Below are 144,179 nucleotides of genomic sequence, written 5' to 3'. Positions count from 1 at the left end.
GGTGTGGGATGATGTCATAATGCTCATCTCATCCAATCAGAGAACAAATTGCATTCATTGAAAGAAATACAAGACATTCTCTGAACAGCGGAGGGGCTGAGCACCCCTCTGTGTTCAGTATGCATAAGGCAAGTCACTTGAGCACCACAGGGAAGAGACCAGCACTGACTTTATAAAGGACAGGCTACTTACAGTGCATTTTCTGGGTCCACTTTGATTTATGGCTGAAGTAGATTACAACAAACACATATGTAGCCTCCCTGTCATAAGCAGGGTTGCCTGCTAGGATATAGTCATTCAATGCTAACTTGTAGTCTGTCTTTGCTCAGCCTACCCCTAAGTTCAGCCTGGCTGTCAGTTCTCTCTACTTGTCAAGAGGTGGCACTGTCATCTCTGGTATTAGAGTGAGAATTCACAGTGAGCTTGAGTTGTGAATATTAAGATCATTTTCCAGTGGAGCAACATGGGAAAGGATTAAAATATTTGGGATGAGCTGAAGCAAGCTCCCTTTCCCCCGAGCTGTGGCCTGGGAAGGGTACATGTGATTTGTGTTGTCTCTTTAACCCTAACTGCCTGCCTGAATAAGCATGTATGTTATTGGGCCTGGAGCCTGGGCCTGCAGCTGTCCCTGTCTGAATATAGGACAGTCCTGGAGATTGGTTGGCACTGGTGAAGAAGAAAATTTTGTTTTCTGTCTGCTGGGCGATTCTAGAGACTGGAGTGTTGGTCCTAACTTAAAGACCCTTCCCTATGCAGCAGCATGTGGAGACCTAGGGTTCTGCTGAGGTTCTAAAGCATCTGAATCCATTTCCCACTCTCCTGAGATGCATGTGTAATAATAACCCTACTCTTTATTTCAAGAAAGTCACTGTGGCCCAAACAAATACTTGTAAAGGATCCAGGTGAAATGTCAACCCTTCCGGTCTCTGGGGGAAGTCCACCTGCCCCTGAAGGTCAGGGGGCACTACTTATAGTAAGGAGATTTGAGTGGACTTTCTAACCAAAGTCCAGCTACAGTGTTTTTTTTTTTTTTTTTTTAATACATTTGTTTCACTGGACTGGTTTTGTTTGTTGCCTGGAAATGCTCTTTAAGTGAAGTTTGGAAGGGATCTCAGAAGCAAAGCTTGACTACATTTTGAATTCCTTCTCTTTTATATCATACCACAGACAATGAGCAGGCAAGACAGACTTTGGCTTTGCACTTTATATATGAGACAAATGCCAACATATTAGGTATTAAAGAACATGATCTCCTGCATAATTAAACCTTTGGCTAGATTTAGAAAGAGTAGCACTTTATTGACTCTAGTGAGAGATATGTTTCATATATAATACTAGTTTTATAAAAAAAGAAGTTAAACAATTAGGTGGCTTAACCCACCTAACCAGAGTTATTAAAATACAAGATTTCTGGTGCGTTGTTAGGATTAGCTTGACATTTTTGCACTTCAGTAACATTTGTTTTTTTAAATTCACTCCAAAGAAATGGGCGATCATGATGAACTGTGAGCACCACTGTGAAATTCACTCATCAATAACTAAATTGCTTGGAGACATTTATATGCAAGCTAAGCAAACCACCAACCAGATGCATATAGTACAAAAATTGGAGTCTGGCCCTGGAATAACAATGCAAGGCTGGCAGTGATCACACGTTCCTTTTATTCTGCATAACGTTCAATATTCTTTGGAAAGTTTTTATACTCCAACAATCTGGATATAACCTTGGCTCGGAAAAGTACATTTTCTCAGCTCCCCATTGTCCCAATAAATGTGTGGAAGTGGTCTTGTGTCATGTTAAGGTGTTAATGCAACAAGACGTATGGTGTATAATAGGATAGATCGTTGTAGCTACAGTGCTATGGTAACAACATTGAAACCCATTTATAAGCCAAATATGTAGAATGAATTAAATCGCATTTTCAGTGAATTAATGCACCTTATCTTATACTGCATCTGGGGTGATTTAATAATACCTACTTTCTGGAATAATTGAGGTTTAGGGTAAACATGACTACATTGTTGGGTGCCTGTTTGCAGGGCTGCCCTTAGAAATGATGGGGCCCCATGCAGCCTACCTGACCACCAGTTACAAAAATTAAACATTTTTAAAATTATTTCTTTCCGATTTTTCAAAAAAAATACTTTACTTATTCTTAAATGATTTTGTACATTTTTTTTTACAACGCTGTGGGGGGGGGGGGGGGTTGGATGAAATAGGGGTCTGTTTAGACCCCTGCTAACATCTCACCTTTGAGGCAGAGAAAGGAATTGAGTCTATTGAGGATTGATTCTATTCCTTTCTCTATGGCCTCGGTTGCACTGAAGATGAATGAACAAGAGGCAAACGCTCCTGTTCATTCATAAACTGAAGCATAGTAAATCCAGTTTACTATGTTCAGTTATCAATGGATACAGGAGCGATCCTTACCGATTGGGTCCAATGCAGAAAGAGAAGGGGCTGGTAAATTGCATGTTTACCAGCCTCTTTCTCCACTCTCCATCCACCTGTGTGCCTGCAGCAGCTGGCAGGAGAGGGATGCTGGGGGAGCTGCATGGGGAAAAAAGGGGGTCTGGGCACACAGGGGCGATTCAGATGTGGGCAGTACGTGGATGAGGATTGGTACAGTAAAAAAAACAATAATACAGTGCAGTTAAACTGTGGGTCATCATTTCACACCAGCAGACCGCTGTATGAAGACATGAATGTTATAGTTCTGAATGGGAACTTTAAAAATAAACATGATAGGAAAGCTTTTTTTTTATTGGGTTTCAAGTTGACATACAAAACAGAGCCTATTGGGCATACCCAGGCTCGATCCACATACACCACAGTTAAAAAACGGACATATATATAAAACAAGGAATAAAACCAACCAAAAAAAAAGGGCGGCCTTCCTAACAGTAGTGCCGTTATTGGCACTAGAGGAAACCCCCCCAACATATCTGCTCCAGTAACTACTGATATTGTTAAAATATTGTAGTTATCAGCTGCTCAGGTGTAGTTAAAAAGCCACATGCAATAGGATGGAATTATTAGATGTTCGGGTTCAAATACATACAGTATACATGCCCACCTGATCCTTTATAATGTAAGCCACTAATTAGGAGAGACAGGGTCAGTGTTGGTAGACAGGTCCTCAAACCAAATGTCCCAGACCTTGTGGAATTTTTTAGGGCATCCTCTCGCTAAATGGGTGGTTTGTACAGTGGTAAATTGAGATTATTTTTTTCCACAAGGTCAAGGTTGGAGCTGATGGGGATTTCCATTGGAGAAGAATAACTTTTCTTGCATAGAACAATAATAATCCTATCAGCGTCCTACAAGCCCGCAGATGAGCCAGGGCATCCAACAAACCCAGCAAACAAACCTCCACTGTCCAGGGCACATGAATAGTGGTCACAGAATGTATGACTGAGACTACCGATTTTCCAGAAAGTCTGAATATTAGGGCATTACCAGAATACGTGGATAAAATCTGCTGAGTCCGCCGCACACTGCCAACACTCGGCAGGAATGGAGAGATATATTCTGTGTAAATGCGCAGGTGTGAGGTAGATCCTATGTAAGAGTTTGTATGATAGGAAAGCTTTTAAACAAAGAATGATAATTCTATTTGGCACAAAAGAAAATGGAACTAAGTGTGAACCTCAGTTTTCTAAATCACTATGCGACTTTTGCTTTGACCACGCTCATCTCCCCCCATTTTATAACCTATTCCTTTCCTTATTTCAGCAAACTATCCCACTTTAATTGTCATTGCATGTGTGTGTTATTTTTCTTCCCCCCAAAGATTGCACTAAATATTTTGCTTTAACTTTGTGTATCGGTACTATTTGGACCTTCGAATAAGGGAGTACACCTTTAAAGCACGACATTACCTGCCTGGAGTTTACATGTTCTCCCTGTGACTGTGTGGGTTTCCTCCAGGTACTCTTATTTCCCCCCACACTCCAAAGACATGCTAAATTGGCCCTAGTATGTGTATGTATGAATGTGAGTTAGGCACCTTAGATTCTTGGCTTCTTGAGGGCAGTGGTGTCACTACAGTTAGTGTCACCTGGTGCCGGGTCTTAGGGAGATGATATGTTTTACCGCACCGCCACATCGACATGGCTCTCCCTCTCTAGCCTGCCATAGTGCTTTGTCCTGTCGCTGTGGAGTGACGGCAGGACAGAGCAGTGGGTGGTGTCATCCCTCGGGTTTGTGTTATTCAGGTGCGGTCCACACCCCCATATAGATGCCACTGCCCTCAGACTGATAATAACATGTTAAAGGTAAGATAATTACATAACAAAGCAGTATTTTTCAAAACTACATATGATAGAGCAAACAGATTAGGACTTCAATGGGTAGACCATAATCATGTGGCTGTAGTTTCGGAGCAGTGATTGATCCCTGTGCCATGTACCCAGGCTGGGACTTGTAATCCTCCATCCACCTTCCACCGAAGTTCCCAGTTGAGAAAAGTGACACTAGCCTAAGTGTGCAGCTCTGACCTTGCCCCTCATTTGCATACCTGGGATTCCCCCTGCGCTCTGGCTAGTGTCATGGGGGTTATTTGCATAGTAGCAGTGTGAGTATAGGGGGAAGTATGCTGGCTGTATAATATAGTTATGTAATCACCAGTCCAGTATGGGGGTGCTGCACCCCTCTGCTGAGCTATGATTGGCCTGTCTGTGTTGGTGCCTGGGTGCTGCTGCTGATCACTCAGGGGGAAGACTGCTCCCAGCTGGTGAGTACACGAGGTATGCAGCATATGATGTCACGGATGGGATAGTGTCACCCTTCTTGCAGGTGTCACCCGGGTGTGGTCCACACCCCCATTGCAGCACCACTACTTGAGGACAGGGACTGATGTGAATGTACAATATATATGTAAAGCGCTGTGTACATTGACTATGCTAATTAAATACCTGTAATAAATAAAACTTGTCGTGCAAATAAAAAAATATCATGCACAGAACTCAAAAGTTTTTTGTTGAGAACTGACAGAAGTACACTGGCAGCTGTGGCAGTTATCACCAGAGGCATTTTTTGAATGTCAAATTCTCTGCCCATGCACTAGTAGGCAGAATGTAAATAACATTGCAGAAAAACACTTTTATATGTATAGTTAAGGATTTAATAACATTTAATAAATGTTTCTAACATGATGAGTTGAGTTCTGGTGTTGAGACGGTGTTTACTAATTCTTTCAGACAAAGCTAAACAAAAGTAAAAAAAAAATGGTAAAGTTGATAATAATTAGGATAGTTTTTCTAGAGCATTAATTGGTTGTACTCGGAAGTGATACTTTGAGGATCCTACTGTGCAAATTAATAAAGCCAATGTGCCAGGATACACTTTTGAAGGATACTCATTGCAAGCCTTTAAGCTGTGATTAAAGTTGGCTTTACCTGGGTAAACATCTGTTCAAATGAAAAGTAAGATATCTACAGAATAATATTCTGTAGATGTCTTACCAGATTTCAAACTAAATATTTTGATCTCCTTATTTTAGTATTGTTAGTGCTATCCCCAACTAAATTTCTTATTTTTAGTGGAGTGTATTACTACCTATTCATTTTCTGATTGTAAAACCAAAATATTAAAAGAAAAACTTCAGATTGAGCCAGAAGGGTAATATATATTTGCATGATTATACTTTAAAGTAGAAACAAACATTTATTTTTTTGATAGCATAAAGGAGGCAAATAAACCCTGTAAGTTTTTTTTTTTTTTTTGCCATCTGGGAGAGATGGCAAATTAGGGAGATTTCCCTTCCCTTCTTGTCCCTTAGTTAAAACACGAAGTGAGAGGAATTCTCTTCAAAATTAGGTAATCCCTTGTTGCCACCATTACTTGTGTCCCCGTTGGAACATTTCCCCTCTACAGTATTGCCATTCTGGGGATTACCTAAATTTTGGGAATTTCTTTTACTTTAACTTTCAATGATTAGCGTAAACAAGACATATAATATGTGCAAAAATGATGTGCTTTTTTTGTACCACATGAAAACTAAAAACTACAATTTTCTAACAGATAGGATGAAATCTATTAAATATGTGAATCTGGTATTGTCAGCATCCTGCTTACTATACTTGCAATATCTACATTGCTATCTAGTAGCTGAAAAGGAAAAGCACATTGTTACCGCTCGCCATGCTTCAAGTATTTAGGGTTAATGGTGCGTGTAGTATCCTATGTGTATTAGGGGTATAGTCTGCTAAGTGTTTCAGCATATGGTATGGTATACTGAGGTAATGGGCGATAGAAAATGTTGGATGTATTGTCTTCAGTGGTAACAGTTGCTAAATACAGAGGGCGTGGCTTGATGGCAGAGCGAGTGGCTGCTTAAATCCACGTTGAGCGGCTGCTTAAATCCACGTTGAGCGGCTGCTTAAATCCAGGCCGAGCGGCTGCTTAAATCCAGACGAGGTCGCTAAATTACTTGCTAACGTCCATCTTACCACCTGTGCTCTGGATCCTGTTCCCTCGCAAATGCTACGTTCGCCCTCTGGCTCGATTCTACACTCTCTGACCCACATCTTCAATCTCTCCCTCTCGTCTGGCATCTTCCCTAACTCTTTGAAACATGCACTAGTCAGCCCCATACTTAAAAAGCCCTCACTGGACCCGTCCAATCTTGACAACCTACGCCCCATCTCCTTGCTCCCCTTTTTATCCAAACTCCTTGAACGTCTAGTCTACAACCAACTGAGCGTCCACCTTGCTAAAAATAACCTCCATGATCCCCTTCAGTCTGGATTTCGTCCTCAACATTCCACAGAAACTGCTCTCCTAAAACTAACAAACGATATACTAACAGCCAAAACTAAGGGACACTATTCTGTGCTCCTACTCCTGGACCTCTCTGCCGCCTTCGATACGGTTGACCACCCACTCCTCCTCAAAAAACTCCACAATTTTGGTCTCCGTGACTGTACTCTTCGCTGGTTCTCCACCTACTTATCCAACCGTACCTTCAGCGTTGCTTACAACTCTACTTCCTCCTCTCCTCTTCCATTCTCTGTTGGGGTCCCCCAAGGTTCTGTTCTTGGACCTCTCCTATTTTCTATCTACACCTCCTCCCTGGGTCAGCTGATAGCCTCCCACGGCTTCCAATACCATCTTTACGCTGATGACACTCAAATCTATTTCTCTACCCCTCAACTCACTTCTTCATTCTCCTCACGTATCACTAATTTACTATCGGATATATCTGTTTGGATGTCACACCACTTCCTCAAACTCAACCTATCCAAAACGGAACTTATAATTTTTCCTCCCCCACGTGCCTCTTCCCCTGATCTCTCTGTCAAAATTAACGGTACAACTATCTGCCCATCCCCACATGTCAAGGTCCTAGGAGTAGTCCTGGACTCTGAACTCTCCTTTAAGCCTCACGTTCAATCACTGTCCAAATCTTGCCGCCTCAACCTTCGCAACATCTCCAAAATACGCCCATTTTTAACCAATGACACCACAAAACTCTTAATTCACTCCCTGGTCATCTCTCGCCTCGATTACTGCAACTCCCTCCTCATTGGCTTACCGCTGCATACTCTATCCCCCCTTCAGTCTATCATGAATGCTGCTGCCAGACTAATCCACCTTACCAACCGCTCTGTCTCTGCTACTCCTCTCTGTCAATCCCTCCACTGGCTTCCGCTCATCCAACGAATTAAATTCAAAATACTAACAATTACCTACAAAGCCATCCACAACTCTGCCCCCAGCTACATCACTGACCTAGTTTCTAAATACCAACCTGTACGTTCTCTTCGTTCTTCTCAAGACCTCCTACTCTCTAGCTCTCTCATCACCTGCTCCCATGCTCGTCTCCAGGACTTTTCTAGAGCCTCTCCATGCCTATGGAACTCCTTACCCCAATCTATCCATCTATCTCCTTATCTATCAGCTTTTAGAGGATCCCTGAAAACCCTTCTCTTCAGAGAAGCCTACCCTTCCCACACATAACTGTTTTTTCATTTGAGTCCATTCGATCATCCCCCACAGCTAACTACCCTTTGTTCCACTTGACCCTCCCTTCTAGATTGTAAGCTCTAACGAGCAGGGCCCTCTGATCCCTCCTGTATTGATTGTATTGTGACTGTACTGTCTTCCCTGATGTAAAGCGCTGCGCAAACTGTTGGCGCTATATAAATCCTGTATAATAATAATAATAATAATAATAATCCACGCCTCCTGCTTTATCCACTGATCCTGCAGACATCTTGTATCCTAGCTCCTGCCCAAATATACTTTGTCTTCCATTAAGCCGTGGGCAACTTCCAGCAGTAGAATGATGGTAAATCTATTCCACTGTCTTCTCCAGTCAAATGGATCCTCCTTTATCCCTGGACTCGCTTTTATGTATGAAGGATAGGCATGTTTCCATCTCCTCTAATGCATAACCCACTATGTCACAAATTATGCTGGCTATACAGGATTGTAAAATATCTCTTACCACTCAAATGGAAGCTATTCATTTTGATTTTTCTTTATTAAAAAAAAGATGTGCAAAACCTGCGTGACGTGACAGGAGCTGCTGAGGAACATATTAGTTCTATGTAGGACCATGTGCACCCATTATCTGTCACATTGCGCGCAGCCAAGGATGAGCTGGTGACCCACAGAGAACCGTTCCCACAGGAACAATCTCTGCTTTGTGGGGGTTCCCTTAACATTCTGAGGGTTCCCACCCTGAGTGTTATTTTTATGCCTGGCTGCGGGATGTCTTTGGAGCTGATGCACTGTCAAATGCACTGTTGCATCTTTTTGTTCCTATACAGGTGCTCCTATCTTTCCTATATCTATATTAGGAAGCAGGCACCGCTGCGGACATTACATATGTTCTGGCTACCTTATACCCCTTGGAAGATATGCTTTATCTCCCCCCATGCATGCGTTTGTGGGCTATGACTCTGCTGAGTCTAGACACAAGCTATGGCCTGTTCTATCTTCTACTTCTCCTGTATTCTCCCCTGCTGTAAATTATGGAACTGTTGCTTTTATGTGCCTTATACTAAAGTTGAACTTATTTCTTTGAACAGGCACTAATATGCATTACCATGATCCTCTCTGGATTCAACACCTCCCCCATACAAGTTTGTGGCAAGGCCACAGGTCATTTATAACAGTTGAGTGTTGTTCTATGTTACAGGATCCAAGGCTCACTGTGTTTGGCATGGCTGAGCAGGGTGGGGTGGGTAAGGTTTTCTCTGGCCCTTCTTCCATTTTCGTTGATGAGTATGGCTGGATATTTGGGGATTTTTATGTTATTTTTCTTGTTGACTTGCTGGTACTCTTACTTTTAATTTCACACGCTCTCACCTGTGTGCGTTATGAGTGGCATGGCTTACACTGTACTAATAATGTTTGAAATCCTTATTATGCCTATTTTGTGCTGACTGGATTAATATGTATACGTCGCTGAAAATAATCTCTTGGAATGTTAGAGGTTTAGGCTCACCCCAGAAGTGGTCCTTGGTCTTTTCCTTCTTAAAGAAATATAGGCCCCATTCAATCTGTCTTAAAGAAACGCATCTCACTGATACAAAATGTTTGCCCCTTAAACGTCCCTGGCTGGCTAAATTGTTCCATTACCTACTCCCGGGGGTCTCTATTTTATTGGCAAAGTCCCTCCCAGCAGAGGTTCTGCAAGTTAAGACTGACCCAGAAGGGTAATTTGTTGTACTCACATTACGGATCATCTCTGTGACAGATCGCTGGTAAATGTTTATGTCCCCCCTCTATTCTCCCCAGATTTACTCTCTAAATTGTTCCTTTAGTTAGCGTTTAAACTCTCAGTGGTTAGAGGATGAGAGGGAGAGTGCAAGAAGGGTATTGTGAACTATTGGGATACAAAATTAGGTATTGCTGACCCCTCTACAGAACGGGAGGCTTTTAAGACTATGCTGCGGGGCACTTTTATGTCCATTACAGGTGCACTGCGTAAAAATACCCAACAGCGTACTGAAGAATTGGAGGGCACTATATTGTCGATGGAGTCTGACTATGCCAATAACCCTGACCGCACTACACAAGACTCCTGGCTACTGAAGCGTACAGTATACGAACTTCCCTTTTTAGACCTCGTCAAAGAACACATGCTTTTTATCACCCCTCAGTCCATCACCTTTACGAGTAAGAGCAATAACACTAAATTTAACACACCTGCTCCCCATTCACACCTGAAACGTTATAACACTAATGAGTCACATGATACCGGGGAGGGAAAATGGCTAATTGACTCTATTTGGATATTTTTACTTAGGTGTGTACTCACTTTTGTTACCAGCGATTTAGACATTAATGGTTGTGTGTAAAGTTATTTTCAGGGGACAGAAAACTGATACTGTTATATAAGCTGTACACTCATTACTTTACAGTGTAGCAAAGTGTAATTTCTTCAGTGTTGTCACATGAAAAGATATAAAAAAATGTTTACAAAAATTTGAGGGGTGTACTCACTTTTGTGAGATACTATAAATGTGCACCAAGGGCCTGTGGTAACATTGCAATGCAGCGCTATTCATCTTGAACGGCACCCCAACAAACTTTCACAATGCAATAATGTGCTTTGAGTTTGAGGTATGCTGCATGATTGTATGATTTGGTGCATTAGGTAGCTCATTCATATGAATAGGTTGCCTTAACAGGAAGCATGTGCTCTAACGCAGCACAATAGTGTGAGAGGTTAAATGTTTCATTTTGCTCTTTCACAAATGGTGGTACAACTGTATTCAGACTGCCATGTCAGAATTTTAGCTTGTCAAATATTTTAAACCAATTGGGGAATTAATGTTAAAATAAGTATTTTGTTTGCCCAGGACTATAAATTCTTTAAAACATCATGCTTAACTCTAAATGTAGAAGAATATAAACTATATTAGTACAAAATGTAGGGCCAGATTCTCAAAGGCGTTACGACGGCGCAACACCATTAGCGCCGTCGTAACACCTCATCTGGCCCCGGGTATCTATGCGACTGATTCTCAGAATCAGTTGCGCATAGGTACCCATTAGATCTGACATGCGTAAGGCTGTTACGCTGTCAGATCTTAAATGTATTTTTTTTTCCCGCCGCTAGGTGTCGCATCGTCGCTTTTCCCCGTCGTCTATGCAAATGAGGTAAGTACGGCGATTCCCGAACATACGCGAGGTCGACGCAGCGAATTAACGTCGTTTGCGTAGCGTACCCGACGCGTAAGGTTGCCCCTGCTAATTAGCAGGCGCAACCAATGTTAACGATGGCCGTCGTTCCCGCGTCGAATTCAATAAAAATTACGTCGTTTGCGTAAGATGTCCGTGAATGGCGCTGGACGCCATTTACGTATACATCTAGGCAAATGACGTCGGGGCGACGTCATTTAGCGCAATGCACGTCGGGTAATTTACCCGACGGAGCATGCGCAGTACGCTCGGCGCGGGAGCGCGCCTAATTTAAATGGTGCCCGCCCCATTTGAATTGGGCGGGCTTGCGACGAGCAATCTAACGCTACACCGCCGCAAGTTTACAGGTAAGTGTTCTGAGAATCAGGATGTAAACCTGTAGACCTGCGGCGGTGTAACGTAGATCTCATATATTCCGCTGCCCAGGAGCAGCGCGAATGTATGAGAATCTGGCCCGTAGTGTGTTAAATTAAGCTGCAATTCTGTATGGTTCTGCATTATAAAGATATTATGGTGCTTCTTGGCAGGTGGCTCTGGGTCTAAGCGACAGTTGGTTTTAACCAGAGCTGCTGAAGGAAGAGATGGACAAGAGACCCCAGTAGTCCCAGTTTACTTCTTTGCAAACTGTCAGCAGGTGGCAGTCCTCAGGATCACCCCATTAAGTGGGTGGCTGAAACAGAGAGACTTCTGTATGGAGACCATTCACAGGGCTGCAGACAAGGGAAAGCCAGGTACAAGCAGGGGTTGTGGCAGGCAGCAGCAGGAGAGCAGTCAGGTCTATTCGGGTCGGCAACAGCCAGGCAAGCACAGGCAAGGTTTGTAGCTTTTTACAAAAGGGTTTCTGACAATGAGTCAACAGCCACTGCAAGCCTGCTGCTTAAATGCCCTTCCTAGTTTGGGAATATGCCTAGAGTTACAGGTAACTCTGGGAATCTATGCAGGGATTCTAAAGGTGGCCATACACGGCTGTTTTTTTTCATTCACTCAGCCAGCTAAATGAAAAAACTGAGTCAAATTCCACATCTGCACATTCAAGGTGGATGTGGAAATCCTCCCCGCTGTGTCATTGTATTCTGCCAGCAGGACTCCTCCGGCCGCCATCAGAATACACTGATCGGTGCTACAGCCGATTAGCTGCAAGTGCTCAAAGCAATATTTTGTCAGCAGGATCCTTCATGAAAAGTGGATTGATGACTTCTCATGAACAGAAACAGCCATACATGGATTGAAATTTCAATTCATATATGGCCAGCTTAAGGGTAGCAGTTCTGGAAGCCCTGGCAGGGATTCTGTGACTACCGTTGGAATTCCTAAAAGGGGTTGTGTGACTACCATTAGAAGTGATGGCAGGAACACTGAGGGTGTTGTAACAAATAGATCCTGACCCTACCTACATTTAGTTTGCTAAAATACTGTGTATATTAAACAATTGTCCATAAGACACTTTTTTCTATTATATCGTTTTCTCACATATCAGTGCTGTGGATCTCCTCTAGCCTTTTTCAGGGACTTCCTCTCTACACACAAATGACCCAGTGTCAGCTACAAATCATTGCTCAGGACCAGCTTTCTGATTGACAAGAGCAGACCGATGCCATAGGGTGGCAATGCAGAAGCACAGCTGGGAGGCAGTTGTCATCTAACAACTGGGAGTCCCTAAACAAGGACCTTCATGGCAAGATCACAAGGTATTCCTTTAATGAAAACTGCAATATTAAAGTTTTTAAAAACAACTTTTGAAATTACATTAATAGACCAAACCTTGAATGGGATTTTTGTGGTTAAATATAGAAGTATGGGCTATATAACTGTAGACTTTGAGGATGAGGGGAAAAATTGATTACTCTGAATAAAAAGGCTACCAATCACAGTAATTCAGAAGATCACTAGCGATCATATTTTTTAATTCTCTAAGAACAGCATCTACTCTTAATCAACCACCTGTAGATTGCACTGTAAGGAAACAGAGAAGCAAATTATTTTTATCCTGAGTCTATTGTGTGGAGCAATACAGAACACTTATCTATAAATTAGGATTCAGAAGCACATGTCACTGCCTGCATCATCTGCAGGATGAGCCTAACATCTAATCTGCCAACTTGTTTGTTGAGAAGTAAGGGAACAAAAAGAAACTCGATAAAAAGTAACAATTAAAATCACTCATCCCTGGATAACCATGATGTTCTTAGATATCCTAAAATTGTGTTAATCATGTGTCTGCACGTTTGTCTTGGAAAATATCCCTTACTTAATAGCAAGGTTTGAATATGTTGGTTCTCATTTATAGCCAAAGAACACTGTAATGTCTTGATATGTACTTCTCCTTCAACTTCTCCTGAAGATTAAACTGCCAAAGTCAAGGTTAGAGACTGAGAGACTTGGAAAGTTGTTTTAGTAATTAAGCTGTTTCCACTGACATCTGGTGTAGAGAGTACAAGAGTTTATGTTTTCAAGCAGTCTGTAATGTACTTAGTAAAATTGGGAAATATTTTTTAAATCTGTAGGAAAGAAAGGTGTCTGCATTGCTAATGGATGCTGCCAGTTGATTATTTAACCCTAACACAAACTGGATGGTTTTGGCAACAAAGAACGCTTTGCTTCTTGTAGAAAATACAAATGAGCCCCATTAAATATGTATATACTAATAAGAGAAAACATATTTTCAAAATTTAACATGCTGTCAGGGGTGTTTCAACAGAATGTGAGTTGTGGAATCTTTAACTGTAAAGTACCAGCTTCTGATACAAAAGAAAATGAAAGCCTATTAATTGTTGGTAATCGTTTAGAAACCATAGAAGGAATAGTGCTCCATCTTGGGTGTCAGTAGGAGGAATGGTGTCCCATCATTGATGTCAGCGGAAAGAATAGTGCTCCATCTTGGGTGTCAGTAGGAGGAATGGTGTCCCATCATTGATGTCAGCGGAAAGAATAGTGCTCCATCTTGGGTGTCAGTAGGAGGAATGGTGTCCCATCATTGATGTCAGCGGAAAGAATAGTGCTCCATCTTGGGTGTCAGTAGGAGGAATGGTGTCCCATCATTGATGTCAGCGGAAAGAATAGTGCTCCATCTTTGGTGTCAGTAGGAGGAATGGTGTCCCATCATTGATGTCAGCGGAAAGAATAGTGCTACATCTTTGGTGTCAGCAGGAACAATATGCCCCAAGGGCCAGTAAAAAGAAATTAAAGGTCCTCCGTTTGCATACCACTGATTTAAATCACGGTAAAAACATTTGATACAAATTATTTGATATATCTGTAAAACCGGACTTTGCTTTAAAGAATGTTCCTTCACATGCCAATTCATTGATTTCTCTATGCCAACTACTCTTCCGGTCCCTGTAACTATTATAGTCCTTGATTACGGTTTACATTGATAACTCTATGGTTAAAGACCTCATTGTTATGGCTGAGACAGGTGGGTGGAGATGAATAACTCAGAGAAAGTGGTCTTGTTCTGCTAATCCCAAAAACATCTACTCATAATCAAAAAATCTGGCTGCCCCATATGTCACAGCCTTATGTTTGGAATTCTCTGGGCCATAACTATATTGTATGCAATTCTGTCTAGAGTAATTAAATGTACTTAAATGCACAGATATTTATATGCAAACTCGCCCTATCCAATGAAAACTGCCTATAAGCCAGCGAGGCTGACAATCACATTAAATGCTCAGGGAGCAAAACAGGGATGGCTAAACTAAACTTTGACAAGAAAAGTGGAAATTTGCATATCAAATCTGCTGTGTTTATTTCATAATCTGTTCATTATGCTGGCTTACATTTTCACTAAAAGTGACCTCTTTTAACTTATTATTTCACCATATAGCCAGTTTAACTACTTGCCCTGTGGAAGATATACCCCCTTTATGACCAGGTCAAGCTGTATCCAAATAAAATTGATATCCTTTTTTTTCCAAAAATATAGCTTTCATTTGGTATTTGATCACTGCTGCAGTTTTTATTTTTTGTGCTATAAGGAAAAAAAGAAAATTTTGAAAAAAATATATATCTTTTACTTTCTGCTATAAAAAAACGTCCAGTAAAAGAATCGAATCTCTTTATCAGTTTAGGCCAATATGTGTTCTGCTACATATTTTTGGTAAAAAAAAAAAAAAAATCCAATAAGTGTATATTGATTGGTTTGTGGAAAAGTTATAGCACTTGCAAACTAAACCAAAACTTTTTTATTTATGTATCTGTACTGTACATTGAGGTGAAAACCACACTCTGCAATGCACAGGTACCCATGCATTAAAATTTGTTAATCCAGCTTACTTGTGCTTTAGGTCAAAATGTGATTTTTTTTTGGGGAAGTAGGTTGTACTTTGTTCTTCATTCAAAGCAGTTAAGCATAAAATAGTGGCATCAGCTTAAAATACATTCTGTGAATACTCAAATTACTAGCTCTCTACGTTCCATTATAAATGTTTCATTTATTTAACCTTCTGTACGCTATCCATCAACACATTTCCTTCCCATTACATTTGTTTCCTTTAATTTCTAGAGTGTGTTGGCACTATATCAAATGTTCTGCTAAATGTATGCACAGCATATGTTCTACATTTCTTTATTTTGTGAGCCTGTTTTTTCTTATAGCTTAATTATTTACTTGTCATAAAACATGGAAGCCCTGCAGCAGATTCTCCAGCTGTTAAGGGACTACAAGTATCAGCAGGTGCTGTCAAATCTGTGGTGAACTACAATTCTGCATCAATGGGCACAATTTTATATCACAGTATGTTTTTTCTTACTGATAATTTCAGGAGAAAAATGATAATCAGCAGTTTCAAGTAAGCACAAAAACACTTTGAAATAGTATTAGGGATATACTAGACAGTGAAAAAATCTCATGTGATATCTCCATACTCGACAGGAGTAGTAGAATGTGTTTTGAGACATCATTTTACGTATGTCCATGGTGTGTATGAGAAATATCTTATTAAATATTAGTAGTAAAAAAATATACAATTTTAATTTTCTTTCCACATTTTCCAAAAACGTGTAAAAAAATGAAATCTTTAACCACTTAAGCCCCGGACCATATTGCTGCCTAAAGACCCAAGGGGTTTTTACAGTTTGGGACTGCGTCGCTTTAACAGACAATAGCGCAGTCGTGCGATGTGGCTCCCAAACAAAATTTGCGTCCTTTTTTCCCCACAAATAGAGCTTTCTTTTGGTGGTATTTGATCACCTCTGCGGTTTTAATTGTTTGCGCTATAAACAAAAATAGAGCGACAATTTTGAAAAAAATTCAATATTTTTTACTTTTTGCTGTAATAAATATCCCCCAAAAACATATATAAATTTTTTTTCCTCAGTTTAGGCCGATACGTATTCTTCTACCTATTTTTGGTAAAAAAAAAAACGCAATAATCGTTTATCGGTTGGTTTGCGCAAAATTTATAGTGTTTACAAAATAGGGGATAGTTGTTTTGCATTTTTATTTTTTTTATTTTTTTTTACTACTAATGGCGGCGATCAGCGATTTTTTTCATGACTGCGACATTATGGCGGACACTTCGGACAATTTTGACACATTTTTGGGACCATTGTCATTTTCACAGCAAAAAATGCATATAAATTGCATTCTTTATTGTGAAAATGACAGTTGCAGTTTGGGAGTTAAACACAGGGGGTGCTGTAACATTTAGGGATCACTGTGTGTGTGTTTACTAGTGTAGGGGGGTGTGGCTGTAGGAATGACATCGATCGGATCTCCCCTATAAAGGGGATCACCCGATCGATGCGCCGCCACAGTGAAGCACGGGGAAGCCGTGTTTACACACGGCTCTCCCCGTTCTTCAGCTCCGGGGAGCGATCGCGATGGAGCGGCCGTCGTCCCGGATCGCTCCCCGAGCGGACCCGACCTCCGCATGTACCGGGGGGGTCCCGATCGGACCCCCCACCCACGTCTAGCAGAGGACGTACAGGTACGTACATGTGCCTGTCCGTGCCATTCTGCTGACGTATATGTACATGAGGAGGTCGGGAAGTGGTTAAAAAACTCACAATGCCTCTTAGAAAATACTTTGGGGTGTTTGTTTTCCAAAATCTGGAAATTTTGTGGGTGTTTGTCTTGGTGCTTCAGGGCCTCCAAAAATGTGATCAATAGTCAAGAAATTAGATGTATAAATTTATGCCACTGTAACCCCTGAAGGTGCTTCTTGGATTTTGGGCCTCTCTTTGTGGCTAGACTGTGAAATATTTCCACGTGCCTATGTGGAATCGCCTTATGTGGGAGGAGTAGCAAAATGTGTAATTCTAAGTATGCCTATAAGTAATGCCTATGGCCCATATTCTCTCTAAAAATCCGCGGGCTGCGCTTAAGGCACTTACACTCCGCTGTCCCAACTTACAGGAGCAAGTGTTGTATTCCCCAAACACTTGCTCCGTAAGTTGGGACGGCGGAGTGTAAATGCCCCGGCGTAGCCTGGCGGATCTCCAAGGGGGCGGCTTGTATTCAAATTAAGCGCGCCCCCGATTCTAATGAACTGCGCATGCGCCGGGCTTCAAAAAGCCCAGTGCGCATGCTCCAGTTCTCGGCGGAAAACGTCAATGACGCCGACGTGTGCGTCATTGAGTCCTTCACGTAAATGCCATCTAGCGGCGGCCGGCGTCATTACATTTAAGATCCGCCAGTGTAAGTGACTTACAGATGGCGGATCTTAAGTGTATCTATGCGAAAATGATTCTAAGAATCAGTCGCATAGATACACGGGCCAAAAAAGGGAGATACGATGGAGTATCCTGAGATACTCCATTGTAACTTCTATGAGAATATGGCCCTATAAGTGTGTTAAAAATACCTATTTAATTGACAATTTTGTATAGCAGTAGCAAAATGTGTTTTGGGGTGTAATTATAAATACGTCTATGCTTTGTGTGAGAAATAACTTGTTAAAGGATAACTTTGTGAATTTTTTTTTTTATTAAATTACTGTATTTATCGGCGTATACCGCGCACTTTTTTGCCCTGAAAATCAGGGCAAAATCGTGAGTGCGCAATATACGCCGATACCCGCGCCGAGTTTGAATACTGTGCCGACATATACCGAGCGCAGTACACTCGGGTATAGTCGGGCAGTCTCGGCTCCTCTCGCGCTGACGTCCTGGACAAACAGGACGTCAGCGTGAGAGTAGCCGAGCCTGCCCGATAAATACCCTACCCAATAAATACGGTAATTTTCCAAAAATACAATGTAAAAAAAAACTCACCATGCCTCTTACTAAATACCTTTATCCGTCTAATTTTTAGGGGGTATTTTTACTGTTTGGGCATTTTAGGGCCTCAAGATTAGAGAGTCGGTACATCAGGATTGATCAGTTGTTAAATATACTGTACATACTGTGTTTGTAGACTCTATAACATTCACACAGCCTAAATAATATACTCTGGTTTGGGTTATTTTTTACCAAGGAAATGTAGTATAACACATTTTGGTCGGAATTCATTAAGAAAGATTATTTATTTGCAACATTTTATAACAGAAATTAAGAAAAGTGTTTTTTTTAAAATGATCAAAACTGCATTTCACACATTTTGATAGATGCCAAATTTTATATGATTTTAGCAAAAAAATTCTCAACGTACATACTTTTACTATTCTCAAAACAACCTTTTTATTGGAAAAGATTTTGAGCAAAAACCTTGGTGGGAAGTGTGGCTTAGAACATATTGATGTATGAGGTGAGAGGAATCATTTGACTTGTTTTCCTGGTTAAAGATATCCAAGATTTTGTGGCCATGGTACCTTTTTTCATGGGAATTTGAGTTTTATTATAACAAAATTAGATTTTAATGATGGTCTCCAAAAAGAATGATGGTACATTTGCAGTAAATGTTTTTCTGCTGAAGCGTGATATTATTCCATTATGGTTAAAAAACCAAGAACTTCCAAATTGTTGCTGACTTGAACTTGTACTTGACATGTTTACATTTCTTTAATCATTTTTTGACTTTGTGCTATAAAATGCATTTTCCTGACATATAATCCTTGAACTTTGAACACCAGGGAAGAAATACTGAAGAACAGTTTTATTTTGTTTGCATCAATCAACATCTTCTTTCCTATAATGGAGTCTCCCAGCAAACTTACCTGTGGAATGTATATAGAAAATGATTTGTGGTCAAATTTAAAAGGTTAAAGTTATTAAATAGCACATATACCAGGGTAAGACTGGCAATTTAGCATTTGCAGTGGTCATGCAGGCCTATTTTACTTGTTCTTACTTTCTCAGTCATCTTTTTGATGACATTATGTACTGTAGATGATGTTATATTTAAAGTCTTTTCAATTCTATATTGGGGAACATTATTCTGAAATCAAATGGTCAACAATATTTAGACACAGGTTTTCACAGATTGGTGAACCTCTGCCATCTTTAATTTTTTTTTTTATTTAAACTTTATTCGTTTTTTCGTATAACAAACCAACATATATCAAATGTTTAAAAAAAGGAAAACAAAAAAATGTCTATGGTTATATGTACGGCATTGTTTACCTCTCCCCTTTCCCCACTCCCCCTAACCTCCCCACCTAGTGTCTGTCTTCTCTTCCCCTTCGCTCCTATTCTTAATCTCCATTTCTAATCTTTCCTTCCAATTCCTATTCAAATAATTTCTCTGTATATTTCCTAGTTTTCTTGAAACCTATCCATTTTTCCCATGTGCTATTGAACCTTTCTATCTGACCCTCCTCCCTGCTCCTCAAGTATTCCATTTTAAATATATATTATATTCTTTCAAACCATTCTTTTATGGTGGGTTTTCCAAGATCTAGACATTTTTTAGGGATTATCCCTTTTGCTGTGTTCAATAGGTATGGTATCAAGGTTCTCCTATATTGTTTTTTGTACTGTTTGTGTTATGAAATACGCATACCCATGGTTCATTTGGGGTTTCCTGTCCTGTAATTTTCTTTATATAACATTGTATTTCCTGCCAATACTCCTTTTATTTTTGTACATTCCCATCAAATGTGGGTCATAGTACCTTTCTGATTGCAACCTCTCTAGCATAGGATTTTACTTTGCTGGTATTTTTGGGCTTTCACAGGGGTTATATACCATCTCGCTAAGCATGTATAATACTTTATTTTGTGTTTATATCAGACACAAAATGATGTACCACTCCCAACACTTTGATCACCTGTTATTTTTCCAGTCCTATACCCAATTCCTCTTCCCATTTTCCTATGAATAGAGGTGCTCCCAGCCCCACCATCTCTGTGAGTATTCTATAGATCCATGATATTCCGTGCTTGAGCATTGACTGTAAATTAAATAATATTTCGATTGGGCTCAAATTCCCCTTTGGGTCTAAATGGTTGTCGTAATGAAGTCACAAAATGCTTTACCTGAAAGTACCTCCATTCATTAATCTTTATTTGTTCACTTGTGTCCATTATTTCCAGCATAGATCATATTTGCCCTTTATTCACAATGTCTTTTAATTGTGAATTTCCTATCCAATTTCCATAAAGTGAAATATATGAGTTGGAACAGAAACTTAAAAGGAAAGTAGAAACTGAAGTCCAACAGACATTAATAATAAAAAGAGACCAACTAAAAGATTTAATGGAGCAAGAAGTAAGAAAGGTCTTCAATAAGGCGGCGAATGATAGCTATAAAAAGGGGAAAAAAAACAGGAAAATATCTTGCAAAAACTTAAAAAATCAAAATGGATTTGATGGATTCACAATTAGATACTACAAAATATTTAAAGAACAGCTGATCCCAAAAATCTGTGCATACCTGAATAATCTGGCAGAGGGGGGGAGGAGATGAGGAGAGAATTATTACTGGTGTAGGTAATGGTCATACCTAAGGAGGGAAAAGATATAACATTAAGCTCTAATTATAGACCAATAGCATTGCTTAATGCAGAAAAAAATTGTATGCAAAGATTTTAGCGTCAAGATTAAAAAAGCTGATGCCGAAATGGATCCATGTAGATCGGAAAGGTTCATACCAGGAAGAGAAGGTAAAGATAATTGTATAAGAACATTACTATTGTTACAGAAAGGGAGAGGAGGAAGACTCCGACTCTACTTCTGTCAATAGACACCGAAAATACATTTGACAGGGTAGACTGGGGATTTATAATGGATACAATACAACACCTGGGAATAGAACCAAAATAGTAAAATGGATAAAAAAAAGGAAATAATCACCCCACCGCATCAGTAAAGGTCAATGTAATTATGTCATTATCCTTTGAAATGTTCAATGGAACAAGACAAAGATGCCCACTGCCGCCTCTACTATATGTCCTGTTACTGGAACCCTTACTGGCAACCATACGAAATAGCACAGATGTGGTGGGGGTGAAGATGGTGGAAAATGAACATAAGGTCGTGGCATACGCAGATGATATCTTGTTCTACATTTTCAACCCTAGATTAACACTTCCAAACCTAATAAAAGAACTGAAACTTTCAAATTTAAAAATCAATCCAATAAAATCAGAAATCTTAAATATAAGCTTAAAGGGTCACTAAAGGAAATTATTTTTTTGCCTAAAATTAATGTCTGCAAGGTAGACAGACAGAATAGTGTAATGATTCTGTTAAAAAACTTGTAAATATCTATTAAATTCCTTCATCTATATCACCTCCGGCATTCTAGTTTCTGTTCTTTCATTCACTTCCTGGTTTGCATCGTTTGTTCATGTAAGAACTACATTTCCCAGTATGAATTGCGGCACGCCCAGGATTCACACCTCCTTGAAGTCTCTAACACGTAGAGAGCGTCCTGCCGCACAGATGTAGTTCCCAGGAGGGGGTGAGCACGTTACTGACCACCGCAGTTAAGCCTCCCATCACGGTGGTCAGTAAAATCAGACAAGCAGGAAGTGAACAGAACAGAGAAGAAATAGAGCCACTTCTGTGCAAAAACGAACAATGAGGAAGTGAAGAGAGGAATGTCTGCAGGTAAAGGATGCTTATTATGAAAAAAAAAAATCCTTTACAACCCCTTTAAGTAAATAAGAGGAATTGGCACTACAGAGGGAATTTACATTTACCTGGGGGAGAAAATAATTAAAATATCTCAGAATAAAACTAACCACTTCCTTGTGGAAAATGTATCAAGCCAATTATATTCTATTACTTAATGAGATCAAAACAGAGATCAGGAAAATTGCAATACGTCCACTGTCATGGATGGGAAGAATAAACATGGTAAAAATGGTAATACTCCTGAAAATATTGTATATATTCCAGATGATACCAATAACACTCCCTCGGACATACTTTAAGACATTAAGGACAATGGGCCAGATTCACAGTACCCGCGGCGCAGTGTAACGTAACCCGTTTACATTACACCGCCGCAAGTTTTCCGATTTAGTGCCCGATCCACAAAGCACTTACCTGGAAATTTGCGGCGGTGTATCGTAAACATGTCCGGCGCAAGGCGGCCCAATTCAAATGGGGCGGGTACCATTTAAATTAGGCACGCTCCCGCGCCAGACGTACTGCGCATGCTCCCGTCGCAAATTTGCAAAAAAAATGCTTTGCGCGAAATTCCGACGCGCCGACGTTTTGTGACGTTTTGATCAAATGACTTACGCCGGAAAAAAAAAAAAAAAAAATCAAAAGCGACGCGGGAAAGACGGGCATACTTTAACATGGTGGAGTACTTTTCCACCATATTAAAGGTGCCCTATCTTTGCGACGGAAATCTAACACTTGTGACGACGTAACGACGGGAAAAATCTTCGTGGATCGCCGTAACTCCTAATTTGCATACCCGACGCTGGTTTACGACGCAAACTCCCCCCAGCGGCGGCCGCGGTATTGCATCCTAAGATCCGACAGTGTAAGTCCATTACACCTGTCGGATCTTCTGGCTATCTATGCGTAACTGATTCTATGAATCAGTCGCATAGATACTCTGAGAGATACGACGGAGTATCTGAGATACTCCGTCGTATCTCTTTTGTGAATCTGGCCCAATGATATTAAGATACATATGGCAAGACTAAAAGCCAAGAGTGCAGTTCACAATATTAAGTAGAGATAAAACACACAGAGGAGTTAGCAGCACCTGATATAAAAAGATATTATAATGCAGTAATATTAGCAGGGATGATAGAATGGACTAACACAAAAAGTGAAAAAAGATGGGTTAAGATGGAGAACACAATAAGTAAAACACATTTAAGTAAGAACATTTGGATTCCACCAAAATACAGAACACTAGATAGACACACACGACCTGATCAGAAATGTTTTTAAAGTGTAGGATTTAATTTATAGGCAAGACAAATGTGAATATAACTCGCCATTAATTGAACTTCCAGAGAGAATTTTTTATGGTATATGCCATCTTTACTTCTGAGACACTTTGACTCTCTAAGACAGTGGTCTCCAAACTGCGGCCCGAGGGCCAAATGTGGCCCTTTGCTTGCCTTTACCCGGCCCTTGGGGCACTATTCCTCCCACTGATACAAGACACTATTCTGCCATCTGACACCAAAAATGGAGCACCTTTTCTCCCACCAACACAAATAATGAGGGCTCTATTCTTCCTTGTGTAGCGCCTGTGTACTTCCAAGTACCGGTGCTATTAAAAGTTAAGGGATAATCAGAGTGTAGTTGACTCTGATTCTGATTGCAATTTTAAAAAGGGTCTCTGTTTCAGCTGGGCTGTGCTGCGGGTCCATTCTGTGGTTGCTGGGATGTCATACCACCCCGGGGGGACAGGTGGCGCCAGTGGAGTCCAGGCTGGAGTGCCTCTTGCCAGCAGCCAATTAGGAGGGAGCTTCTCTCGTGGGGCATGCTGGGGGAGGGTACTTCTGGAGCAGACGCCATTGAGGCGGGGTACTTTTCCTGAGGTGGCACCCACCTTTAGGGTGACCACACATCAGGGCCCCCTGGCGAGATGGCCTACCATGCTGGGGTGCGCGTGCCACGTGGTGTTCCTGGTTCCGGGACCATGTTGGCCCGGAGCATTTGAAGCTGTGGTGGGGCCTCAGTATTCGACTGGGTCCCCAATTCTGAGAAGATCCCAAGCGAGATAGCTGTTCGGTGGGGAGTCCGCCTGAGGAGAGCCAAGAGAGGCTGGCGATCCAATAGGGCCTAGACAATCCATCGGGGATCAAGGTAACCGGACACTGAGAGGTTGGATGTCAGTAACCTGTCAGTCGGTAACCTGATTGAAAATACTACCTGAAAGCGATTCGAACACAGATTCTACCAAGGAGGATTGTCTCCATCATCTAAGTTCTAGGGAGGGTCTGTGGCAGAGATCTTTTCCCTCAAAGTTCCGAGTGATACTCTGGCTGCCAGGTCGGTGTGAGAGGCTTGTCCAGGTACACTATACCCACTTCGCCTGGCGTGGCGACGAATAAAGTATCGTTGGAAGCAGGACTGTTTCCAAATCGTTAAGCCAGAATCTGCTATTTCTTCTCTTCATCCTTCTTTGCTATCTATCTCAAGTTTTACTGTTTACCGTGTTGGGTAAAATAAAAGCACAAGAAAAGACATCTGTGTGGGCATTCCATTTGCTAAGGCTCTCATCGTCTACCCTAGACAATCACAGAGGTAACACGCCATCCCAATCTATAACCAGCGGCTCCTTCGGGGGTGAGCGCTACACTTAGGATACCAACAATGGGGCACTATTCCTTCTCCCCCAATTCTAGATGCAGTGATGTTTACTCCCACTGATGCTAGGACAATTTATACTCCTGCTGGCCACAATCAGGCCCTCCTTAAGTCTGAAGGACAATAAACCGGCCCTTTGTTTAAAATGTTTGGAGACCCCTGCTCTAAGATGTCCTGATTATACCCAGTCATGTTACTGATCTGTTGCCTATTAGCCTAATTAGTTGCAAAATCTTCTTACAGCTGTTCTTGTTTGTACAACTTACTTTGCCAGCTTTATGTTGTCGTATCCCAACTTTATTGAGACGTGTTGCCGCCATCAATTTTGAATTTACCTTATTTTTTTTTTATCTTAAAATGGTACATTTTCTCAGTGTAAACATTTGATATGTTTGCTGTGTGCTATTGTGAATAAAATACTGTATGTGTTTATGAGATTTGCAAATAATTGCATTTTGTTTTTATGTAGATTTTACACAGCAGCCCAACTTTTTTGGACTTAATTCCTTCTCCTATTTTTGCTCCTGTGCTAGGTGAAAATTAATTGTTGAAAAACATAGCATTGAATGATACATTGTGGTGGCACCCGGTAGCAAGAACCAAAGGTATAGGGGTTAAGAGGGTAATTGTGTGCCAGTTCCATTAGACCTAGGCTGCTGGACTCCTGGAAGAACTGGTTGGTGTACAGCTTCATCAGCAAATAGATTTGGTGTGCAATTGGTGAGAAGGGCTTCATACAGAGAGTCATGAGACTTTATATTATAGATTAATTTTACAAATTTTTTTCACAAAAAAAAAAAAAAAAAAAAATCCCAAGAGTTATTTGCACAGCCTACATGATTTTTCTACTTAAACCATTCTTGGAAGCCCTAGAAAAGGAGATGCACTGATCAATCCCCTGAAACAAGTTAGCTGTACTTTATCTGATTGATCATATTAATTAAAGCATTTTGGATCTTGTATGAGATTCACTCCATTCCAAAAACAGCAGCAAATTACTAGATGATAGACACATCCAATCAGCATTGTATCATTAAAATACTGTTCTCTGTAGTTTTTTCTTAGTCCACACACCAGTGCTTATATCAGTAATAGTAGACTGAATAATCTCTACCACAAACCAGAAAGCGATTCACCAGAATCGCAAACCTCACAGTGTGTAAGAGTTAAATTTTCACTTCTGGTCTATCATGTCTTCAGGTCAGGGAGTCCTCAGTATTTCGCTTCTCTGGCCAGTCCAGCAACACCTATCTCCTCTTTTGGGAGTTCAATAATCCCACATTTCATAAATGGTGATAGACCACAGATGTGAGAAAACTTACGGTAAAAACATGCAAACGTCATTGGTGAATGGTGCCACAGCTACACTCTACTTGTTTCACCCCAACAGACTTTGTCAGCAGGTGCTTACAAAATAGAACATTCAGAATATAACATTTTTGACCCTTAAAAAAAGGCAGTTTGTCTGCTGAAGGCAGATGAAAAGTACACAGATGAATGCCTGCAGGCCATGGTGAAGCATGGCAAAGAATTGTACAATAGATGGTATGGCCGCTAGAAACCAAGTTCCAATATGGGAAGACTTGTACAGACAGAAGGACAGCTAAAGCGAGCAAATTCTCCAGGAAAAGTTGGGGCACACTTACCATGAACCTAGCATCAGGCAGTGCTCTGTCAGTGCACTGAACGTTTTACTGAACCACATGGAGACTATCATCATACCTATACTACATGCAGGTAAACTGGGAATGTTGTTAAGTGCAAAGACACTCTTAAAGGGCCCCAATGGTAGCTGGCCTCCAGTAATAATTATTCTGCAAGCCCCATTTGTTCCCATGTCCCTTCTGCTACCATCCTCATTTTCTTTTGGACAGTGCATACCTATTCAGTCTAGGACAAGCATCTGCACCATAAATGCACTCTGGCAGTGTGTTTCCAGAACTTGGTTGCTTAAACTTTACTACTGCTCACTGCTGCACTTGATATAGCCTTGCTACTGGTTATGTTGATCTGGACACCAAATGTCATCTTATGCCTAGTCCTTACCGTTAATCATTTTGTATGTTAAATCGTCTCATTACCATTGTTAATCCATTTTATGCTTGCCTAGTTACCAACCATATTGGGTGACATTATATTAAGTTTACCTTTACTACCTGGTTTGGTGCCTGTTTTCTTTGTTATAGCACTACTGTTGGATACTAAATATTACTTTCAGTTATTTCCTGTGGTATTGTATGTTTGTACACTCAATCTGGTGTATCAGAAGTGCTGAGGTTTTTCAAAGCGGAGTTCCACCCAAAAATGGAACTTGGGCATAGACTCCCGTGGGAGTCACACCATTTCCTGCCCCCCCCTCCCAGTGTCTCCTGGAAAACACACTATTCCCAGGAGAGAGCAGGGACCAGTGAGGACGGGCCACGCCGCTCGCGTATGCGCAGTAGGGAACCGGGCAGTAAAGCTGCAGCGCTTCACTTCCTGATTTCCTCACCGAGGATGGCGACCGGGGCAGCCAAGAGACAGGCGCACTGGACAGGTAAGGGTCCATTTTTTAAAAGTCAGCAGCTGCAGTATTTGTAGCTGCTGGCTTTAAAAAAAAAAAATCGAGTGGACCTCCGCGTTAAGAAGGTTGAGGCAAAGAACATAAGGCCCACCCTATCCAGTGGCTCCTATGGAGGTGGCGCTACAGTTACATAGGGCAGCAGAAGTGCTAAGTTCACCCCTGGAAACAACCTACCCTGTGAATACCTTCAGAAACTGCAAATGTATAATACACAAAGAAAAAAGTGTTTACTGCAGTAAAGTCTGTTTTAGCTTTTCTATTCTGGTATAGCAGGCTGCAATACTTGGGGGGGCATTAAAGTTGGGTTCACACCGCTGCCGGATGCGTCTCACAGCAGGGTCCAGTTCATCCCTGTTCTCCGTTTCAGGGACACATTTTTGCCTGAATTGGACCCTGAAATTGAGCCCATGGACTCCCGTGCAAGCCACTCCACAGCCACCCCAGAGATATGTGATAGAGAGCTGGTCACAATCTCCTGTCATGCGAATTGGATGCAGAGAAAAATTCTGCATCCAATTCGCACTATTGTGAACCCAGCCTAAAGGTGAACAAAGAAGCAGAGTCTTTCCTACTACATGGAGGGGTCTTTAATAGGGAGCCATGGCAAAAATTAGGAGAAAAATCTTTTAAATTTGTTTCTATTTGTTTTTAGATACATCATTATAGGCTGGTAATATCTAACAACTCCCTGTTATCTCTTTTAAATGACTTCCTGCAGATGTATTTAACTTTCCAAATCCCACATGAATTTTACATCTTTCTTTTTTTTATATATTAATATATATTTTTTATCTTTTTCCTTGTGCCTACCATGTGTTTTATCTGCAGAGTGACTGGCACTTATAGTAGAAGTGCTTTATCTACTAGTAACCAGTATCTAATCCCTCACCAGACTGTACAAAGCCTTTTATCTGAGACCAACAAAGGAATTGCTATATCCATAATTGTTGAACTTCCCACTACTCCTGCTCAGCATGAAATCTCAGCCCTATGATTTTATATTCTTCTACTGCAACCTTAAACAGCAAGTCAGCTTTAACAAAAAAAAAAGTGTGTGTGTGTATATATATATTTATATATTAGAAGGCCAGTTTGGTGGCCTGAATTTATGGGAGGAGCCCGGAGGGTATTTAAGCTGACCACATCCCCCTTCCTCTTTGTCAGTTCCAATGCACGATAATACACGTCACTGGGCTCTGACTCTTCCCAGCTCACCTTGTGTTCGTGAGTCTGTTCATTCGATTACACATGTCTTGCAACTTCTCCGTTCGTGGTCTTCGTCTGTGGTTCTCGTTTGCTGTTGCAGGTAGGGTTTGAACCTTTTTGTTCATACGCGATGTTGCAATTTGTTCTGTTTCCTATCCTGCATCCCTTTCGTTCTTTGCTGCCTGTGTTGTTGTCGGTTGTGTCCCGACATCATTCGGCACAGGTGTAGTAGATTTGCATGTTCCCTCAGCCTTGCTTGTCATCCCACCCGCAAACATACGTTTCATTTGTAGATCCAAGCCTCCGAGCCACTGTCAGTCGTTGTCCGATTTTACTCATTACAGGCTTCGTTGTTCATAGGATTCAGTGTCTATGGGGTTGCCGTCTCATCCATTTGGAGATGAGCATGTATTGTTTGCATGGGTTCTGTGGCTAATTGAGGTGATAATTAGACCCACCTGGTGCCTTCTCTGCACTTGATTAGTATTGGTATGGGTTCGGTTTTAGAGTAAGGGGTGGCATACACTCTGCAACCGATTCATATCGGATTCAATTCATACTTTCCAACCAATTTCTTTTACCCTACTACCGATTCGTATCAAATACGTTGCATACCTACCACAGTCTGATTCAAACCTAGTTGCGTCAGCGGCACAACGGTTCACATCGGATACATCCCACACCAATTCATACTGCTCACGCATGTACTTTACAAATGATTTGTTGTTATGTCATGTTACTCACTGATTCATATCACTTTCATGCTATACGCATCACTCCGATTCGAGCCTAGTTGTCTCTGCGGTACAACAGTTCAAAACGGTCGTATCCCAAACATCGATTCGTATCGGTTCTTACAATAGCCTACAATTCGTTATTCATATCATTTCTACTGACCGATTCGGATCACAGCGGCAGCTACAGTGGGGATCGAAAGTTTGGGCACCCCAGATAAAAATTTGTATTAATGTGCATAACGAAGCCATGGAAAGATGGAAAAATCTCCAAAAGGCATCATTACAGATTAGACATTCTTATAATATGTCAAAAAAAGTTAGATTTTATTTCAATCATTTACACTTTTAAAATTACAGAAATCAAAAAAATGGCGTCTGCAAAAGTTTGGGCACCCTGCAGAATTTATAGCATGCACTGCCCCCTTTGCAAAGCTGAGGCCTGCCAGTGTCATGGATTGTTCTCAATCATCGTCTGGGAAGACCAGGTGATGTCAATCTCAAAGGTTTTAAATGCTCAGACTCATCTGACCTTGCCCCAACAATCCGCACCATGGGTTCTTCTAAGCAGTTGTCTAGAAAACTGAAACGGAAAATAGTTGATGCTCAAAAAGCTGGAAAAGGCTATAAGAAGATAGCAAAGCGTTTTGAGATGTCAATATCCTCTGTTCGGAATGTAATTAAGAAATGGCAGTCATCAGGAACAGTGGAAGTTAAAGAAAGATCTGGAAGACCAAGAAAAATATCAGACAGAACAGCTCGCAGGATTGTGAGAAAAGCAATTCAAAACCCATGTTTGACTGCACGATCCCTCCAGAAAGATCTGGCAGACACTGGAGTTGTGGTACACTATTCTACTATAAAGAGATACTTGTAGAAATATGGTCTTCACGGAAGAGTCATCAGAAGAAAACCTCTTCTATGTCCTCACCACAAAAATCAGCATTTGAACTTTGCAAATGAACATATAGACAAGCCTGATGCATACTGGAAACAAGTTCTGTGGACCGATGAGGTTAAAATATAACTTTTTGTCCGGAAAGCAAAGGTACGTTTGGAGAAGAAAGGGCACAGCATTTAATGAAAAGAACCTCTGTCCAACTGTTAAGCATGGGGGTGGATCAATCATGCTTTGGGGTTGTATTGCAGCCAGTGGCACAGGGAACATTTCACGAGTAGAAGGAAAAATGGATTCAATAAAATTTCAGCAAATTTTGGATGGTAACTTGATGCCATCTGTGAAAAAGCTGAAGTTAAAGAGAGGACGGCTTCTACAAATGGATAATGATCCTAAAACACACCTCAAAATCCATGAGGGGTTACATCAAGAGGCGTAAACTGAAGGTTTTGCCATGGCCTTCACAATCTCCTGACCTCGACATAATTGAAAATCTATGGATAGACCTTAAAAGAGCAGCGCGTGACAGACAGCCCAGAAATCTCAAAGAACTTGAAGACTTTTGTAAGGAAGAATGGGCAAAGATACCTCAAACAAGAATTGAAAGACTCTTGGCTGGCTACAAAAAGCGTTTACAAGCTGTGATACTTGCCAAAGGGGGCAGTACAAGATATTAACTCTGCAGGGTGCTCAAACTTTTGCAGACGCTATTTTTTTTTGTTTTCTGTAATTTTTAAAGTGTAAATGATGGAAATAAAATCTAACTTTTTTTGACATATTATAAGAATGTCTAATCTGTAATGTGATGCCTTTTGGAGATTTTTCCATCTTTCATTGGCTTCGTTATGCACATTAATACAAATTTTTACCTGGGGTGCCCAAACTTTCAATCCCTACTGTACATGCATTACAGTCCATTCCAAACCTAGTTGCATCGGCGGCACAACGGTTCGCATCACGGGTATCCCGCACACTAATTCGTAGCGGTTCCTATCATAAGCCTACAATTCGTTACTTATGTACTTTCTATTAACCAATTCATGTCACATTTACATTTGTACACATCACAATCCGATTTGAACCGGCGGCACAGTGGTTCGCATCACAAGTATCCCACACACCAATTCGTAACTGTCCCTATCACAAATCTACGATTAGTTTCGTATGCTACTTCGCAGGGGCAGCACAGTGGTGTAGTGGATAGCACTTTCACCTAGCAGCAAAAGGGTCGCTGGTTTGAATCCCGACCATGACACCATCTGCCTGGAGTTTGCATGTTTTCCCTGTGTCTGTGTGGGTTTCCTTCGGGTACTCCGGTTTCCTCCCACACTCCAAAGACATGCTGGTAGGTAAATTGGATCTTGTCCAAATTGGCCCAGTATATATATGTATACGACTGTGTGTCCCTAGCGTGTCGAGATCCTACGGGGTAAAATGACCGCACCAGCCAAGCAGACACTGGCTGGAAAAAGCGCCTAGAGGCGATTCAGTTTGCATGTGTAGCGCTATACAAGCCACTCATTCATTCATTTATTTGCAGGTCATTCCTACATATACAATTTCTACTATGCTTTTTCTTTTCACCGGTAGGTGTGGAGTAGTTTTCAGTAGGTGTCCTTTTTTTACAATCGCTGCAAAATACGCATCTCATCATAACTCCTTGCAATTGCTGCAAGATATACATCTCATCAGAACTCCTTGCAATTGCTGCAAGATATACATCTCATCATAACTCCTTGCAATCGCTACAAGATACGCATTTCACCACAACTCCTTGCAATCACTGCAAGATACGCATCTCACCACAACTCCTTGCAATTGCTGCAAGATATATAACTCATCATAACTCCTTGAAATTGCTACAAGATATGAAACTTACCACAACTCCTTGCAATCGCTGAAAGACACGCATCTCATAATAACACCTTGCATTCGCTGCAAAAAACGTGCATCTCAGCATATACTGTACCCATTTTGCAATCTCTGCAAAACATGCATCTCAGTACAAACTCCTTGCAATTGCTACAAATAAACGTATCTTACCATTTACCCATTTACAATCGCTGCAAAACATACATCTCAGTATAAACTACATGTAATTGCTGCAAATACACCCATCTTAGTGTTCATCCACTTGCAATCGCTACAAAACATGCATCTTCGTATTAATTCCTTGCAATCTCTGCAAAACACGCATCTCAGCATATACCCATTTTTGCAATCGCTGCAAAATATGCATTTCAGTATATACTCCTTGCAGTCGCTACAAAAACATGCATATACCCATTTGCAATCACTGCAATCATGCACCTCAACTAGGGATGAGCCGAACACCCCCCCCCCCCCCCCCATTTGGTTTGCAACAGAACATGCAAACAGGCAAAAAATTTGCTCGAACATGCGAACACCATTAAAGTCTATGGGACACGAACATAAAAAATCAAAAGTGTTAATTTTAAAGGTTAATATGCAAGTTATTGTCATAAAAAGTGTTTGAGGGTCTGGGTCCTGCCCCAGGGGACATGTATCAATGCAAAAAAAGTTTTAAAAACGACAGTTTTTTCGGGAGCAGTGATTTTAATAATTCTTAAAGTGAAACAAAAAATGTTTGCACCTGGGGGGCCTGTAAAGTAATGCATGTTTCCAGTGCTTAGAACTGTCCCTGCACAAACATTTCTAAAGGGAAAAAAGTTGTTTAACCACTTAAGGACCGCCTCCTGCACATTTACGTCAGCAGAATGGCATGGCTGGGCACATGCACGTACAGGTACGTCCTGTGCTAGTGCCCAGCCGTGGGTTGCGGGCACGCGCCTGTGGCACGGTCCGGAGCTCCGTGACCGGGACCCGTGGACCCGATCGCCGCTGGAGTCCTGCGATCGGTCCCCGGAGCTGAAGAACAGGGAGAGCTGTGTGTAAACACAGCTTCCCCGTTCTTCACTGTGGTGGCGTCATCGATCGTGTGATCCCTTTTATAGGGGACAAAATCGATGACGTCACACCTACAGCCACACCCCCCTACAGTTGTAAACTTTATTAGAGCAGCAGCTGGTCACATACTGACTTCACATTGGTAGCGGCACCTAATTAGTTTTACACTTATATGATCCTAACACGGGTACATAAAATGTATACAAAGACAGAATTGATTGACCATAGTAGTAATTGACATTGCCACAAACTGAAGACAGCATTTTAGGAAAGGACCTTGTTTCAACAATGACGCATTGGTGGTGAAAATGTTATGCCGCGTAAACAAGATCAGAAATTCCAACAAGAAAAGTTCAATGTGAGCTTTTGGTCGGAAATTTAACCGTGTGTAGGCTCCAACGGAATTTTTCTGTCGAATTTCCGGCAAGAAAAATTTGAGAGCTGGTTGTCAGGTCACCTGTGGCCAGGTGACAAGTGCACCCCATTGGGGTCAGGGATGCACCACAGGGTAGTGAACCCTATGGCCGACTGCTGCGATCAGAGAGGAAGCGTGAGCCCAAGATTCTAAGACCCAGCTTTGTGTTCACCAGAGCCTCTGGTGGTGAGGATGGCCTTCGCCGCAGCTGGATCCAGGTCACGACCCCTGGGGTCCACAGGGAGAGGGGGGAAGCAGCAACCAGGACAAGCGATAGTGATGGGTAAGCCGAGGTTGGGGCAACAGGCAGACAAGGGTATAAACAAGGAACAGGCCAAGGGTCAGGGAAACAGGCAAACAGGAGAAGTCAGATACGATCCAAGGTCGGTACACAGGAAGGTAAACACTGCAGACAGGAACAAGCTACAAACAAAGGTTGAACAGCACTGCGGACCTGTAGTGCAACAGTTAATATAGACTTCCTGGGATGGCCTGGGTGGGGCCATACAAGGAGGAAGGTGATAAAAGACAGCCAGAAAGAGGGTCAGGCCTCTAATGAAGACATGAGACAGATAAGCTGGCAGAATTTATTGCATATCCATGACACTGGTTCTCAAATTTTCAGACCGAAAAAGTTCTTGTCAGGAATTTCGATCATCTGTATGCAATTCCGACTGAGAAAATCCTGTGCATGCTCGAAATCAAGTCAACGCATGCTGTTATACGTCACTCACCGCGTTCCTAACTGGCGGAATTTGGTGCGACCGTGTTTATGCAGCACAAGTTTGAGCCAAAATTCAGTCGGAAAAAAATCCACGGTTTTCTTCTCGGAATTTCCGAACATGTGTACGCTGCATTATAGTTTGGGATTGCTTTGTTGCTTCAGGTCCTGGGAATCTTGCAGTTGAGTCAGTTATGAATTCTGCATCATATCAAAATGTGCTTGACAAAAATGTGAGGCCATCTGTCCGAAAGTTAAAAGTAAATCAAAAACAGATCTTTCAACGTGATAGTTATATGAAGCACACTAGCAAGTCCATCAGGGAATTGTTAAAAAAGAGGAAATGAAGGGTATAGACTGGCCTAGTCAAGGCTCTGATTTGAATTTTATTCAAAAGTTGAAGGGGATGTGATGCAAGGAAACCCACAGGCATCTTGAAACTGAATGAATCTCTCCAGTCCACCCCCTATATTAAAATGGATAGATTCATGCATAGCATGAATCTATCCACAGCCGCCATGGCCACCACCTATTCATGTGTCTGGCCCATATCAGGGCACCGGTACATAAATTACAGTGGACATTCTTTTTTTTTAAGCACCTGATTAGAGCCAGAGGCTCTACAAGGCTTGAAAATGAGGGGGGCAGAGAATGGTCGCAGAGAATGTGAACAGAGCCCACCCAGGTGTGATACAACAGCAAATGAATATTTGCTGTTGAAACACTGATCCTCAATCCAGCCAATCAGAAGCAGGTGTGAGACCCCTTTTCTGATTGGCCAAAAAGAAAAAACTCCTGATTGGCCGCCGAGGAGGAGGGAGGAAACGTAATCCGGCACCATCGTCGTGATTTCCCCTGGAGAGCAGGAGAACGGGAGCCCACCGCCACCAAGCAAGGGAGGCCAATGGTGATGGGGTAAGTGCGACTGACCGACCAGGGGCGTGCGCGCGGGGGGGGGGGGGTGTCATACTGTTTGCCGTGTTTGAGGTATAGACACTATGCTTTATCATGAAAATAATTGTGATACTTGCTATATTTACTGTATATACAAAAGCTAACCAATAAAAAAAAATGATATACAGCTTCTGAGAAAATAAATACTGTACGAAAATCTCTCCCTCCATAATCTCACAGATGGACACTTGTCCATGCACACTTGCTCATGCCTATAATCTAAAATAGTGAGATTATTCTATGTGTGTTAAATGTACAGTCTATGATTTGAGGCCTAAGTATAAGCTACAATGGTACACCTCAAAGCTGGAGAATAACTGAACACCACTGTCTTTTTACATTAAAGGATCACTAAAGGATTATTTTTTTTAGCTAAATAGCTTCCTTTACCTTACTGCAGTACTGGTTTCATGTCCTCATTGTTCGTTTTTGCTTTGATGTTGCTGTAATTCTGCTCTGATCTCCACACTTCCTGCTTGTCTGGCTCCTTATGAAAAATCTCATGGCAGCTTTTCACTGTGGTATAAGATGTGTGATTCAGATTCATTTTAAAAACAAAATACTGCCCTGGATTTGTTTATTTTTGTTCTGTGGGTCTCTTTACTTCACAGAAACATGTAACCAGTTTAAAAACGAAAGTGAAACTAGAGGCACATTATATGATTGAATGTAATCTATTTTTAATCATTTTTAAAAGGAATCAGTTAACTTTTATGTCTCTATACCCTGTAAACAGTCATTTCAGCAAAAAAATGTTTTTCCTTTAGTGACCCTTTAAGCAAAAGCATCCATTTAACATTGAGTTGAGAATTTTCTATCCATTCCAGGCCATATTTAGCAAAAACTAAACCTACCAAAGCAGGTTGGACTTTCCAGCATCTAAAAACAACATTCTTTCTGATTAACATATTAAAAAATATGTGTAAACATATTTTTAAAACTGAGCTGTATCTAACCCTGTAAAGCTTTTATATATATATATATATATATATATATATATATATATATATATATATATATATATATATATATATTCTTTGGAGAAAAAACAACTGCTGCCATTGTTTGCAGACGTGCCTTTGAAATAGAACAATGTACCCTTGGGAATACCTCCATTTCTGATTATATTAAAGGGGTTGTAAAGGTTTGTTTTTTTCTTTGTTTTCTTTGTCTGAATTTCTCACTTCCTGTTCCTCCTCAGTAAGCTGTTCTGGCTGACTAACCCCCCGCCAGAACGGCTCGGATGATGGGGGCAAGCTTATTGAGGAGAAACAGGAAGTGAAAAACTCAGACAAAGAAAAAAAAACATTTAGAAGGGAAATCGAAGGAAAAGGTAAGTGAACCAATAATGCACTAGCTTAAAGGAACCTATTTGGAAAATAAAAAACAAACCTTCACACCTTTCTTTTATGTTGCACATTTGCAGGTAAATAAAAGGAAGCGCCATCTAAGCGAGGGCAAGACGTGATATGCCAAAGTCTTTAATTGTTTAGAATGATACAGATTTGAGCTCTTCAGTTAATGTAACAAGATACATTTTCACTATAATATTTAAAGAATAAAGTATGATACTTTTTATTTTATATGTGTGAATATCATCATCTATGCTTTGCCTACGTATTTCATCAATGAAAAGGTAGTTATATAGAGAATTGTTTCAAAGAAGAACTCCAGGAATAAAAACTTTTTTATTTTTTATTTAACTCAGGCATTCCAGTGACAAATACACAAAAGAGGGCAGCAGCAAAATATACCAAATTATAGGCCAGATTGTTCTAGATTAAGAAATGAACAAGATGAAAATATTCTCTATGACCACTGGGTGGACCTCTTACATAACAAAAAGAAACTGTTGAAACTGTTATCTCCATGAGTCTGCAGAATTACATATGTTATTTTTTCTAAAGGATTTTTTATGTATACTACAAAATACCGCTTCATTATAACAGATTGTTTTTTTCTAAGCTGTTACTACTGTGTAACAAAATATTCAGGGTGGTTTTAAAAATACCGGGCCAGTCATTTGCTGCTCAGTGAAAATTATTATCTGATACATTTTGACATGAATTTATGCAAGGTCGCTGCTCTTGGAAGATACCAGTAAGCAGCCTGAGAAGATGTGACTATAAAAAATAAACCTGCTGACTGGTACTTCATCCTACATAGGTTAGATACTGTAACAAAATGGATGGGATGCATCATTTTTATAGAGCTAATATATCACCAGTGTGAGAACTACCTAAATTTACTGCCTGCCAAAGGAATGTCACATTTTCATCTGTGTGTTATAAAATGACCAAAAGGTATCTGACAGTGTATAAAATAATCTGCCCATAAGCAGGATCACAGAGGCAAAGAAACACGGGTAGTAGCAGGTGCAGTGGTGACCAGAACTCTATGGACATAGGTGATGTGTCACTATCCTCCCTATTCTAATGGCTGCAGCTAGGATGCTGGTTCTGCTTCTCTTTCCCATAGCTGTAAGATTTATCCAAGGATATATATGTTCATTGCAGCATCAGAGAGTCTACCAAGGCACTAGCTGCTGGACCCGAAGGCTTGATAATGACACAATTACAATACGCACAGTTATTTGCATTTTCTTTTTTTTTTTTTTAAACAAGGGGCTTTCAGTTATTCTATTGCTGGGCACATTATCTGAAGACTTCGTTCACAAAGGAACAGTGTGTTAAAGCCTCAAAAAGCAATACAATATCTTTCACTGAGGTTAGATTTTAGTGTAGATAGAGATACCCTACTATTTGTCAACCCTCACACTAACAATCCCAGTAACTCTCACGATAATCCTCCCTGTGACCCCCAACTAACATATCCCTTGTTTGTATACTCACCTATCCTGTACTAGGATCCTTTGCCCTTCTTGCATCAATACTAGCACCACAATCTCCTATGCATTTGCCTTAAAGGGGTTGTAAAGGTACAACCCCTAAATAGCTTCCTTTACCTTACTGCAGTCCTGATTTCACGTCCTCATTGTTCGTTTTTGCTCTTATGTTGCTGTAATCCTTCTCTGTTCTGAACACTTCCTGGTTGTCTGTTTCCTGATGAAAAAAGTCATGGGAGCCTTCTCTCTGTGGTCACTAATCAGGGAGGTGTGATTACTGTGTGTCTAAAACCCCACAGCACCAATCAGTTTCATTTTACAAACCTGCCCACTCCCTTGGACTACGGGAGAGTCAGGATGCTCTCTAACACACAGCTCCTTTCTCTATCTGCAACGTAGAGAGCATCCTGACTCTCCTGTAGTCCAATGGAGGGGGTGAGCACGACACTCCACACCAGGGAGAAAGCCTTGCATTGCTGTGTGGAGTTACAGACAGAAAAACAGGAAGTGAGGATTTCTCAGAAGAAATAAGGACATTTAAAAACAAAATCAAAGGATGAGGTAAGTGAAGGAGGACTGCACTAAGGTAAAGGAAACTATTTAGGAGAGAAAAAATTGTACCTTTACAACCCCTTTAATACAGGGGGTGCTCGTGCTGCAACTCCATGCTGCCCCCCAGGCCCAGGAGTATATGTACACCCCACACTTTACTTTTTTTTCTAACGTGGTCTTCTGGATGACTGCTTCGCTGCACTCATATTTTTTTATTCCTCATTGGACCCCAAGTTGGGGAGTTTCTTTATCTTTTTGAAACATGAGTTTACATTACAATTTCAAGCATCACTATTCTATTTGAACATTTCAACATTGTTCAGACCAGCCACTTCTTATCTATGAATATTGATTGATGCTTCATATTTGGAGAGGGAATCTCCCTTTGAATTTGCTCTTTTTATGTCTTCCTTTTTAAGTGGCCTTTTTATGCTAATTATCATACTCTTTTCTACCCGTTTATGCTATCATATAGCTTCTCTGTGATATGCAAATGTTAATTTTTGTCTCCAATAAAATCCAAGTGAAAGAAAACAATTAAAATAAAAAGATTTTTTTTTTCTAATGTGAAGTAAGACCTATATAAAAAAGAAGAAGATAACAAAAAGTGGACATATACATTATGGGGTAGATTCACATATCTTTGCGGCGGCGTAACGTATCCGATTTACGTTACGCCTCCGCAACTTAGACGGGCAAGTGCTGTATTCTCAAAGCACTTGCTCCGTAAGTTGCAGCGGCGTAGCGTAAATCGGCCGGCGTAAGCCCGCCTAATTCAAATGTGGGACAGGGGGGCGTGTTTTATGTTAATGTTCTGTGACCCGACGTGATTGACGTTTTTCCCGAACAGTGCATGCACCGTCCGTGGAATTTCCCAGTGTGCATTGCTCCTAATACGCCGCAAGGATGTCATTGGTTTAGACGTGAACGTAAATGACGTGAACGTAAATGACGTCCAGCCCCATTCACGGACGACTTACGCAAACAACGTAACTTTTTCATGGTGGCACTTACGCCACCATATAGCAGGGGTAACTATACGCCGGGAAAAGCCTAACGTAAACGGCGTAACTGTACTACGTTGGGCGTACGTTCGTGAATTCGCGTATCTAGCTGATTTACATATTTCGACGTGTACATCAGCGTACACGCCCCTAGCGGCCAGCGTAAATATGCAGTTACGATCCGACGGCGTAAGAGACTTACGCCTGTCGGATTTAAGGAAAATCTTTGCGTAACTGATTCTAAGAATCAGGCGCATAGATACGACGGCGCAACTCAGAGATACAGCGGCGTATCTGGAGATACGCCATCGTATCTCCACTGAGAATCTGGCCCTATATGTTTAATGGGAGTGCCAGAAAATGTAAATAATAATAAAGGGGGAGGTACCTACATCCTATCAAAGTGGAAAATATGGAGATTGAGGCTTTTGAACCGTAATAATAAAATGCACAATTATATAAAACAATGTCAGTTTTTTATTAACATAGACACATTAAAATACATATATCATAACAATTATTGTATCTCTGTCTATTCAATCAAAGGAAAAGGGGGTAGAGCTGAGAAAGATGACAATATCAGTTCACCCTTTTCATTAATGTGCTTGACATGTTTTGCAGGTATTCACCGCTTCTTTAGGAGCTTGTACTGTATAATATGAACAGAGACAATGTATAAAGCCCCCTACACATGATCGGACCTTTGTGCAACCTAACTCACATCATAATTCCAACGGAGTAAAAGAGAACATGTTCTCTATCTAAACTCCGATGGAATTCATCGGAATTACTCTGATGTGGCATACACACGGGCCCGGATTCAGATAGCACTTACGCAGGCGTATCTCGAGATGCGCGGCGTAAGTGTAGATTTGCGCCATCGTATCTATGCGCCGTACCAACAGAACCAGTTCTTCCTACCGGCGTAACTTTTCTACGCCGGCGCGGCGTAGGCGCATATTTACGCTGGACGGATCTGGCACGCCCATGGATTTTGTATTCAAATATGCAAATGAGGGAGATATGCCAATTCAGAAATGTACGTTTGGCTGGCGCAGGCTACGCCAGTTGCGCGTAACTGGAAATTCCGGCGGAAAGTTACCCCTCATAAAGCAGGGGTAACTTTGCACCAGACTTGCACAGGTCAGCTGGAGAGCAGCTATAGCAGCACCGTTACAGACGACCTGAGCACCAACACTTGCAGGACAATACATCTGTATGCCAACATGCCAGGGGCAGCCGTGGTCATAGCACTACTGCGTCGACGGGCACGGGAGAGGATATTCCGCACGCGCATTGACGTCTTTGGCATGGGTGATTTGGAGGTGTATCGCATCTTCAGTTTCAGCCCTGAAGCCATCCTGGATTTAGCCACAACCCTGCAGGATGACATCACCAGCAAGACACACCGCGTACATGCAGTGCAGCCACTGGTCAAGGTCCTGGCAACACTGCATTTCCTTGCCAGTGGATCTTTTCAAAGAACAAGTGGAGTTGTGGCTCGTTTGTCACAATCCACCATGAGCAGATGTGTGCACCAGGTTATCCCCGCAATCCTCAGACGCATGTCCCACCACTTCATCAAACCCACCCAGGAGCATCTGCGGCAGAAGGCAATGATAGATTTCTACAGAATTGCAAGATTCCCACGAAGTGTGGGGGCCCTTGACTGCACCCATGTGGCACTACGGCCCCCCCATGAGACAGAGCACATATACTGCAATCGGAAGCATTGGCATTCCATCAACGTACAGGTGATAGCCGATGCCCAATGCGTCATATGGCACGTCCGTGCCAAACACCCCGGGTCCAGCCACGACAGCTTCATATACCGTCAAAGCAACATCCCAACAGAATTTGAACAGAACATGTATGGGGACAGCTGGCTGGTTGGTGAGTGACATGGGAGTCAGGCATGACTGTCTGACCCCATGATGGGGACATCACAATGGGCACATGCACGACTAACATCCTCCTGTCTTTTCCCTTCCAGGTGACGCGGCATATGCACTTGGACCCCATCTCATGACTCCATTCCGGAATCCCCAAACCCCAGGAGAGCAAAGATACAATGTTGCACACATACGTACCCGTGGAGTGGTGGAACGCACCTTTGGCCTCCTGAAGTCCCGTTTCCAATGCCTGGATAAGTCTGGGGGTACCCTGTTGTATTCCCCAAACTTTGTGTGCCAGATCATCGGTGCATGTTGCATTCTACACAACAACGCCATGAGAAAGGGCCTGGAGATTGACCTACGTGATGACCTGACCCCCCAACTACCCATTCCCCCCCCCTGCCCGAGGGTCCCCCGTCTGCTGAGGGAAGAGAAGTCAAGAGATGCCTCGTGGTAGGCTTCTTTTCACGTTAAACACACACATTCATCATGGCACAAGGAGAATGCACGCATGCACACCACTGTGGTCCCTAGCACACACACCCCACATCCACATCAAATTGGATTAGACCAAAGTACACCGCACGGGACTTGGGAGCAGCAACGCCACGCCAAGGCTCCAATTATGTTGCTGTACATTCATACACCATTCACACGGGTCGTGGGGATCACTTCTCCCCAATGACTGAGGGTGACAAACCTTACTGGCAGGAGTGTCACCCCCCACATTCACTTATCAGTCACACTGTAGCATGCACTACTCCCCGTGTGCAGGGATATAAAAATAAATAAACTCATCACCTGAGTATAAAAATAAATAAAACTCATAACCTGAGTATCAAAGAAAATAGAAAACTCATGGCTGTAGGGGATGTCCCTTGAGGTGGTATCCCTGGAGGGGATGGTGTCCCTTGAGGGGGAATCCCTGGAGGGGATGGTGTCACGTGAGGGGCTATCCCTGATAGGGATTGAGACCCGTGAGGGGGTATCTCTCATGGGGGGGAGGTTTGGGAGGGGCCAGGTATGGGGGTCTCCTCCATGAGATACACGGCATCCTCCTCTACCCCGACGTGCTCCTCCTCCACTTCCTCAAGCATTGAGGTAAGGGCACTCTCCACCATGGATGGGGTGGGTCGCCCAGTAGCCGATGACGGCCCAGCTCCATCCTGCACATCTGTGGATGACACAAAACATTCACATGTTGGTGGACCCATACACTTGTCACATTTTCCCTTGCCCCCCCACACATGCTACACACCAGAAAGAAGATAAAACACACTTACCTGTCCTGAAGGGCTGATCCCCAGAATCGAAGCCCTCCAGGCCCTCCACCAGCTCCCTATCCAGGAACCTGGCCACGACCATGTCCTCTGGCGTCAGGGTGATCCTTGTGGCTGGTCTCCGCAGGTCATTCATTTTTTTGCAGATATGCTTAGGCTCCCTCTCCGCCACACCGAGAGCATTGACCTGTGTGGTTAGCTCCGCATAGATGCGTTTTTTGTCTGCTTTGCCAGTGTTGCCACTCTGTGGCCCATAGAGGCGGGCACCATGTTGGGAGAGCCCACCAATAATAATGGCCTTCTCCTCTGGGCTAAAATTTGACTTCCTCCGGTCACCTGAAGACTCTGGTGCAGCCATACTTCCCCCAAAAAGCAAGATGCAAAAGTTCTAGCAGTAAGAAAAAATGCTTGGGTACTTTTGCATGTGACGGGCGCATGTCTGGGCATATTTATGCACTGGGCTGGCGTATCTTACAGGTTACGCCGGGCGCAGTTGTGCGCATGCGCAGATGGGGGCAGACAGTCCGGCGAAGTCACAGCGCATGCGCTGTTTAAGATACGCCCGACGTATCTCTCTGCGACACGGTCGGACCATCAATTGCATGGGGTGACGCCCACTTACAGTTACGCCGCCTTACGCCGTCGAAAATACATTCCGCTGGTGCATCTTGGTGAGTAATATCTTTCTGAATACATTACATGCCTTGTAATAGAAAAAAAGCATGACAGGACCTATTAAATATGAGATCTGGGGTCACAAAGACCTCAGATCTCATATATATATATACACTAAAATGCAATAATAATAAAAAAAAAAATGTGCAGAAGTGACGTTTTGACATCACTTCCGCCCTGCAATGATATGGAGACAGGTGGGAGCCACCTTCCCCTCACTCATCTGCATATCATGCCAGGGAGAGGACGCGATCACCTCCGCCGCTGCCAGAGGCTCCGGTAAGCGTCAGAGGGCACCGGAGAGCGGCAAGAGGGGCCCTTGGGTAAGTAAAAGGGGGACTTTGGGGGGCAGCTGCATCACAAACAGTTTTTCCCATTACATGAGGGTTTACAACCCCTTTAGGGGCAAGACTATCACTCTATCAAATATCGCTGGTGAAAATTCTTATTTCCCCACTTTTAAATGGTGGCGCCATACACAAATTCCCTATCACACCCGGCATAAACTGTGGACAAGGCTAAGGTGTGCAAAAGATTCAGTAGAATGTCTCTATAGATACAGCTTAACCACCATGGGAAAAAGCTAGGAAAAGATAATGACTGAATTCACAGTCCAATCAGAGTACTGTACATAGAAAAACAAATGTTACAGGAGTCCAGCCATGTTCCTTACAATAAGACAGATCATAATTTTAAGAGCTCCATGTTGCAAATGAAAAATCTGGACAGCCATAGCTTATATAGCTGACAATAGCTTTTCTAAAATCAGTGTTAAAGAAGAACTCCAATCATTGACAGTCATTTTATGTTGTACAATGTATGCTTGATGTGTTTTTTTTTTTTTTTTATAACTTTCAAATATGCCTGAATTGATATTTGGAATCCATTTACAGCTTTTGTATTGATTTGCTGTTGAAAGCATTTGGGGTTATTTAGGTTGAACATTGATGTATTAAAAAAAAAAAAAAAAAACCTTCTATACTAAAAAGAGTGTTCAAAACTAAAATGAAGACAGCGGTACACAATTCATACAGTGGTTAAAGTACACGGATTATCTGGAAAACAACAGTAAGATACATGTGATCACAATTCATCCTTTGCAGCAGATGACTAAAATGACAACAGACTATACAGTAGAAGAAACTGTACATGGAGGTTCACCTCTATTAGCCATACAATTAGATGCTAATCTTTAAACAGCCCTTATTTTTATTACATCCCTGCATTGTTTTAATCTTACTTGTAATGGTTATATAATGGTTTTAATAATATTACAAAGGTTGTCAAGTTATTTAATTCTGGGAGTTTTTTTGCAATATGCTGAACTTGCTTTTTGTAGCATGAATATATATGTGACTTTTATTCTATATTGAGGTATAAGTATACTCTTCGAAATAAAAAACAAAAACAAAAGCTTAAGTAGTGATTAGGGATGAGCTCCATGTTCTTTGATTCGGTTCAGGTGGCAAATCTGAAACCCACAAGTCAATGGTAGCTGAATGTTAAAAATCTGTAATGCCCATTTTCTAGGGTAATGGTTCAGGAATTGTCAAACAATTGGCATGGGAGAGGGGTGAGCACTGTCCTGGGGAACATGCATCTGCCCAAGAAATGAATGGAGCTGGGTGATATCACTGGTTGCTAAGAATGCAGCTGTGCCCCCCCCCCCCCCCCCTCAATTTCTTAATGCAGGAAGCCATCATGTGTTGTAGTGGTAGAAAACATGCTATTATTTATGACATTCATCTCCCACTAAATGGACTAACAGGTTCAGTGTTTGGATAAATGCCCAAACAAGTTCATCCCTCATGGTGATCACTGTTTAGTTGACAATGCCTACCTTACTCATTTGAGCCTTATAGTAAGCACCCAGTGGTGACTACTTGGAGAAAAATGTAGCACTTTTGGGTAATTGCCACATATACGATAAGCATACCATTTGCTAGGCCTGAGCACAATTGAATGGGGTCCCAGAGTAAACACAGCTGGAAAATTAACTTTTTTTTTTTTTACTGCCAATCAATGACCACTATAATAACAACACTGGTTTACCTGGAGAAAGTCTTGGAAAGGAAAGTAGCAAAATGTTGCCAGAATTTGGTCACTAAAAAAGTAAAATTAAAGCGTATGTAAACTCTCACATATAACCAGGGAAGTGAACAGCCTCGATGATACACATGGAAGAACCAAATATCCCTGAATACGTTTTACATGTATATATTTTGTCTTCAGCTTTATATACTGTTTAGAAAGTTCAGATCATGTTAGGAGATTTTCTCTTCCTGTTCAACACTGCAGTGAAGTCTGGGCATACAGCCAAGACAGCTGATTGGAGGAAAGATACCACACCCCCTCTTCTCATAGGTAGAGACTTTCAGAGCTGATCGTTGAATAGTTCAGGGCTCTGCTAATCTATTTATAGCATCCTCCCCAACACAAAACTCTGGCTGCTTTTATCATATGTGGCGGAGAACTTGTCAGGAGTTATCAGGCTGATAACAGAAGAACAGAGCAGGGGACAGCCCATCTTTGTCAAGTGCCTCCTTATTGTGCATCTTGAAACAGCCACACCACATGTTTTTCACCTGAATTTATTTGTGGGTTTTTCTTTGCATCTCAAACAATTTTCCTGGCAGTTGTGGCTGAAATTATTGTTGGTTTACCAGACCGTGGTTTGGTTACAACAGTACCCCTAATTTTTGACTTTTTGATAAGAGTTTGAACACTGCTGTTTTGCATTCTTAATACCTTGGATATCTTTTTATATCCCTTTCCTGTTTTATACAGTTTAACTAGCTTTTCCCGCAGATCCTTTGACAATTCTTGTACTCTTCCCATGACTCAGAATCTAGAAACATCAGTGCAGCACTGGATGAAAGATGCAAGGGTCTGTCAGGAGTCCAGAAACTCATTTACCTTTTATACACACACACCAATTACAAGCAAACAGATCACAGTTGAGGAAGGTTACCTTCAATAGTCATTCAAACCCCTTTGTGTCAACTTGTGTGCATGTTATCAGGCCAAAATCACCAGGGTATGTAAACTTTTGATCAGGGTCATTTGGGTAGTTTCTGTTGTCATTATGATTTAAAAAGTGTAAACACAGTTGATTGATAATAAATGGCTTCAGCCAAACACTAACCATGAGTGAAAGAAATGTTTTTTTGTTATCATTCATATTCTTTGAAAAATGGCCAATAAATCATAAATTCGGACAGGGTGTGTAAACTTATGAGCACATCTGTACATAGGTCACATTAAATCTGAAATTATTTATCCTTGTTTTTAATTTTTTTTACATCACAGGAACCTGAAATTTCTTTAGACTTTATATATCCACTGTATATATAGTGCCAACAGTATGTATAGCACTTTACAATATAAAGGGGGACAGTACAATTACATTACAGTTCGATACAGAAGGAAAAGTGGCCTTACTCATGGCGCTTACAACTATTGCGGTGTGTTGCTTTGTTTCTTTACTTGCTGTAAGTGATTTCTTTGCTGAATTTGAAAACTGAAAAAACAAAAAAACAAAAGCTCATCATCTTTGATTTTAAAGGTCATTTCACTGGCAGGATAATTCAAAAATTAAACTTTGATTTCATGAAATGGTTGCTGTAGTAACAGAGGTGAGCTGACAATTAACACTGACTTTCTTCATTCTGCAGTAGAAATAAAAGCATTGGATGTTACACCTAATATACAGAATACAAGCTTTGTTTCAGAGAAGATTTACAGAACTTAAAAAATTGTATATGACAAAATGTGTACAGTTTAAGCACTTGCTGACCGTTTCACAAACATATACTGGCTCGTGTGGGCAAAGCAACGTACCTGTACGTTGCTTTGAAAATCCCACCTAGTGGGCACACGCGCGCCGCAAGCTCTGTGACCATGCCCGTGGGACCCCCGGATTCGATGTCCACCAGTGTCCCGCGATCATGTCACGGAGCTGCAGAACGAGGAGATGCCTTTGTAAACAAGGCATTTCCCTGTTTTTCCTAGTGACAGGACAGTGATCTACTGCTCCCTGTGATCAGGAGCAGTGACCAGTGTCATGTCACTCGTAGCCCAGTCCCCCACAGTTAGAATCACTCCCTATGACACACTTAACCCCTTCCTCGTCCCCTAGTGGTTAATCCTTTCCCTGCCAGTGTCATTTACACAGTAATCAGTGCATTTTTATAGCACTGATCGCTATATAAATTACAATGGTCCCCAAATAGCGTCAAAAGTGTCTGATGTGTCCACCATAATGTTGCATTCACTCTAAAAATCGCAGATCGCCGCCATTATTAGTTAAAAAAAAAAATATTAAAATGCCATAAGGCCCCGTACACACGAGAGGATCTATCCGCTGGTATTTATCCGTGGATCAGTTCCAGCGGATAGATCCTGTGGTGTGTACGGCCCAGCGGATATTTATCCGCGGATATTTTTCGGGCCGATGGATTTCCAGCGGATAAAAATTTCTTAGCATCTAAGAAATCTATCCGCTGGAATCCTGTCCAGCGGATTGATCCGGTGGTCTGTACAGACTCACCGGATCAATCCGTCCGATCCCCTCCCTCGCATGCGTCGTAATGATTCGACGCATGCGTGAAAGTACTTACCTCCGGCGCGACACGTCACCGCGGATGAATTCCAAATCCGGAAATCCGGCGGACCGTTTCCAGCGGAGATCCCCTCGTGTGTACGGGGCCTAACATTTCTGTACTGTATCTCTGATCTTTAAAACTGCCAGACTTTTTTTTTTTAAATCTTTTTCTGGGCCAGTCTGATCTCTATACAATATGCAAAAGTTGGTTTCTTACCGAGCCTCTCTTTGGAATAGTACTAGTGGGGTTGGGACAGATACAGCTAAGACAGAGGCGGACCCATACAGAGCGTCACTGATCTGTTCTATTCCCTGCCCAAAATCAGTGGTCTGGTCTACTAATAACAGTATTCCCTTTCAGTAACATCAGTCACATTAATTTATTTGCACCAATGATACTAATGAATAAATAATTACTTTGCACCAACCTAACTTATATGCAAATATAATATTTCTGCACTAGTTCCAATAAAATATAAATTCAATTGCTCTGCATTATGCTAACACGTAATTATATATTGTTTTCTGCACCAACACTGCAATATGTAAATGTCATCTTCCGTGGATATACACTAGTAACATAATTTCTCAGCACCACATACAGTTTTGATTAGCGAGTTTGGAAAAAATATATAATGCATGTGTTGTGTATATATATATATATATATATATATATATATATATATACAATCAATATATAGATCATAATGTGTTAATAAGTGAAAGACATGATACCACATTTCATGTATCAATATCACATTTATACATGCAACCAATGAAAATCCATACCCCAGCTTTACTACTATGAGGAAGGCTGCTATAGCCGAAATGCGTTAGTGGTCTCTACACTGTGTCTTTTGATATGTAGCCAATAAAAGATTTTCACAGAAGAGTGCACAGAGTGGCCAGCTTTTCTTTTATGAAACCACATACGGGCAGGTTGTTTCTACACAAGGTGATCTATTGATCGACTTGTGTACAACCAGCCTGTCAGGTTTTGCCTGAACAATCTGTGCTGCCGGCTATAGCTGCTACACTGATCATTGTATTTTGATGGCAGGGAGTGCTCCCTGCTGTAAAAATACAATACCACAGTGGGAAGGATTTCCCATACACCTCGAATGGTTGAATTGGTGGAATGAAAGAAAAATATCAATGTATGGGCTGCTTTATTGAAAGGATAAGACAGGCAGAAAACCGCACATGCTCAAAATCAAGTATGAGATGGGAGCGCTCTTTCTGGTAAAACTAGTATTCGAAATGGAGATAGCACATTTGTCACGCTGTAACAGACTGAAAAGCACGAACACTGAAAAGCGCAAATCGTCTCTCACCAAACTTTTACTAAAATGAGGATCAGCAAAAGCAGCCCAAAAGGTGGCGCCGTTGGAATGGAACTTCCCCTTTATAGTGACGTTGTACGTGTTGTACGTCACCAGGTCCAATTAACAGGTGTGTGGTTCTGAACAGACAGTGTGCATGCAGGACCACTCATCCATGCCTGCACACCTGTCAAATTAGAACTTGTGGTGTGCTCGTACAGCTGATGTGTCTCCATAGAATAACAGGTGGCTCCAGCCACACAAATAATAAATGTATTCACACAGCCAGAGTCCTTAGGGCTCATTCACACATGAGGTTGGGGGCAGTAAAACCCAATGATTGAGCTGAAATATTCCCACCCTCCTACAGCTAACCCCTTTAGCAACAGAGGCAGCAGCTAGGTGCATACAAAATCTACGTAAACCACCAAATCAATGAGCTGAACGTTCAAAAAGTTTTAATATTGGTGTTCTTTTGGCAAGGCAATATAAAAAAGATTACGCGATTCAGTGGCTTAGAGTTCTGCCCCTTCTTTAGGGATAAGATATTGTATATACAGTACTTGGGAGGGCTGAAAATAGTAGAATCGTTGCAACTGATTATTTGGGGGAAAAAAGAAGGAAAGAGCAGAAACGGCAGACTCACCAGAACCATTGTGCCTTTTTTTAAATGTCTAACCATCTCCAATCTCAATCGAGCAATGAGCTGAATCCAACCCCTCCGTCTCACATGATCCAGAAATCAAGTGTGAGGCCTCATACACACGACCGAGAAACTCGTCGTAAAAGAAACATTGTTTTCCTCGACGAGTTCCTTGTCAGGCTTGTCGAGAATCTTGTCAAGCTTTCTTTGCATACACACTGTCAAGACAAAATCTCGTCGTTCTCAAACGCGGTGACGGACAACACGTACAACAGCACTATAAAGGGGAAGTTCGATTCCACTGGCACAACCCTTGGGGCTGCTTTTGCTAATCTCATGTTACTGCGTGTTAAGCAAAAGTTTGGTAAGAGACGATTCACGCTTTTCAGTCTGTTACAGCGTGACGAATGTGCTATCTCCATTACGAACGCTACTTTTACCGAAGGTGCGCTCCCGTCTCATACTTTATTCTGAGCATGCGTGGGTTTCTAAGCATACACACGAACGTGTTTCTCGTTGTAAACCAGGCCGAAGAGAAACACGACGAGGAAATTGAGACTCCTGACGAGAAAAAAGAGAACTTGTTCTCCTTTATCTCATCAAGAACCACGACTGTTTTCTCGACGAAAAGCATACACACGACCGTTTTCCTCGGCAAAAAAGCTCTGCCACCAAGTTTCTTGATGGATTTTGTCGAGGAAAACGGCCGTGTGTACGAGGCCTTATCCTGTGTCCTCTACACCATTATTTCAAGCAAACTTTTCAGTCCAGGTTACCTCAATGAACCAAAGAACAACTCCCTGCATGTTATGGAGATGAGGGGGAGGGAGGTATTCTGCATTCCTAAGGGACTTCTTCTCCAAGGGAGTCAATGCTGCCTACACACACACACACACACACACACACACACACACACACACACAGTATATAAATAATTATTTGATATTATTATTTATTACTGCATTTATATCTGACAATTATAGGTTGCACTGCAGATGCCACTGCAGCTTGTAGGGGTGTTCATCTGGAAGGTGAAGGCTTGTAGGTGATCACTAAATTATAATGACCTCATAATCAGGAACAATTCTGATTGGTTCCTAAAATATAAGTGGGAATCCAAGCTGTCAGTGACAGTCACGATTAATAACTTCTAGCCAAGCAAAGTGTTGGCTGGTGGCATTTAAAGGAGGGCCATTTATAAACATATCCCCAGCATTGGACATTGTGCTGGGAAGTGCTTCCATACAAAGAGTAAAAAGAGGTGAATACTAGGGCTACACTAGTTTTTTTAATCTCTTGCTCCTGAGAGATTTAACCACTTGATGACAATTATCTCATTATCGTTATATTGATTTCATGCTTTAATGAGATGACTGCCAAAAAGTTCAGTTCCTCAAATACAATGCAATCTATTTAGAAGAATTTCAGAGGCAGAGATGACGGGAAGGTGGTGAAGTGCAGCCTATTTTCAGCAAAACAGACCATCAGTTTGTAAAGTTTAGCGGTTTACTTTCTCAGCCTAATAGCTGTTTTTATCTCAGTGACAGTTAATTAATCTCACTTGCTGCTAAAAAAGTAAATAATGGGGTATTTTGTTTTATTCTAATTATACTCTGGCAGCCAAACATACAACTAGAGCTAGCCCAGGCTCTTATCACATTTGTGGATCTATCCCATAAACATATTATACAGTAGTGGATCTATCCCATAAACATATTATACAGTAGTTGATCTACCCCATAAACATATTATAGTAGTAGAGTGTTGCAACATGTTAAGCCCCGTACACACAGGAAGAATGTTGGGAGAGATTTGCTGGTGCAAAAAATACCGGTTGACATTCTGCCCATGTGCATGTCAATCTGTCCGACAAAAGCTGAGCAAACAAGGTCCATAAAGACATGGATGAGCAAGTTTGGAGAGGAGGAACTTGACTGACCTTAACCTGATAGAACACCTTTGGGATGAATTAGAGCGGAGACTGTGAGCCAAGCCTTCTCGTCCACATCAGTGCTTGACTTCACAAATGCGCTTCTAGAAGAATGGTCAAACATTCCCATAGACACACTCCTAAACCTTGTGGACAGCCTTCCTAGAAGAGTTGAGGCTGTTATAGCTGCAAAAGGTGGGCCAACTCAATGTTAAACCCTACGGACTAGGACTGGGAGGCCATTAAAGTTGCTGTTGAGAAGGGGTGTTGGAAAAGCACAACAGCATGTAATGCAAAGTTGTTAATAAACTGACAATACTGTATGCATTATACCTTTCTATCTAGCAGGTGGCATTGCAGTATTATAGTGTGTATTCTCTATGGTAATTTGATCACAGGATGTACCCATCTATGTACTTGTATTCTTCATGTTCTTGTTCCATGCTGTAAGATATGTTCTGCCATTCTCCATAAAAGTAAAGCTGTTTTCTGTATCCAAGAAGCCTCTAGTGCATGATTTCAATACCCTGACAATAGCTCTCAGGGGCCTGTGGTCCACCATCGGAGCACTGACTCATTGGGATCCCTTGTTACCATGGACACCTCTATTCGACTTCTACCAAACATGGACTTTACACAAAGGACTTTACCTATGCAGGTATGCTGGGGCAGCCAGAGTTAGGTGTAGTTAGGAAAGGGTATAAGAGAGAAGATCTGGCAGCTCCAAAGTCCTTGATGCAAAAATGTTTTGGCTACATATGAGCATTAAGACCCTTTTCACACTGAGGCAGTTTTCAGGCATGTTAGCGCTACAAATAGCGACTGTAAAGCACCTGAAAACTGCCTCTCAAGCCACCCCAGTGTGAAAGCCTAAGTGCTTGCATATTAAACCCTACAGACTATGACTGGGATGCCATTAAAGTTCATACAGTATGCATGTAAAGGCAGGCGTCATAATACTTTTGACAATATAGTATATATATAAAGTATTGCTTTTTACATTTGAATACAGCAGTTGAACCATGAATGTTGCAAAACATGTTACAAAGACTGAAATGTTACAAATTTTTACCATTATAAACATATTAGGCCCCTTCCTTTGCAATAGATTGTTTTTCAAAGGTATAACAAAGTTCTTAAGATACAAACCGTATCAGACAGATATGAAATTATTAATGCACCCTTACAGAAAATCAAGTGTTAGATCATTATAAACATAGCACAAAAAACAAGTTTTTATTAGGCCCCTTCTGGATTACAACTACTATTGAAAAATGTTGCAATAGTAGAGCATCTGTGTACATGTTATTGGGTTGTCATTCATTATCATAGTTGCCAACAGTCACGGATTTCCTGGCACATTCACGGGAAACTTACTGTTGTCCTGTGGAGACTTTGGGCCAAATCCACAAAGAGCCGGCGTAATGTAAATTTTTCCATTTAAGTTACACTGCCTTAAAATTTCTACCTAAGTGCCCGCTCCACAAAGCACTTACCTAGAAATTTTCGGCTGTGTAACTTAAATTCCGCCGGCGCAAGGCGTTCCTCTTCAAATGGGGGCGATTCCCATTTAAATTAGGCGCGCTCCCGCCGTACTGCGCATGCTCGTGACGTCATTTTCCCGACGTGCATAGCGCGAAATTACGTTACGCCGAGCTTTGTGGATCGCGTCGGGTCAATAAAGTTGCGTCGGGAAAAAAAAAAGATACGGCGGAAAAAAAAAATTCAAAACAAAAAAAAAATCGCGTCGCTGGACAGAAGGGTCTGTTTTTACATGGTGTAAACAGTTTACACTTTGTAAAAGCAGCCTTAATTTTGCGTTTGCAAACTAAAACTTACGGAGAAAAAATGAAGCGTAAAAGCTTTGTGGATCTCCGTAAGTGCTAATTTGCATACCCGAGGCGGCATTTCGACACAAAATGCCCCCAGCGGCGGATGCGGTACTGCATCCTAAGATTCGGCAGTGTAAGTCCCTTACACATGTCGGATCTTCTGCCTAACTATGGGAAACTGATTCTGTGGATCAGTTCCATAGTTAGAAACAGGGATACGACGGCGTAACAGCAGTTACGCCGGCGTATCCCTTTTGAGGATCTGGCCCTTTGTCCTGGAGAAAATCCCAAGAAATTATCAATGTCCAGGGCAGCAGCCACTTTAGTGTAAAACTCCACTGTAACACACAGGTTAACAGGAGAGCTTTTTTTCAGATCTGCCTCCTCCTCTCCAAAAAAACTTAGCATGCAAGGAGATCAGGGGCGCTTGCCTGTCAGTGATTGTATGGGACTCGGAGAGCGGGCTTGGCCAGCCTCAGAGAGGTGGAGATGAATGTGGCAGGCCAACCTGAACTGAACTGCAGCCCGTGTGCATCCAAGCAGAGGTATGGTTCTACCCTGCAGTTTGGGCTCTCTCTGCAGCTATATGTTTTTTTTTAATTTTGTGAGGAAGGGAGAGATTGGGGTGGACGGAGCAGTCTCTGGTGTGATGTCCGCAGTCTCTTGTGTCATGTCCACAGTCTCACGTGTCATGTCCGCAGTCTCTCTTGTGTCATGTCATGTCTGTAGTCTCTCGTGTCATGTTCGCAGTCTCTCTTTTGTAATGTCCGCAGTCTCTCTTGTGTCATGTCCGCAGTCTCTCTTGTGTCATGTTCGCAGTCTCTCTTGTGTCATGTTCGCAGTCTCTCTTGAGTCATGTTCGCAGTCTCTCTTGTGTCATGTTCGCAGTCTCTCTTGTGTCATGTTCGCAGTCTCTCTTGTGTCATGTTCGCAGTCTCACGTGTCATGTCCGCAGTCTCTCTTGTGTCATGTTCGCAGTCTCTCTTGTGTCATGTTTGCAGTCTCTCTTGTGTCATGTTCGCAGTCTCTCTTGTGTCATGTTCGCAGTCTCTCTTGTGTCATGTCCACAGTCTCACGTGTCATGTCCGCAGTCTCTCTTGTGTCATGTCATGTCTGTAGTCTCTCGTGTCATGTTCGCAGTCTCTCTTTTGTAATGTCCGCAGTCTCTCTTGTGTCATGTCCGCAGTCTCTCTTGTGTCATGTTCGCAGTCTCTCTTGTGTCATGTTCGCAGTCTCTCTTGTGTCATGTTCGCAGTCTCTCTTGTGTCATGTTCGCAGTCTCTCTTGTGTCATGTTCGCAGTCTCTCTTGTGTCATGTTCGCAGTCTCTCTTGTGTCATGTTCGCAGTCTCTCTTGTGTCATGTTCGCAGTCTCTCTTGTGTCATGCCCGCAGTCTCTCTTGTGTCATGTCCGCAGTCTCTCTTGTGTCATGTCCACAGTCTCTCTTGTGTCATGTCCACAGTCTCTCTTGTGTCATGTCCACAGTCTCTCTTGTGTCATGTCCACAGTCTCTGGTGTCATGTCCACAGTCTCTGGTGTCATGGTCATGTCCGCAGTCTCTTTTGTGTCATGTCCACAGTCTCTGGTGTCATGTTCACAGACTCTGGCGTCATGTCCGCAGACTCTGGTGTCATGTTCGCAGTCTCTTACGTCATGTCCGCAGTCTGTGTCATGTCCGCAGTCTCTCTCGTGTCATGTCTGCAGTCTCTCTTGTGTCATGTACAGAGCCATTCACAACTCTGTCCCCAGCTACATCATCAATCTTGTCTCCAAATACCACCCAAACCCTCCTCTCCACTCCTCTCAAGACCTCCTGCTCTCTAGCTCCCTTGTCTCCTCCTCCCATGCTAGTCTCCAGGACTTCTCCAGTGCCTCTACCATCCCGAATTCTCTATTTCAATCTGCCCGGCTATCTCCTACTCTGACTGTCTTTAGGTGATCTCTGAAAACCCATCTCTTCAGGAAGCCTATCACGCCTCTTTTATCACTTACATCAGCTCATACCCCACAGTTATAACCTTTTTTTAATCACTTGCCCCACCCTCTTAGGCCTCGTACACACGATAGGTTAACCTGAGGACAACGGTCTGATGGACCGTTTTCATCGGTCCAAACCGATCGTGTGTGGGCCCCGTAGGTTAAAAAAAAAAGCCAACTTGCTTTAAATTTAACTTATGGATTCCTAACCGATGAAAAAAAAATGATCGTTAGTAGGCACAACCATCGGTTAAAAATCCACGCATGCTCAGAATCAAGTCGACTCATGCTTGGGAGCATTGAACTTCGTTTTTTTCAGCACTTTGTTGTGTTTTACATCACCGCGTTCTGACACGATCGTTTTTATAACCGATGGTGTGTAGGCAAGACGGACCATCAGTCAGCTTCATCGGTTAACCTATGACAACGGTCCATCAGACCGTTCTCATCGGATGGACTGATCGTGTGTACGAGGCTTTAGATTAGCTCTTATGAGCAGGGCCATACTAACTGTAACGGTCACCACTGTTTACGATCCATCAACCCTTAACAGCTTATCCGACAGTCCGACAAGCCAGCAGACACGATCCATAAGAATTTCCTCAGAAAGACGAGACATACGCTCTGTGTTCTGAGTCAAATGAATAAACCTATGCTTTAATGGTTAGATCTCTTATATACAGTACAGGCATGTTACAGTTAATCAAAGGAACAAATAAACTCTCCACCCACACATCACACAATGGGGCTACAATCACATTCTTTTAGATAATGACATTCAGAGGAGTTAATTATCCCCCAGACGTTCCGTCTCTGATAATAAGTGATTCACCTCACCTGTTACACAAAACACATTTCTTTACTAAACATAATTGACATGCTAATTCCCTACCCCTGAAAGGAGACATCTGAACTTTCAGACTTAATCAGTACAATAGACACAGTATTAGCATCACACAATGGACAATAGAATGTCTTTCAGGAGCCTATTGACCTGTTGTGGGTCAGCATGAAATCAACCTGTAATATGTCCAGATCTCCTGCATTACATGAATTATCAGTTATCAGTCACCCTATGCCCAAAAGGGGCACAGGGTGACCCTAGACCCAAGAGTCATTAGTGACGCTGGCACAGGTGTACCCCCCATCCTTCAAAAGTCTCTGGTTGTCACGGGTCATTCCGTTACACTAACCCTCTTGTATTTTATTTTATTGTATTGCAGCTGTACTGTCTCCCTTTTCTATTGTAAAGCGATGTGTAAACTGTTGGCACTATATAAATCCTGTATAATAATAATAATACATGGCCTCTGAAACCATATGATTATTGTGCAGAAATATATTTATAATACTAACTATTATATGGTGCTTGTATGAAAAACTATTGACATGGAGATATACATTATCATGCAAACTTATTTGTATTAATTTGTGCTGTGGGAGAAACCAGCACCCAAAGAAAACCCAAGGATTTAAACTTATGACCCAGATGTGCAAGGCAAGCATGCATGAGAGATAGGTAGCTTAATATTTCTACAGCTACTGTAACAACTGTAACAATAAAATGTACTGGTTCAAATAGGCTACCACTGCTAGTCAGGCATATAATTAATGGGAACTGACAGAATCTTTATTTGAATAATATATCTTTAGCTAGAAATAGTAACCGATGAGTCATTCCTTAGACTATTATTTAAAATGTATTTTAAAATTGAAAAAAAATGTTTTAATTGTGTCAACTTGGGAATTTTTTTTACGCTGTAGACTTGCTTTATAGTTTAGATGTAAACTCAGCACTCTCTTTGCCATATCTTACCCTCTCACTTCATAGGAAATATGGTAATAGCTCAAACGAATCAACTATAGTCTTTTCATCAGGCTGCTGCAGACTAAGCATGGCTCCTCGGTTATTGTTTAGGAAAGCACTAATCCCGTAGAAACCTAAATCTGACTGGGTGCTATGCAGCGCACATACTTTTATTTTTTATCCTAAGCCTATTTAAATTTAAGTTTATAGTTTTTTCTTTTAATTACTGTAATATTATTCATTTTAGTAACATAATAAAAGGTGCAGTTGACCCACCGTCAGATTACTAGAATGATGCTGTTTATTAAGTTTAAATTTGCCATTCATACTTTTAAATGCCATGGGTTTCTGAACTTCGGTGAAGGCAAATGGTGCAAACTCTGGTGTGTTCATCGATAGCATTCATTCTCTGTTCATGCTGTATTCTGCTGGCTATTGTAGGTCTTGTTCTGAACATTCGGTTATTAAAATTCTTAGCACAGTCTCTCTGCTGCCACCTTTCCAGACACAAGAATCTCTGCTGTGACAAATTCATACTCCAACAAAACAGTGAGTTTCTCTCTATAATATGCTTTTTCTGCTGCTTCTGGATTCTCCATGTATTTTTTATCAGGTTATACCAATACAAGTTAGAAACACTATTTGGTGGGGCTAATTGTGGTCGACAAGAATCCGAAGCTGGAAAAATACATGTATTTAGAAAAATCACTACTGGTTAAGAGTGTACCCTTTTACTGACAGTGATTACTCAATGTAGTAACATGGATCCCTATTTTGTTCACACCTTCTTTCTGGGGAAGAAAATTGCTACTACATCTAATCTATCTTACAATAGACAGGCAGCATATTGCATGCCACTGAAAAAGTTTCAATAATGCAAGTACTGATTACATATGTTGGTACCCTTATGGTTAGTTGAATATGCTTTCAAAGTGCCCATAAACATTAGATGACAGACAATCTTAACACAAATTGATCATTCTTTGCAATGATTGCACTATAAACGTGTTTCATTATTGTCACAAAACTGATATGCTAAAAACATGATTTGACTTTGTAGAACAGCAATACAGAGAGCAAGGTCATATACACAAAGGGGTGGGACCTGTGTCTTAAAGTTGTAACCTTACCTATCCCCATTGAAGTGACTGACCTTAGGTGATACACATAGATGAAAAAAATCCTCCTATATAGCTTGTATCGGTTTATTTGCAGCCATTTGTCCTGTACATCTGTGTAAAACTTGAACATTAAAAAAAAAATCACAGACTCATAAAGCAGGGGGCGGGGAGCTGCAGTTACACACTGAATAAGAGCTCTGAGAGCTGATTGGAGGGAAGGGATACCCTCCTTCCCCCCTTCACACACCACAGAGGAACACAGCTGGGGCTGTCAATAACAGATTCATCTCTCCCCTGTCTCCTTTGCTTCTCTTGGTGTCAGGAAAATGTGTCAATGCTGATAACAGAGGAACTAGACAGCAGACAGACATGATGATTAGTGCTTTCAAGAGAGGCAGGTAAACACTATAGAAATATGTGCTTTGATCTGATTTTATGTCTGAGGTTTACAACCACTTTAATGAAAGTCCAAAACTCCAATTTTCTTTCATTGATGGATTAAGAGACTACTGAGACATACAAAGGCAGCCCAAATGACTTATGCAACAGCAATGAAACACTAACAAGCTTGCACAACATTAACAACAACAGAACTTGGGACTGCCTGCAGCTCAAAGACCCTCCATGAAGCTGGCAGAACCCAATCCTTAAGACCATAAGCTTGTATGATGGTCTGTCTGAGCTCTCGAGAAATGGTGGAACAAGAAACTAGTTCTTCTTTATATGGACCATCAGGTATGACAAAGAGAGTCAGACTTTCTAATGGAAGCCATGGCTGTGAGGTAGACACACACAGTACAAACTAGATCCAGACAATGAGGAGAGATCTCCTTCTGATAACCTAGAGTCCGCTGGATGGATAGAAGAACAATTTCCTGGTTGAGGAGAAAGACTGACACCACCTTAGGAAGAATAAAGGCTCTAGGAATTATTAAAACCGGAACTGACTTAGACACACATAGCGACACGGAAAGCCACCTTGTAAGATTGGAAAGGTGAATTCTCCTGAGGGGATGGGGGGTTGGGAAGAGAGATCATGGGGTACATTCCCCACAGACTCGGGAACAAATCAGGATAGTGAGCTATAAATACGTAAGGCTGTAAGGGTTCAAATAAGGAATGGCATAGTTAAGCCACGGTTCTCATCTTTTAAGGAGTATGGATTAAGAATCATTAAGGGTGCTGAACATTTTTGTAGTTATTCATTATTGTGGTCATACCATTTTTGACTATCTGAAAAGGGATGGAGGGTCTCCTCCAAACTTTGGCGATCTCCTGTTTGGCAGCTAGAAATAATTACATGTTAAATAATTGTTGGTGTCAAAAAACACAATTGTTTTGATTTGGCATTGGAGCAGGGCCAGCTTAGCATCCTTTGGAGTTATTAAGATAAGATAAGATACTTTATTGTCATTGCAAGTCACAATGAAATAGCTTCACAAGACTACTCACATTTAAAAGAATAAATAATCAACAATCAACAGTTAGACTGCACACAAAATTAGTCCCTTACCCCCCCCCCCCTCCCAGGTGACTTGGGGAACAAAACATCAACATTTTGGGTCCATGGCCAGGAAACTACCCAGACCTTAATCCCATTGAGAACTTGGGGTCAATCCTCAAGAGGCAGATGAACAAAACAAAAAAAAAAAACACACAAATGCTGACAAACTTCAAGCATTGATTATGCAAGAATGGGCTGCCATCAGTCAGCATGTGGCCCAGAAGTTGATTGACAGCATGCCAGGGTGCATTGCAGAAGTCTTGAAGAAGGGTCAACACTGCAAATATTTACTCTTTGCATAAACTCCATGTAATTGTCAATAAATGCCTTTGACACTTATGCAATGCTTGTAATTATACTTCAGTATACCATAGTACCATAATATAGTATACCATAGTAACATCTGAAAAAAAATCTAAAAACACAGAAGACTTTGAGGAAATTATTATTTGTGTAATTTTTAAAAATTTTGTACATACATACTGTATAACCCCCAGTGAGATTTAGATGCTGCAATCATAGAGCTGTGGGAATTTTTTTCTTTCAATGCCCTTTAAAAACCAGGAGAGTTTCCAGAACCATATCTACAAAACTTGAGACAATCTTTGGGAACCATTGAGTTCTGGCAGCTGTGTGCCTACGTATGACAAATCATATGTTACACGAGTGTTGTATTTACATTACAATTATTTTAATTATAAGGCCTCTTTCACACGGAGCGGACCGTTTTTGTGTCTGCTCCGTGTGTGTCCGTCAGCTCAGCGGGGATCCCCGCTGAGCTGTCGGCGGACAGGGCGGTCCCTGCACACAGTGCAGAGACCGCCCTGTCTCTCTCCGCTCTCCCCTATGGGGAATCGGATAAAGACGGACCGTCTGTCCGTCTTCATCCGATCCGTTCCGCCGGACGGAAGAAAAATAGGGTTTTCTTCCGTCCGAAAAACCGGATCCTGACGGACGCGGATGGTTGCGGACGTTAGCGGATGCTCCATCCGCTAACGGACGCAATCCCATAGGCATGCATTACAAGTCCGTAAACGGACTTGTAATAAATGGACGAACGGTCCGCTAGTGTGAAAGAGGCCTAAAATGTATTGCTGTATTCTATATACATTATACAATGATTTGGGAATAGAATCTATGATCATTTTGTATGCGTTAGCTGGTCTGTCTTGTTCATTGCAATTTATTTAATCTATTCTCAATAACTTACTGTTATTCCATCACCTTTCAGCCTGCCCTTTGCAGCTCTGTTCTATCCATTAGTTTTATGATGGTGATTAGAAGTCACAAAAGTAATGACAAAACAAATAATCTATTTTATATTATGTTTAGTGTACAAAGCCCTCACAGAAAAACAGAGTACATTTTAAAATTTAGGCACGACCAGGGAAAACAAGGAACCACTGTGTTTTTGAGATTCTGTTTTGGAAACTGTTGACAGCAGTAAAATTTATTGTTATGTCCCCAATCTGCTCTGTGCTAGGGAAGCATCTAACAAAAGGTCATGAATGCTTTGCCTGAGTTAAGTTGGTTACTTAGCTCAGTGCTGCTCAGATTATATATTGTTTTTTTAGCTGTGAAAATAAATGTCTGAGATTTTTGTATCTGGTCGTTGTAGAACAAAAATACCAACAAGCAGTTGGCTGGTAATTCGAATAAGATTCATGGTTAGGTGTAGACTGCATGGAGAGTGCACAATTTTTAGAAAGCCTAGAATAAAGCCCTTTTGAGCTTTAGAATGTGGAAAGTTATGAACCTTACATTTTTATCACTGTCTGTGTCCCTACATTGGTGATTTTTCTTGTCTATTTGTGCTGTGTTACAGAAGAACTTTAAAAGTATAGCACATGCAAAACAAAAGATTGCTGATGATCACATGAAAAGTTTGGCGTTTTCCAGAAAGAGTGGCATAGGAAGATTTGTGAACTGATGTGAACTCCTGGGTATTGCATGGCCTCAAATATCCCTGTATCAGCAAAATAGCAAACATATTACAACTTTGGCCTTGTTTTTGTACAACAATTTGTAGAAATTGTAAAATATGCAGTAACACTTCAATGGATTGTATAAACACTTTCATACACATATTGTATTTGTCCTGGTGATCCTCGTGTGTCTAAGTTACATCTTTGGTCCACACTATAGCTAATAATGATCATAAAATAACTAATTAAATTATATGAATATAAAGTCCTAAACTGGACTTCAAAATTATTTGTGCAATAGAATGCCAATATCAAAATTGAAAGCTACAAACTGACTTCCATCCATCCATGGAAATTATTTAATTTAGCCACTAGATGGCACTAAGTATTATAGGCATTTCCTATGACACTTAGCACTATAAATTGACCAAATTTCGCATTTACATTTTAAAGGCTAAATTCACTTTTTTTATTATTTTTCTAAATTCCAGCTCCCCCATGTAGCAATATAGCATTAATGTACTTCTTTTTGCACAAAAGAATGAGCTTTCTATTTATCCTACACAGCCCCTTTTCCTCAGTGTCCAGCTTGTTGTTTAAAAAGACCACTTAAACAATGGAGCGCCTCTAATGTGTGAACTGCAAAAAAAATTTAGGCAGTGAGTGGAATACATTTCACGATTGCTATTTATACCAGTTCAATGAAAAGTGTAAAAAAAAGTAAAGAAAAATACAGAACCAAAACAATATTTACGGTGCAGATTGTAGCTTACATATCCAGAGTTGGCCTTCAGGAGATGGAAGACTCACGTGCCCAGTCCCGGAAGGGTTGAGAGAACCCAATGGTAATCTGTCACCTGTCAGATGATCTTGCAGCCGCCGAAAGGTGGTGATAAAGCCGCTAGATGACACTGGAAGTTTTGTTTGATTCACTCTTCAGTGAAGCTCTTTGCAAGGACAACAATCCCTCTCTGCAATAGATAACACATCGTCACCTGCACTGCAGACCGCCCAGCCTTCTTCGCCACTTAAATGAGAACAAGATCTTCCAGCACTTGGGGCTGTGTCATCCTCTGGCCTGACGGCCGCGCCATCCTGTGTCCCTGGTCGGTTCTATCGCCACCCGCAAGATCATTTTACAGCCGACAGAGATTACAGTGAGTCTTCCATCTCCTGCAGGCCAACTCTGGATATATAAGCTACACTCTGCACCAGACTATTGTTTGGTTTTGTAACGTTTTAATTTTTTTTTACACTTTTTATTGAACTGAAATAAATAGCATCCTCCACTGGCTGAACTTTCTTTACAATTCACACATTAAAGGCACTCCATTGTTTAAGTGTTTTGTTCTCTTGTTTGGTTTATGAGTTTGTTAAATGCCATTTGTGTTGTATTTACATTTAGACTGGTCATTCTATCACCTTCCCACCCATGTATTGCATTGTTTCATTGTTGACCAAAAAACTTCTCAATTACTTCCTGGACAAATCTTAGTATGTGACACAGGAAAGACTTCACCAGCTGACCTCATTAGCATACATCCTGCTGCTGCGCTCCCCTTCCAGGGGATCACTTCCTCCCACCTCCTCAGGTGCATGGTTTTCCAATGCAATCAATCAGTGATCACCGTTCTCACTAAATATACAGCTGTGAAACAGAAGCCTGATGCTGAAAAGAGTTGCCAACTAGTCATGTGTATGACCAAAAAAAATTGTCTCATTTCGATTTGTTAATCTAGTTATTTTGTTTCGTTAAATTCGGTCGAATTGAATGTTTTGATTGTTTTTTTATTCGAATGTGGCAAAGTGAACAAACAAAAGAACAATCGTCATCAAATGTTTACAATGACTCTTAAATCACCTTTGAATTAACTAAAACAGCAGTAATAACACACACAGGGCTAGATTTACGTAGAATCGCGTAACTTTGTGTGGGCATAACGTATCCTATTTACGTTACGCCTCCGCAACTTTTACAGGCAAGTGCCATATTCTCAAAAAAAAGTTGCGGCGGCATAGCGTAAAAATAAGCCGGCGTAAGCCCGCCTAATTCAAATTGTGAAGAGGTGGGCGTGTGTTATGTAAAACAGGCTTGACCCGACGTGATTGACGTTTTTCCCGTTTCTCCGTGGAATTTCAAATTTCGATGCGGGAACGACGGGCATACTTAACATTGTTACGCCGCACTTACGCCATCATATAGCAGGGGTAACTATACGCCAGGAAAAGCCTAACGTAAACAGCGTAACTTTACTGCGTCGGCCGGGCGTACGTTCGTGAATTCGCGTATCTAGCTGATTTACATATTTTGACGCATAAATCAGCGTACACGCCCCTAGCGGCCAGCGTAAATATGCAGTTATGATCCGACGGCGTAAGAGACTTACGCCTGTTGGATCTAATAGATATCTATGCGTAAGAGATTCTAAGAATCAGGCGCATAGATACGCCTGGCCGGACGCAGAGATACGACGGCGTATCTGGAGATACGCCGTCGTATCTCCTCTAAAAATCTGGCCCACAGGCTTTGATTTCCGCAATATGTGTGCAGTTAGAATTCAAGTGGAGTTCGATATAAAATGTGATTTGAATTTCAGTCCAAATTTCCAAAATTCGGACAAATTAAGTTTTGTTATTCGGAGCATTCGGTAAAATGTGTTTATTTTGTAATTTGGGTATTCGACCACTTTGTCCGAATATTAATTCAGAACAAAACTAACCGCACATCTAGTGCCAACAAATCTAATAGAATGTGCCTTAAAGTGGGCACATTATAGACACACAGACCATGGCTCAGGATCAAACCTGCACGAGTGCCCCCATAGCAAGTGGCTTTATAACGTTTTTAGAATTACTTCACTATAAAGGGAGGCTCTCTACTCTTTAATGCATAGGCACAAGAAATAACCCGGTGAATACATCTGGTGTCAGAGGATGAACCACAGAACTGGCACATCTGCCAACACTCAACATGCCCCCACTTCCTTTAAAAAAAGTCAAGGCATTTTTTTACCTGCAAATAGATGTGCATTTATATATTTTTTGAAAAGGTGAACTTATCCTTTAGGTAACATCCAACAACATTAAAGGGGTTGTAAAGGTACATGTATTTTCCCCTTAATGCATTCTATGCATTAAGGGGAAAAAACATCCAATGATTAGCAGCCCCCCCAGCCCCCCATTTACTTACCTAACCCCTCAAAAGTCCTGTGCCGTGAACGTGCTGGCTTCTCGGCCCATTCATTGGTTGATTGATAGCAACGCAGCCATTGGCTCCCGCTGCTGTCAATCAAATTAATGACGTGGTGTGTCGGGGGGGCGGAGCCGAGTGATACAGTTGGCGCCTATAGCCACCGGCTGTATCACAGGAGCGCACCCGCAAGCTAACCCCCTTGCGAGAGAGCTTCCCATGAAGGGGGTTAGCTGATGCGGGGAGGAGCCAAGACAGCCGCCGAGGGAGCCTAGAAGACCATGAGCTGCACAGTGGAGGTAAGTATGACATATTTGTTATTTTAAAAAAAATGTGAACCTTTAGTGTCCCTTTAAGCTCAAAAGAGACCTACCATTTGTATTTGTGCCCAAAAATCGTGCTCAAACACGTCAACAGAATTTTTTCCTATGGTAATATCTACATATTGTATATGCATCTAGAATGTGAGTGACTGTCTTATTCTACACATTTCACAAATGATCCTGCATCTTCAGCATCATCAGTCAAAACATTTCTAGTCAGAAATGTACATGATAATTTGATCCAGTGTTTAGAAATCTCATCCTTCTCTCTCATGCTTCCAATCCCCAAAAAGAATCAATGGATCTGATAACAACCGCAAACTGGCCAAAATAGAGGTAGAAGTACCCCCACAGGGTAGCAGTGTCAGTGAGAGGGCCATAATGCATTGATCTGCCTAGTTTAAGGTTAGACCTAGGTTGGTCTGTTATTTGTTAACACTACCACTTTTTTTAAGGTTTAGATAGAGTAAAGGGTTAGACCTTTAGCCAAGTTTTTATTGCTGCCTAAGTCGCCATTGGGAGGAGTCACCATTCTATTTGTTCGGGTGGCCATGTCACCAAAACAGACAATATTACCCATCCAATGATTTGTGCAGAAGTATAACTGCAGTTTTTTATAGTTTCAATTTGCACCCTATTGCCCTGTACACACGATAGGAATTTCCTATGGGCTAAAATCTGTTGGAATTCTTCCATCAGTCTTGCATACACACTGTCAGACTAAATTCCGACCGTCCTAAATGCGGTGACGTAAAACACTACAACAAGCCGAGAAAAATGAAGTTCAATGCTTCCGAGCATGTGTGGGTTTTTTTCTCCATTATACTTCCAGACGATCGGAATTTCCCATATCATTTTTTTCCATCAGAAAAAAATAAAACATGTTCTATTTCCAAACTCTGAAGGAAAAAAATTCTATTTGGCCCACACACGATAGAAATTTCTGATGAAAAAAATCCATCATACTTTTTTCATCAGAAATTCCTATCGTGTGTACGCGGCATATGACTTCCTTTTCTATTATGTGAATTAAGAGATTACTTTATTTATTTTTTATGAAATATCTACCAGAATCAACTACCTGCCTGCCATGTACACTTCTTTATCTGTAGAATTCCACTGTAGTAGTTGGTTCGCCATTACTAGTTCCACAACCAATAAATATCTAAAGGAGTTGCATTGTTCCGTTTTGCTTCGCTGTGAAATTACCAACACAAATGTGCGAGAACAGTTAAGCAACACCTTAATTTAAAATTCACTTTTCGCTCAAATATTTTATCTAAAGATGTAAAGGTTATGGTCCATAGGGTTAATCACATTGCATTAATAAAGTCAGCATCACCCATTTTGTAAATCAATTTGTAGCTAAAAGTTATAATAAATGAAGTATTCGTGTTGCCAAGTATATAAATCAGAAAGACATTTTCAGAAACTGCCTATGTAGCAACCTTTGCTTGAAATGGATTTCACGTGTTCTCTCATAACACAGCAGCTCGGCACTAAGGAAATCAATGCATTACTTAACATCTGCCCATGATTTCCAATAATACAACAATACATGCAATCTATGTACTGTCCGAATATTACAATGCTGTGTTCATTTTTATCTGTGGAGCAAACAAATATGTTCTAAGCATGTTACAGTTTTCTTCCCTTCAGCTGGGACTAACTACAAATAATATTTTGAGTAGCAAATATAATTCTGAAGCCATCTGTAGACTGGACCTAGTGCCATAAAATGAATTGAGGTAAAGGCCACTTTGCATAAAGCTTCCAATTATGGACAGAATCTTGATTCTATGTCAGAGTTATTTAAATTCAGAAATTCACCAGACCAAATTATTTTTTATCTATAATGCACTACCTGGCCTTTGAAGTTAGGTCAGCTGGCTAAGACGGACCAGGAGGGGGGGGGGGGGTTTAGATAAGCCAGGCCCCACAGTGAAAGAAAAAAGAGGTTAAAACATCCATATTAACAATGTGTTTTTTTTTTGTGACAGGGGAAGCATAGAAAGTGCTGCTAAAGAACATCAGAAAGGACTGCCCCTCTCATAATAATTATTCTGCTAGTTCTTGTTGCTCCCCTGCCCTCTCTATCCTCTACCATCCTCCTTTTCTTTTGGACAGTGCATACCCTGTTGGTCTAAGACTAGCATCGCTGCCATAAATGCGATCAGGCATTATAGTTCCAGCGCTCAGTAGATTAAACTTTACTACTGCTCACTGCTGCACTTGAGGTCGTCCTGCTACTGCATACAGTATGTTGACCTGCATGCCAAAAGTCATCCTAAGCCAGTGCTTACTGTTAATCACTTTGTATGCTAAATAGAGTTGGGTTAACAGTTCGAGCTGAGCCAAAGTTCGGTGTAAACATTGCCTGCTCGGCGAACACCCAAATTTTGGGGGCGTTCACCCAATGAGCACCCCACAATGCACTGCATGCTGCACAGTGGTCAGGTGCAAGGTTTTGCTCAATCAGGACACAAAGCACAGTACGAGCCATGATTGGACAAAGTCGTGATGACTTGACTGTTCCCAATCATGGCTCAGTGCTTATAGTCCCAACCCACACTATAAAATGTTCCTTCCCACAGGAACCTTTTGCAGTGTGTTAGATAGATAGAGCAGGGCTCTGTTTGCTACTAGCGAGTTAGTGTATTATTGTGACTGAGTGTAGAGTAGTGTCAGTGCAGTGTTTGTGTAGTGTAAGTATAGTATAGTGTAGTGAATATAGTGAGGCAGTATAGTGTGAGTATATTGTAGTGTCAGTGTAGTGTTAGTGTAGTGCATTATATACCATTTAGGCAGGGCCATCTTTACCATAGGGCAAACGGGGGCAGCTGCCCAGGGCCCTGTCACTGTTGGGGGCCCAAAGCAGAGCCACCCGTTAAGCCCCTGTGCTGCCCACAAATCAGCGCTGAAAATCATCAGCGGCACGCTACTGCTTCCCTTCCCAGTGTTTTAAAATGTACAGCACCCCTGGCTTCCCTTTAGACGTGCACTTCTCCCTTCCTGCCACTGGGTGCTGCTTGTATATAAAAGTGAATTAGAATGTGATTTTATAACATCCCCAGTTTGCTGTTCCCGAGGCTGACTTCTTCATGTCCTGCACCTAAAGGTATGTCACTGTTTGCTAATCTATATTGTAAATATACGTTTTCTGTAGAGTGTGCCCAAAGTCTTTATAATATTTGATGATTCACTGAAGGTCTGGACAGTGTTTTAAAAAGTTCCTCTATTTTACACATGGCATGGGGTCACAGCACCAACTGTCCATTCTGCTTTAGCACCATGGGACACCATGCCATGCCATGCCATGTGTAAAATAGAGGAACTCTTTAAATCACAGACCAGACCTGCAGTCCAGGCTGAGTAAGGCCTCAGAGCACATGGCATTACTGTCTGTTTTTAACTGCTTGATGGGCTTATTTTGGGCCTGGCTGGTTCACATGTATGTGTTTTGCCTGCGTTTCCTGCAAAGAAAAGCACATGCCTCATGTAATAGGCTGCGCACACGGCACACCTATGCCCATCAAGCACTGAAATACAGCACTGTCTGTCCATTCTGCTGTCTGCTGTGACTTATCTGCAGTTCCTGCACTGTCAAACTTTCTGCATTTTTAGACGTTTAGGTCATGCTTTTAAAAACACAGTGCGTTTGTGTGTGCAAGAACTGCAGGTAAGTAGCATGGTGCAAAAGCAGAATGGATTTCAAGGCAACTGTATTTTTTAAATGCTGAATGCACCTTTTTTCTGCAGGAAACAAAGGCATGGCAGCCCATTCAAATCAATGGGCTGCTGTGCCTGCACAAATGAGGGCCGCCAAAACACATGCATGTGAACCAGCCAGGCCCAAAATAAGCTGGAGGGGGGCCCAAAAAAAATGTTTGCCCAGGGCCCAAACCATATTAAAGACGGTCCTGCATTTAGGGCTGTATACTTTTTTGGTTGCTGCAGTTTTTTTCTTTTGTCCAGTGCCTGCCCCCTTTTTTTTTTAATTGCCAGCCTCAGTTTTTCTGACTGCGACGCTGTTGTTCCCCCTTTTTTATTATTATTTTTTTAATTGTTTCTGTCAGCAGCAGTTCTCAATTTAAAGTCCACCAAACACCACTTTTCATTAAATAAAGTGCATACAATTACACATTACCTAGAATCCCTTACATTTGGGTAATAAGCTCCCCCATCATGTCTGGGAGGCCAACAAGAAAAGGGGGGTGTTCCCATGCCACAAAAAGGAGCGTCTGTGTCGTGTTCTGTCCTTAGTCAGGGTACATTTCTATTTAGTGATGTTGCTTGTGCTATCCATCCACAGCATGCAGAAGAGGCGGTGGACTGACTTACTAAACCACACTCATCCGCTATCACCCAAGCTGAGAATAGTGCGCCGCAGCTGCCAGAGTGGCTTATTCTGCCTCCTTGTCCGCAGCTACTCCTACCATAGTCTTATTATCATGCATGACAGTTAGCTGAATTATTTGAACACAGTGTCAGCCACTTGACGATGCACAGGCATTACTTGATTCTGATGTTGGCTCTGAGGTTGAGGAATGGATAACATGAGCCTATAGAGAGGGGAGAACACTGATAAACAACAAATTGGCAGTCATGTTCCCCCAGTCGCAGCATATTAGCAAGTTGGCTCCAGAAATGAGGATGAAGGGATAATGAGGTCACTGATGTGACTTGGGTGCCGCCCCATTTGAATTGGCCCGCCTTGCGCCGGACGGATTTAGGATACACCGCCGCAAATTTCCAGGTAAGTGCTTTGTGGATCGGGCACTTAGACAGAAAATTTGCGGCGGTGTAACCTAAAATCGGTTACGTTACGCTGCGCCCGGGCTACGTGAATCTGGCCCATATTGTATAAACGAGGAGTAAAAGAGGAGGAGAAGATGGTGAGATTAGAGAAGCAATTTCCAAATTCGTTTTGTAAATTTGTTATTGTTGGACATTATTTTTCTTAACAGAACATACAAAAACAAACAGATTTTTTGTCAAGAGTACCTCTATGGGGTTACAGTGTGAAGGCGACACCAACACCCAAGGCACAATTTTTCTGCACCTGTTCCTTCTATCCAAAGTCTGCAAAAGAGACGCCAGACTTTGTCTAAAAAAAAATTGTTACTCTTGGTCTGTGTGTACTATAATTTGGCTCCTTCACATAAGGCTTGTACACAGTGGTGCAAAAAAAAGATTATATAAAGTCTGCCAAAGAGACACCAAAATGTATCCAAAAAATCTATTATCTTTTTCCAAGTGCAGTAAATTGTGGCCTCATCATACAAACTCCCCCCAAGCTGTTATTTACAAAATAAAGAATGACATCAAGTCCCACTATTGCATCAAGTGATGTGTCACAAAATAAGTGATAAATCTTCTTAATTTGCTGTATCTTGCTTTAAGTGAACATGGTACAGATGTGCTTTACACACTTTACAGGCCGACTAAGAGGACTCCCCAGGCACTATATTTAACCACTTCAATACCAGGCCCTTTCACCCCTTCCTGCCCACGCCAATTTTTAGCTTTCAGTGCTGTCGCATTTTGAATGACAATTGCGTGGTCATGCTACACTGTACCCAAACAAATTTTTTATAATTTTGTTCCCACAAATAGAGCTTTCTTTTGGTGGCATTTCATCACTGTTGGGGTTTTTATTTTTTGGGCACTCATAGGCGGCACTGATGTACACTAATAGGTGAAACTGATGGGTACTTATGGGTGACACTGATAGGTGGCATGAATGGGCTCTGAAAGGTGGGCACTTATGGGTGGCACTGCTGGGCATCACTTATGAGGAGACATCTGGCAGGCATTTGTAGTAGGCACTGACTTATGCAATTTCTGGGCACATCTGGTCATCCATGTGTGCTGGCCATCCCTGATGGTCCTGGCGGCATCCCTGATGGTTCAGTGTGGGCATCCGCGGGGGGGCTGCGCTAAAAAACAATCAGCGCAGACCCCCCCTGTCAGGAGAGCTGCCTCTACTTGCGTCTGTCAGATGTGAGTGAGGAAAAGCCGATAAACCTCTCTTCCTGTTTACACTGTGATCAGTCGTGATTGGACACGGCTGATCACGTTGTAAAGAGCCTCCGTCAGAGGCTTTTTACCGAGATCGGTGTTGCAGTATGTCAGACTGACATGCCGCACCACTGATCAATGCGCTGTGCGCCACCAGTTATCCTAAAATACATCATATAACTGAACCACCGCCTGGCTGTCATTTTGGTATAGGCCGGACGAGAAGTAGTTAAAGGAATTTTTCATTATTATTGTTTCACTTCAAGCATCATTAAAATCACTGCTCCTTTAACCACTTAAGCCCCGGACCATATTGCTGGTCAAAGACCAGGCCACTTTTTGCGATTCGGCACTGCGTCGCTTTAACTGACAATTGCGCGGTCGTGTGATGTGGCTCCCAAACAAAATTGGCGTCCTTTTTTCCCCACAAATATAGCTTTCTTTTGGTTGTGTTTGATCACCTCTGTGGTTTTTAGTTTTTTCGCTATAAGCAAAAATAGAGCGACAATTTTGAAAAAAAATTAATATTTTTTAATTTTTGCTGTAATAAATATACCCCAAAAATATATAAAAAAACATTTTTTTTCCTCAGTTTAGGCCGATACGTATTCTTTTACATATTTTTCATAAAAAGAAATCGCAATAAGCGTTTGATTGGTTTGCGCAAAGGTTATAGCGTTTACAAAATAGGGGATAGTTTTATGGCATTTTTATTACTATTGATTTTTAATAGTAATGATGGCGATCAGCGATTTTTATCGGTACTGCGACATTATGGCGGACACTTCGCACACTTTTGACACATTTTTTGGGACCATTGGCCTTTTTATAGCGATCAGTGCTATAAAAATGCATTGATTACTATAAAAATGCCACTGGCAGGGAAGGGGTTAACACTAGGGGGGCGAGGAAGGGGTTAAGTATGTTCCCTGGGTGTGTTCTAACTGAAGGGGGGTGGACTGACTAGGGGAAATGACTGATCGCTGTTCATACATTGTATAAACAGACAATCAGGCATTTCTCCCCCTGACAGGACCGGGAGCTGTGTGTTTACGTGAATTCGGGCCACATTGCGCAGGTCAGGTATGTAGAACATGTGTTTTTGCTCTTTTTTTATTATGTCCTTTAGAATCACTTTAAAGAACGATAGTATCAGGCTACAATGTAACAACATTGACAAAAATGAAAAAGGTCTGAATCCTTTATGATTGCACTTCATATCTTAATCATTTTGTACCCGTTATATTTTTATTTACTGGCTGCACATTACCTCTTAGGCACATGAATGTTTTTAGTACAGTATATACCTGACTTGGAAGACAAGTAAAAAATTACTGATGATTCCTTTCTTATTTTGATGAAACATTAAAGCTAAGGCCTTTGGAAAACGCACTCCCTTTAAATCCATCAGCTGGCAACAGTACATTTGACAGCTGTAATTAGGAATTTTTACAGGGTTTGTGTAAATGCTTTGAAGTGAAAAATGATTTTGCAAAGTGAATATGACCATGCACTGCCAACATTTTTGGAATCCTGGATTCATATTTGTTCTTTGGGTAAGCATAAAACCATGAGTAATTCACTGGCAAAAATGCAGAATAATGGTGACTCACTCTTTCCCAGTACTATTAATAAATTAGAAAATATTAGTACATCTTAATGAAATTCTTAATTTATACAGCTTTGGAAAGCTGGAGTAGAGGAATTTTTACCTTTATAATTTCATCTGCCCCACCGATATCTGGACCTCCAGTTGGACAGTGTATTAATGTGTGTGCTGTAATATAAAGGGGAAAACAAAAACAATGGTTTCAGGTACTGAGGTGCGACAATATTTTCAACATCTCTGCGTTTAAAACAGTATTCTACATTACTTATGGACAAGCAAACATGTGCCTATTCTTTGAACAGAGTTGAATTCCAAAGTATTTTTCAATAGCTGTATAATGAGCTTATATTGTATATTATATATATTTTATGCAAAACGATGTACAGAGTGGAATAGTATGGCATATAATGTACATATTGGACTATGAAAATATACAGCACAGCATACATGGTGCGATAACCTACAACTGAGTATAAAAAACAATAGAATAGTTGCCCGCTACCACCTAATGGGGGGGAAAAGGAATATATGAATAAAGCTGCTGCTATCACCTATGTCAGGTGTAGGCAAACTCAGCCCTCCAGCTGTGGTGAAACTACAAGTCCCATGAGACATTGCAAGACCCTGACAATCACAGGCATGACTCCTAGAGGTGAGGCATGATGGGATTTGCAGTTTGACCACAGCTGGAGTGCCGAGGTTGCCTATGTGTTCCCACATCCACAGCAATTGTATAAAATATAAATGTGATAGCGCTGATAAATAACTCCTATAAAGAAGCACATACATCCATAAATAACTAAAAAGAAAACACAATTAATAATAAAATGCAAGTGGCAATAGAAATAATTCATAAGAAAATGCAAGTGGCAATCTAAACAGTGGCAAAAAATGAAATTGTGCAAAAAAAAGGCCATAAATAATGAAAATAGAAAATCTTCTTATGAATAGTGCACGAAAAAAAAGTCTCTTTTGTGAGCGTTTTTAGCAAATACAGAATAGACTCCACTCTGTGACTTGTGCCCCCTTCACTGAGTGAAATGCAGGCTTAACTCCATCTTAGACCCTAAAAGGGTCAAGTATGCATTGAACACAATAAGATTCCCCTTTAAGAATGGCTCCACACTGATAACCGGCAGCTCCAAGATGACATAAAAAGACAAGAATGCTTCCAATAGTGCAGTACCTGGGTGTTAATCAGAACAAACCTTGCCACACCAGCATTATACAATGCACTCCCATTTCTTGAAATAAAAACAATCATATAGCATAGTCCAGCAGATCTCACGTATTGCATAGATACTGTAATCTTACTAGCAGGTTCCACCATCGCCACCATCTTTGTGACTTTGTCTGGAGAATAACATGTTAACCTCCAGACGAAGCCACGAGGATGGTGGCGTAACGCATAGAGGTGGAGGCTGGCGGTGGTATTATCTGTGCAATACGTGAGATCTGCTGGACTATGTTATATGCTTGCTTTTATTTCAATAAATGTGAGTGCATTGTAGCTGGGGTGGCAAGGTTTGTTCTGATTAACACTCAGGTACTGCACTATTGGAAGCATTCTTGTCTTTTTATGTCATCTTGGAGCTGCCGATGATCTGTGTGGAGCCATTCCTAAAGGGGAATCGTATTGTGTTCAATGCTTACTTGAACCTTTTAGGGTCTAAGATGGAGGTGAGCCTGCATTGTACTCGGTGAAGGGGGCACAAGTCACACAGTGGAGTCTATTGTGTATTTGCTAAGCACGGCTCACAAAAGGAGGCTTTTTTTCATGCACTATTCATAAGAAGAATTTCCTATTTTCATAATTTGCAGTTTTTTGTTTTTTCGCACATTTTTATTTTTTGGCACTGTTAATATTGGATGGGTAATACACCATGTGTGAAACTTTTTCACGGTCTAAATGCATAGAGGGGCCCAAAATCCAAGGAACCCCCTTTGGGCTTTCGGGGGACATACAGTGCTATGAAAAAGTATTTACCTCCTTCCTAAAATCATCATTTAAAAACTGCATTTTGTATATACTCGGGTTATCATTGTGTGATATTAAATTTTGTTTGATCTGTATTACAGCACTGTAAATTACATGTCTAATTTCCTGACTACCTATCATATTTCTTGAGTCCATGAAGTGTCAGGACAGGAGAACCACCCACACAATAATTACATTTTGGAAAGCAACCCCCCCCCCCCCCCCCCCACAAGGTATTTTCTGAAAGGCTTAATAAGTAAAATAAAAATCTTTTTTTTTGCCACAAGTTTTTGGAAAATGCATAAATAAGATGACATTTTTTTTTCATTACACTTAACAAACATTTTTTCCCAGCCTGACCACATAGATGGAGCTCAAATTCAAGGAGCACCTTCAGACATTTTAGGGGCATAAATGACACATCTCATTTCCTGACTGGTGTGCCAGGACATGAAAACACCAACAAAATGACCACATTTTGTAAGGCAAACACTCCAATGTATCTTCTAAAAGGCATAGTGAGTCTTTTGAAGACTTCATTTTTTTTTTAGGAAATGCGGAATGAAAATGTATTTGTTTAAACAAAGTTGTCAAACAAATATATATTTCACTCACACAACCTAGACATACTTAGAATTCAACCCCCATACACATGCTGCTGCTCCTTCCAGGTATGGGGATACCACATGTGTGAGAATTTCTCACAGCCCAGCCACATAGAGTTGACTTGATAATGAAGGGACAATGCCCCTGAAACACGTTTTCCCAGCAACCTTCCCCAAATGCCGCGACATACTGTCATTTGATTTGTGAGTGGCTCCAGCTTCTTTTGGCGCTCAAGATTAGGTTGTGATAGACACCCGAATGAGCACTAATTAAAACTAAATGTAAAATGCTTTGGGGGTGGGTAGAAAAATATGCTTTAAAAAAAAAAATAACTATGGGAAAATAAATAATTGTATATTTAACAATGGAAAGCATTGACCGTTTTTTCTTTTAGTTGTGGAATTGAATAGATTGTTTTGATGCCCGCTTTGTTATTTTGGTTTTCCATTATTTAGTTTTTCACAGTTCTGCGTAAATTAAGAAAAATCTCACTCTAAATGATCTAATAATAACATTGTGTGACCAGAGGATAGGAAAATAATGACTTTGCAATCTGCATGACACTCCTCTCACTTCAAAGAAGCAGCAATACCATTCATTTTACTGGTTTCTACATAATGACAAATATAATTTTTTTCATATGCCATGCCCTTCAGTTGAACTCAGCAGTTTGCTAGCATTATAATGGCATTACTTGTTAAGAATGAATTAACTATATTCACATCCTGCAAGATATATTATCTTTCTCTGCACATTTCTCTTAAATGGGAATTATGGCTATGTAAATATGTTTCAGATAACTGCACAAACTTTCTATTATCATAACTTTTATGGGCAAGTTGCAGTAAATACAATTCATTCACAGAATTACAAAAACAAGAGGTAAGGGATGCTTCTATGTCTGCTAGAATTTAAAGTGGTTCTAAAGTTTAAACATTTTTACCTTATTGCACTTTCTGCATTGGGGTTAAAAAATGTCCCGCTAGTTGTAAGGTAGACATTTACCTGACTTCTCCACCGATCCTGCTCTGTCCCTTCTGCATCAGCATTGCTCTTTCTTCCTGGTCTCACAGGAAACTAGGAGCCATAGACTCCTGCTGCTGTCAGTCAAATCTTGTGAGAAGGGAGTGGGGATGTGGCTTAACAGTGCAGTGTGGGTCTATGGACGCACAGAGTGTGGCTTGAGAGCATGCCCACACAGGTGCCCCATTAGCACATGGCTTACTGAGGGGGCACTCGGAGAAGAGGAGGGGCAGACAGTGTAGACAGGACACTCCACAACAAGAGGCAAGTGACCATAGGGCACAGAACAGGTAAGTATACATTCATTTTTATTTTAATTAAAAAAAATAAACTTTCAATCACTTTAAACATCTTTTCATCAAGTATATATTAAACCAAACATTTGTGACAGAGGTCAATGCAGAATTCACCCTGTTAGGACTCCAGTTAGGGTCCAGTGATATAATTTTTCACAGTTAATGGGCAGCATTCATGCCACCAGGAATCAATGTGGAGACTGCAGGTCTCCAACACTACAAGCCAGAAGAAAAACCCCAGCTTTCATGTGACCAGGGCTTTAGGCATATAATGGGGTATTTAGATATATTTTTTAAATACCAAAATATAGACTTCATGCAAGGGGATGAAGTGTAAAAATAGTTTTTTTTTCACTAATCATGAGATTTAAAGTAATCTTCTACTCTTTGTACTCAATGTGTAAAATAATAAACATTGACTTGACAAAGCAGTTGTCAAAAGTTATTATCATTTACTAACATATCATCATTCTGAAAAATTGTTCTCAAATGTTTTCTACTTTTCCGTGCTAACCCTACGTACCTCCATTCCTTTTTACCCCAGAGGCCCTGCGAAAAACTCATAACAAAGTTCAGTCTTAAGTCTCATACACACGGTCGGACTTCAAACATACTTTTCCTTGGATTTTTGTCCGAAGGGAGTTGGCCGGGCACACCCATAGCATACACATGCTTGGACTTTTCTGCAAACTTTCCTAAAACTTTCCCAAGATCACGTGTTTTTTCTGTTCTTTTCTGCTCTTTACCGCCACCCTTTGGTCAACTTCTGTTATCGTTGGTTGATTTTAACATTGGTTCTGGGAATGCGTATTTGTACTTTGGACAAAAGTCAGATGGATTCCTGTACACACGTTTGGACTTTGCACCATCTGACTTTTGTTGCCATTTGCAGAGCGAATTTTTGCCTGATGAAAACCGAAAAGATTTGTCCGATGAAGTTTGTTGGCAAAAAGTCCAACCGTGTGTATGGGGCTTTAGGCACACCTTCAGAATCCTTGGCTCTTAACTGTCTATCTCTAAATGTTCAGGACTTCACTCTCCTCAGAAATGAACCAAGATATTCAGATACTCTGCTCCCATAAAATCAATATTATCTGTCTTTAGGAGACGCAATTTGCATCCTTGTGAAGCCTTTGAAATATTGACACACAATACTGGCAGGTTTACCACACAACATGGAATTCTTATTACTTTCCAAAAAAGAGCCCTCTTTAATTGCCACAAGAGTCTCTCCCCGGGGCTGTTTTGTATTATTGCTCGGTTGCCTATTATGCATAAAATGAGTGACAACTGCCCTTTCTCTCTCACCTTCTTAATTTGTTACACAAGGGGCTCAGAGGCCCCCTCCATGTCCTGCAGGAACCTCTTGGATAATTTCTGTCTTGTTGACATTTGAAAGAGAACGCCACCCCATTACAAAGGGGCTACATATTTACTACATGTATGTTCCTAGACAGTTTCTCCCTTAGGTTTTATCCACCTCTATATTAATCATGCCCAATCATGGTGACCCCAACCTCATCCCCTGAGGTTTACACAATTTGATTAGAAATCCAGTTCTGGTCTCTAATATTCTTTGAATCAGAATTAATAGTTAATGCAAAAGAGGATTGACATCATCCCTTTCCTCCTGGTATTAAAGAAGTTCCTTTTTTTTTAAAACCTCCTAAAGATAAAAGTACACAATAGTTATCTAAAATGGCCTGTTAACTACAGTTTTGTTCAGTACCGAACACACAACAGTTATCCACTTGATTCCTCCTGATCTTGCATAAACTGTACTGTTAATCAGCATTAAGTAGTGGAGGTAATCTGCCAGAATTTGAAGTAATTGGTTTGCCTACTAATCGCTATCCTAGATGTCAAAAATGTTACCAGGGTGTGGCGTAATCTTGTAATCTTGACTTAGTAGACATGAGGGCTCATACTCAAAATATGGAACTACTAGGTGCCTGCACATTAGCACTATTGTTACACTATAATGTTTTAGCCTAGTTCAGACTCACTTTTAAAATTACCACAGCTCATGCACATGGCTTAAGTGGACTGCTTGTCCAGAACCTGATTAATCCTCTATGAGCTGGAGTGAGGAAGGTGGATGCAATCATGTAGAAGAGGTTGTGCACTGCACTCACCTGGAAGGGAAGGGAACACCAAGAACCAATTTACAGGTGGAAGCACATCTCAATGCATGAGCTGCGTTTTACTATAATGCAGCGTACACACAATCGGTTTTCCCGTCTGAAAAAGTCAGATGTGAGCTTTTGGACGGAAATTCTGACCGTGTGTATGCTCCATCTGACTTTTTCTGTCGGAATTTCTGTCAGCAAAAGTTTGAGAGCAGGTTCTCTATTTTCCTGATGGTAAAAAATCCTAGTGGAAAAACTGTTCATCTGCATGGAATTCCGACACGCAAAAAAACATGCATGCTCAGAGTCGAGCAGAAGAGCCGAACTGCCTATTGAACTTCATTGATCTCGTCTTGTCGTACTTCACCGCGTCCTTGATGGGCGGAATTTGGTGTGACCGTGTTTATGCAAGACAAGCTTGAGTGGAATTCCATCGGAAAAAACATCCAAGGTTTTTCCGACAGGAAAACCAATCGTGTGTACGGGGCATTAGGGTAACCTGTCAGAATAGACATTTATTTTGGCTATCCTGATTTAAAAAGGATTAACTTCCACATCTTGTACTTGAATACAAAAGTACAAGGGAGTTCATAACACTGTGTAAAACTGAAGGATAACACAAAGGTAGGGATACACACATTTGTAGTGAGTTGTCAAGGCAAAGCAATAAATATTTACCTCTGGAGATATAGATAGGGGATGCAACTACCCTAATGTGTAGCTTATAGTACTGTATCTGCAAAATATAAAGCTCAGTAGCTTTGTTTTGTTAAAATAAATAAGAGCCACATCATAGTAAAACTAGAGGATAACATACAAGATAGTAGAAGTGTACTCTCTTGGTATGGTAATCAGTGTTCATTTTTCAGTGTTCATTTTGGCAGCAAATTTCGATTTAGTTTTAGTCTTAGTACTAAAATGGCATTTTAGTTTGAGTGCCATTGTAATCTTCTGCAATTTTTTTAGTTTTAGTCGTATTTAGTCGACTAAATCTTCAGGGTTTTAGTCGACTAAAATGTCCTACATTTTAGTCGACTAAAACTAATTGTATTTATATAAAATCGAATGGGTGTAGTTAAATTGTAATGCATTATTTAAGAATTTATCTACAATTTACAAACTCATTATATACTGCTGGAGTGAAAAATCTAATATGCTATTATTTATGGTATTGAGCATGAACATGCACTACAGACCAGTGTTAATTTTGATATCAAATTTCAAATCAGTTTTAGTCTTAGTCTTTTGACTAAAATGGAATTTTAGGTTTAGTCCCATTTAAGACTTTTGACTAAAATGCCATTTTAGTTTTAGTCGTATTTTAGTCATTTCAATTGTTTTAGTTTTAGTCGTATTTTAGTAGACTAAAATGGTATTAAGTTAGTCGACTAAAATGTTTTAGTTAACAAAATTAACACTGATGGTAACCATGCCCCTCCGGGAATAATGAATTTGTCCTGTTTTAAAAGTAACATGCAATAGTATCATGTGGTAATCAATTACACGTGATTGGAACACTATGTTATAGCACCTGTTTAGCAATTATTTGTTATTTCCAGCACTTGCAACTGAGCTCCTAAAAATTTCTTCTGTAGCTGTAGCATAATGAGGTGCTTGTCCGCTAGTGGTTAAATCTCTCTGTAGTAGAAAATTGCCCATGCACTTAACTCTTAAAGTTGATGTTTCCATAAAGCCAAATTCTTATTGATCTTATTTTCACTTTTTACTTGTCCCTTTTATTCTTAGGTGCAGTAATTTCTTTCTTAAGTACCATTAAAGCAAGTTGTTGCTACCACTGAAAGCAAATTACTGTATCTCCATGTCTCCTTTGACTTTTGAAATATGTGTTATTTGATTTGTAGATAGCAAAGTGCCTTTAACACTACATAGCATTATCAATGTACTGTATAACTTTGACAACTTTAATGTATATGCAGTTCATTATGGTTTCAACAGATAAATGGGAACGTGTGACATTTTTATGTTTTGAAACTCAATATTTTCTGTGCTAGTGTAATATTTATTGTAAATGATTTAAAAAAAATTTAGTGGGCCGGAAAACTGATTTTCATCTAAGTTATATCATTTTTATACAGGTCGAATAGGATCGCTTAGGACCATGTATGATTTTCACTGTAAAAAAAAAAAATTATATTGGCAATATTTTTGAAAGTTGTTAAATCTCAAAGCAAAAGGGAAAGTTATAAGGTTCTAAGCTGCTGTCAGACTGGGAATGTTGACACTGCTGTGGGAACAATGGGGGGGGATTTATCAAAACGGGAATATTCAGAATCTGAAGCAATTGTGCATGGCAACCAATTAGCTTCTATCGTCCGTTTACAGAGTTTATTATAAAGATGTTCTTTTTTTATTTATGGTCTCTTTATTTATATTTGCATTTTAGTATCCATTTACACTTGTGAGTCTTAAAAATTGTGTAATTTTCATTGCAACTTTACCGTGCGACTTTGGATGAGTGCATCTTTGTCATGACTTTGGCTGACCAATGTGATCATTTTGTTTGTGCTCTACAAAGTCTCTAAACATGTGCAGAATGTAAAAATTTGTTTCTTCATTTTATAACTAATTTCAAATTTTTTAAGAACGATTCAAATTTGAATCGGTTAAAAATTGATCAGCAGATCCAAATTCTGTGTGAAGAATAGCTAAGTTAAGGAACGGACAGAGAAGCCGGCCACCGCATCAACTGGTGACTCATCAGCTGGCAGTGGGTTTCCCCACTGCCAGCTGAATGTAAACAAAAGAAAGCATGCAATGAAAAAGAAACACTTCCCCTATCCATACCAGACACTTATCTGAGCATGCAGCCTGGCAGTTCAGGAAAAGGGGGCAGGCAAGCACCCTTCTCCTGAACCATAACAGACCACATGCCCATAACATGGGGAGGTGTCTTTGGGACAGGGGCCTCTTCCCTGCAGGTGGGAGGCTAATTGAATTCCCCTCCAATGTGAATGAGTAATCCTATCTTGAATCAAAAACACCCACCACCAGCGCCAACCTAAAAGAAAAAAAGTCTGCTCCCAGGTGGGCTGGTGTTGTAATTGACCATAGATCTACATTGAGGGACATGTTTTAAAATGTTTTTTTTTTTTTTAACAGCCAGGCTGTATCCTTGGATAAGGGTCTGGTATGGATATTGGGGGGACCCCATGCCGTTTTTTTAATTTTAGGATGGGGTTTCCCTTAAAATTCATACCAGACCCGAAGGTTGTTCAGGACATTGGTTGTTAAGAACGTGGCAGCCAGCTTCCCGGCCCACGCCTTAACAACCAGCTATTCTTCACACAAAATTCAGATCAGTTGATAAATTTTAGACTGATTCGAATACAAATTGTCCTGGAAATTTGGAATTGTTTCGAAAATGAAGAAACAAAACTAAAATAATTTTTTTCATTCCACACACACAAAACTATCAAATTGGTCAAAGCCAAAGTCATAACAAAGTCACATCAAGTTGCACGGTAAAGTCGAAATTAAAATACCACAATTTTTAAGTTATGCAAGTGTGAATGGACACTTACATTTTCAGAATAAAAATGAAAAACCTTTGCATATGCCCCTCCACTACCTTAAACTCCCATGCTCAAATGTGGCTTCAAAGAGCTCTGATGCCATCATTTGTGACACCAAGCAGATTTGAGGCTACCTTCACTAGAAAAAGTAGATTCAAAGTCTACAGAGTGTCAACGATGGTCAATGGTTTTTGGAGCTTCTTTGTTTTGCATAAGTGCAGTATATATATATATATATATATATATATATATATATATATATATATATATATATATATATATTTTTTTTTTTATTTTATTGTATTTAAATACAAAAAAATAATGCAGGAAGGAGTCCCTTGCAGACGTAAGGATAAGGACACTCCTGCCATGCTTTTCAAATACGGGAATAAGAGTATGCACAAGTTACCCAACAAATAATTAAAAAATTACAGCACCAGACCTTCCGTAAAGCTATTACTCGGCACAATGTCCACACAGCTTTGTAACATGCCCATGTGGAAGGAGCTAAGGAACTCTGGATAGCAAGAATCACAGGATTCATATCAGATTCCACAAATGGGGTGGACAGAACAGGCCAATAGGATCTGCATTCAGAACCAACATCCAAAATCTGTCCATCTGTATATGAGACAATGAGTCTGCAATGAGATTGGTAACACCTGGAACAAATTTAGCTGTAAGCCAGATATTAAGAAAATGTAGGAGAATCCGCTTAGCACAAAATTGTGAACCCCACAGTTCCAGAGCCACAAGAACAGGAAACAACTCTAGAAGGAAAATATTAGCTGTAAAACCCTTTATTTTATTATCCGTGATGGATGTCATTCACTCGCAGACAAATGCCCTTGCCAAAATGTCCCGTATCCACAAGCTCCAGAGGCATAAGTAAAAAGATTTAGAGCAGAGGAAACACAAAAGGGGGCTTGCCATAAAAAGCAACCATTAAAGGAGTACAAGAACTCTTCACGAATGTCAGAAGAGATCCTAACTGATAATATATAGCCATAGGCATCACTCTGGAGGCAAAGGCCAATAAGCCCAATATGGTCTGAATCGTCCTCATTGAACTTCCTTTTTGGATCAAATAAAATCCAATAACATTCTGATTTAAACAATCTTTTCCATAGAAAGATGGATTTCCATAGCTACCGTGTCACTTGGAACACCCAGAATATCTAAACAGGTGGTCTGATACAGATTTCTCAGAAGCTAAAGGGTACCCCAAATAAATGACAAATACCGGTAATAAAATTTTCAGTGAACAGGTATAAACAATCCATAGCATGTGCTTTTCCTATAAATAGGAAATCGTCCAAATAGTGTGAACAATTATAAGAACCTGACTACTCATTCAAGAAAAGACGAAAATAGCTCAAAATAATGACAAGAAAGAGAACAACCCATTGGAAGATACTTGTCAACGAAAAATTCACCTTGAAAAACAAAACCTAAAACACTGATGGATGTATGGGTAATAAACGAAAAGCTGATTTTATATCAGCTTTAGCTAAAAGAGCAGAATCGCCAACTTCCCTAATTTTAAGTTATGCATCATGAAAGGATAAGTAAGAAACCAAACACATACTAGGATCAATTTCATTGTTCAGGGAAAAACTGTCAGGTAAAGATAAATGATAAATAAGTCTAAATGTGTTAGAGGTCATTCCGAAGAAACAACCGAACAGTGAAAAACACGGAAATTCAGAAAATGAGTGAAAAATGGGTGGGCAATTTTTCCCTAAGTTCTTTCAAAATCTTAACTCTAACTATAGTTAGGTGTATTCTAACTGAGGATATTTTTTTAAAAACCATACAACCTGAACCAGAAAATTAAGGCAATTTGAAACCATAGCCAAAACCTTCATTTAGCATGTCCTCTTTCTTGCGATGTGGATAAAGTTGAAGCCATGGTAACATGTTTACCAAGTTTACGACATTGCCTCTTTAAAAAAAAGATCCTTAGATGTAGGAGCAGCGTTAGCAGGCAGTTTTTTAAAATAACGCACAGCAGGGTATGCTCCGGTACAATGAGCACATTCATGCTTGTATTTGCTCTTGTATGTGAAAATCCTGAGTTTTTACTATGCATGGTATCTGCTGACACATGGAGATTAATTATTGCATGGCTTATCATTCATAATACTCCACAGCTTTCCAGTGAATCTACTAAGCCAGCAATACTTCAAAAATGTATTATTCTTTTAATGTTGCATTAAAGCAGTTTTAAAAAAAATATTGCAGCTTAGCAATTATTATTTGTAGTGGCTGAATTTGTTTTAATTTTGGGGGCTTTTGTTACTTTATTTTCACTTGTTCTTCTGGCCAGTAAGTCTGTTCTTTTTTAACTTAACAAACCATGTTGTCCAGCAAAAATGGCAGATAGAGGATTGAGACAAACATTTTAACACTGACAGGGGTGCTTCAAATGGTATGTATTCAATAAATTAAATCCTTTATCTCAAAAGGACAAACAAAACTGTTGGTTTACCTGCTTAAACAGTTTTACCTGGAGTTCAGCTAATTTGTTGGTCAGGTTAATCCAAATCTTACACTACCCTATCACTACTGGATCTAACACTGCGCTCTTCCCAGACTGACATGGCTGCTGTCCAAAAGTGTCTCAATTGCTACTCTATCCAGAGCTACCCAAAAGACAGGAAGGACTGGTGAGCTGCAAAATATTATAATTTTGGTTCTGGGTTTATTACTTATGTAATTAATTACTCTTTTTCGTGAATCCACATGCATGGAGGGTGAGAAAGGCTGTCCTGATACAGCAGACATGCATTGCAATGTAGGTGTATTTCATTTATGATATAACAAATAAAACCTGAGCTCTACCTTCTATCCGTTCCCAAGTGGGAAGATGTTATTGCTTTATCTTGTTTGTAGAAATATATCAATGATCAGGATATAGAAGGACTGGAACTATATTTTTGAGGTTGAAATGGGCAATGGCTTGTACCTGTGCAAACCCAAACTCTAAATTAGCAGCTATTTTCACAGTAATTTAGCTAGTACCTACCGGTAGACCAGTTGACTATTGAGCAATGAAGGTGGATTCAGGAACTGAAAAGTTGTTGAACTACTGCCCAAGACATTTCCACTAGATTTAAACTTGATATCAATTAATGAACATGATGATAATACACCCCACGACTACTGATGGTTCCCATTCATGCTTTACTACATTCTTGAATGAAGAGATTTTTGGTACTAACATTGTAGTTTAGTCTTTATAGTTCATGTAGCTTCACAAATCCCCCCTCCCCCACATTTTTTATTTTTTACACACACACACATACAGTGGATATAAACAGTCTACAAACGTATAAACTGTAAAACTCACTTAAAAAACAAACTGAAGTCTTTTGGGGGGAGGGGGGGGGATAAAAAACTAAAATAATATGGTTGCATAAGTGTGCACACCCTTAAACTAATCCTTTGTTGAATCATCTTTTGATTTGAATACAGGACTTAGTCTTTTTGGGTATGAGTCTATCAGCGTTGCACATCTTGACTTGGCAATACTTAACCACTCTTCTTTGCAAAACACTCCAAATCTGTCAGATTGCAAGGGGGTCTCCTGCGCACAGCCCTCTTCAGATCACCCCACAGAATGAGACAAAGATAAATTTCAGAACTTTTTCCACCTTTTATGTGACCTCTAAACTGCAAAGCTCAGTCGAAAAACAAACGGAAATCTTTTAGGGGGGTGGGGGGGGAGTAAAACTAAAAAAAATAAAATAATATGGTTGCATAAGTGTGCACACCCTCTTATAACTGGGGATATAACTGTGTTTAGAATGAAGCACTCACATTCAAACTTGTGTTAAATAGGAGTCACACCTGCCATTATTTTAAAGTGCCTTCGATTATCCCCAAATAAAGTTCAGCTGTTCTAGTAGGTCTTTCCTGACATTTTCTTAGTCGCATCCTACAGCAAAAGCCATGGTTCATCAAAAGATGCACACTTATGCAACCATATTATTTTAGTTTCTATCCCCCCTAAAAGATTTTAGTTTGTTTTTCGAGTTGTACAGTCTATAGGTCACATTAAAGGTGGATAAAGTTCTGAAATGATTTATCTTTGTCTCATTTTTTTTACATCACAGAAACCTGACATTTTACCAGGGGTGTGTAGACTTTGTATATCAACTGTACATACAGACACACTATATTATCTCAAACTATTCAACACACCCTGCAGTTTTCCCTATTTGCTTGATATTTCTGGGTATTGTAACACTTTATTGTGTACTTTAATATTTCAAATAATTAAATCCAGTGAATAGACAGTGGTCAAAATTCTTTTTTATCCCATTTGGTTGCTTCTGATAGAATAAAATCATTATTTATATTTTCTTTGATGTTTTGTAACGATTCAATACTTTAATCTAGACATAGATCAATTTTTTCACATCAAAAGACTGTTTGTTTACCCGCTATAGCAATCCTCTACAGAAGCTATTTTTCTTTATAAAACAGCAAAAGTGTAATAACAGTAGGCATAGCTCTCTGACATGTTGTTATAAGAATTATTGTATATCCTTTAGGATTTAGCTTGGCACCACCACATGTGGAAAAAGAACTAAGTTTTGATTTAAATATGGTCTTTGCAATTGTTATATACCGTATGTATGCTATACATCATCTGTCTGATTCTGTATACAGTTTTGAGTTTGCTTCAAAACACCAATAATCACTGCTGTTGATTTACTAAAAAAGTAGAGAACATTCATTTTGAAAAGTGTATGTTCACTTTGCAAAGTGAATGTTGTATTTGCTAAACTAAATGTGAAACTGGGTTCACATCAATCATTCAATATTGTACATGTTAAAATAATACTTTTTTTATTTCTCTTGCACGTGATTGCTTATTTAGAGTGATCGCAACTTTACTATACAGTGCCTTAAAGTATTCATAGCCCTTGAAATTTTCCACATTTGGCCATGTTACAACCAAAAATGTAAATGTATTTTATTGGGATTTTATGTGATAGACCAACACAAAGCGGCACATAATTTTGTTGGTCTATCACATAAAATCCCAATGAAAGACATTTACATTTTTGGTTGCAACATGACAAAAGGTGGAAAATTTCAAGAAGTATGAATACTTTTTCAATGCACTGTAAATACCAAGCTAACAAACCATTCACTTTGCATACACTTTTCTATATTGTTTTGTTTGTTCAGGGTTTACTTAGGTGGGTGTTTTATTTCTCCCAACTGTCTTTGGAAGAAGCTTCCAGAATATAGGGCAAAGAGTTACAGATGACTAGTATGAATATTTATCATGCCTCAGCCAATCCCTAGAAGGAGGTGTCCAGAAGGTGTCTGGTAAGGTGAAAAATGTGTGGGACGCTCTGGGTTAGTGTCTTTCCTTTTCAGGAAGAATTCCAGTCTCCTAGGAGAGAGTTTCTAAAACAGAAGATTGCCATCTGGGTCTCAGCAGGAAACGCTCCAAGGACATTATGAGTAAAGACCGTGCTGTGCAATTTGGGTGTGCTTGTGCTAGAAAAGATCCAAGTGTCAGAGATTGCTACATGGGCTAGGGCTGCTCTGATAGAGTCCTAGATATACTGGTCATTCCCTGTTACATTCAGGAAAGTCTGCTGTAAGAAGATATGTGAGAAGTTTGCCCTCCCATTATTGCTATTGTTTTGAAGCAACCTGTGACCCTAAACCCCTCTCCTGTTAAAGTTTCTTCAGACAATAAATGCTAAAAAGACATCCCCTAGACCAGTGGTCATCAACCCTGTCCTCATGGCCCACTAAAAAGCCAGGTTTTATGTATTACCTTGGGGAGATTTAGACTAGAATACTGCGCAGCAAATTATATCACCTGTGATGTATTTCTGTTATCTTGCAAACCTGGCCTGTTAGTGGGCCCTGAGGACAGGGTTTGATGACCATTGCCCTAGACCAGTGTTTTTCAACTCCAGTCCTCAAGGCGCACCAACAGGTCATGTTTTCAGGCTTTTCATTATTTTGCACAGGTGATTTGATCAGTTTCGTTTCCTTAGCAATCACCACAGTCATTTCATCTAAAGGAAATCCTGAAAACATGACCTGTTGGGGCGCCTTGAGGACTGGAGTTGAAAAACGCTGCCCTAGACTGTGTTATTGGAGCCGGTGTGAATGGAATGGTGCTTGCAGTCGTGGGCAGCCTCTGTACTTTTAGGGAACATCTAGTTATTGAAAACAAAAAGGGTGCAATCAGCACAAAAATTAAATAAAATAAACCTCCCCTTTCACAAATGCAAGCTGAACACTGACAGGACAATCACAAAGCGGGGGAAGGAGCCTGAAGTCGCTTGCTGCCATCTCTGAGAAGACACATGTTGTGTGTATTTCCTTTCTGCCATTTTGCCTTTCGGGCTAATGTGAGTAGCCTGTTAATGCTTTTTAAATAAACCTAAGCCGTTTTTAAAGCAGAGAGCACTTAGATCTGTTTTTTCTCTTATCCTCGATCTCAATGCTGCCGAGCCTAAGAAGTTTGCTATCCACATATTGCACCAATCTGTCTATCGATTTCTGCTGGTATGACTGCCTGGTAAAACAGGGGTCCATACCTTAAGGTGAGAGTAGCCATTCTTAACGGTGGAGGGATCACTTATTTAAAGTTAAAGTCACCGGTGAAGATTTGGAGTGGTTGTCACCCTATTCCATTGGAATTTTTCACTTTTTGGACAGTTTTTTTGCATTATTTATGCACCATTCATAATTAATTTGTTATTGGTATAACAACTGTGTTTTGCACTTTAGTTTAATTGTATTTATATTGCGCTGCACTATTTCCTATACATTTTAACATCTAGTTATTACCAGTGGCCCCAGCAGGGGTGGCGATATACACACACTGTATTTCTACTGTGCCTATATTTACTGACTTGTAACTTGGGAATCGTTTAACCTTGGTTCCTGGTTGCAGCTTGTGTTTATTTTGTATATTCAATATCTTTTACAGATTCTGTATCTTGTTAACAGTGACAACCAGCATGCTCTCCTTATGAGAACAGTGGTACAGTTTCTTGTAGGCAAAGAAAAGAATGCTGATGTGACCTGCCATATGATTACCTGTGGCCCAACAGACCACTTTGTGGAAACAGCTTGCCCTGAAAATCAGGGATTCATGGTGAACAGCAACATCCATCCATGTCCAATTTCTTCTAGTGGGTGCTTGAGGATTCTCAAATGTGATATTCAGTTTGTGAATACTGTCCAAATCTAAACTTTAAATCACTAATTCTTTGCAACATAGTAGCTGTTGTCTGGTCCTTTTGTCCTCTCACTGCAACTGACAACATAAAGATTACGGGCCAGATTCACAGCAGAAATACGCCGGCGTATCTACTGATACGCCGGGGTATTTTCAAATTTGCTGCGTCATATCTTGATTTGGAATCCTCAAACCAAGATAAGACGGCTTTTGGCATAGATCCGACAGGCGTACGGCTTTGTATCGTAGGTGTAATTCTCCGGCGGCCGCTGGGTGGCGTTCGCGTCGTTTTCCAGCGTCGGGTATGTAAACTAGCTGTTTACGGCGATCCACGAAGGTACGCGTGTTCGTGGCATTCTCTTACGTCGTTTTTTCCCGTCGTACAGTTAAGAATGCTATGTAGATGGTGTAAAATTACACCATCCATGTTAACCACTTAAGGACCAGCCCATGTACATATACGTCCACAATATGGCACGTACAGGCACATGGGCGTATGGGTACGTCCTCCCCTATTAGCGGGTGGGGGGTCCGATCGGGACCCCCCCCGCTACATGCGGAGGTCGGGTCCGCTCGGGGAGCGATCCGGGACCACGGCGCGGCTATTTGTTTATAGCCGCTCCGTCGCGATCGCTCCCCGGAGCTGAAGAACGAGGAGAGCCGTGTGTAAACACGGCTTCCCCGTCCTTCACTATGGCGGCGCATCGATCGCGTCATTCCCTTTATAGGGAGACACGATCGATGACGTCATTCCTACAGCCACACCCCCAAACAGTTGTAAACACATACACAGTGATCCCTAACTCCTACAGCGCCGCCTGTGGTTAACTCCCAAACTGCAACTGTCATTTTCACAATAAAGAATGCAATTTAAATGCATTTTTTGCTGTGAAAATGACAATGGTCCCAAAAATGTGTCAAAATTGTCCGAAGTGTCCGCCATAATGTCGCAGTCACGAAAAAAATTGCTGATCGCCGCCATTAGTAGTAAAAAAATAAAAAAAAATAAAAATGCAATAAAACTATCCCCTATTTTGTAAACACTATAAATTTTGCGCAAACCAATCGATAAACGCTTATTGCGATTTTTTTTACTAAAAATAGGTAGAAGAATACGTATCGGCCTAAACTGAGGAAAAAAAATGTTTTTATATATGTTTTTGGGGGATATTTATTACAGCAAAAAGTAAAAAATATTGCTTTTTTTTCAAAATTGTTGCTCTATTTTTGTTTATAGCGCAAAAACTAAAAACCGCAGATGTGATCAAATACCACCAAAAGAAAGCTCTATTTGTGGGGAAAAAAGGACGCCAATTTTGTTTGGGAGCCACGTCGCACGACCGCGCAATTGTCTGTTAAAGCGACGCAGTCCCGAACTGTAAAAACCCCTTGGGTCTTTAGGCTGCATATTGGTCCGGGGCTTAAGTGGTTAAAGTATGGCCGTCGTTCCTGCGTCAAATTAAATTTTTTTTTTTGCGTAAGACGTCCGGGAATACGAAAGTACGTTACGCACGTCGCTGTTCAAAAAACACGTCGGGGCGCCGTAATTTCGCGCAAAGCACGGTGGGAAATTTCCAAACGGAGCATGCGCAGAACGTTCGGCGCGGGAACGCGCCTAATTTAAATGGTACACGCCCCATTTGAATTAGGCGGGCTTGCGCCGGACGGCTTTACGCTACACCGCCAAAAGTTTACACGCAAGTGCTTTGTGAATCAAGCACTTACGATGGAAACTTGCGGCGGCGTAACGTAAACGGGATACGATACGCCGCTGTAAATCTACATGAATCTGGCCCTACATTTTGTTCTACTTGGCTTCTGTGAAAAGATTACAATACAGTTTTTTTTTTAATGGATGAAGTGGGATGCAAGTGACCCTTCTTCACTGTATACACTATATTAGAGTCTGAACTGTAATGCCCCTTTCACACAGGGCGGATCCGTCGCAGCGGAGTCCACCAGCTCCCGCCAGCTGAGCGGGAGATCTCTCCGTAGATCTCTGCTGAGCCGCGGGATGACAGGTCCCTCTCTGCTAACTGAGCGGGGAGGGGCTTGTCCAGCACTGCTGTCTCCTATGGAGAGATCTGATGAAAACGGACATGCTGTCCGTTTTCATCAGATCTCACTCGATCCGATCCGCCATGGACGATTGGCCATGTATTGCCATTCGTTTGATTTTAGCGGATCGGGTCAGATGTCAGCGGAAATGTCACCGCTGACATCCGACGCTCCAGAAAGAAGAATGGAGCGGCTGTTCAGGTCCGCCCAAAAAAAATCACAGGCGGACCTGAATGGTCCGGCAGTGTGAACGGGGCCTAAAGTGTCAGTGCCACAAGTTTAGCGCTCACAATTCTGTTGGGGAAGCTTGGAATTAAAAGTTCTAAACACAGCAGTCATCTACACATGGGACACACGGGGGTTGATTTATTAAAATAGAGTATAAAATCTGGTGCAGATCTGCATAGAAACCAATCAGCGTCCAGTTTTTTTTTTGTCAAAGCTTTATTGAACAAGCTATTGGCGTATTGGCCTACCATGCAGAGCTCCACCAGATGTTGCACTATCCAGTTTTAGTAAACTAACCCTATAGTATTTAAGGTAGGTCATTGGTATATAACAAATGTACACAAATACATTTTATCCCAGAGTTTAGCTTTAAAGTTTCAAATAAAGTTGATCCTGCTTTTTACTGCACTGTGATAAAAAACTGATTTCTCATTATGTTTCTAAATTTTAAAATCAAAAGCAGCTGTCGCTTTTGTGTATTTTGGCATAATGTTCGGTATGTTTTTAAGGTTCTACCAAAGGCAAACTTCAATGTCAATAATGTGATCTGGTTTTCATGCAACACACAAAACTGAATCAGCCTCCTCATATACCAATTTGTGTAATGGAAAGATAGGTACAAAAGTGCCTGACATCACAATCAAATGAATCCTATTTAAACTTTAAAGTATAGACCATGGGCTAGATTCAGGTAGCAGATACGCCACCGTAATTTCAAATCTGCGCCGTCGTATCTTTACACCGATTCTCAAAAGGCAGATACGTTCAAAAAATAGGCTTCCTCCGCCGACGTAACTTGAATATGGCGGCGTATAATTGTGTGCAATTTTACGCTGGCCGCTAGGGGCGCTTCTGTTGTTTTCGGCATAGAATATGCAAATGACCTAGGTACGCCGATTCACAAACGTACGTACGCCCTGCGCAATTTGTTTACATTAGGCTTTTTCGGCGTAAGGTTACTCCTGCTATTAGAAGGTGCAGCCAATGTTAAGTATGGACGTCGTTCCCGCTTAGAAATTTTAATTTTTTACGTCGTTTGTGTAAGTCGTTCGCGAATAGGGCTGGACGTAATTTACGTTCACGTCAAAAGCAATGACGATTTGCGGCGGAATTTCGAGCATGCGCACTGGGATTCTTTCACGAACGGCGCATGCCCCGTTGTAAAAAACGTAAATTACGTAGGGTCAACATTCATTTAAATAAAACACGTCCCCCTCATCATCATTTGAATTAGGCACGCTTACGCCGACCCCATTTACGCTACGCCGCCGTAAGTTAGGAGGCATGTGCTTTGTGAATACAGCACTTGCCTCTCAAACTTACGGCGGCGCAGCGTAAATACGATACGCTGCGCCGCCGTAAGAATGGGCGCAGCTACCTGAATCTAGCCCCATGACTTTAAATTCAGAATGCACAGCCTTATCTGGACCAGCCTTTCTCTTTTATTTATTTTTTCAGCCTTTCTCAAATGATATACCAACAAGAAATCCTTGATAAGAGTACACTTTCTTATAACTATTGGTTTTGTTATGCATGCTACTTCCACCAATCACTTTAGATCTATTACTGCTTGAATAAAAGTTAAGTGTTGCAGCCAAATCTACCTAAAAACGTTTTTTTTTTCAATTTTAAGATAATTCGTTTAGCATACTGCTGTTGTATTTAAGCTAAACCAAATGTAAAGTTAAAAAGTCATACATCCGAAATGTTTGATGCCAGATTATGGTGTAGCTGATGTTGTCTGTGAAAATCATACAGCCTAAAGCCTCGTACACACGCAGGGTTTTCTGGGCAAGAAACAGCAAGAAAACTGCTGGCAGAGCTTTCTTGCCGAGTAAACCGTTTCTCGTCAAGAAAACTGCCCAGAATCTAGACGAGAAAAATAAAGAACCTGCTCTCTATTTTCTCGTTGTGATTCTCGGCAGTGTATTCCTGCCGAGAAACCCGAGCGTGTGTATACTTATCTGTCTCCATGGAAACCTGCGCATGCTCGAAATTACTTTGACACATGCGCGGTAGCTTCCAAGGCATAGGTAGGGTGAAGCAAGATGGCGGCGATGGCATCGAATGTGACAAGCTCATGCTCTCCGTAGTCGATGACATCACCACGTTAGTGCCATTCAAAAGAACGGCGGTTCTTTTGAATCGTACGTGTACACTCGGCCGGCAAGAGAATCTTGCCAGGAATCTCGTCAGGAAAAACAAAGGGGCAGATTCTCGTAGAATGGCATAACTTAGCGCGGGCGTAACGTATCTCATTTACGTTACGCCCCCGCAAGTTTTTCAGGCAAGTGCTTTATTCACAAAGAACTTGCCTGTAAAGTTGCGGCGGTGTAGCGTAAATCACCCGGCGCAAGCCCGCCTAATTCAAATTAGGCGGGTAGGGGGCGTGTAGCATTTAAATTAAGCGAACGTACTGCGCATGCGCCGTCCGTAAAATATCCCAGGGTGCATTGCTCCAAATGACGTTGCAAGGACGTCATTGGTTTCGACGTGAACGTAAATGGCGTCCAGCCCCATTCACGGACGACTTACGCAAACGACGTAAATTTATAAATTTCGACGCGGAAACGACGGCCATACTTAACATTGGTTGCGCCTCATATACCCAGGGGCAACTTTACGCTGGGAAAAGCCTAACGTAAACGTCGTAACTTTACTGCGTCGGCCGTGCGTATGTTCGGGAATTTGCGTATCTAGCTAATTTGCATACTCGAGGGGGAAAACGACGGAGGCGACACCTAGCGAACAAAAAAAATTGCATTTAAGATCCGACGGCGTAAGAGCCTTACGCCTGTCGAATCTAATGGATATCTATGCGTAACTGATTTTAAGAATCAGTCGCATAGATACGACGGCCCAGATTAGGACTTACAACGGCGTACATGGCATTGCGCCGTCGTAAGCCCTTTGAGATTCTGGGCCAAAGTTTTTTCCTGACAAGAATCTGGGCCGTGTTTACAGGGCTTTAAGGCATCTTTCAAGCAGGTAATTTAAACGTTTGGTGTTTTTTATGTTGTCCTCAAAAATGCCCTTTCCCTGCTGTATGCTATTTCAAATATTTTTTTGCTTTATTAAATATTCTCTATCGCAGTGCCCAGTTCCCAGTATCCCAGTGCCCTGTGGCATTTTTGACAATTGTTTGACTATTAGCCTTGAAACTGGCCAGAATTGCTTTGGTTGCCATGAGTTACTGTATATCACAGTTGCTCGGTGTACATACCTGTTAAGGTGACACTAAAGATTTGTGTTTTTTTTTTTAAATACCAAACATTTAATACTTACCTCCACTGTGTAGTTCGTTTTGCACAGAGTGGCCCCCGATCCACCTGTTCTGGGGTCCCACGGCGGCTCTCGCGGTTCCTCCCCGCATTAGATAACACCCTCTGGGAAGCTCTCTCCTGAGGGGGCTACCTTGCGGGCGCGCTCCTGAATCATACACTCGGCATCCATAGATACATGTGACACATTAAGGATGCATTAAGGTGAAAAACACGTATGTTTACAACCCCTTTAAAGTCAATCTCTGGGCAAAGTTTATCACCCATCCCACCCCCTCTTGATTCAGCACAGTGTGTTTTTTTTTTATTTGTTAAGCATTTTTTTACTCACCTCAGTCTGCTGTCAGGGTCTCTCCCTGGCATCATTGCTGGATGCAGGGGAAGTGCTGCAGATGTGTCTATGGCCCCTCACTCTAATGCCAATGCCTTCAGACTCTCTTCTGTATCTTGAGAGGATCCTGGCACTGGACGGCAATATAGAATTGTCCACATCACAATGGCAGTGACATGGACACAGAAAGAAAGCCCCATCTCCTGCAAACAAAGAGAAGACTTGGGACAGGAGCATCAAGTGACTACAGATTTAAGTCTGTAAAATCTGTCTTTAGATTTTTATGCCAGCGAATAGTTAAAGGGGGCAAGGGGTGGTGGAGGTGATGCCTGGTGATCAGCTTTAAATAAAGCTGTTACAGAAAAGAGATGTAGTAAGTTATGCAAGCATAGCACATTTCATTTATTGTTATCAAGTATATAATAACACAGGAAAAGGCATGGTAACCTTGTACTATACTAAGTGGAAATAACAGTCTATGACCACATATTGTTTTATAAATTCAACTTTTAAATCAATGGTAATAAAATAAACACATCACAAGACAAAATAAAAGTAATTTATATGATTTTAGCAGAGAAATAGCTGGTAGCATGTTAAGCAAAGCAGGGCAAAGCGGATGGGAACATATGGGGAGAGCCTGAGAAGCAAACCAGAAGAACAAGCTATATAACATACAAGAAATCAAAGATGTGAAGCAGGATTTTGTCGAGAAGTCTCTAGCGGGAACTGAAGGATGCAAGCATTTGGCTATTTAGCTGTGTGTTATAAAATAGTGCACTTGCTTAGAATCAAATAATAAAAGAATGTTTAGTATGCAAGTCAGTCTACTTAGTACTGCTGCAAAATATAAACGGTGTTTACTAAACTTGTTTGCTATCACTGAAAATGTCCAGAGACGACCAAAAGAAGATTGGGTCTCGTCAAAAGATAAAAGAATTGTCTGTCGAAGTGCCTTGAATAAGTATTCATAACCCTTGAAATTTTCCACATTTTGTCATGTTACAACCAAAAGTGTAAATGTATTTCATGTGATAGACCAACACAAAGTGGCACATAATTGTGAAGTGGAAGGAAAATGATAAATGGTTTTCAACCATTTTAATAAATATCTAAAAAGTGTGGCGTGCATTTGTATTCAGCCCCCCTGAATTAATACTCTGTAGAACCACCTTTCCCTGCAATTACAGCTGCAAGTCTTTTTGGGTATGTCTCTATACCAGTTCTGTACATCTAGAGAGGGACATTTTTGCCTATTCTTCTTTGCAAAATAGCTCAAGCTCTGTCAGATTGGATGGACAGCATCTGTGAACAGAAATTTTCAAGTCTTGCCACAGATTCTCAATTGGATTTAGGTCTGGACCTTGACTGGGTCATTCTAACACATGAATATGCTTTGATCTAGACCATTCCATTGTAGCTCTGGTTGTATGTTTAGGGTCATTGTCTTGATGAAAGGTGAACCTCCGCCCTAGTCTCAAGTCTTTTGCAAACTCTAACAGGTTTTCTTTCAGGACTGCCATGTATTCGGCTCCATCCATCCTCCCATCAACTCTGACCAGCTTCCCTGTCCCTGCTGAAGAAAAGCCTCCCCACAACATGCTGCTGTCACCACCATGTTTCACGTGGGGATGGTGTGTTCAGGGTGATGTGCGATGTTAATTTTCTGCCACACATAGGGGTAGATTCACGTAGATCCGCGTATCTTTTGCGGCGGCATAACGTATCTGATTTACGTTACGCCTCCACAACTTAGACGGGCAAGTGCTGTATTCTCAAAGCACTTGCTCCATGAGTTGCGGTGGCGTAGCGTAAATCGGCCGACGTAAGCCCACCTAATTCAAATGTGGGACAGGGGGGTGTGTTTTATGTTAATATTCTGTGACCCGACGTGATTGTCATTTTTTCCGAACGGTGCATGCGCCGTCCGTGGAATTTTTCCAGTGTGCATTGCTCCTAATACGCCGCAAGGACGTCATTGGTTTCGACGTTAACGTAAATGTCGTCCAGCCCCATTCACGGACGACTTACGCAAACGACTTGAATTTTTCAAATTTCGACGCGAGAACGACGGCCATACTTAACATTGGTACGCCGCACTTACGCCACCATATAGCAGGGGTAACTATACGCCGGGAAAAGCCTAACGTAAACGGCGTAACTGTGTTGGCTGGGCGTACGTTCGTGAATTTGCGTATCTAGCTGATTTACATATTTCAACGCGTAAATCAGCGTACACGCCCCTAGTGGCCAGCGTAAATATGCAGTTACGATCCAACGGCGTAAGAGACTTACGCCTGTCGGATCTAAGGGAAATCTTTGCAAAACTGATTCTATGAATCAGGCGCATAGATACGACGGCGCAACTCAGAGATACGACGGCGTATCTGGAGATACGCCGTCGCATCTCCACTAAGAATCTGGCCCATAGTGTTTTGCTTTTGGGCCAAAAACTTCAATTTTGGTCTCATCTGACCAGTGCACCTTCTTCCACATGTTTGCTCTGTCCCCACATGGCTTCTTAAAAAGAAAAGAAAAAATGGGACTTTCTTTCAACCATGGCTTTCTTCTTGCTACTCTTCCATAAAGGCCAGATTTGTGGAGTGCACGACTAATCGTTGTCCTGTGGACAGATTCTCCCATCTGAGCTGTGGATCTCTGCAGCTCCTCCAGAGTTACCATGGGCCTCTTGGCTGCTTCTCTGATTAATGCTCTCCTTGACCAGCCTGTCAGTTTAGGTGGACGGCCATGTCTTTGTAGGTTTGCATTTGTGCCATACTCTTTCCATTTTCAGATGATTGAACAGTGCTCTATGAGATGTTCAAAGCTTAGGATATTTTTTATAATCTAACCCTGCTTTAACTTTTCCACAACTTTATCCCTGGCCTGTCTGGTGTGTTCCTTTTCCTTCATGATGCTGTTTGTTCATTAAGTTTTTCTAACAAACTTCTGAGGGCTTTACAGAACAGCTGTATTTATACTGAGATTAAATTACACACAGGTGGACTATATTTATTAATTAGGTGTCTTCTGAAGACAATTGGTTCCACTAGATTGTAGTTAGGGGTATCAGAGTAAAGGAGGCTGAATACAAATGCACACCACACATTTCACATATTTGTAAAAAAATTGAAAACCATTTATCATTTTCGTTCCAATTCACAATCATGTGCCACTTTGTGTTGGTCTATTACATAAAAAACATGTACATTTTTGGTTGTAACATGACAAAATGTGGAAAATGCCAAGGGGTATAAATACTTTTTCAAGTCACTGTATATTTTCTTTTAAAGCGGAGTTCCAGCTGGACTCATGTTTATTAAAAACCAGCAGTTATAAAAAGTGTAGCTGCTGACTTAATAAACAAACACTCACCTGTCCCATAGTCCAGCAATGCATATGCCCAAAGCCTTCGTTTTCTCCCCCACCTGTCCACGGCACCACTACTGTGGGCACCTGGCTGCAGGGTCGGTGCTACCACTGGGCAAACTAGGCAGCCGCCTAGGGCGCACTGCGGCATAGGGCTCCCGGCCACTGGTGTTCCTACTCTCTTCTCTCTGCAGCAAGCAACTAAGTCTCAGCATCAGCAGGCAGCTTCCACTCCGTTCGCACATAGTGTCAGAGGCACAGCAGCGAACTGTTTCTGTGTCCCGACTCCTGATTGAATAGAAGCACGCAAACATTCATTGATGGGCGCTGGTAGGCTGCATTGATGGGCGCTGGTGAGCCTGCATTTGATAGGCGCTGGTGAGGCTGCATTTGATGGGTGCTGGTGAGGCTGCATATGATGGGCGCTTTGTTAAAAAGGTGGAGTATACATGGGCAGGACAAAGGGGGTAGAGTCGGTGGTGGAGCCAAGGGGGGTGGCGGAAAAATTTGGTTCTGCATAGGGTGTCAAAAATCCTTGCACCAGCCCTGCCTGGCTGTGACAGCTTGTGGCTGCACAGCCGGGTGCGAGTCGCGCTGCACATCGTGAATGGCCAAGAAATCTTCTGGGACCTGTGATGTGTCTCAGAAAATTGCAGGGAGGGAGGAGTCACCTAGGTGGCACAGGCAGAAATGGAAGCTGGGTTCCTGCCAAAACTAGGTACCCCCCCCCAAAAAAAATGACATGCCAAATGTGGCATGTCAGGGGGTCAGGATACTTCAAAGCGGAAGTTCCACTTTTGTGTGGAACTCTGATTTAATGTTTAAACCAGTGCTACAAGCCAAGTAGTACTTTTTTTTAAAACCCTTTTATATGCCATCTAGACCATCTGTAACTTATTTGCAAAGTACGAAAGCAAAGTTGTCGATAGCAACCAAATATTTTCCTATGTAACCTTACATGTGCCAAACTAATGTAAAAAGGCAATGCGTCATGAATGGCTCTTTTAGGCTTGTGGTCTGGGTGGTGGGGGGGCAAGTAAAAACACACAGTTAAGGTGATTCTTTATTCTTACTATTATTCTGCCCTTTCCTTCTTTCTCACACTCTGTCCCTCTTCAGCACCAATCTTTAGCTCGCCCACTCAGTGTTCCTCTTTCTCCTTCATTAATTCTCCTTTCCAAGCCTCACTGCTTTGTAGTTTCCCCCACACTCTTATTACATCTCCATCAGCTGTATCTCTTTCTACCTCCTTCTCTTCTTTGTTACCGAGAGACTCACTACTTCCAATCAGCCAGCCACACTACCAACCATAACATGCAGGAATCTTAAATACTATGGTAAAAATACTAGGATAAAGAATACACTTAAAGCAAAACTCCACATTTCACCACATTGACAATTTGCATGAGCAGAGATATGGTTAATTATTTGTTATATTATATTAACTGCAATAATTAAATTAAAATGCATATGCAGTTGCCCATTGCAGACAAGTAAAAGTACTAGCTTTTAGCTCCCAGCAACAACTCCAGTTTTGTTTTTGTTTTCTTTTATCCAGGCTCTTGGATGTGTATTTGATCTTTTAAAGTATATTGATATAATATATACACTGATATTATACAAAATATATATATCTATAGTAAAGATACAGTGTCTTGAAAAAGTATTCACACCCCTTGACATTTTGGAATTTCCCACATTTTGTTACAACCAAAAACGTAAATGTATTTTTTTTGGATTGTATGTGATAGACCAACACAAAGTGGCACATAATTGTGAAGTAGATAGAAATAGAGCTTAGGGTACACCAAGACCCAGGAGGCCGCAAAAGAGGGAGAGCGGGAAAATGGACTATTCTGGTACAAGATAAATAGATAATTTCGAAACGAAAATATATGAAAAATTAAGTAAATTTATTAACATAATATCAAAACACAAAAAACATTAAACATCACAAACAAATAAAACGGTACAGATACCCTATTTCTATCTAATCTAGTTTTGGATGATGGTACTACTACTTAATTTTTTATATATTCCTTACTTAAGAGGCTAACAATTATTTGATAATTGTGAAGTAGAAGAAAAATTATAAATGTTTTTACAAATTCTTTACAAAAAAATATGTGAAAAGTGTGGCATGCATTTGTATTCAGCCGCCTTTAGTCTGATAACCCTAACTAAAATCAAGTCACCTAATAAGTAAATAGAGTTCACCTTTGTGTAATTTAATTTCAGTATAAATATAGCTGTTCTGTAAATCCTTCAGAGGTTTGTTAGAGAACCTTAGAGAACTAGCATCACGAAGGATGTTGCCTTATGAGTTTAGGTGAAATCTCCATTAATAGCTGTAACATATTGTAATTATGAATATATTTCAGTTAGCTTTGTATCTATGTAACAGAGCCACCAAGAAGTCTAGGTTAAGCAGACAAGTCGTGCCTAGGCTTGTGTATACAAACAATGGGATCCAAACCTCATTGTTTTACACATGCTGGGATATGCAATGAAGGGAGGCCAACCCATAATCAATACTTAACTTCCCGGGAAAATTCAAGGTAATCTCCTGCTGATTTTCCCTTTCCACATAATCCCCTAAAAAATTAATCTGAATAAATTTGAGATGTTGCATGACTGTTACATGATGGCTCGCCAACAAGACAATTATGATCCTTCCATCCAATCTCCAGAGACCTTGTCAATCTGCTTCACTAGGACTCTGGAAAAAGAAGAACAAGAGCACAATCAATTCTTATCAGCAGTACCTTTTACATTGATCGGCAAGAACTCACTTCTCCATCTCCCTCCTTTTCATGACTTTTGCACTCTTTTTGTCCGTGAGCTTTGGAAACAACATTTTTCACCATAACCCGGTCTCCAATCGACAAGCTAATGGGAGGCCTTTCAGACCTTTCTCTTCAGGTGCAATTTTATTTGCAGCAAATTGCAAATACCCCTGTACCTGTTGGAGAGAGTGTGAGACCCACCCCAGCTTAAGAGCATACCAGAATGCCAAAAATGTGTCCCTTTCAGCACTCTCTCCCAGAGGAGTACCAAGTATTGGGTCTGCTGGATGGCTGAGGTTCATCATTCTCCCCGTCATTAAGTCATATGTGGTTATTGATGTACCTTTCGCTGCAGACCCTCATAAAGCCATCAGCATTGAAGGCAGATGGATCAGCCAATTCCTTCCCAATTGCAATACCTTCTTCTTAAGCCTGTCTTTTAGTGTTCGATTCATTCTCTCAACTATCTCTGCAGATTGTAGATGGTATGGTATGTGCAATCTTTGCTCTACTCCCAGCAGCTTCCCCTAGTGCTTTCCACCCTCCTGTGCTCTTCACCCCCTGTGCTCTATGGCGCCTCTAGTGCTCTCCACACTCCCCTGTGTTCTCCCCCCCTCAACATTCCCCCCCCCCCCTCGTGCTCTTCGTGCCTCCCAGTAAATTAGCCATGGGTTGCTCAGTCTAAAATGCTCAGGCCTATTTGTTGTCCCAGTCCGGGCCTGGTTATAATTACATGCACTGCTTTGAATACAAAAAAAAAAATTCCTTTGGTAAATGAATCTCTAACTAGTTCTGTAATGGGTGGTAATTTAGCATAACAGTGTGTTTCAAGAGCAGTGTTTTCACATCTCTCTGATTTTCTAAATGGAAATGTACATTAACACTGCCTTGTGTTCCCGTACTGCTTAAACTGAAGTAAGCTCTCTCCAGGGAGTGTAGAGATTACTCTGTATCTCTGTCATTTCTCCCAGCAGCTTACATAACTGTACTCATGCAGTGATATGCATTTTTAATATCCACCACTACAGTCCCTACATAGCACATTTAATAAACCTGTCAAAATAACCATATTGCAACTAGCTTTATTTTTAATTAACAAAACAATTTTATACTTTGATTATAAAGAAACCAGTAATGTTTGATTTGATCATCATTTTTGCATTTCTAACCATCAACTTTAGATAGAAATCAGTATTTTTACACTGATCTTTCTTTAAAGCGGAGCTCCACCCAAAAAGGCAAGTTCTGCTTTAAGGCCTCCTCCTTACCACCTGGTTTTGGGAGGTGTTCTCCCCTCCCCCTTCCACCATTAACACTGCATAGTGTGGCTCGCACATGTGTAGTGAACACCCAGCTGTGAAACCAGAAACTGTCACAGCCTGGTGCACACAGTTGAGATGCCAGGGACAGAAGAAGGAGGGAAGGAATGGCTTGGGTGACCACATTGCTGGATCCTTGGACAGGTGAGTGTCTGTTTATTAAAAGCCAGCAGCTACAGTTTTTGTAGCTGCTGACTTTTAAAAAACACAAAAATTACTGGAGCTCCTCTTTAGGTTGCCTCTCAAAGCAGGTGGACATAAAAGAAAAAAAAAGAAGAAGCTGACATTACTGGCCTTGTTCTTAAAATGCTATTTGCCATGCGCTATGCCCACCCACCTAACATCAGCACTTTCTAATTCAGTGAAACAAATTTTTATAGCAGAAAAAAAGTTTGATTTAAACTTTCTTGGCATAAATACCTACAGTAGATGCCCAGGCCAAGTGACACCATGGATTAGTTAATCTAACAATATCTCTTTGAGGGATTTGCATAACTAAATAATTTTATGTTAGTTCTCCCTTACAAAAAAAATATATAAAAGGTGCACCAATACTGAACATCTTCCCCACCTTCCCGGTCTTTGCTGTACTTACCTTTGGGGTTGCAGAGCTGTCAGAATCCCTGCAGCCACTCCAGCAGATGGGGAATTTTGAAATCCCCCACTCTGCTCCCTCTCCCCCAGATCTATTATGATTGTTCCGCTCCATCACAGTGAAAGTATAAATCTTTTTAGGTGGTTCTTCCATGGGTAGGAGACTAAGCTTAACCACTTCAATACCAGGCACTTATGCCCCTTCCTGCCCAAGCCAATTTTCAACTTTCTCTGCTGTCGCTGTTTAAATGACAATTGCGCGGTCATGCTACACTGTACCCAAACAGAATTTTTATCATTTTGTGCTCACAAATAGAGCTTTCTTTTGGTGGTATTTTATCGCCTCTGGGTTTTTTATTTTTTGCTATACCGAATATTTTGAAAAAAATTTAAGTTTTTATTTTTTTTCTGTTTTAAAATTTTGTAAATAAGTACGTTTTCGCCTTCACTGATGGGCACTGATAAGGCGGCACTGATAAGGCAGCACCGATGAAGCGGCGCCAATGAGGTGGCACTGACGATGGGCACTGATATGCAGCACTGATGGGCACTTGTAGGCGGCACTGTTGGGTGGCACTTATATGCAGCACTAATGGGCATTGATAGGCGGCACTGGTTGGCACTGTGAAAAAAAGAAAAAGAATCGTGCTATACCTTGTGAACAATAAACCTAAATATAACATTTAACAAATAAACAATCCCATATGTTGTTAAAAAGAAAAAGCATTCATTCCTATCCAAAGGCATATACATGACTATATGACACCTGACTTGGTGAATGTGTCCTTATAGGTGAGAAGCCAAATCTCCAAAAAGGAGAAGGCTTAAAAAACCATCAAAAAAAGACAAATAACAGAGAATTTGTGTCCAAATGATCTGTAACCAAAAGAAAAAGAAAGGAATTCAGATCCTCCTCCACCAGAATGAATGAAAGTCCTAAATGGTGTAGTCTTGTGTGATGCACATATGGTATTTGTTGATAGGTGACAATCCAAAGAGGGGCCTCCACCAAAAGAGCACACAAATCTGCTTACCAGATCGTATTGGTCCCTTAATTACAGGGGACCCCAGATCGCATGAAGGATATAGCAAACTGCTGGGCTAGTTGGAATGTAGACAGCCTGACGTAAATCATCTCCTCATTCAAATACTCCAATAGTGGTGATCACATGTACATGAAAAAGAGACAAGAGATGACTCGATAATGTAAAAAACTGTATGTATTAGTACAAATTCGTATGTGTTAAAAACTCACACCTTTTCAGTAGAAAAACAGCTGTAAGTCTGCTGCACCGGCCGGATACAGACAGACAAACCCGTCAGCGTAGGAATCTTGGAGCAGTCCAGGGGGTGATGCCAGTGTGCAGCTCGGTCCGCCCGACTAGTTTCGTGAAAGAATCACTTCATCAAGGGGCACGGGCTGATTGGCACTGATAGGCGACACTGACGGGCACTGAAAGGCTGCAATGGTGGGTACTTATGGGTGGCATTGATAGGCGGCACTGATGGGCCCTGATAGGCGGCACTGATGGGCATCGATACATGGCACTGATGGGCACTGACATGCGGCACTGATATGCAGCACTGCTGGGTATCCCTGGTGGCACTGGCACTGGCAGGAATTTTGAGTGGGCACTGGTTGGCAGCTGCCTGGGCATTGATTGGCAGCTGCCTTGGCACAGATTGGCATTCCCTGGTGGTCTAGGGGCATACCTGGTGGTCCAGTGTGGATTCCCATCCCTGGTGGTCCTGTGCAGTGATCCAAGGGGGGGCTGCGCTAATAAACTATTAGCACGTACCCCCGTCAGGAGAGCAGCCGATCGGCTCTGCTCTACTCGCGTCTGTTAGACGCGAGTAAGGAAAAGCCGATCAGCGGCTCTTCCTGTTTACATTGTGATCAGCCGTGATTGGATACAGCTGATCACATGGTAAAGAGCCTCCGCCGGAGGCTCTTTACCGAGATCAGTGTAGTGGTGTGTCAGACTGACACACCGCATCACCGATCGCCGCGATGTGCCAACACAGAATTAAACCTGCCAGCATCTCTGTACAGAGGATGGGACTGATCATCCCTCTGAATGAGCCCTAAGGGACCAAAAAGAATGCAGAATGCACTGTGCAACATGCACTCACCTACCTGACAATTGCCCTCACCTACATGACCATTGCACTGACCTACATGACCATTGCACTCACCTACATGACACATGCTTCGTGCACTACTAACATCCCCCCACACACAGTACAATGTAGATCGGAGGATCCATCCTCTTTACCTTTCTATGGCCTCATCGTCCAGCTCTCCTTGGGCAGTATTGAAAGAATCCCCGCCATCCAGTCGCTCGCTCGATATCCCCGCAACCTGGATGTCAGCTAGCAGCCATTGCCCCTCTGTTCATGGAAGATCAGCTCTGAGCACTGCCCCTCCACCCTTCGCTTTTCCACAGGCTGCACTAGGAGAGACTGAACCAAAGTCATCCTGGAGCAGGGGGAGCTGGAAAAGGGTACCTGGCCTGCAGAAAGGAATCCCCGAATGCCTTACCAGAGGTGTAGGAGTCCAGGGGAGGCAATAAGCTGCCGAACAGAGTCGGGAAGGTGGAGGAAGAAGAATTTTACACCCCTCCTAAACGGCACACATTGGACAAGATAACTGGTTGTCAACCCCCCTGCCAACGTCACTGGCACTAATGCAAGGAAGAGAGCCTGCTCCTCCCTGCCTTCACCGTCAGTGCAAGTGACTGCCTGGCTTGGGGGATTCCCCTGGCATGCCGACAGAGAGGGCTTGACGTGCCAGCTGTGGCACACGTGCCATAGGTTCGCCATCACTGCCCTATACCTTACCTTCCCTCTGACTAGCATGTGCCCCACATTCTCTTTCATCCCTTTCATTCATCTTCCATACCCTCTTAACCTTGTTCCCTAAATCGTCCATTCCCTTCTACCGCTATTTCTTAGATTTGGATACTATTTTTCTCCCGCCACAGTCTCCAGATCTTGTTGAATTTTTTAACAAAGAAAGATTTACGCCATTTTGTTGTAGCCCTGAATGTGCCTGACAAGCCGGTATTCAGCTTAACTAACACCTGCAAGCAGTATGGCCTTTGGGCTGGGAGAACAGACAGGAGCACTTTTAATTTGGGTTTGATTCTGACAGTGACACTATTAAAAGACAGCACTTCACATGAACACTGCAGTCTGAAGGCAGCAAAGTTCCATCTGCAGGCTGAAACCTCCAGGCTGCGTGTGATCCACTATGTCAGAGCTAGCACAGTGACCACATCATTGTAAACCACTCTTGGTTTAGATCATCAGAGGAGACACCAGCTGCTATTGACAGTCAAGATTGAGAGTGAGCAACGTTGCAAAATGTCAGCTATTTGCTCTGAAACAGGAGGACATTTATTAACATATTCTCAGGAAAATACATCATGCTGAGAAATGACTAGACTGCTGGCAGGGAAAGGTTAGGGCCAGAACTTTCCATCTACGTTCTCTTTCTGTGTAAGCAACTCATAGTATTAAAGAAGGAAGGATCAGCATGGCAGCCAGGCAATTATTTGAAATGGCAGTCTCCAAACAAATGTTCAGAAATGAAAGTGATTGTAAAATCCTATTTTTTTTCCTATAAAAATAACAAACATACTTATACTTACCTGCTCTGTTGAAGTGAATTTGCACAGAGCAGCCCGGATCCTCCTCTTCTCAGGTCCCTCTTCTGTGATTCTGGCCTTTCCCTCCCATTCAGTGCCCCCACAGCAAGCAGCTTGCTATGGGGGCACACAAGCTGAATCACAGGTCCCTGTGTCCATTCAGACACAGAGCCCCAACCTGGCCCGCCCCTTCTCTCCCGTGATAGGCTAGCTGACTTTGACAGCAGCAGGAGCCAATGATGTCGCTGCTGTGTCTCAGCCAAACAGGAAGGACGATCTTGGATTGCTGAGACATTCGTGGACATCGCTGGACAGAGAGGGACCTCAGGTAAGCATTGGGGGGGGGGGGGCTGCTGCACACTTTTTATCTTAGTTCATAGAAACCATTAAGATAAAAAAACTTTCTGCCTTTACAACTCCTTTAAGTTATGTGTAATAAAATGGAATGGCACAGGAAAAAGTATTAAACACGCTATCTGAAATGTATTTAACACTATGTACAAAATCTTTTGTTGATAATGACAGCTTGGATGCCTCCTGTATGGAGAAACTAGTCGCATGCATAGCTCAGGTGTGATTTTGGCCCATTCTTCCACACAAACAGTCTTCAAATGTTAAAGGTTCTGTGGGCCTCTTCTATGTACTCTAATTTTGTTGTTGTTTCCATAGATTTTCTATTGGATTCAAGTCAGGTGATTGGCTGGGCCATTCTAGCAGCTTTGTTTTCTTTCTTTAAAACCAATTGAGAGTTTCCTTGGCTTTGTGTTTGGGATCATTGTCTTGCCGAAAGGTCCACCCTTGTTTCATCTTCATCATTCTGGTAGATGGGAGCAGATTTTTTATTAAGCATGTTTGGTACATTTTTCCATTCATCCTTCCTTCAAATGTTTGAAGTTTAGCAGTACCGTATGCTGAAAAACAGCCCCACGCCAGGCCCGGACTGGCCATCGGGCGAACCGGGCATTCGCCCGGTGGGCCGCGGCCACCGAGAGGCCGCCAGGCTGCAAGTCGCGGGGCACAGGTCTCTTTAAACCCGCGCCGCTCATCAAGCCTCTCCGCGGCCTCCCGGGTGGACGTAAACACAGGGGGGAGGAGCTAGATGAGAAGCCTTCGGCCTCTCCACGGCCGGGGGGCGTGACTGCGAGGGGGAGGAGCCAGAGCGGACACCTGTTGCTCCTTATACCGGCCCGGATATAGCAGAAAACGTGAGTGCAGCCCCCCCCCCTCCTGTAACCTGGATAGGAGGAGCAGTGGGGGCGGATGCATTTAAAAAATCTTTTTCTCCATCTCCATTCTGCTGTATTGGAATGCCTGAGGCTGCGAGAGGTAGAGAGAAAGCAGGCATTCCAATACTGCAGAAGGGAGATGGAGAAAAAGATTTTTTATATGCAGCCGCCCCCACTGCTCCTCCTCCACCACTCATACACTTTGCCTCCTCGTGATCTCCCCAGTGCTCTCTGCCACCCCCCCCCCAGTGATTTCTGCCACCCCCTCCCAGTGCTCTCTGCCACCCCCCCAGTGATTTCTGCCACCCCCCCCAGTGATTTCTGCCACCCCCTCCCAGTGCTCTCTGCCACCCCCCCAGTGATTTCTGCCACCCCCTCCCAGTGCTCTCTGCCACCCCCCCCCAGTGATTTCTGCCACCCCCTCCCAGTGCTCTCTGCCACCCCCCCAGTGATTTCTGCCACCCCCTCCCAGTGCTCTCTGCCACCCCCCCCAGTGATTTCTGCCACCCCCCCAGTGATTTCTGCCACCCCCTCCCAGTGCTCTCTGCCACCCCCCCAGTGATTTCTGCCACCCCCCTCCCAGTGCTCTCTGCCACCCCCCCCAGTGATTTCTGCCACCCCCTCCCAGTGCTCTCTGCCACCCCCCCAGTGATTTCTGCCACCCCCTCCCAGTGCTCTCTGCCACCCCCCCCAGTGATTTCTGCCACCCCCCTCCCAGTGCTCTCTGCCACCCCCCTCCCAGTGCTTTCTGCCACCCCCTCCCAGTGATTTCTGCCACCCCCTCCCAGTGCTCTCTGCCACCCCCCCCAGTGTTTTCTGCCACCCCCTCCCAGTGCTCTCTGCCACCCCCCCCAGTGATTTCTGCCACCCCCTCCCAGTGCTCTCTGCCACCCCCCCAGTGATTTCTGCCACCCCCTCCCAGTGCTCTCTGCCACCCCCCCAGTGATTTCTGCCACCCCCTCCCAGTGCTCTCTGCCACCCCTCCCAGTGATTTCTGCCACCCCCTCCCAGTGCTCTCTGCCACCCCCTCCCAGTGATTTCTGCCACCCCCTCCCAGTGCGCTCTGCCACCCCGCCCAGTGATTTCTGCCACCCCCTCCCAGTGCTCTCTGCCACCCCCCCCCCGTGATTTCTGCCACCCCCCCAGTGATTTCTGCCACCCCCTCCCAGTGCTCTCTGCCACCCCCCAGTGATTTCTGCCACCCCCTCCCAGTGCTCTCTGCCACCCCCCCAGTGATTTCTGCCACCCCCTCCCAGTGCTCTCTGCCACCCCCCCCCAGTGATTTCTGCCACCCCCTCCCAGTGCTCTCTGCCACCCCCCCCCAGTGATTTCTGCCACCCCCTCCCAGTGCGCTCTGCCACCCCCCCCCCAGTGATTTCTGCCACCCCCTCCCAGTGCTCTCTGCCACCCCCCCCCCCCGTGATTTCTGCCACCCCCCCAGTGATTTCTGCCACCCCCTCCCAGTGCTCTCTGCCACCCCCCCAGTGATTTCTGCCACCCCCCTCCCAGTGCTCTCTGCCACCCCCCCCCAGTGATTTCTGCCACCCCCTCCCAGTGCTCTCTGCCACCCCCCCAGTGATTTCTGCCACCCCCTCCCAGTGCTCTCTGCCACCCCCCCAGTGATTCTGCCACCCCCTCCCAGTGCTCTCTGCCACCCCCCCCCAGTGATTTCTGCCACCCCCCCAGTGATTTCTGCCACCCCCTCCCAGTGCTCTCTGCCACCCCCCCAGTGATTTCTGCCACCCCCTCCCAGTGCTCTCTGCCACCCCCCCCAGTGATTTCTGCCACCCCCTCCCAGTGCTCTCTGCCACCCCCCCAGTGATTTCTGCCACCCCCTCCCAGTGCTCTCTGCCACCCCCCCCAGTGATTTCTGCCACCCCCTCCCAGTGCTCTCTGCCACCCCCCCCCAGTGATTTCTGCCACCCCCTCCCAGTGCTCTCTGCCACCCCCCTCCCAGTGCTTTCTGCCACCCCCTCCCAGTGATTTCTGCCACCCCCTCCCAGTGCTCTCTGCCACCCCCCCCCCCCAGTGTTTTCTGCCACCCCCTCCCAGTGCTCTCTGCCACCCCCCCCAGTGATTTCTGCCACCCCCTCCCAGTGCTCTCTGCCACCCCCCCCAGTGATTTCTGCCACCCCCTCCCAGTGCTCTCTGCCACCCCCCAGTGATTTCTGCCACCCCCTCCCAGTGCTCTCTGCCACCCCCCCCAGTGATTTCTGCCACCCCCTCCCAGTGCTCTCTGTCACCCCCCCCCAGTGATTTCTGCCACCCCCTCCCAGTGCGCTCTGCCACCCCCCCCAGTGATTTCTGCCACCCCCTCCCAGTGCTCTCTGCCACCCCCCCCCCGTGATTTCTGCCACCCCCCCAGTGATTTCTGCCACCCCCTCCCAGTGCTCTCTGCCACCCCCCCAGTGATTTCTGCCACCCCCTCCCAGTGCTCTCTGCCACCCCCCCCCCCAGTGATTTCTGCCACCCCCTCCCAGTGCTCTCTGCCACCCCCCCAGTGATTTCTGCCACCCCCTCCCAGTGCTCTCTGCCACCCCCCCAGTGATTCTGCCACCCCCTCCCAGTGCTCTCTGCCACCCCCCCAGTGCTCTCTGCCACCCCCCCCAGTGATTTCTGCCACCCCCTCCCAGTGCTCTCTGCCACCCCCCCAGTGATTTCTGCCACCCCCCCAGTGATTTCTGCCACCCCCTCCCAGTGCTCTCTGCCACCCCCCCAGTGATTTCTGCCACCCCCTCCCAGTGCTCTCTGCCACCCCCCCCCCAGTGATTTCTGCCACCCCCCCCAGTGATTTCTGCCACCCCCCCAGTGATTTCTGCCACCCCCTCCCAGTGCTCTCTGCCACCCCCCCAGTGATTTCTGCCACCCCCCTCCCAGTGCTCTCTGCCACCCCCCCCCAGTGATTTCTGCCACCCCCCCCCAGTGCTCTCTGCCACCCCCCCCCCAGTGATTTCTGCCACCCCCTCCCAGAGCTCTCTGCCACCCCCCCAGTGCTCTCTGCCACCCCCCCCCCGTGCTCTCTGCCACCCCCGTGCTCTCCACCCCCTCCGGTGCTCTCTGACACCCCCGGTGCTCTCTGCCACCCCCCAGGGCTCTCTGCCACCCCCCAGTGCTCTCCACCACCCTCCCTGTGCTCTCCACCTCCCTGCATGCTCTCCACCTCCCCTATGTTCTCTGCCGGAGGTGTCGGTTAGCATGTCATGGGCTGCTTAATCCAAAATGCCCGGGCCTATTTTTTGTCCCAGTCCGGGCCTGCCCCACGCCATGATGTTCCCACCTCCAAACTTCAGTGTTGGTATGGTGTTTTTGGGGTGATGTGCAATGCCATTTGACCTACAAACATGGTGCGTATTATGGCATCCAAAGCTTTCAATTTTGGTCTCATCTGACCAGACCAATATTTCACAGGCTTGTCTAAATGTTGTGCAGCAAACTTTAAACAAGCTTAAAAAAAATGTCTTCAGCATTGTCTGCATGGTGAGCGTGCATACATGCCATGGCAGTTGAGTGCATTACTTATTGTCTTATTATAATTATATATATATTGTAATGTTTGGGGGACCAGCTTGATCGCAGGACACAGGCTTCTTAAATCAAAACGAAGGTTTATTAAACTTAAATGGCTTAGCAGCAGCAAAAACAAAAGAAATAACAGTCTCACCGACTTGTACAGCTCAGAACTGCTATCGCAGTTAAACAGTCCTTTCAGGTAAGTCCTTCAGTAGCAGGTTTTTAGGCAGGACACTGCCAAGTCCTTTTACAGCTTTTCATAGCTTCCACAGCTTTCCTTGTCCACCATTCACCATGCATTGGACTCTCCTACACTCCTCCCCTCTCACCTGCACTTCCTGTCTGCTTTAAACTACTTCCTTAGACAGGTGTATTAACCCTTTCCATTCCCTTAAAGGCACCACAGTCCAAACAGAGGGGAAATATAACGTCCTTCCAGGACCCAGCCATGGCGTCCTGTACATATCCCCCCCCCTGTGCCCCAACGCCAAGGAGGTGGAGGCAACAGTGGAGCTCAAACAATGGACTCGGGAGAGGGCATCTGCATTTTGATGCAGTCTCCCGGGCCTATGCTCCACTATAAACTTAAACTCTTGGAGCGCCAGGAACCACCTGGTAATCCTGGCATTAGTCCCTTTACCTTGCCTCAGCCACGTTAAAGGGGCATGATCAGAAATTAACCTAAATTTCCTCCCCAAGAGGTAATATCTGAGGGACTCCAGAGCCCACTTAATGGCCAGACACTCTCTTTCAATAATAGCGTAGTTTTTCTCCGCTGGTGTCAACTTCCTACTGAGGAAGACTACTGGGTGCTCCTCACCATGAACAACCTGTGATAATACAGCTCCCAATCCTACATCGGAAGCATCAGTTTGGACAATGAACTCTTCAGAAAAATTGGGCGCTATCAAGACAGGGTGTTGACACAGTGCTGACTTAAGCTCCAAAAAAGCCTTCTCAGCGTCTGCATTCCACTCCACCATGACCGATTTCCGGCCCTTAGTCAGATCGGTCAATGGAGCCGCCAATGTGGCAAAGTTGGGTACGAACCTCCTGTAGTATCCCACCATGCCCAGGAATGCACGTACCTGCTTTTTTGTGAGGGGGCGGGGCCAACTCTTTATAGCGTCTACCTTGCTGACTTGAGGTTTCACCACCCCTCTACCCACGATATAGCCCAGGTATTTCACCTCCTCCATTCCCAAAGCACATTTTTCAGGGTTTATTGTAAACCCCTCCTTCCAGAGAGAGTCCAGTACTGCCTGGACTTTGGGCAAGTGTGACTCCCAGTCTCTGCTAAAAATGACTATGTCGTCCAAGTACACTGAGGCATACTCCCGATGAGGTCGTAAAATCCTATCCATTGCTCGCTGGAACGTGGCTGGAGCAGTTTGCAGTCCAAAAGGCATTCGTCTGTACTGAAAACTCCCCTCTGGGGTAGAAAAAGCAGTTTTCTCTTTAGCAGCCTTAGTTAATGGGATTTGCCAATACCCCTTGGTAAGGTCTAATGTTGTGATATACCTGGCTGGACCTAGTCTCTCGATAAGTTCATCTACCCGGGGCATGGGGTAGGCATCAAACCGTGAAACCTCATTAAGTTTCCGGAAATCATTGCAGAATCGCAGAGTCCCGTTGGGCTTTGGTACCAACACAATCGGGCTTGACCACTCACTCTGCGACTCCTCAATGATCTCCAGGTCTAGCATCTTCTTTACTTCCTCTGAAACGGCCTTCCTTTGAGCCTCTGGGATGCGGTAGGGCCTGACAAAAACTTTGACTCCAGGTTCCGTGATAATATCATGCTTTATGATACTAGTTAGCCCCGGCAAGTCTGAAAACTTCTCTTTATTTCTCTGCAAGAACTCCTTTGCCAGCTGACTTTGGTATTTAGATAGGGTATTTGCTACTTGGACACTCTCCACCCCAACCTGAGGCTCAAGTCTTGCACTAGCCAGGGAGGTCACCGGTTCCCTGTCTGTCCAGGGCTTTAACAAGTTGACATGATATATCTGATACGGTTTCCTCTTGCCTGGCTGGTGGACTCTATAATTGACCTCTCCCACTTTTTCCACAACTTCAAAGGGTCCTTGCCACCTGGCTAAGAACTTACTTTCCACAGTGGGAATTAGCACAGCTACTCGATCCCCCACTTGGAAGTGCCTTATTTTAGCAGCCCTGTTATAGACCCGTCGTTGAGCTTCCTGGGCCTTTTGCAAATGCTCTTTGACTAGCGGCATCACGGTTTGGATCCTTTCCTGCATTTGGGAGACATATTCCAGGACACTCTTATGCTGAACAGGTTCACTTTCCCACTCCTCTTTTACCACGTCAAGAAGTCCGCGAGGTCTCCGCCCATATACCAACTCAAAGGGCGAAAACCCCATGGAGGCCTGGGGCACTTCCCGGATAGCAAACAGGAGAGCTGGTAACAGGCAGTCCCAATCTTTCCCATCCCTTTGTACCACTTTCTTGAGCATAGACTTAAGGGTCTTATTAAAGCGTTCCACCAACCCATCCGTTTGGGGATGGTAGACCTATGTGCGTAGCTGTTTAATCCGGAACAGCTTGCACACATCGGCCATAACCCTTGACATAAACGGGGTACCCTGGTCTGTGAGTATTTCCTTGGGGAAACCAGTCCGTGTAAACATCTGGAATAATTCCCGGGCAATGGCCTTTGAGGAGGTATTCCGCAGGGGTAGCGCCTCAGGATACCGGGTGGCATAGTCAAGAATCACCAATATGTAGGAGTGACCTCAAGCTGACTTTACCAAGGGACCCACTATATCCATGGCTATCCTCTCGAATGGGACCTCAATTATGGGCAGAGGGACCAAAGGGCTCCGAAAATGAGTCACCGGCGCGGTCAACTGACAGGTGGGACAAGAGGTACAGTATCTCTTTACCTCTGCTTTCAGACCTGGCCAGTAAAACCGGTCGGTGATCCGTGCCTCCGTTTTTTCAACTCCCAGGTGTCCCCCTAACACATCGTCATGAGCCAGGTCCAGAACCTTTCGTCTATATTGTTGGGGTACCAACAATTGCTCTACCACATTTTCTCTCTCCTTGGTAACCCGATACAGCAATTCATTATATATTGCAAAGTGTGGCCACCTCTCATTCGCACCTGGCTCTTGGGGAACCCCATTTACTACTACAACTTGTTCCCGTGCATGGGCCAAAGTGGGGTCCTGCATCTGAGCAGTCCCAAATGCCCCCTGGGGAACACCCAAATCCGGCAGCGCAGGGGTAGAGGCCACTTCCTCATCCTCTTCCCCCCCAGCATTACCTGAAGTGGGAAAGGCTCCTCCCCCTTAGTATTTTGGTAGGTCTGTGGACCACACATCTTGACATCCTCAATAGTATCAACACTACTTTCATCACCATTAACCCAATCATTAGCATTTTCCTCATCTGGGTCCACATTAACGTTTGGCAGTTCAGGGTTATCCCTCTCAGCAGCAGGAACAGGGGGGCTAGTTTCTCCCCAGTCTCTGAACTGTTCTCCTTGTTCCCACAGTTTTGTAAACAATGGACAGTCTCGTCCTATTATAACATCATGCACCAAGTTCTTTACCACCCCCACCTCTTGAGTAACAGTGCCACATGCTGAGGAGATAGACAACGTGATGAGCGGGTACTCTCTAGTGTCCCTGTGAATGCATACCACCCGTAAAGTTTTTCTTACCGGACCGATCTTCACAATCACTCTAGGATGAACCAGGGTTAACATGCTTCCAGAGTCCAACAAAGCCCGGGCAGGGAGGTGGTTCACTTGGACGTCACACTCAAACTTTTCCTCATCCAGGTCGAGGTGTGTGGTGCACACTTTATGGGCACAAAAAGACCCCTTCCGAAGAACCCCGCATTCCATGGGCTCCTCTTGCAGTGGGCAGTGTGTCCGGGTATGACCCCAGGAATGACATCACCAACATTGTACATCCCCTCCTCTCCGAACAGGAACAGAACGCTGAGGAGGTACCGGGAGTGACTCTTGGCCTTCCAGGGTGTTTGTCCCAGGGCTCCTTGGAACATCCTTTCGAAGGGCAGCAGTTGGTCGAACAGGCCGTGACAGACTAGGCCCTATGCGCTTGGTAGGTCCGAGCAGGTCCTCCACCACGGTATATCGTTCCACCATCTCAACAAGGAGGTTTGCGGTTTTGGGGTCTCCATGGCTGACCCACCGTTGAAGGTCATCTGGAAGGGACCTCAGGTATCGGTCCAGCACGACCCGCTCCACGATTTGGGGGCCGGACAACACCTCAGGCTGCAGCCATTTTTTTACTAGTTGCACCAGGTCATGCATTTGAGACCGGGGTGGCCGATCTGGACGATATTTCCATTGGTGTACACGTTGGGCCCGAACGGCCGTAGTCACCCCCAGACGAGCCAGAATTTCTGCCTTTAGCTTTTGATGGTCTTTAGCATCATCTGGTGGCAGGTCAAAGTAGGCTTTTTGAGGATCTCCGGTGAGAAAAGGAGCAATGAGGCCAGCCCACTGGTCCTGAGACCATCCTTCTCTCTCCGCTGTCCTCTCAAACGTAGCAAGAAATGCCTCGACTTCATCGCTTATGGACAATTTATGTAAAAAATGGCTTGCCCTCACAGTCACCTGGTTGCCAGGGGCAACAGCCGCTGGCTCCTGAACCTGAGACAGCCGCTGCACCGCTTCCTTTAAGGCAGTAACCTGAGCCTGCATAACCCCTTGCTGGGCTGCTTGCTGGGCTGCTAACTGGGCCACCAACAGGCGAGTATTTTCTTGCTGCAGAGCCAGCGCCTCTTTGTGGTGTTGATTAGCTTCCTCATGGCGAGTCTGCGCTTGCATGTTAGCCAAGGTCAGCTGTTTAATTAGCTCCTCCATTGCTTCAGCTTTCAACGTTTGTGCAGCTTTAACCCAGGACATAAATCCAATGTACTGTCCCTTTAAATGTCAGTTCAACAAAGTCCAATGCAAAAAGAAAAAAACTTTTTTTTTTCTCTTCTTATGCCTGTTATTCAGTCCTGCCCGCATTCGAGCACCAGTGTAATGTTTGGGGGACCAGCTTGATCGCAGGACACAGGCTTCTTAAATCAAAACGAAGGTTTATTAAACTTAAATGGCTTACAGTAGCAGCAGCAAAAACAAAAGAAATAACAGTCTCACCGACTTGTACAGCTCAGAACTGCTATCGCAGTTAAACAGTCCTTTCAGGTAAGTCCTTCAGTAGCAGGTTTTTAGGCAGGACACTGCCAAGTCCTTTCACAGCTTTTCACAGCTTTTCATAGCTTCCACAGCTTTCCTTGTCCACCATTCACCATGCATTGGACTCTCCTACACTCCTCCCCTCTCACCTGCACTTCCTGTCTGCTTTAAACTACTTCCTTAGACAGGTGTATTAACCCTTTCCGTTCCCTTAAAGGCACCACAGTCCAAACAGAGGGGAAATATAACGTCCTTCCAGGACCCAGCCATGGCGTCCTGTACACTATATATATATATATATATATATATATATATATATATATATATATATATATATACACATACACACACATATATACACACACACACATATATATATATATATATATATATATATATATATATATATATATATATATATATTATATATGAAAGACATCTCAAAAAATATTTTTTAATACTATTATCTTCCCTACAGTGCAATGACTGAAGTTAAATAATTTGGCAATCTTTTTATATCTTGCTCCAGACACAAAAGGCATCTTTTATTTTTCTGAGAACCTTAAAGTGTTCTCTTGATCTTGTCATGATGACACCGCACACGTCAATTTCAAATAGAGCACCAGATCCTGTATATCTGAGGTCTATACAAGACTGTTATGCTGCCTAATCTCTAAAGTTGTTCCAACAATTGGCACCTAATCTGGAACACCTGATTTTAACTTCATACATTTGAAGTAGTGGTGGGTGTACTTACTTTCTCCATGTAATATATTTGCAGATTTGTACATTTAGATTAAGAGAAAGAATACGTGTAATTTTTTAAGCCATAGTTTCAATGATTGGCAGTTCAAATATGTTGAAAAAGTTAACAGATTTCTTGCGGTGTACTTACTTTTTCACATTACTGTATATACAAAAACACAGTTAATCTCTCCAAGTAATTAAACCCTACACTGTATATAGAGATAAATTAAGATAGCAATGTCAAATATTTACAAGTTAATTTCTAGAATCTATGCTAGATTTCTTGAAAGTCTAATTGCCTTGTCACTGGAGTTTCTATAATCGACTTTAAAATAGCTTAAATGAAAAATACTTCTTGGTGTACAGAGTTGGCTAATCTGTTTGTATCAACATTTGTATTAGTTACTTTAACTGTAATACAATTTTCAGTAAACAGTAATAAAACAGGACACCTGAAATCACCTTTGCTAAATGTAATGGACTGGACATTCATGAATTTCCTCCTTAAAGGAACACTAAGGGCAAATTTTTTTTTTTAAATAACAAACATTCCATACTTACCTCCACTGTGCAGCTCGTTTTGCACAGAGTGTCCCCGAATCCGGTCTTCTGGGGTCCCTTGGCGGCTGTCTTGGCTCCCCCTCACAAAAGCTTTCCACCTTCATGTAAGCGAGCTTGCATGGTGGAAAGCTTTTGCGAGCACGCTCCTGTGATACAGCGGTGGCCATAGCCGCCGACTGTATCACTTGGGCCCACCCCCGGCGCGCTGCGTCATCCTCTGTGATTGACAGCAGTGCCAGCCAATGACTGCGCTGCTATCAATCCGTCCAGCCTAGCCAAGCAACGACCAGGCTGGGAACCGAAGAGGATCACGTGGACGTGCGCGGGACTTTCGAGGGGTCAGGTAAGTAAAACGGGGGTTCGGGGGGGGCCTTTACAACCCCTTAAAAAAAAAAAAAAAACTTCATTCATAAGGTTTTGACATACTATGTATCTTGGTAAGAACTGACATTACACTACATATGTGAACTAATTATGAGATAAGATAATTTAACTACTCAGTGCATAATTAAAATTTACTCTCAAGGGTTTAGAAATACTAAGTTAAGAGTTGCATAAAAAAAAAAAAGTTACTATGATTGACATGCTTGCCCTCACCTGCCGTACCTGAGGAGTATTTTTACATCTCACCTTTTCTTATTGCAATCCATTTGGTTTTGCACGTACGAGCCTAATAACGCAAGATTAAAATGTGCCATTATCCGAGAAATGTCACTGTTTATTACCAATTCTGAGACTGGTGTGTAACAGCTTTACAGCCCCTTTTTAAATTGATATGAGCCATTTTGACAGCTGCATTTAACATTTGCCTTTTAAAGTCTATTAGAATGTACAATATCGACTGTCAAGAACACATTGTGCATTAGTGGCCAGCATTTCCACATAGCCCTCATACAGCAGTCAGTCAATTGACAATTCAGTCATCACGTCGGGGTAGAAGGCCACAGGGAAAGCTGATTATAGTTATGGAGAGAAGAGGGAAAGAGCATTCTGCATATATAGAAAAAAATATCAGACATGCTAAACAATTCGGTATTTCTAGTTAGATTTATATATTTTATATTTATATATATTTATATATTTGAGAAAAAAAATAATTGAATGCATTTTGGAAGAAGGCTGTAAAATGTGGAAAAAGCTAAGCGCTGTGAATACTTTCCAGATATATGTGCTTTCCAGGCTGCTCTTGCCCTCTGTATGATATGCACACAGGTTATGGGGATTTTAAAAAGACACCACTCGGGCTTCAGCAATTCTGCATGCAGCATCTGCGCTAAGACTGCTTGCCTCAGTGCAAGAGTTGTTGTTTTTTTTAACATACTTTGAGACAAACATTGTGATAACCCATAACAAGTATGCAGCTGAATTATACAATAGTTTCCTATATACAGTAATGGCAGGCAGCACATCAAAGATAGTTAAAGTGATTGTAAAGTCCAAATATATATTTTTTAACCACTTCAATACAGGGCTTTAAAACCCACCTCCATACCGGGCCTATTCTGGCACTTCTCTCCTACATGTACAAATCATCATTCTTTTGCTAGAAAATTACTCAGAACCCCCAAACATTATATATGTTTTTTTTAGCAGACACCCTAGGGAATAAAATGGCGGTCATTGCAACTTTTTATCTTGCACGGTATTTGCGCAATAATTTTTCAAACGCCTTTTTTTTGTAAAAAAAAAATGGTTTCATGAATTAAAAAATAACAAAACAGTAAAGTTAGCCCAATTTTTTTGTAAAATATGAAAGATGATGTTACGCCAAGTAAATAGATACCTAACATGTCATGCTTTAAAATTGCGCACACTCATGGAATGGCCTCAAACTTCGTTACTTAAAAATCTCCATAGGCGACGCTTTAAATTTTTTACAGGTTACTAGTTTAGAGTAACAGAGGAGGTCTAGTGCTAGAATTGTTGCACACGCTCTAAACGCACGTGGCGACACCTCACATGTGTGGTTTGAACAACGTTTACATACGTGGGCAGGACTTAGGCCCTGTACACACGAGCGCATATCCGATGAAAACGGTCCGCCGGACCGTTTCCATCGGACATTTCTGCTCCGGATTTTGATCTGATGGCTGTACACACCATCAGATCAAAATCCCCGCGGAAAACATATGCGGTGACGTGGCCGCGCCGTCGCCACGACGATCGCGACCCTGGAAGGTAAATACTTCCACGCATGCGTCGAATCACTTCGACGCATGCGAGGGATGGGGATCGGTTGGACTTATCCGGTGAGTCTGTACAGACGACCGGATAAGTCCGACGGACAGGTTTCCAGCGGATAGATTTCTTAGCATGCTAAGAAATTTTTATCCGCTTGAAAACGGTCGGCTGGACAAATGTCCGCCGAAAAATGTCCGCTAGGCCGTACACACGACCGGATTTGTCTGCTGGAACTGATCCGCGGATAAATCCCAACGGACAGATCCGGTCGTGTGTACGAGGCCTTAGGTGTGCGTTCGCTTCTGAGCGCGAGCTACCGGGGACAGGGGCGTTTTAATTTTTTTTTTTCTTTGTTTTTATTATTTTACTTATTTATTTATTTTTTACACTTTTTTTACATTTTTTTTTTCCGATTGCTTTTATTCCTATTACAAGGAATGTAAACATCCCTTGTAATAGGAATTGTGTGTGACAGGTCCTCTTTAAGGAGATATGCGGGTTCAAAAAGACCCCACATCTCTCCTCCAGGATGGAAAGAATGAGATCGTGAAAAAAAATTCACAGATCTCATTCTTACTAGCCGCAATTGCATATGACGGCGTGCGGTTTTAAAGTGGTTAATAGTCAGCATGATGATATACAGTACTTGCCTGCTCGGGAAGGATAGTAATGAACTAATCCAAGTTGATCATGAAATAAAGTGGCAAACCATCTTCCAAGGAATCACTATAGGCAGATAAAACCATTTTTTTTTTAAAGTGTAAGGCAATAAAACCATTTTCCACCATTTATTCAGAAAAGAACATTCTCTGTTCATCATTTACTGTCTATTATCAATAAATGTCTGACTACGATAAACATTCATATCAAATAATAAATACAAACTTCTAGAATAAATATGTTAAAGTGGTTGTAGACCCACTTAAAAAAAAAAAAAATAATAAAACCCTGCAAGACAAAGGCATAATGAGCTAGTATGCATAGCATACTAGCTCATTATAAAATACTCACCTTAGATCGAAGCCCCCGCAACGGTCCTCGTACAACGCTCCGGCCAACGACATTGCTCCCATAGTTACGTCCGGGTATGTGATTGGCTGAAGCCGCGATGACGTCACTCCTTCACATGCGCGTGGGAACCACCGATAGCGGCATACTAGCTAAAGCAACAGCACGGCCGTGCCATTGCTTCAGTGTGCATGTGCTGATGACATTGGCACATGCTGATACAGGGGATATATCCTAAACCGTGCAAGTTTAGGAGATATCCGGGGTAGCTACAGGTAAGCCTTATTATAGGCGTACCTGTAGAAAAAAGTGGTTGTAAAGAGTTTACAACCACTTTAAAGTAGATCTAATGGCAAAACTTTTTGTTTCATTGTGGATAGAGTAATTGATAGTTATAACAATTTTTTTTATCTGCATCTGTGTCCCATTGGAGAGATTTCCCTTCATTTCTTGTCCTATAGCCAAAACAGGAAGTGAGAGGAAACCCCTCCAAAGTGAGGAAATCACTAGTTGTCACCAGGGTCACCACAACTAGATTTCCCCACTATTCTTTTTCTTTTGACAACATTTGTGATTTCTTTAACTCTCTGCGATGATGGTAAACAGGAAAAACAGAGTGCTTAAATCTCCCTAAGGGGAGTACAGACAGAAATAAAAGACAGGTGTTCTAATCCCTCTCCACTCCATCCAAAACTAAAATAAAAATGTTAAGTTATACTTTAAGGATCTATACAATTTTCTGAAACAAAAACAATTTGAACTAAACATTCTCTTCGCTAAATTTCATATTTAGTGTATTTAGAAATTCCAAAACAGAAAAAAAAAACACTAATGGCACGGCCCCAAAAAATATAACAAAGTGTTAATTTTGAAACAAAACCACATGTTTAAGCTTGTCTGAGTCAAAGCAAGGCTCTGCTTCAGACTGCACCTATAGTTGGGTAACATTTTTACATAGCCAGATAAGAGAAAATCTCAACTAACTCCTTCTGCAGCATCATAAGAACAGGTTTCAGTTTTATTAGCAACTGAATGACACATACAGTAGCAAGCCAGTCCATTCTCTGAAATTTGAGTGGACCTATCAGTAATCTATGCCTGGTGTACATGTCATTTGAATTTCCGTTTTTGTCTCTTGCTTTGTTTTCTTTTTTTGTTTTTTAATTTTTCTATCTGTTCTTGTTTTTTTCCCTTTTCTATTTAACAAATTACATTTTGCAAAAGATTTGGATGTTTACCTAGCTAAACTGCTAGATCGTTTGATAACTTTGAAGGCAAAACTTGAGATCTGATATAATACTGCACATTAAAGGACCTGCTCTTAACTGAACAAGGAATGTGAAATTTCACAGAACATGTGAAATTCCCAAAGAATAAACGTGTAGTGCAATATGGTATCATCAATAGTAGATGAACAATACTATAAATTGAGGTAGGTCCAAAAAGTAAGCAATACATGGTAGCACAACAGCTGTACATTGTCTACTCTTATATCTCTAATGATTAGGATTTGCATGATTTTACAGGCAGGGGAAGTGTTTGGAAAGGGGAGGGCAGGGTACATAGTAAGAAGGGCAACCTGGATTTCAAATCTGGCTAATATGCTGGATGTGTTATTCACTATAACTGCTAATTTCCTCCAACGGCCAGACACATGCTAAATTGCCACCCCTGAAAGTTCCTGTGTAGGCTCTCTGACAAAGCCAAATTTGCTCAGGACAACTATATGTATAACCCCATTGTACACATGACAGCATTGATGTGATGCACACTACACTGGTAGAGGGAAAGGGGAGTTCCCCTATAAGTTCCAGATTTTAATCTAGCTCAAATTGTGGATCAAGGTAAAGTGAACACAGGGAACTTTGTATAAATGTGTTGCCTGCTAAAATAGTAACTAGAACAAAGAATATCTCATTATAATCTGTACTAATCAGAATCCAAAGCACCCAGTGTGGTCTCTTATATCTCTCCTCTCTCTGCTATCTACATCAAGGGTCCCCAACCACCGGGCTGTGGCTAGCTGCAGAACGGTTGGAGAGAGTGGCAGGCGGGCGAACAGAGAGATGACATCATCTATCACCGCCCATCCTGCATCACCACGTCTGCCTTCACTGTGCAACCGTGGGCAGCAGAGAGATTTCATCATCTCTCACTGCCCGCCCTCACTCTGGGACCCAGCAAATGCGCATGTGCTGAAAAGCTGGGGAGAGACTGCCAGAAGCCTCATTCTTTGCTGTCACTGTTGCCTGCCACCAAATTGCATGTACATTTTAAAAGGGACAAGTTGCATCTGGTATTTTTTGGTGGCAGGCAACAGTGGGAGGCTTCAGCTGGTGGCAGGCTGGTGACAATCCACATCTGGTGGCAGGTGACATGGCAAGTGACAATCCACATCTGGTGACAGGCGACATGGCAAGTGACAATCCACATCTGGTGGCAGGAGACGTGGCAAGGGACAATCCACATCTGGTGGAAAGTGACATGACAAATGACAAACTGCATCTGGTGGTAGGTGACGTGACAAGTGATAAGCTGCATCTGAAGGCAGGTGACAAGCTGCATCTGGTGGCAGGCGATGTGGCAAGTGATAAGTTGCGTCTGGTGGTTGGCGATGTGGCAAGTGACAAGTTGCGTCTGGTGGCATGCGATGTGGCAAGTGACAAGCTACATCTGATGGCAGGCGACGTGGCGAGTGACAAGCTGCATTTGGTGGCAGGCGGCCGTGGGAAGTGACATGCTCAGGGCTCCCACTGATTCAGCATTATGGAGAGTTGAACTATTTCATTTTATATTACAATGTAATAGAAATAATAGGAGAAGGGAAATGTTTTTTCACAGAAATGGATCACTTCAAATTCCCCTTGTATAGTGAGGGCCAGGTGTGGGGTGTGAAAAGATTTTAATGTATTTGTCTTTTGTGTTTTTTTTGTGTTGTTCCTCTGTTGTCTGTTATAGTATTGTATGTTGTTTGTAAGTCACTTTTTTTTATTTTATTTTTGTGTGGATGGGGAAAAGATACTTCATAGGAAATATTTGATTTAAACACTTATTGTATAGGTTCAGTGAGGTTCAAGGTTGGCTGGTGAAAGGGTGTTGTAAGAGGACAAATAAAGTTGGTTTATTCTTTTGTTTCACAAAAAAAATATTAAGGGATTTGAGAATGATGTGGAAACATGTCTAAAAACACAGTATTCACTTAATATTATATATATATATATATATATATATATATATATAGTAAGGGGTTAGCTCGGTAGCGGGGTGTGTGATCCCCTGGATGGGTTCACTACACACTGAATTTATACAGACAGGCAGTCGAAGACGGTTGAAAACAAAGATTTTGGTTTATTCTTCCATCTTGCTGGAAACAAGTGCAAGCATCCAAACAGCATAAACAAATTAATAAACCCTGGCCACTTGGGGTGTCTACCTTCCACACAGGAACCTATGGGGGTCTGGCACAGCCTGGTGCTGGGCAGACACTGCTGGTCATACAGCAGGAAAACAATAGTCTTTTGATTTTTATCACACAGAAAAATCAATCCTCTCCTCACCTCCTCAGAAGACTTTCAGTACACTGCTTTCCTTTCTCACAAAGCCTCAGGATGCAGCAATTCAGTGGTAATCCTCTGGATTACTTATAGAGGCCTTACTTGCCTCATTCTGAACAGCTGAAGTCTTCCAGCGCCCTTACATTTGCAGCCGACGCCTAATAACAATTGGTGTATTGTCTAAACAAGGCAGAAATGTATGTCCCGTCTGTGACAACACCCACAGATTTACCTGACTTCCTGTCACAAATATATATACATATATATATATATATATATATATATAGGCTAAAGTGGACTTTAGTGGTACTGTATGTTTTTAACTGTTTATCAGTCAAAGATTTAAGATTTTACAAAGGGGTTTTATTACAAAAAATAATTTACATATTCACAGAATAAAATATAATTTTATGACAACATGCTGTAATAAATATTTTTTGACATCTCATGTGTTACCAATTAAATATCAAACCATCCAGAATATATTGTACACATTTTATTATTGAACAACAACCATGTTCTCAATGAACCCAAAAAACTCATTAATATCAAAGCTGAATATTTTTGGAAGTAGTTTTTAGTTTGTTTTTAGTTTTAGCTATTTTAGGGGGATATCTGTGTGTGCAGGTGACTATTACTGTGCATAATTATTAGGCAACTTAACAAAAAAAAATATATACCCATTTCAATTATTTATTTTTACCAGTGAAACCAATATAACATCTCAACATTCACAAATATACATTTCTGACATTCAAAAACAAAATAAAAACAAATCAGTGACCAATATAGCCACCTTTCTTTGCAAGGACACTCAAAAGCCTGCCATCCATGGATTCTGTCAGTGTTTTGATCTGTTCACCATCAACATTGCGTGCAGCAGCAACCACAGCCTCCCAGACACTGTTCAGAGAGGTGTACTGTTTTCCCTCCTTGTAAATCTCACATTTGATGATGGACCACAGGTTCTCAATGGGGTTCAGATCAGGTGAACAAGGAGGCCATGTCATTCGTTTTTCTTCTTTTATACCCTTTCTTGCCAGCCACGCTGTGGAGTACTTGGACGCGTGTGATGGAGCATTGTCCTGCATGAAAATCATGTTTTTCTTGAAGGATGCAGACTTCTTCCTGTACCACTGCTTGAAGAAGGTGTCTTCCAGAAACTGGCAGTAGGACTGGGAGTTGAGCTTGACTCCATCCTCAACCCGAAAAGGCCCCATCTTTGATGATACCAGCCCAAACCAGTACTCCACCTCCACCTTGCTGGCGTCTGAGTCGGACTGGAGCTCTCTGCCCTTTACCAATCCAGCCATCTGGCCCATCAAGACTCACTCTCATTTCATCAGTCCATAAAACCTTAGAAAAATCAGTCTTGAGATATTTCTTGGCCCAGTCTTGACGTTTCAGCTTGTGTGTCTTGTTCAGTGGTGGTCGTCTTTCAGCCTTTCTTACCTTGGCCATGTCTCTGAGTATTGCACACCTTGTGCTTTTGGGCACTCCAGTGATGTTGCAGCTCTGAAATATGGCCAAACTGGTGGCAAGTGGCATCTTGGCAGCTGCACGCTTGACTTTTCTCAGTTCATGGGCAGTTATTTTGCACCTTGGTTTTTCCACACGCTTCTTGCGACCCTGTTGACTATTTTGAATGAAACGCTTGATTGTTCGATGATCACGCTTCAGAAGCTTTGCAATTTTAAGAGTGCTGCATCCCTCTGCAAGATATCTCACTATTTTTGACTTTTCTGAGCCTGTCAAGTCCTTCTTTTGACCCATTTTGCCAAAGGAAAGGAAGTTGACTAATAATTATGCACACCTGATATAGGGTGTTGATGTCATTAGACCACACACCTTCTCATTACAGAGATGCACATCACCTAATATGCTTAATTGGTAGTAGGTTTTCAAGCCTATACAGCTTGGAGTAATACAACATGCATAAAGAGCATGATGTGGTCAAAATACTAATTTGCCTAATAATTCTGCACTCCCTGTAGATAAAAGAGAACATGTATTAATAATATTTTTACAATGTAAATATACACAATTCATCCTTTTTCATAAAAAGAGAGGCATCCATCCCATGAGCCATCCCCAGACCCCAAATATCACCATAAGGGGTATGTCATAAAAGGTCACCAGGGGCCGAAGCAGGAGGTGACCCACCCCGGAGGACACAGGAACTCTCAAAATGACACCCAAATCCAGTGATTTGTTATAAATAAATAGAAGTATACATATGTCATTATACATATATATAGGCCATTTAGTGCATAAAGATAAAAAAACTATTGGTTTAATCAGTTTCATTATCATTCACATTATGTACCTTTAAGGAAGTCTCTGCAATCTAACAGCATCAATGGCGATAAAGAAAAAGAGCCCCTCTGGGTACAGGAAGGTCTGGGAAAATAAATATTATTTTAATTATAATCCCTACAGCAAGTGTAGTGGTAAATTGCTTACATGTTTCGCTTGATAACAAGCTTCATCGGAGAATGCGTGTTGTTCGGGTGTTAGTCCAAATATACAAAACAAATTGTGGGAAAATAGGCCTAATTTCACACTCTCGGCGCTTATGGGGCTATAGGTATTTACAACTCTGCAAATAAATTTATCTATGCCCTATGGCTAGGATATGGATAAAGCAGCTGCTCAAAATAAAACAAAACATGTATACATAGTAAAATAGTGATAAAAATAATGATAAAAATCATCAAAAGTCTCTATCAATAAAATACAGCAGCGCTAGTGATCAGAACACAGTTCAAATCCGATCACTCATTCACATTCAAAGAGATAAATGAAGGTAAGAACGTTCTCCAGAGATCAGAGGGTGCACAAATATTCCGTGACAGAAAGGGGTGCTCTTCAAGACAATTTCAACTGTCCATGATTGGTGATATCACTCGTGAGCCGAGCAAAACATGCGAAAATCCAGTGACAATGTCCCCTCAAGGATGTCTACTCACCAGATCGATGTTAAAACAGGCTTTGAACAGTAATGTCATCGAATTCCCTATCCTCATGGAGAGGATATTCCAGCAGCATGCAATACTCCTAATGACCATCCGGTGTCAGGGCACATAAAAAAAGCTTGATATGGTGTGATACCATTTAAAAAACTTTTATTTTAACATGCTGTTAAAAATCATGCATACAAACAGCAACAAAAAAGCTCCACAGAGCAGTAACAGATACAGAGTGTAATGCCTTTCAGCCGTAGGCGTACGTGTATCAAAATATCGCGAGATTGCGCCCTGACATTTCATCCTTCTGACTTCTTCTGAGGGCGCTCTCAGAAGAAGTCGGAAGGACGAAACGTCAGGGCGCAATCTCGCGATATTTTGATACACGCACGCCTGACGCTGTGGTTCAGCTGCGCTCCAACTAGGAGAGTGATCGGGTGTACTAGCGGTAAACGCTCGCATTCACAAGGTATCTATCACCCTCTGTGAGCCGCTGACCGGCTGAAAGGCATTACACTCTGTATCTGTTACTGCTCTGTGGAGCTTTTTTTGTTGCTGTTTGTATGCATGATTTTTAACAGCATGTTAAAATAAACGTTTTTTAAATGGTATCACACCATATTGAGTTAGTCCAAATATACCTTCTGTATCAGGTGATCTCATCTGTTCACCTGTGGCTTAATTGGATCATTCACACCGACAGTCATGCAAATTCACTATAAATTGTTTACACAGATGTTTCTGGAGGACGATCCGTGGAGCTGTGAAACAGCACTGGCTCAAGGAGTCAAAGGCTGATAATTTAATAAAGACAAATGTAAAACTAAAAAATTAATTATATTAAACTAATAGATATGGTTTAACATACAGAAGAGGTAAATGATTTTATATAAATAAATAAAATTACTTGATTAAAAAAATAATAGAAATAATACGCTTAAATCATCCTGACACCATATCAATCATGGTGCAAACACCAGCCATTGCCCCAAAAAAATCCCTGCGAAAAAAAAGCACCCCCCCCATCTACATGATTCACTCTTAAAAGCAACACCACAGGCTAGGCCTTTGAAGAGAGGTGTGTGTCACGTTCCTCCAATCAGTTCTCAGATTACACTCAGCTCTGTGCTCTAGCTCTACATGGTGTGACATCAGATCCTTGTGTTGATCGGGAAATCACTCCAGCGGTACTACTGTGTTCTACCAGCGGAGAGCCTTCCCTTCTGGCAGAACACAATGATCACTGGTAGCAACTATACGCGCCGGCAGTGATCACATGCAAAAAATCTAACAGGCTGGTTATACTCAAGTCAATCAATGGATCGATGCCAGTACAGCCAGGCTGTCCATACATGGATCAAATATTGGCTGGTGCCTGCTCAACTGGCCGAGATACAATCCATCTATAGCCAACATTAGTTTTAAAGCATAGCTATTACAAGAACAATATGTAAGCTGCCATTTTTTACCTCTCCTTTTGAAAAGGCTAGTTCCCTACCTGTAATGTTGAATGACTTTAGTATGTTCTAAATCAGCGTTTCTCAACTCCAGTCATCCAGTCGCCCCAACAGGTCATGTTTTCAGGATTGATGAAATGGCTGTGGTAATTACTAAGGCAGTGAAACTGATCAAATCACCTGTGCAAAATAATGGAAGGGCAGAAAACATGACCTGTTGGGACACCTTGAAGACTGGAGTTGAGAAGCACTGTTCTAAATCACTGACTCCACTTTAACATAGGAGGTCAGAGAAGGCAGCCACAGGAGTACACAGAAACTGACATGTCTATAAAATGTTACTGCTACTATGTCTTGGCTAAAAAAAACATTATTGATTGTATACACAGAACTGGCTATCTGCACAAGTCAGAGCCTTTACACAAAAGACACACAAACTCCTGCGCACGAGTGGATTGTCCGACTGTTAGTCAATATTCCACATGGGAATTTCCACAAAAATCAAAACTGGTAACAGAGGCCTTGCAGCCCTTCAGGGACGGGGAACATCCTAGCAGAGAACGAAGAGAAGAAAAAGAAAGGCGCACCAGCCTAGTGTATTACCGTTTGACAGTTTAATAAATAAATAAGATAAAATAAAACTACTCACAAACGATATAGTATAAAAGGCTTGTCAACAACGATGTGATGATGAATACCCCTCGAGCCACAATCCCAGATGGGGGGGGGGGGGACGAGGTGTGTCACTGCCGGCTGACGCGTTTCAAGGCTACAGAGGACTCTTCATCAGAGCCTTTACACAACATGGGGTTCCACCTGAACTGAGAGAGTATAGAGACTAGACATGTGCATTCGTTTTCGTCCGAATTTCAGGTATTTTCATTATCATTTTAACAAACGATAACGAAAGCACAGAAAACAAAAAACGAAAGATCCGACATAAACAAATGGTTTATTTTCGTTTTCGTTGCAGTCGAATGTGCCTAACCTTAACTCTATTAATCCAATATTATTCTACATAAAGAGAAAAGATTTGACATCGAGAGAAAAGATTCGACATTATAGAGACATGAAGAAGAGTTAACATAGAGAGAAAAGATTCGACATAGAGAGACATGAAGATTCGACGAAGTAGCTAAAAGCATACGATCGCAGCAAGCGGACATGTATGGTGAAATGCTCTGCCCATAGGCTATAGAATAATTCTAATGTTGATTGACTAGTAATAATAATTAATAAATATAATTATTATTAGTCATACAACATTAGAATTCTTCTATAGCTTGTAGGCGGAACCTTCGATGCGACATCGTACAGTTTCCTTGCTCCGTCGAATCTTTTTTTTTTTTTTTAAGATTCTGTCGAATCTTTTTTTTTTTTCTTAGAACATTAAACAGACACCATAAGCCTTCAATGACAGATTCAACCTTAATTTATTTGGATTTTCGGATCAATGCATTTTTTTAACGAAAAACAAAATAAATAAAAACGAATTTCGGGAGTAACTAAATAAATGTATTTTTCGGACGAAAACAAAAATTACGAAACAAAATATTTCAGTGTGCACATGTCTAATAGAGACTGCCATTACTAAACTCTCCTGCCACAGGTGCTGCTCCAATGGTTTTAATACTTTCTAAATCACTGAACAGGTTACGACTCGTATGAGATTATGAGTCTGTATGCTTGATCCAGATAAAAGGTACAGACACCCAGGCAACTTTTCAGATGGTCAGCAACAGCAGCTTCTGTAATTCAGTACACCAGTTTTTTAAAGAAAATTTTAAATTAGAAGCTAAATCTACATTTCTACTCCAATGTCCAGTATAGTTACCACATACACACATACAAAATATAAAGAATGGCACAGCTGTAGATGAAAGGGGAAATAAAATGTAGATTAAAGCTATTGGTACAGTTAATAAATATGTGAAGTCACCATTAGAAGCTGAAGGTCTTTTATTGAAATGTTAAATCTCCTTTGAAGTTATGTTTTCATGGAAGATATTCATTCTGCAGCTGAATAATACTGAAAGGGATAAATTTACCATCAAGTACATGTGATTCGATACATATGGGTAGTGTATTAAAGAGGGGCAACAATGCATAAAAACCTTTGCCAATTGCTTTAAATGTTTTTCCTATGCTACTTGGTCTGTGCCATTCCTTACACTGGTGGTTAGATCTAGCAGAAGAAGCAAGAAAGGAAGGTAGCTTTATGGTACATAGCTACTAATGAGTGGAAGCCTGTAGCTCAAGGATCCTAGAAGGCCTATGGTTGTAAATTAGTGCTGGCTTTATCTTTGTGATAAAGTGTCCAAAATTATAGATCAATGTAAAGCAATTCTGCTATAAATCCTTAAGTAGCTAGAGGGAGAGAAAGGGGCACATTAGTAGCACCAACAAGATGGATACTATGCGCCCTTGAGGAGGAAAACTGAGAAAAAGAGATTAACGGCACACATTTTCTGTCCATAAAAGTGCTTGCATACTGTCCTGGTTACTGGCAAATATCAAATACATGCATAACTGTATTATATAAATAAATATATATATATATATATATATATATATATATATATAATGAGAAAACATTTTTGTAAAAGGTACTTTAACCACTTAAAGCGGAGTTCCACCCTGAAAATTTTTTTTACTTACCCTAAATAGCTGTTGCTATGCGGAAGTGCCGAATCTGCCTCTTCATCTTCCGTGGTAGATTCTCTTCCTCGGTTTCTTCTTGTGAATGGGGCACGCTGCATTCTGGGAACTGTGTGTATCCCAGAAAGCAGCCGACCCATTCACAAGGTGCCGCGCTGCTCGCGCATGCGCAGTAGGAAACAGGCAGTGAAGCCGCACGGCTTTGCTGTCTGTTTCCCTTACTGTGGATGGCAGCGCTTGGAGCTGCCAGGATCGGCCGACATCGCTGGCGACTAGGATGGGCAAGTGTCCTTAGTAGCTGCTGACTTTTTTTTTTTTTTTAACAGACCTCTGCTTTAAGCCCCAGACCATTTGGCTGGCCAAAGACCAGAGCACTTTTTGCGATTCGGCACTGCATCGCTTTAACTGAAAATTGCACGGTCGTGCAACGTAACTCCCAAACAAAATTGACGTCCTTTTTTTTCCCACAAGTAGAGCTTTCTTTTGGTGGTATTTGATTACCTCTGCGTATTTTATTTTTTGCGCTATAAACAAAAATAGAGCGACAATTTGAAAAAAAGCAATATTTTGTACTTTTTATAGCAATAATTATCCCCATTTTTTTTTTAAAAAGCAAATTTTTTCTCAGTTTAGGCCGATAATTATTCTTCTACATATTTTTTGGGGAAAAAAAGCGTATATTGATTGGTTTGCGCAAAAGTTATAGCGTCTACAAAAGTAGGGAATAGATTTATGGCATTTTTATTATTATTTTTGTTTTTACTTGTAATGGCAGCGATCTGCAATTTGTATTGTGACTGCGACTTTATGTGGGACACATCAGATACTTTTGACATATTTTTGGTACCATTGTCATTTTTACAGCAATCACAGTGCTATAAAAATGCTTCTGTGAAAATGACACTGGCAGTGAAGGGGTTAACCACTAGGGGGCGCTGGAGGGGTTAAGTGTGTCCTAGAGAGTGATTCTAACTGTTAGGGGGAGGAGATACCAGTGACACATCAGCGATCACAGGGAACAGTAGATCCCTGACTTGTCACTAGGCAGAACAGGGGAAAGCCTTGTTTACAAAGGCATCCCCCTGTTCTGCCCTTGGCCGACCACAATCGCGGGCCGCCCAGGAACAACGAGTTCCTGGGACCTGCGGGCGCACTCAAGAGGCACGCGGTGCATGCGCACCCGTTGGGCGGCAAATTTAAAGGGATGTACAGGTACGCCCATTTGCCTGCCCATGCCATTATGTAGACGTAAATGTGTGTGCGCTGTTCGGCAAGTGGTTAACTTTTTTTTGTTTACCTAAAAAAGGGCCACCGTACTACATCCCAAAATGTTTTCTGATCTTTCAAAATGTACATCTCTGGGGTTTGTATGGACTTTACTGGTACACACTGCGATGAAATACAACAGAAATGTTTTACAATACCTTATTATTACAAATAAAAATATTTGGATCTAGTTGGTTGCAAAACATTTTTAAACCACTCAGTAAACCACATCCCCTCTTAATTTGCATTGCATATTTTGTATATTATTACATCTACATTATTTTCTCCATTTGAGATATTACGCAGGTATTGCTTCATAGCAATCATCCCCTAAGGTCAACGCGTTTCTCATAAAGCTTCTTCAGGACCAACTGAGGATTCAGTGATGAGATAGTAGTAACCACTAAGTAAAAAAACTGTTCATTAGAACAAATATATACATTAAATATAGTTTGCAAATAAAAAAGTTCCATTACCCAAAAATTACAATTCGTTAATTAACAGAACAGTAAATACCACTAAAAAATACCAGCAAAATAGAACAGGAAGGACAGTTACTTTCTCTAGTTTAATTTGTATGCAAGTTGGAACAGGTACATTTTGCAAGTGTAACTCCAGCAAAAAATGTTTTTTATTTTTACATTTTTTGGATAGCATATGGAGGGGTTAACACCCTGTTACATTTGTGTTGCCATCTGTGACACTGTTCAGAAGATATTACCTCACTTTCTGTCCCTGTGACAATTGGATTTTGAAAATTTTGAATTGTGGAAATTTTTAGAGGAGACACAGTTTTCCCATGATAACTCTTACAGGAATGAATTTCCCTTCCTTGGGGTAGATCTCTTTTCACTTCCTGTAAGTATGAGTCGCATGTAAGTTGGATGTTTGTAACTCGGGACTGCCTATATGCGCAAATATTGGCATTTACTAACTAGTGACCCGATCACAGTCAAATATATTAAGGAATACCCTGAATCACATTTAAGTAACAGCAGATAAAGGATAGCGGTCGGTGGTAATTTTTTGGGGGGGGGGGGGCGGCAAATAGATACGCACACCGCCACTTGGGTGGGCTCACGGTGCAATGCTCTGTTCTCCGAGCCCACCTTATTTTGAAGCCTATTAGAGCTTATGGCTCTAATCAGGTACTTCAAAAAAAATTCCCCTCGCTGCTGTAATTTAGGCACCGAGCATCCTGAAAGGGGCTATATGCCTGAATAGAGGGTGGCCTTGGCGGCCGTGGATAGATTCATACTATGCAAGAATCTATTCATTATACATATAGGGGATGGTGTGGATAGAGGGGGCGGCGCCCGGTCACCCCTAATGAACGGGTCACCACTGGGTAGTACACAGCCATTTTGCAGGCGTAAGAGATGTAAGGTCTCTGGACAGAGGTACAATTAAGTGCTGATCCTGTAACTACTGGGTCGGGGTCCTGGAAGGCTTGCCCCATTTTTTTTTTTACTTAACCTTATTGTTATCACATAGGGGACCAAAACCCCATATGTGATAACAATTCTGCTGGTTACAGGTCCTCTTTAAGAAGACTAATAGGGGTTTATGTGACCCCTAATGTTGCCTATGGACCCCAATGAAGCTGGCCAAGTACAACAGCTGGAGAATGACTACTTTGAGCCAGGAAGCAAAGTAATACACTGCATTTTGGGGTTCATCCCATAGAGGGAGGATCAGTGAATGGATGCTTGCTGATCTTCCTCTGCACTACCTGATGACACTGGCCATGCCCATCCCAGACCTGCATGTTGGCCATGGAGCCCAAGATACTTGGCAGAGAGGATGGGGGGTGATGTCGTAAAGTTCTGATGTAAGTGATTGGACAGCTTTACAGCTTCTCAAATCACTTCTACCACAAAGCCAACAGTAAAATTGACAAATATACATGCAACCGGGAGTGTGTGTGTAAATACCAGTATTGCTTATTCAATTCCTCACAGAAACATACAGTACAAGGAAAGACCATTTCCTTTTAATGGCTTGTTTTCATTTACAGTAGATGGTGAGCTAAATAAGCAACAAAGTGAAGGCAATTATTTGGACAATATTACAATTGAACTTAAATTTCATTACAAAATAACATTGTTGCTAGTTGAGCAGTTAAACTTTATTTCACATAAACATTCCAAACTTTGTAACTCATCAGTAACATTTTCTTCTCTATTTTAGGAAGAATGCAAGGCTATAATTTATCACTTAACTTCAAATGGAGAAGACATTCACCGTCCACTGGCTAGAACATTCTGTCTCCTGATAGGAGGTGTTATCACCTTCTCACATCCATGACCTTTAAGAGGATAATTGGCAAGCATAACACATTTTTCTTTGTTAAATATACACTGCAGACAGATAGTGGTTCTGGTAAAATTTATATTCTTAAAGCTGAGTTGCAGATATGGATGTTTTGAATAGTTACATTGATCAAGCTTGGACTACTGTAAGCATGCATGTTCCATATCCATCCAATCCTTGAGGGAGCTGGAAATCCCTGTAGTAGGCACAGCTACTGTAGTGATCGCTGCTTGCCTCTGGGTCCCAAACGAGCTGGAGAGGCAATGCAGTGATGTCATGATCTCCACCTCATCCATTCAGAGAATGTTTTACACTCATTACATTCTGAAATCTGAAATGACACCCATGCCAAGTGCTCACTAGATGCCAGATGTGCACAACAAAAACATGGGTTTTGTTTCAGATTTATTCGTTAAGTCAAAGCTTCACATTTCATCATATTAAAACGTTTGTTTTCACAGTTTGTTTCATATATTCGGATTCATTATTTGGAATCAATTCATTATGTTTGGGAAAAAACAGCTTAGAATAGCTGGTTGTTTGGAGCGGGCGGCCACTGAGTCTTTAACAACTATTCTGACAGCAGAATGTTAACAAAAGAAAAGCTGTCATTAGATTTATTATAAAAACAGTGTAAAAATAAAAGGTAAAATAAATAAGAAAAACGAAAAAAAATATTTAAGCGCGCCTCGTCCCGCTGAGCGTGCGTGCAGAAGTGAACGCATACGTGAGTAGCACTAGCATATGAAAAAATTGTTCAAACCACACATGTAAAGGTATCGTCACAATCGTTAGAGCAAGAGCAATAATTTTAGCCCTAGAACTCCTCTGTAACTCAAAACATGTAACCTGTAGAATTTTTTAAATGTCGCCTACAGAGATTTTTAAGGGTCAAAGTTTGTCCCAATTTTGAAGCGTGACATGTTGGGTATCAATTTACTCAGCGTAACATTATCTTTCACAATATAAAAAAAAATTGGCTAACTTTACTGTTGTCTTATTCTTCAATTTAAAAAAGTGTTTTTTTTTCAAAAAACGGTGTGACAAAAAGTATTTCATCGACCGCCATTTTATTCTCTAAGGTGTTAGGAAAAAATATAATGTTTGGGGGTTCTAAGTAATTTTCTAGCTAAATTTTTTTTTAAACACCAAATCTCAGAAAGAGGCTCGATACTTAAGTGGTTAAATAAGGGGACCACCATATCCCTGTCATCCCCATGTGATTGAGTATGAGGTACATAGTACCCCTACTCATTAACCAAAAATAATTCAAAAGTAAAGAATAACACAGATTCACAAATTCCAAAACATCAAGTCCATTTGTAGAATATATAAAGTTAGTTTAACCATCCCTCCATTCTGGCTTCAACTACCTCATACATATCACTCTTGATGCATATTGCCTACTTGAAAATTAGGGGACTATGGAACACCACAAGCATATAGGACATTGCTTGCTTGATCTGTTTTTATCCTGATATGGCTCATTTTGAAAACCTCTTTTGGAAAAGGCATCTGCTTTTTAATTTCTAAACTGGATGTGTGATGCCATATCCACCAAGGTATGCCCCACTTTGGAAGCTGCTCTGGAAAGGTGTCACTTCTTAAGAATAGTTGGACAGAATCATCATGGCTTTTTTCAAAAGTTCCACACTCCCTAAAACAAATTTGGATACTTCCAAAATGGAGTGCTTTCCTCCCCACTAATTTCATAGTTGTCATCATTCACACTTGTCTAAGCACATTTCAAAGGGCAGGTAGAGTGCAGAATGAGGGACTTTGAAGGAAAGCCTAGTCCATCATATGCAGCCACCTGTGGCCAGCATATGCATCCACCTGTGCCCATCATATGCAGACACTGTGCCCATCATATGCAGACACTGTGCCCCCCCCTGCCCGCTCGGCACCTACCCAAACGTGGTGGTGTGTCAGGCTGCAAGCTGTGGGTTTGTAGCACAGCGATGGCTCCTGTGTGTCCTCCTACTCCTCCATGCGTGTCTTCTTCCTGTATTCCTTGGCATGGGAGTGCCTGTGCCTTCAGCCAATCAGGTGCCCGGGATTACATCTGGGCCTCCTGATTGTCTGAGAGTCGGTTCTGTGTTAGCAAAGCAAATATTAATTTGCTTTGCCAACACACCTGGGTGTACTGCGAGTGCAATGGTTTGCTCTCGCAGGTCACCTTTTTTCACACCTATTAGAGATTATGACTCAAATCAGGTGCTTCAAAAACACCACCCGCTGCTGTAATTCAGATGCCCGGCACCCGAAAAGGGGCTGGACGTCTGAATAGGGGGTGTCTACAGCAGCCATCGATAGATTCATACAATGCATGAATCTATCCATGGAGGGAGTGGCTAGAGAGAGGGGCGGCGCCTGAGTGCCCCTAATGGACTCATGCACGCGGGGTGTCTGTAAAAGCCCCTCTGAATGCAGCCTAAAAAAACCCCAAAAAACGCTAAAATCTGTATAGTACACACTCGGTTAGGTGAATCTAGCATTTGAGCGGTAATGCATTTTTTTTCCAGAATATGTATATGATCAAACTGTAGACGCATCTAGTGAACCTAGACATGTATAGGTGCGTTCCAAGTTTTTTTCCGTTCTTCACTACACTCCTCTTCTAATATGCCTGTAAATACCTATGTGTGCATGGACACAGGTTTAAAATAAATACTCAACAACTGTAAAAGCTGCGTTTTTTTTTAAGCTCTATGGGCCAGATTCTGGTACAATTGCGGCGGCGCAACGTACCCCGTTTACGTTACACCGCCGCAAGTTTTCAGTCTAAGTGCCCGATCCACAAAGCACTTACCTGGAAACTTGCGGCGGTGTATCATAAACACGTCCGGCGCAAGGCGGCCCAATTCAAATGGGGCGGGTACCATTTAAATTAGGCGCGCTCCCGCGCCGGACGTACTGCGCATGCTCCGTTCGCTTTTTTCCCGATGTGCTTTGTGCGAAATTACGGCGGCGCGACATTTTTGTGAATCGTGACGTCCGTAACGTACTTACGCCGGAATTTTTTTTTTTTAAAAGCGACGCGGGAACGACGGCCATACTTTAACATGGCTGGTGTAAAGTTAAGCAATGAAAAACATTGCTTAACTTTGCGACGGGAATCTACGACTTGCGCCGACGTGACGGGAAAAATCTTCGTGGATCGCCGTAACTGCCAATTTGCATACCCGACGCTGGTTTATGACGCAAACTCCCCCAGCGGCGGCCGAAGTATTGCATCCTAAGATCCGACGGTGTAATTCAATTACACCTGTCGGATCTTAGGGCTATCTATGCGTAACTGATTCTATGAATCAGCCGCATAGATAGAACAACAGATACGACGGCGTATCAGGAGATACGCCGTCGTATCTGTTCTGTGAATCTGGCCCTATGTTCATGAGCTCTTAGGACTTTACTGACAATATGCTTGTTCCAGGCCAAATCACAAAAGTAACAAAAATAACAACTTTAAAAAAAAAAACATAATAATGTTGCCTAATATGCCACCAATATACCGCCACAGCTCCAAGCATCAGGCAACCTCTCTTCTTCATATTCCCTCTTTCCACAAACAAAGATTTTCCATGTTTGGTAATAAAACAAAAAGGGGGAAAAAATCCCTAAAGCTGGAAAGTTAAATCATTGCCTTAGGTCTGTCAGCTGGACTCCCCTCTGGATTATCTTTAGCCTTCCATTTAGATCTATTGACCTGCTCCCCTGCCCACCCTCCCTTTGTTATTTTCCCTCGTCATGGTTGACCTTTATGCGTGGCATAACGTTGTCCAGTGTGTGGGTGGACAGTGGTTGGTAAGCTGGTATTTTGTTGTTATTTGCTTGAGTCTTGGCAACTAAGTATGACGGTCTGTTAATGGCTAACAGCTCTGTTTGGTATTTAAGGTCTATCTTTATGGGGTAATGTCACCCACTTTGTGGGTAGGCAGCGGTTGGTAAACTATTATTTGCATGTTATAACATATTGCTGCTTGAGTCTTTGTGACTGTTTTACTTTGCGTTTAAGGTCACTTTGGGGTAAAGCAAGGAAGCTTAAAACCCTCTCTAGTGTATTAATATGTCAATAAGCCTTACTTTGGGGCACTGGTAGCAATAAAAACCTGATGGGTGTCAAATAAAAATATAGTATAGTCTTAACAAATGCTAAATTCTTTTTACGTGCTTGTGTTTGATTATTTTGAGGCAATTTTGAGATGGGCTCTTTCGCAAATGTTTATGACCTGCATCTGACCTCCTTCAAGTTGCCTTTTCCTTCTCAATGACTTATATAGAATTATATAGGAGAAAGGCAGTTCTGGTGCAAAAAAAAGCGTATGTACACAAAACCTTATATACAAACCCAGGCTCTGACAATACACAGTCTGCCACTTAAAGGGGTTGTAAAGGTACAATTTATTTTCCTAAATAGCTTCCTTTACCTTAGTGTAGTCCTCCTTCACTTACCTCATCCTTCGATTTTGCTTTTAAATGTCCTTATTTATTCTGAGAAATCCTCGCTTCCTGTTCTTCTGTCTGTAACTACACACCGTAATGCAAGGCTTTCTCCCTGGTGTGGAGTGTCGTGCTCGCCCCCTCCCTTGGACTACAGGAGAGTCAGGACGCTCTCTACGTTGCAGATAGAGAAAGGAGCTGTGTGTTAGTGGGCATCCTGACTCTCCTGTAGTCCAAGGGATGGGGCGAGCACGACACTCCACACCAGGGAGAAAGCCTCACATTACTGTGTGGAGTTACAGACAGAAGAACAGGAAGTGAGGATTTCTCAGAAGAAATAAGGACATTAAAAGCAAAACAGAAGGATGAGGTAAGTGAAGGAGGACTGCATTTAGGGAAAAAAATTGTACCTTTACAACCCCTTTAACCACTTCCGGACCGCCGCATGTACATTTACGTTGGCAGAATGGCACGGACAGGCACATCAACGTACCTGTATGTGCCTGCCTAGACGTGGGTCGGGGGTCCCCCCCCCGGTACTTGCGGCGGTCCCTGTGGCTTCAGGAGCGATCCAGGACGACGGCGCGGCTATTCGTTTATAGCCGCCCCGTCGCGATGGCTCCCCAGAGCTAAAGAACGGGGAGAGTCGTATGTAAACACGGCTTCCCCGTGCTTCACTGTGGCGATGCATCGATCGAGTGATCCCTTTTATAGGGAGACTCGATCGATGACGTCAGTCCTACAGCCACACCCCCCTACAGTTGTAAATACACACTAGGTGAACCCTAACTCCTACAGCGCCCCCTGTGGTTAACTCCCAAACTGCAACTGTCATTTTCACAATAAACAATGCAATTTAAATGCATTTTTTGCTGTGAAAATGACAATGTTCCCAAAAATGTGTCAAAATTGTCCGCCATAATGTCGCAGTCACGAAAAAAATAATAAAAATGCAATAAAACTATCCCCTATTTTGTAAACGCTATAAATTTTGCGCAAACCAATCGATAAACGCTTATTGCGATTTTTTTTACCAAAAATAGGTAGAAAAATACGTATCGGCCTAAACTGAGGAAAAAAAATAATTTTAGATATGTTTTTGGGGGATATTTATTATAGCAAAAAGTAAAAAATATTGTTTTTTTTTTCAAAATTGTCGCTCTATTTTTGTTTATAGTGCAAAAAATAAAAACTGCAGAGGTGATCAAATACCACCAAAAGAAAGCTCTATTTGTGGGGAAAAAAGGACGCCACTTTTGTTTGGGAGCCACGTCGCACGACCGCGCAATTGTCTGTTAAAAGCGACGCAGTGCCGAATTGTAAAAACCCCTTGGGTCATTTAGCAGCATATTGGTCCGGTCCTTAAGTGGTTAAAGCAGCCCCCCCCCCCCCACCAAACCTAAAAAGCTTATGCAGTTCTGCATACTAAACTATGAACATTCTTAAGTCATTAGTAAAATAAACAATGCAAGCAATACCTGAGGGAAAGGCTAGTAAAATTTAATATGGCTTTATTGGTGTATATTAGTTATTAAGTTGAAATTATTAGTTAAGTTTAATAAAATAAAACAAAATCATGTATTCGTGAACGTCTATTTTATTTATTTTATTTCACATCCTGATATCCAGAGGCACTGCTGATGAAGCCATTGCCTTAAATAAATGTCATCAGTGCCTTCCAAGGTCCCATTTTAAACTGCAGGATTCTGTAAGATCTCAGGGGAAAATGCATTTTTACCAACCCCCACCAGATCTCGAGATCTGGCACAGAAGTCAGCTGTGGGCTTGCACAGAGAATAAGGAAGATGAAGCCACTCACCAATAACTTATTTTGAACCCTGGTTGTTTAAAGGCTGGACTTGTGAGACTGGAAACAACAAGAACGAAAAGGCAAGTAAATCTTTTGATTTTCCTACAGAGGTTTCAAGTTGTCAAGTTTATTAGGGGAGAGAGAGGATGAGGTACATTTTAATTTGGACTAGGGACATTGCTGTCATTGTTAAGAGACTGATAGATGGGGGTTCACAATGAGTGACTCCTAAATATCTCAGGTGAATTGGTATCACTGGATACTTCTAGAGCACTACTGCTATGTGATAAAAAATATATATATATTGTAAAAGAGTAAGAAAATAGGCCTATTAATATAGGTCCAGAACTGTAACACGTTCCTGTAAAGCTTTACATTTTGTAGTTTATGCAAGTCAAGACAAAGGCAGCTTTTTACTTGCACCCAAGATTACAAACAACACTCTATATAGAGTCTTCTCACAGTAAACCTTTAGTCTTCGATGTGTCCAAGCCTCAGCACTGGCAGGAGGGCATGCACATCTCTAAAGAAGAATGCTTATTAGAGTGGGAGGTATTGAAACCACTATAATGTGGGCACTGCTGCTTGGTTTAAATTACCATAGCAACTGAAGGGCTCTGCCAAACAGCCTGCTTTCTGCTGAAAGTCAGTGCAATAACAGCAACACAGTGAGACAGAGATGGCGAGCCGCAGGTTCACTTAAAGACAAGGGGCCAGATTCACAGAAGAAGTACGCCAGCGTATCTACTGATACTCCGGCGTACTTTCAAATTTGCCGCGTCGTATCTTTAGTTTGAATCCTCAAACCAAGATACAACGGCCTCTGGCTTCGATCCGACAGGCGTACGGCTTTGTACGCCTTCGGATCGTAGGTGCAATACTTTGGCGCCCGCTGGGTGGAGTTTGTGTCGTTTTCGGCGTCGGGTATGCTAATTAGCTTTTTCTGGCGATCCACAAAGGTACACACGGCCGTCGCATTCTCTTACGTCGTCGCTAGTCAGCTTTTCCCGGCGTATAGTTAAAGCTGCTATTTTGTGGCGTATAGATAGACCTGCCATGTTAAAGTATGGCCGTCGTTCCCGCGTTGAATTTTGATTTTTTTTTGCGTAAGTCGTCCGTGAATAGGAAAGGACGTAACTCACGTCTACGTTCAAAAAATTACGTCGGTGCGACGTCATTTCGCGCAAAGCACGGCGGGAAATTTCAAAACGGAGCATGCGCAGTAGGTTCGGCGCGGGAACGCGCCTAATTTAAATGATCCACGCCCCCTACCCGGATCATTTGAATTAGGCGGGCTTGCGCCGGAAGGATTTACGCTACGCCGCCGCAACTTTACAGGCAAGTGCTTTGTGAATCAAGCACTTGCCCGTAAAACTTGCGGCGGCGTAACATAAATGCGATACGTTACGCCGCCGCAGATGTACCTGAATCTGGCCCAAGGTACTCAACTTTTCATAGCATGTTGTAATTCACAATTTTGTGTTAAAGACAGGTAATCCATAAATGCTATTCTAATAAAAATCTCTCAATATGCTTACAATTAAAGTAAATGTTTTTGTATGTGCTTCTAAAATGGTCATCTAGTGGCTTCTGTATGACAGTCTTAACAGGTCCAAAAATGAGAATACAAAAAACAAATC

The 144,179-nt window shown here is 42.0% G+C and overlaps 1 long non-coding RNA gene across 1 annotated transcript; it reads right to left on the bottom strand.

The window, feature by feature from the left end:
• Positions 1–46,703: 46,703 nt before the first annotated feature.
• Positions 46,704–96,138, bottom strand: LOC120947072. The gene is made up of 3 exons (XR_005750818.1): positions 95,940–96,138; positions 73,352–73,416; positions 46,704–46,961 (listed from the first exon to the last, which is right to left on the bottom strand). It is a non-coding gene; the product is annotated as an uncharacterized LOC120947072 (long non-coding RNA).
• Between the last annotated feature and the right edge of the window lie 48,041 nt (positions 96,139–144,179).

This window comes from Rana temporaria, chromosome 8, assembly GCF_905171775.1.
Source record: "Rana temporaria chromosome 8, aRanTem1.1, whole genome shotgun sequence".
NCBI classification, from domain to species: Eukaryota; Metazoa; Chordata; class Amphibia; order Anura; family Ranidae; genus Rana; species Rana temporaria.
The sequence above is the reverse complement of the archived record's forward strand: the minus strand, read 5'-3'. Positions and strand labels throughout refer to the sequence as shown.